The 144,179-nt window shown below is 41.5% G+C and overlaps 4 protein-coding genes across 4 annotated transcripts; all 4 read right to left on the bottom strand.

The window, feature by feature from the left end:
* Window positions 1-2,267: 2,267 nt before the first annotated feature.
* Window positions 2,268-11,920, bottom strand: LOC308293682 (mixed lineage kinase domain-like protein; the record flags this gene model as incomplete). Its single annotated transcript, XM_080736277.1, has 10 exons — window positions 2,268-2,329; window positions 3,510-3,656; window positions 4,257-4,306; window positions 5,263-5,402; window positions 5,702-5,783; window positions 7,074-7,209; window positions 7,325-7,425; window positions 8,870-9,032; window positions 10,221-10,328; window positions 11,470-11,920. The coding sequence occupies 10 exons, from the start codon at window positions 11,918-11,920 to the stop codon at window positions 2,268-2,270; spliced, it is 1,440 nt and encodes a 479-aa protein (XP_080592403.1).
* Window positions 11,921-19,490: 7,570 nt separating this feature from the next.
* On the bottom strand, window positions 19,491-23,918 carry LOC308294712 (polyubiquitin-like). The gene is made up of 2 exons (XM_080737510.1): window positions 23,788-23,918; window positions 19,491-21,185 (listed from the first exon to the last, which is right to left on the bottom strand). The coding sequence occupies exons 1-2, from the start codon at window positions 23,858-23,860 to the stop codon at window positions 20,053-20,055; spliced, it is 1,206 nt and encodes a 401-aa protein (XP_080593636.1). The 5' UTR covers window positions 23,861-23,918; the 3' UTR covers window positions 19,491-20,052.
* Window positions 23,919-26,092: 2,174 nt separating this feature from the next.
* Window positions 26,093-33,120, bottom strand: LOC308293681 (uncharacterized protein; the record flags this gene model as incomplete). The annotated part of the gene is made up of 9 exons (XM_080736276.1): window positions 33,029-33,120; window positions 32,001-32,038; window positions 31,620-31,914; window positions 31,114-31,179; window positions 30,265-30,507; window positions 30,016-30,123; window positions 27,977-28,588; window positions 26,259-26,306; window positions 26,093-26,148 (listed from the first exon to the last, which is right to left on the bottom strand). The coding sequence occupies exons 2-9, from the start codon at window positions 32,016-32,018 to the stop codon at window positions 26,093-26,095; spliced, it is 1,446 nt and encodes a 481-aa protein (XP_080592402.1). The 5' UTR covers window positions 32,019-32,038; window positions 33,029-33,120.
* A 25,600-nt stretch (window positions 33,121-58,720) lies between these two features.
* On the bottom strand, window positions 58,721-124,889 carry LOC308293680 (anoctamin-9-like; the record flags this gene model as incomplete). The annotated part of the gene is made up of 25 exons (XM_080736275.1): window positions 58,721-58,743; window positions 60,277-60,404; window positions 64,283-64,395; window positions 69,141-69,234; window positions 70,321-70,440; window positions 70,845-70,992; window positions 72,295-72,447; window positions 74,828-75,021; window positions 76,607-76,704; window positions 76,847-76,904; window positions 86,841-86,952; window positions 87,253-87,289; window positions 88,324-88,488; window positions 90,089-90,193; window positions 91,029-91,111; window positions 91,337-91,397; window positions 94,290-94,383; window positions 95,536-95,670; window positions 115,730-115,809; window positions 116,208-116,278; window positions 116,381-116,517; window positions 117,256-117,392; window positions 118,615-118,746; window positions 120,529-120,594; window positions 124,818-124,889. 25 exons carry the CDS (start codon window positions 124,887-124,889, stop codon window positions 58,721-58,723), a joined length of 2,616 nt encoding a protein of 871 aa, XP_080592401.1.
* Window positions 124,890-144,179: the final 19,290 nt, after the last annotated feature.

The following is a 144,179-nucleotide window of genomic DNA, read 5'->3' as shown; positions in this document are numbered from 1 at the left end:
TGTTAAACAAGACACATACTCAGAAACTACCAACACAACCTAATAGTGCAATGTCGAAAAACAGTGCGAAAAAAAAACAACAGAAACAGCTCAGAGCAGAAGAAACTAGGCAGCGTGTCACCGCAAGACGCACATGAGCACTCTCCCTGGAAGGTCCTTAGAGGTCAAAGTCAATACAGCAATAGTTCCAACTTAATAGTGCAAAGTAAAAAAAAACAGTGCGAAAAAACAAAACAATAACATATATAGCACATCTTCACAGCACGAATGCACAGAGTGCTTTACAGATACACAATACTCAATAAAAGTAAGCTCTACAGTTGCAGAGATACAAAAATAAAATAAAAATAAGCTCTACAGTTGCAGAGAAGACACCAATAAATTAAAACACCCACAGTAACACGGAATACAAAAGAACAGTAAAAAACAAGGATGCCTATAAGTGACCAAAGGCCTGTCTGAACTAGCCTCGCAACAGCCAGATCAGAGAGGTCACACAGGGCTAATGACAGATCTACATGCTACACGCTTGTAGATCTGCTATTCTCAAATGGCCAAAATGTATACAGAGCTTTAGTGGTTATTGGGTGTTTTGTAATAATCAAAATCCACAAAGTAACACTGTCAAATAATTGTAGTGGAGTAAAACCTCCAAATTGTACTTAAGTAGACTACAGTACTTGAGTAAATCTAGTCTACTTAGTTACATTACACCACTGTCTAAATATTACAAGCCTGATGTTAGTAATACAGATGACAAAGCATCTGTTACTGTCAGTCTTTCCAGACCCACTGTATCAGGTTCACACAACTTTCTAACGTTTCCACCTATTGCAATTTATTCTCCGGCATGTGTTGCATGCCAAAAAATTGCTGAACTGCAAGCTCATGATAGGTTGCATCCGCTGTAACAGTATAGGTCGCCTAATTACCTTAGTTGCAAGTAAAGTTGCAAAAGCCATCGTGGCATTTTTGTTTGGTAGCCTGTTGTTTTCGGCTTGTGTCAAACCAAATAGAGCCACAAGGGGGCATAATTGTACATCAATTTCAAATATTTCAGACATGATTTCAAACAGCTTAATGTTATAATATAGGCCTATTTCTATGTCCAATACAGCTTAATGGTAGGCTACAGTATATTATATTTATATAAACATTTAATTTTGGCGTATTTTTCACCATCCAGCTTGATCATTAGACAGACAGACCATTTCAACCCCCAACATGAATGAATGATTTGAAAATGTTAAATACATCAGTTGTTAAAGCTAGCATGGGCCTATCATGGTAGGTATTCTCCCAAAGAGTCCCAAGTCATGTCATCTTTCTGGGGAATTGGGGAAAGGCTCAGCAAAATATAAACAATGAAACAGCAGCAGGACTGGAGGAGACAACAGATCATTACAATATAGTTTTAAAACGTCCCAATATGAGTGGAATTTAGAAACACACATGCTAATGTTGTAGAAATCTCGCATGTTAACGGAACCAGTCAAAAAGACAGGAACCTTTAGTAACGGAGGTGCTCCGAACTTCCCCACCCGGCTTTGAACCCGGGTCTCCCGCGTGAAAGTCCAACATCTTAACCATTACTCCAAAGAAATATCTTTATGGAATGAGGGCAGATACTAGAGTTTTGAGGCTTCAGGCTGGGGCTGCGACTCTCTCCGCCACACTTAAACTAAACACTGACATTGATTGATTGATTGATTGATTGATTGATTGATTGATGTATAAGAAGATTACATAGGAAAAGGTAGTTTCATACAGTTCACTGGTACAAGGTCGACTAAAAGGATTTCTTACATTATTTATTATTCACATTGAGATCCTTTTTTAAAACTCATATAACATTGAATGACAGACAGATAGAACGCAGTACTATGCAGAAGAAAAAAACACATTATGCCTTAAGTATATAAACTAGACCAGGTCAACCTGGTTGTGCCAGACCCCCTGTCTGTCATCATCATTTATGACATCATGCCTTTTGTAGGCATGTCATCATCATGTCATCATCATATATACCCTTTATATAGAAAACCCGGACAGACAGACCGACATTTGCTTATGTAGGCCTACCCATTTCATGGGTCTGGCAAATAGTATACAAGCTATATAGTTGTTGAACAGTGACAAGTATTTTATATCCTGAACCATAATACATGGTACAACATAGACCCATGGCCTAAAAACAGTAAACTAAACACCAAGGTAATTCTTCTTGTGAGTTGTCTTCTTTTCTCCAGAGAACATCTGCTGGCTGCTTACTCCTCCTCCAGCTCCTTCACCACCTGCTCTACCACCTTACGTAGCTGGTCCACCAGCACTGCAGAACACGGGGGGGGGGGGGGGGGGGGGTACAAGTCAGTCCTATGTCTCATACTCCGACTTCCAGTGAGTTAGTTGAGTTTGGCCAAGCCTGATCAGAATAAGAACCAGCTTTATTTGTCCCATCACATGTAAAACTGTGATGTTTGACAATGACAAATAAAGCCGAAGTGTAAAGAAGAATGGTTTGAAATGCATTTTGTGAGAAGAGATAGAAGAGACAGAGATACAGTGAGTGCAAAAGGAACAGCTTATAAAACAAATAAATATATATACAGTCATATAGCAGGCATAGGCCTACTATTATACACAATGTTAAAGTAGTAGTTCACCCCAATGACTTTTTTCCCCTATTGATTAGATACTCATGCCATATAGACTTTTTTTTTGTATTTGTCACATTCCTAACACAAAAATGTGATTATTGTAAATTTATCCCCATTGATTCCGGATGGGGACCCAAATGCATGGCTCTGGATGGGGAAACCATCAGGGTAAATGTACTATAATCAAATTATTGTCTTAGGAAAGCGACAAAAAACAACAAATATTGTTGAACTCAAGTCTCCATGGCGTGAGTAATCAATAAAAAAAAGTCATTTTGGGGGTGAACTACTCCTTTAAGAGCATTAGCATCATATGATCTTATAATAAGAGTTATGATCTAATAATCATTGATTAGAGATCGTACCTGAGGTTAGTCCCACCTTCTTTTCACATTTGTCTAATCTGTCTTCCCTGGGATAACACTCAACCTGGGTCCAAAATAGGGATGTCCCGATACCACTTTTTTGCTGACCAAGTACAAGTACGAGTACTTAATTTAAGTACTTGCCGATACCGAATACCTATACTGTAAGTTACGTTTCTGTACAAGTGCTTAAATAGTGTGTGGCGCTCCAAAATAAAATGGTTTAAATAATTATGTTGTCATGCCTTGAGTGAGAGAAGGTGAAAACACTGTTCATTAGTTGAACTAACACACACAAAACTGTGTCTTAGGACTTTTGATATGTTGTTACCAACATATTTATGAAACAAAATGGTATCTGGCACTGCCGTGAGCAATATCGGACGAGTACGAGTACAGCAAAATAGGCTGGTATCGGGGCGAGTACCGATACTGCGAGTACCGATACCGCATCTCTAGTCCAAAACAACAAGCGAAACACAACTACCCCCAGCTGTTGGCCTTTGGAAAGCGTCATGATCGCGACAGGCGTCGATCAGTTCTCCCAGATGTTCAGGACAGTCTTCAGGAAGGGGTTCCAGCACTCGCTTCTCCTCACACACCCTCTTATAGATCTCCATGTCGGTGGTACAATCTGTTATGAGAGAAATGGTTATGATACACCAAGCAATCAGGTACAGGTAATTGTGTAATTGTAAAAGTGTGCAAGAAAGCCGGCACGTGCACACGTAGACATCAAAGGGGGCTTGAGCCCCTGCACTTTTATCCGTCTGTTAGAAAAGTGCCCTCTCCAGACCATGAATGAAGTTTTTACTATGGTGAAATAAATGCAATCGCCCTCTTTCCATGCCATACCTGAAGGCAGCATTCACGAGAAAGTGAATTTTCCAAACTCTCCTGAACTTGAATGCAGCATTTTATGTTGAAAGAATTGCCCTCTCTGTGTAGAAATACATGCCCTTACGCCACATCTCCAGTATTGACTTGATTATGCTTAGTTCAGTGTATGTGGTATCAAGCACTGAGAATGGCCGACCTTCAAGCTCGGAGGTCGGCTATTTTAATATTTTCAGCAAAAGGCCCTTTTAGAAATTTTCGCCCCTGCCTCACTAACATTTTCACCAGACAGAGACTATATAATGATTAACAATGAAGATAAAATGACACAAAAGCTTTCCACTGGCTATAATGGGTTATAACCACAGTTTTCATTTTTCTGGACACACACACACACCGTCAAGGGGTTTCTTCCGGGTTGCGATTTCCCACAGGACCATTCCGAGACTGGAAAACAAACACACAAACAAGACACAGTGTGGGTTTTGGCTCATTCATTCATACCCTGGTTCCCAGGAGTAATTTCTCTATGGAGTAACATTGGGTCATCATTAAAATCTTCTCATATAAGAATCGTGGTCCAACAATGAACAAACTGTCACTGTGATATTGTCGGGGAGGTGGCTCTGTATTGATTACGAGTCACTTTACAGTCACTCATATTTGATACAGTTTGTTCTGTTTCTGGCAAAAATGTAACTAATTCTGCATTTTCTCGCCTGCAGTCGATTCTTCATATCCATAATGAGTCAAACTGCAGAGACCATTTGTTTATTTTTGAAACACAGTTCTTATATGATGGAATATTAAAAACAGTCTACAGGAATTCAGAATGGGGAGAAAAAACAGGACCCAGGTAGAATGTGTAAATGACTCCAGACTTCAGTCCTCTATACTGTACATATACCTAGAAAGGCCCCATTATAGTTCATTGATTATCCCATGCATCATTTTATTGTTTCATGAATTTATTATATTGTTTTGTACATGGAAAGATCTTTGTACATTTGTTTAGAAATGTTATTCTTATTACTGTTGTGTAGAGCAGTGGTTCTCAACCTGTGGGTTGGGCCCCAAATTATTTTGGAGGGGTCCCCAGATGATTAAGATAGCCTCTATACACTTACACTTTATTGTAAGTGTATAGAGGCTATATCTGCACATTTCTAATGTGTCAATATAAGGACTTTGATACCTCTAAAATGACAAATAAAAAATTGGCCACATCTAATAATAGAGGCAGAAATTGTGAAAATAGACAATCTACATGGTCACAACGCCTCGTAGATCGGCTATTTTCACAATAGAACTATGTTATAAAAAAATGTAATGCCTCAACTCTTAGTGCTTAAAATATGATCATTTTGGGGGTCGGTTGAGAACCACTGGTGTAGAGGACTGACCTGTAAATCTCACAGATCTTGCAGTATGGATGGTTGACATCCTCCAGCTGCTCTGGTGATCGGTAGCGCAGCGAGCTCTTCTTCGGCTTTCTATTCCTTTTCAAGGACCTCTCCGTTTGTGCCAGCTCCAGACCACCCAGCTAGTAAACAGATCAAAACAGACAACCAATGAGGGGAATCACTACTAAAACATAATGTAATATCTAGTCTACCATATAGAAAATATCCTGATGTACGTCAGTAGTGACTGATTTCTGTCTAGAAAAACAAAACTCACAAAAGGGATATTATACATAAAACTGTTGACATTTAAATAGATGATATGCTATTTTCTATTGAGCCGAGAACAAAGGAAAGAAGTATGCAAGAACTATTTGCTGCTATGAGGGGATTCATAAACAAATATATGAAATGCAATTTGTCGTTAACTACGTCATACCTTAACTCTGAATCCTTCGTCTACCAGGAACTTGTCGCTGTTGAGACTCCCATGGACATAAGTCTCAGTCGATTGATGTAATCTAATTCATCAGAACCAAATTGTAAGAGAATTAAAAAGTCATGCCTTAATGCTGCCTGAACTCATCGACATGGTATCACTTATCAAAAGTCAATAGCTTATTCTTTATTTAACTTCTATTTATTTTTCTAAACGGGGTGGCAGTGGCTCAGGGGTTTAGTGGTCATGTTCGATCCCGGGCTCCCCCAGGGTTAGTGTGGAAGTGTCCTTGAGCAAGAATCTGAACCTCTAGTAAAGTTGCTCCCGGTGAGCAGGTTGGTGCCTTGCATGGTTTCCTGTATGAATGGGTGTGAATGGGTGAAATGTAATGCACAATCTATGCAAAACACTTTGGATAAAAAGTACTATATAAATGTACCATTTACAATGTATTTACCATTTATCAGAGACCAGGCAGCTACAGTATGCTTCTGGTATTGTACTATATTTGCCATTCTTCTTGTTCTTCATGTGCAGATTGTGATCAAAACTCAAACAAACTGCTACACAGATGTTGGAGGCAAGTGGGGCTTGGCTTTGACATCTAGCTTTGTCCAAAGTTTGTTGTACTTCCAGGGTCACATTGGCCAAGCTTCACGTCCCTACATCTGGTCTACATCTTTGCGCAAAGCGCCCAAAGTTTGACGTACGCCCACTCACCCAGGGTCACATTGGCCAAGCTTAGAGGGACGCTTAATGAAATTTACTCATAAATAGCACCGCTCACTTTACACTATGTGTGATTTTTTTTATCACACATCTAAAGCAGGGGTTCTAAAAAAAAAGAAAAAAAAAAGAATCTAAGGGCACCCCTGTAAATGACGTTTCCATCCATGGCACCCGTGCATTTTAATTACATGTCATATTACGTAAATATTTACCCCTAAAATACAGCCGGTCACAAGGAAAACTTGAGAGAAGAGAGAGAGAGTTTCCATCATGACAGATTGAAAATAACTAGCCTATAGGCTATAGTTGAACCACTTGAACTCCAGTAATCCCTATTTTTGTGGGAACGTTTGTCAAACAGTCAGATTTGGTGTAGAACGAACAAGCCAAGGACAGTGCAATTAATAATAATAATAATTCATAAATAGACCTAAGTTGCACCTCTGGACTTTCATCATGGCACCCACTTTGAGAAACCCTGCTTTAAACAAAGCAGAGCCAAAAGTGATTTATCTGAGACCCATAGTGGGCGCCAGAAATGCTACAAATGTTAAAAATGTGGTTGCAGAAACATTCTTTCAACAAATGATGTACTTTTGAAGTGCGTTTGAAGTTCTAAAACTTCAGTGCACTGGGAACTCACCTGTAGATGCCCAGTGCAGCATCCAAACACATTCGAGCTTTCCTGTCCCACGGTAGTTTACGCTTCGAGTCCAACACTGTCCTGAGACTTCCCTTCTCACAGTACTCCGTAATTATGAGGTAGTTTGGACTGGGTCCTACAGGCAGGGAGAAGGACACCTCACCTCATGTGACTCATATTCACCACCACCAAAACATATATTTTTTTGTCCCAGTGCAAAAATGTAAAACAAAATGATAACGTTTACTGACCGCTCTCATTCTGGACACAGATGCCGTACATTCGCAGTATGTTTGGAGACTCAAAGTGCCGCATGGTTTGGATCTCCTTGTTGAATATCTTCCTCACCTCACTGCCAGGGAGACAATTAAAGACAATTAAATGAACTCTGTAGAGAAAATGATCGGCTATAATGACATCCCCAAAATAGGGACGCCATGAAAAGCTTAATAAAGTAATGGTTGCATACAGCACAATGTTATCTAAATTATAGCATGTGTCAAATGTAGATGGATGAGAATCGATTGCGGTGAAATCAGATTAATCTGCGAAAACAATTCAGAGTTGGGAACAATGGACCCAATTCATCAAGCACTTTACGGCCAAATTACACCCATATTTTGATCTTACTGGGATTTAGGGCAATTCCCAATTTGTCTTTTTTTTGTCTGGGATTTTGAAGCTAAAACAGAAATATAAGCCAGATTTAGTCACTTTATTTACACTATATTTACTACCAGATTGATGAATCGTGCCCAATATGCATAATAACAGAATTTGAGGTTAAATGTGAACACTAGGGGCGGGCAATTGCCATCTCCTGATCCTGATGCCACAAATGAGGCCCCTGCTCTTGGGCCCATAATTTAATTTGTATCAAGTTACTTTTGTATGCAATGTTTGTATGCTCTATTGCAGGGATAGGCAACCTAAGGCATGCACGGGTGCCAACATTGGCACAGGGGAGGGTGATCACTGCCACACCGAAAGAAGTGTGGCAAAAAAAAAGTTCAATTAAATTAAGTCCCCTCAAATCTACAAATCTCATCCTACATTTCTACATTCATTCAAATTACTAACTCTGACTGGGGAGGGAGTCTGGGAGATACTGTAAGTGGTTATTGCTCTAATGATCTAATGATCATTACAATGTCCTGAAATATTTCAAAAGCAGAAAACAATCATACTCGGTTGGCAATAGTATATGTTGGTGTGGTGTCAACATTAAACATGAAATTGATATGGCACACTGACTATCAAGACAATAAAAATATGGCACATCATGTGAAAAGGGTTGCCGACGCCTGCTCTATTGTTGTTTGATTATTATATGCAAATCAATGTAAACTCAAGAGCCAACATGTTCTGTATATTTGGAAAATGTCAATAAATATATTGTTTAAAAAGAAAATGTTACCAGTAAGACACCCTAAGGGTGAGAAACAACAGAGAGACTGACACAAAATGTCCATATATGGGCATTCCCAGATATGGGCTTAATATTGATGACATCAAGTATCTCCATATATGGGCATAAAGGGGACAAGGATGGAATTCATTTTCAAGTGTGACCTGCGTCGTGGTTGGTTGTTTAAGTTGGACAAAATGTGCCCAAAATGCAGCCATATTTTCCCAAATATGGATATGACTGACATTAGAGATGTCTGACGTCAGAGTCCACATGAGACTGACACAATATGTCCATATATGGGCACAAACATGATCTGCAGGTTTTCACACTAAATGCAACCTAAGGTGGCAATAATAATGTTATGGAATAATGATATGCCACAAACGTTGGACTGGTGGATGCTGGGTAGAGTTTGATGGCCACGGTAGACTTCTGGTATTCTCCCATGTAGAGTTGTGAGGTGTCGGTCGTCATGACTTTGGAGATAAAGATCAGCTCCTCTGGTTTAATCTCTCGGATGTCTTTAGGAGCGATACTGAAGTTGTTTACTGTTGATGATGGCAAAAAGAAAAAAGAAAAAAAAAACATGAATGGGATAGAAAAAGAAAACATAAAACATCAGCTGTCAGTGAAACATATTATGATCCATCACAGCTTTTGATCATAATAAGGGTAATAATAATAATAATAATAATAATAATAATGAATTTTATTTGGAGACACCTTTCAAAACACCCAAGGTCGCCATACAGTGCATATAAAATTACATTCTAAAACAAAAACACTGCTGTTTTTTAATACTTTTTCACTTTCTGCATCTGAAGTTTTAGTATTTTTACCTGAACAATCTTTTAGACCTAAATGTGTGGGGTCTACAGGATAGTAAACAAGCTCTTTGTAACGGTTTGTGATGTTCATAACTATCCCACAAGAGCTAGCTAGCTCACCAAACTTATACTATATACCATACTTATACTTTTACTCAGTCTACTTGTTAGCATTGACAGTGACAGTCATAAACACAAACCGAACTTTGATTCGGTGAGTTGTGACTTTCCCACGTGCAGATTTCTCTAATTCTGTGTAATGCTTTTCAGAAGTCGCGAGTGACGTCATTTTGTAGTCGAAACGGACCTTTCAGACGAAAAGTTCGGTTTCGGACAAAGTATGGACAGGCCTTTAAGCTGGTTGCACACTGCGCTGCGTGTTTTCGTTGCGTTTTGGAAATCCGAAATCCGGAGGCCAGGGAGAGAGAGAGGAAAGAGAGAGAGAGCAAGGGACTCAGTAGCAGTTGCGAAAATCGAAAAAAAATCAAACCTGGTCCGAAAATAAATACGAAATGGGCGGCAGTGTGCAAACGTGATTGACATAACGTGAGGTTGATTTTTTATTTACGTGTTCCGAAATTCACTCAGATATTCTGTCCGAAAAACGCAGTATGCAAAGACCTTTACTCTATGGCCCTTTCAGCTGTGACCTGCAACCTTAACTCCTTGCATTCCGGCCTTATCTATGCAGATAGCATTTTAGGCCCTCCGTTCACAGCTCTCACGTTTTACCAAAACAGATCAATGCTAAGCAATATAATAATATAGCCTACATGGCGGTCTGGGCACCTTAGGCTTCCAAAAATGTACGATCTACAAGCTCACAATGTACCGTGTGCTTGTAGATTGGCTACTTGGCAATTTGGTGTACTGAGACGCGGGAATCGGCTTTAAGGTTTGTTTACTCACACATGTCATACATTACTTTCATCATTTCTTGGCATTCATTCTGTTTCTCTGCCATAGCATCCTGCTTCTCCAGCATAGCATCCTGCTGGTCCATCATATGTTGTAGCACTGTGAAACACATCTGATATTAAAGACAATCACACAACCAAGATTAACTTTATAAGACAAACCTGTAGTACAGGGATCAGCAACCTTTTTGAAACAAAGTGCTGTGTTTTTATTTTATAGAGTTTCAGTGTGCCAATATTTTGACATATTTTGATTGGCAGAACCCAGAGCAATAATCCACCTGTCCTATCTCCCTGACTCCCTCCCCAGTGAGAGTTCTGAGTTTTAATGAATGTAGAATTTTGTGCAAGATGTAATTTGCTATAAATGAGCTAACTTCATTTAATTGACCACGTAAAAAAAAGGATTTGTTTTTAAAATAAAAATCCTCTCTCTCACACTTCTGCCAGTGTGCCAGTGATCAATGTTGGCACCCGTGCCTAAGGTTGCCTACCCCTGCTGTAGTCTTTCATGTAAGTGAAAGGGTCACTGCTACATAAATACATACATTTTATATTAAAATGCTTTATTTTAGGGCGCCTGCTGGCCTACTGGTCCAGGCGCATACCACATAGGCATTGCCACAAAGGCATTGATGCCCGACGGCGTCGCCAGTTCGCTTCCCAATCCGGACGACCTTTTCCGCATGTCACTCCCTGTCTCTCCCCCCATTTCCTGTCAGTCTACTGTCCTATCGAATAAAGGCATAAAAGCCCCAAAACAAAATCTTAAAAAGAAAAATGCGTTATTTTGGGCTTGGCATTAACATAATTCACTCTCCCATTCAAAGTTGAACTAAATTGGGCTCAAGCGGGAAATAGTAGGCGGTGGCGGGGGGGTAGGGGTGACCTTTATCTCTTGAGAGCGTAAAATGAGACCAAATGGACCTAAGCTTTACATAAGCTCTCAAGAGTTAAATTGTTTGAGAAGTCTACACATTAGAGAATGTAGAAGAATTGTTCTGTTGATCAACGTTTGCCTGTTTTCTCTCCTATGGCACCACGTCAATACAGCATGGAATTGTGGACAAAATCTTATCCAACGATAACAAGATATTCTAAGTTTTGGGTCTGAGAAGCTAAATCTCATCAAATGGTGGTCTGTGGCTCACATGCCCAATAAATAATGGACCCTATTATGAAAGTAGTTGAAAACCAGTGTCTTAATCCACAAAAGATGGCAAGACTCCTCCTCCTCTTACTTTTCTGGAGCTCTGAATGATCCTCCTCCCTGTCGGCCTCGTCCTCTTTCTGCCGTAAGGCGGCGTCAAACAGCCTGTGTAGATCCTGGTCCGCGTCCACCTGCAGGTTCAGGGACAGCACCTGGAACGCGTCGTTGAGACGCTCGTTCAAACTCTCAAACTCGTCCCCGCGGTCGTTGACCTTCCACATACGCATGAGGAACGTAGCAGAGGTGTATTTTTCCACGCTCTCTTTGGCGGATTCCAGTGTGATCTTGAGCTCCTTCAGAGCCGTCTCCACCTCGTCCGAGATCTCGCCGCCAGCAGCTTCTTTTCGCACGATTTTGGACAGCAGTCCCTCGAGCCCTTTCACGCGCCGGGCCAGACGGCGGCATTGTTTCTTGTTGGCCTTGACCTTCTCGCAGAGAGCGTAGAGTTGCTTTGCTATGGAGAAGACGCTTTCTAGATCCATGACCGGCTGAAATGGGAGAAGGTAGAAAAGAAGAATTAAGACAAAATAGGCATCTATAATTGTGCTCAAAAGTGCCACAAAGGCTCTGTTCAGAACGCAGACACATCCGATTTAGTGTTGTAGTACTCGAGTCAATGATTCTCCTCGAGTCAGGTGGTCTCGAACACAAATGTTCATTGACTTTGTCTCGGTCTCGACTTGGACTCGACCCTCTCCTGCACTCGGTCTTGACTCGGACTCGCCCCTCCCCCTCGGACTTGATCTTGATACCCAAAGTTGGAGCGGTGTAGACTAGAAATCAGATTTTGTCAGGGTTTGGCATGAGCACTCAACACAGCCTTCCTTACTGCGCACACGCAATAAAGTAATAGACCGTTGTTTGCAACGAGTGCTCACATTTCTTTAGTTACAGTGTACACATGGAACCAAATGGACCCCCACTGTAAACGAACACTGAGAATTATTCAGTGTAGAAAGGAAAGGGCGAGAAACAGAATGCTTGATAAAGTCCTGCCCCTGACTCAAAGGGCACTTTTATTCTACAAACGTACAAGGGTGGATTCTGCCAATGCCTTTCAATGGGAACATAGCAGTTTGCTGCCATTTGTGGATTTCTGCACAAGAACGCTCCATTCCCACTGAAATGCATCGGCAGAATGCACCTTCATACAGTAGATCAGGGTTCCCCAATTAGTTTTCCCCAAGGGCCGAATTATGTCTAGGGTACCAAGCAGAGGGCCGCAACATTGCAGGGGGCGACGGTGGCGTTCCCACTACTCCAGCGACAGTTCACATATTGTTGTTGTTGGGTGAAAATCGTGTACGTCCAAAACTGTTTGTTTTGCATTTATCATTTTAAAAATGATTTAAACTAGTGAAAACAGCCGATCTACAAGCACACAACGCCTCGCGATGTGTGCTTGTAGATCTGCTGTTTTCACTACTTTTGTGCGATGGCCTTGTATGATGAAGCAGGGCTTTACTTTGCGAAAGAACATACAAATTTGGAGATACAAGGTTTCCACCCGACAACAACGATATACTAGTGTTGTTGCTGCTCTTATACCACCATTATTACTGGGGTTGGTGGGGGCCAGACAGTAGCCCCCCCGCGGGCCGCAAATGGCCCGCGGACCGCCTATTGGGGAACCCTGCAGTAGGTAGAATAAAGGTGTGGTGTGACAGTTCCCCAACAGCTGTTTTCAGGAAGGCGTTAGGTCTTGGTGCGCACACAGGTACATAAGAGTACAGTCATTTTGATCTTAAAGGTTTCTTCAGGTCAGGCACGTGCAAACATAGACTTCAAAGGGGGCTTGAGCCCCTGCCCTTTTATCAGTCTGTAAAAAGTGCCCTCTTTAGACCATGAATGCAGTTTTCACTATGGTGAAAGAAATGCAAATGCCCTCTTTCCATGCCATGCCTGAAGGCAGCATTCAAGAGAATTGCCTTGTCCAAACTCTCCTGAACTTGAATGCAGCATCTTATGTTGAAAGAATTGCCCTCTCTGTGTAGAAATCCATGCCGTTACGCCACATCTCCAGTATCCTCCAAGCTTGGAGGTCTGCTATTTTCGATATTTTCACTAGTCTCGTGAGGCCAGACTGTTGCCTAACGCGATTTACAAATGCTTCCGGCATACAGTCTGGGAGACCGAAATTCAAACGATGAGTGCGAGTTAAAGCGGATGTGACGCTCCCTTGGTGCAGTAGCGATAACAAGTCCTACTGGAAGAATTATGTCTCCTTTCAATATTTTTGGGGTGTGTTATTTTGTCTTTTTGTGGTGTTGTTGGTGTTACCTCCATGATGTTTTCAAATGTTTTCTATACAACCATAACAAGAATATGCCCCTCGGCTGACTCTGTCTGTGCGAGTGTGTTTCTGTTATGTTTCCAATTGGTCAACAGTTCAGTGCAGCAGTGACTACTTCCTATACTCGCTGTTCGGGAGCTGTCGTTCCAGACTCTATAGCTTTCGGAGATTGTGGAATAGTTGTATGGCTACGCGAGACTATATTTTCACCAAAAGGCCCCAGCCCCTGCCTCGCTACTAACATTCTCTGCACGTCCCTGCTTGTGCACACATGAACATAAGAATCATTTTGATCTTAAAGGCTTCTTGAGGTCATAATACCTTGTACGCACCCTGCATAAACATGACATGTCTGGACAAGAACAACTGGTTCTGATCTCTGCCAAAGCATCGTGTCTAAATCACTTCAAACTAAAGGAAGAGAAATCTCTGTGTGAAGTAATGCAGTGTTTCTAATGTACCGGATCACTAAAGTAATGGAATTTAATTTGGGAGACAATATTAAGAGTGCACATCATAATAGGTTTTAGGCAGTGGTGTAAAGTAACCAAGTACATTTACTCAAGTACTGTACTTAAGTACAATTTTGAGGTGTTTTGACTTTACTGGAGTGTTTCCAGTTTTCTGTACTTTTACTTCTTTTTACCACGACATCTCAGAAGCAAGTATTGTACTTTTACTCCAACTCCACTTATTTGAAAACTTTAGTTACAAGTTACTTTGTAGATCTGCTATTTTCAAAAGATTTTTATACATTGCATTTTTTAATGGGACATTCCGCATAATGAGTACTTTCTACTTTTGGATAAGTGCATTTTGATACTAATACCTTTGTGCTTGAATAACGCTACAGTAATGCTTCTGGTATTTTGTTGTTGTTGAATGCCACAGAAAGCCCTGACTGAAGGACTTATGATAATACAAGTAGAGTAACGTGATTCATATCATGACTCATGTTCCCACCGGCAAAAAGGAAGTTAACACGACTTCATATCGTATCTGTCGACATTATTAGAAGGAAGCAGGAGAAGGAAATCAGCAGTCAACTTAAACATAGCAACTAAAACTACTTTAGAACGGGTAGACATTATTGTGTATCATTATTTTATGCTTTAACTATTGAAAAATAGCAGATATACAAGCTCACAGCGTGGCACCGAGTGCCGCGCTGCGAGCTTGTAGATCTGCTATTTTTGAAAAATCGTGAAAATTAGAATTTTGACCCGATTCTATAAGTGTCTTTTGAATCCTTCTAAGGTTTTTTGAAAAAACCTATGTTTCCATGTCGGCAATCTGGCCAGCTATTGTCAAAGAAAGGGTCCCTTTCACTTAACTGGAGCTCAGTTAGTCTGTTCTTGAGAGACCACTATGACAGTGGTTCTCAAACCTTTTCATGTGAAGGACCCCCAAAATTATATCTATTTGGCCACGGACACCCATCTCAAAATATCTAGTTCCAGGGACCACCCAGAAGCAAAATTTGAGTTACAAACGTTCGCTTTGAAAATACATATATTCAAAGATTTGCACACATTTTCTCGACTTTTTCAAAAATAGCAGATCTACAAGCTCACAGCTGTGAGCTTGAATATCTGCTATTTTTCACTGGTTAAAGCATTCAATAATTCTAGGCCTAAATGGGTTAAAGAACTTGAGGAGTTAATTTACCTGTGGTGAATGAGTGAGAGAGTATCGACGCAGCTCGCCTGTTCACACACCCAGGACACACTGTTACTGAAATGAAACTAGAGCTTGGTTTAATTCACTCTGCCCCTCCCCCTCTCCTTTTTTCATTCTTGTTTTTGCTGGGAGGCAGCACATGTCACTTCTCACTTCTGCTTTTTGCGCTGATCAATGGACACTTTGTTTGGCTCTGCACTTTTAAGTACTATTTTAAGTATTGCATGTGTTTGACTTAAAGGGATATCCACATATTAACCACCATTTGTATCTTCAAACTTCATTTTAACCATGATAGATTCATTAAAAACTCACATTATTTTTTCTGGTGACTCATACTACACTCCTAATACGTGAGCAGGCCGTGTTTGTTCGATAACTTTTTTCATTTATTTTTAATAATTATTTGGGAAAATGGAAAAAATGAAATACAAAAAAATAATTATTAAAAATAAATGAAAAAGGTTATCGAAAAAACACGACCTGCTCACATATTAGGAGGGTAGTATGAGTCACCCGAAAAAATAATGGGTGTTTTTAATGAATCTATCATGGTTAAAATGAAGTTTGAAGTTACAATGGGTGTGTGTGGGGAGAGGCCCTGGGCCTGGAGGGCCTGGTAACATTTACATCAAATATCTAAATATTCAATCAAGCTAATTAAAAACTGTTCAGGGTATTCATGAAAGCCTGATTAGATGATAAAATTACCAAAAGTTATTTTGAAAGTGAAATATCCCTTTAATGGTGAGACACCATAACAGTGACTGTTATGGACACTTTATATGTATTAGGGTCACTTCTTCTTGTTTGGCACTGCATTGGTACTGCATTAGTAAGTATTACTATTTTGTTGGTTTTCTTAGTTACTGATTTCCCCCCTTGGGATAATAAAGGTATCTATCGATAATAAAGATAATAATAGGGATAATAAAGGTATCTATCAATCAAAAGGGCTCAAAGGGCGCTCTGAGCCTCTCTGAGTGCAGTGTTTTGCCATGAAAGAATGTGTTCTGTGTGTGTGTGTGTGTGTGTGTGTGTGTGTGTGTGTGTGTGTGTGTGTGTGTGTGTGTGTGTGTGTGTGTGTGTGTGTGCGTGTGTGTTTGTCTATGTATGTAAGTATATATTGTTATACATTTGAAAACATGAAATGGGAAATTCTTTACAATGAGTACTTTTACTTTTGGTACTTTAAGTACATGTTGGAGCCAACATGTTTGTACATTTACTGAAGTACATTTTGAATTGTGGACTTACTACTTCTAACAGAGTAGTTCTGCAGTATTATAAGTAAAACATGTGGGTGCTTTTCCTACCACAGTTCTTCATTGGTTTGCTGCTGTGGACGCTTACCTGTCAATGATCACCTGGTATTGATCTCTGATCGCCCTGGCTCTCCCAGCTGTGTCTCATTCAGGGGTCCAGTTGTCCGGATTTAAAGGGTGCGTTCGGAAATCCGCACCGGGTGTGTGCTCAGTGTAGTGAGTGCAGTGGGCGTGACATTGTAGGGTGCATTCAGTGTGGCTTATTTACGAACGACCAGTTAAGAGGCAGCTGTGAGGCTTTTTCAGTCGAAAAACTTTCTTAAAAGCAGCAGTTGCTAACGTAAAGTTGCTATTCGCCCTATGTTGATAGGTATTTTAATTCATAACATTGGCCTACCTGCTGTTAGTTTACACGTTGATGCGTGTGTAACAATAAAAACAAAAGGACCAATAAAGCAGCAAATGGTGCATTTTGTTATCATTTCCTACGCCATTGTGTTCACAGCTGAGAAGCGCTCGAGACATGGCCATGAAAACCAACCAATCAGAACACCGCACTGACGCACCACACCGTCAAACCCCATCTTCTGAGTAGGGTCGGTGAGTGCGTGCACTAAACACACCAGTGTGTCGCTGGATTTCCAAACCACAACGCACCAAGTGCACCGAATAAACGAACGACAACATGGCACACCAGCGCGTTGAGTGTGCATTTCCGAACGCACCCAAAATGAAGCAAACACGGAACTAAAAGTTCCAATGATTGGCCGCTAGTTGCGCTGTTCTGGTACCAGAAGCTCCATAGGATTCCGTTCATTTCCCCTGAACTTTTACTTTAGATTTTCTTACCTTAATAAACATTGTCCTAAATACTTTATGGTTTACAGTCTATGGTCTCATTGCATGATTAGGGCCTGAGGCTTTGACATGATTTTGAGGGGGACCCCAGGTGACTTAAAAGTGACAATTTAATGGAATTTAAGACTTTAACAGGCTACTACACAAAATAATAATACTAGTAATAATTATAATAATAATTCTCCATCAAAAATAATCAAGCTCACAAGGCATTGTGAGCTTGTAGATCTGCATATTTTCACATGTCTTTATCGTTTATCTTATTATGCATCACTTCTTCAGCACTTAAGGCCTATATACTCCTTGTACGATGAACAGTGAAAATGGCTGACCTACAAGCTGACATGTTGCATTGAGTGTGACACATTATGTCGCAATACAGGGATAATATTATCCCTGTCATTATGCATGTCAATATTAAGTGGTTTAATTGGCTATTATAGGACCAATTATCGTTAACTGATTATCCCATGCACACTAAATATGAAACAATGAAGCAAAAAGTCCATGAAAGGAAGGCTGTAGCCTATATTTGGTTGCTTTAGCATGGTCCAACCTAAATAATCCTGGCTGTATGAAAAAAAAAAAAAAAAGCTGGAAACATCGTGAAAACAAGTTATGGCCATTTGTATAATCACTGTCCCATTGACTCCACTAGGACAAGATAAATATTAGGGCTGGGACTTTAACTGATTAATTGCAATTAATTAATTACAGAAAATTAACGCGATTAAAAAGATTTATGCATTTTAATCGCACTTTGTTTTTGCAACACAGAACCTTCAGTTTCGCGCTAACCGATCATAGCGATGCACCAACCAAGAAGAGACAACAAACGCAAAAGGAGAAGTAGCTGATCGTACAACAAAATGTGTTTTACTTGAAAAAAATGCTTCTCAGGTCAAATATCGATGTGCGATTAAAATGTGATTAATTGCGATCAATTGCGATGATTAATCACAGAGCCTGTAATTAATTAGATTAAAAGTTGTAATCGCATCCCAGCCCTAATAAATATATAAATAAAGAAAAGATTCTGCTTTAAATAGCATGCAACTAGGGGGTTTCCATGATTCTGAATCCATTGCCAGCATTTGTTTAGCATGAAAAACATTCCTTGGGCTAAATGTCGGCCCCACAAAACTGTGAAAAGTCACGAGTCATCAAAACAAAAGTGGAAAAAAAGTGTATAGTGGAGTCAATGGGACAGTGAATATGCAAATTGCCATAACTTTTTTCGCGACGTTTCCGGCAGAGCAGGCCTCTCTCATTATGTGGACCTTAATGACCAAACGAATAGATAAAACTGAAATAAAAAGTACGGCAAGACATCACTGGTTGAACTGGTCGCCACAGCTCCAGAAAACACCCACAAAACTCTGAAAAGTGATGACTCGTCATCACTTTTCATCACTAAACCATCATTTTCTCAGGCCATTTGTAGCCCAAGGAATGTTTTTTGTGCAAAACAAATGTTTGCAATAGATTCAGCATCATGACAAACCCCTAGTTGGACCCTTCACATCCTACTTAAATACACAGAAAAAGTGTTTTTCTGGGTATTTTCCTGCTGTATGGGACCCAACTTGATTTGGCTGCTGTGGCTACCCCGAATGTCGCAGACTCGGGCGCCCTAGCTAAATCATTAGAGCATGCCCTTGGCTACATCTGTGCAAAATTTGGCGCTTTTAGACTGATTAGCACGAAATTACCATGTCATCTCCCTAACGCCCCCGACTATGTCACCCTCTGTAACAAAAACCCAGCCATGTCAATATACATGCATGACATCCCTTCACTTAATCATGTAAAACAATACCATGTTCAATTACGTTTAGCAAAGTAGTACATTTTAATTCTATATTCTTTATTTAATTCTTGCATACATCTTTAATCTTATGCCAATATTGGTTAAAATTTTAAAAAAAAAATTAAAAATTTAATAAAAGGCACGGTGGCGCAGTAGGTAGCGCTGTCACCTCACAGCTAGAAGGTGCTGGGTTTGATTTGCGCAAGGGGACGCGGTGGTCGCTGGGGGCGTGTTCTCTTCTCCGTGTCATCAGTGCCCACACCCTAGGTGGGGTTGGCGAAAGGGCCTTTCCGTGTGGAGTTTGCATGTTCTCACCGTGTCTCCTAGGGTAGATACCCTCACAAAAACACGGAGCAATCCTGGTCTCTATACTGCCTCCCCCTGGCCAGCCGGGGCTTCTGATGGAGGGGAAAGGAATTGGTTGGAATAACGTGTTCCTTCCATGCGCTATGTCCAGCCGGGGAAACTCCCCCTGACAGGTGAAAAGAAGCGCCCTGCTCACTCCTCGTGCACTGAAGGAAGCATGAGCTCAGTCCAGGGCTCTCCCCATGTGTGGCAGAGGGAGAGCAGAGCCCAGGATTACAGTTTAGGCACTTGGCACTGGGTGAAAAAATGGGTTACAAAATCGTGGGATAAACATTATATTATATATAAAAGGGACCACACAAGATTCAAAATATCTCCCCAACAAGACTTGTTTTGAATGATTTACTGTTCTCCAGTACACAGTACCTGGAGGGTGGAATATTCCTGAATGTTGTAGTCAGACAAGGTTCTGCAATCTTCCAGTTGCTGGAAGGCACGCATCAGAATCTGCTGGTCAGGCCTGACCAGAATCTGCAGAATCTGCTGGTCAGGGGGAGGGCCTTCCTTGTTGTGGATTTTGGCCTTCACATTCTCAATGGTGTCGCTTGGCTCAACCTCGAGGCGGATGATCTCTCCAGTCAAGGTTTTGATAAAGATCCACATACTGCCTCCCATCGGACACAGCACCAGGGTGGAACCTTTCTTCATGTCATAGTCAGACAAGGTTCGGCCATCTTCCAGTTGCTTGCCGTCAAAAATCATCCTCTGCTGGTCAGGGGGAATTCCTTCCTTGTCCTGGACTTTGGCCTTCACCTTCTCAATGGTGTCGCTTGACTCAACATCGAGGCTAATGGTCTTTCTGGTGAGAGTTTTTACAAAGATCCGCATGTATTCCATCAGACTCAGCACAAGGTTGAGGGTGGATTTTTTCTTAATGTTGTAGTCAGACAGGGTTCGGCCATCTTCCAGTTTCTTGTCGTCAAAGATCAGCTTCTGCCGGTCAGGGGGAATTCCTTCCCTGTCCTGGACTTTGGCCTTCACATTCTCAACGGTGTCGCTGGGGTCAACCTCAAGGCTGATGGTCTTTCCGGTGAGGAGGGTGGATCCCGGTAGAATGTTGTATTCAAAGAGGGTTCGGTCATCTTCCAGTTGCTTGCCATCAAAGAACAGCCTCTGCTGGTCAGGGGGAATTCCTTCCTTGCCCTGGACTTCTGCCTTCACATTCTCAATGGTGTCGCTTGGCTCAATCCCGATTCTGAAGATTTCTCCGGTGAGGGTTTTGACATTGATCGTCACACCGCCTCCCCTCAGACGTAGCACCAGGTGGAGGGTGGATTCTGCCCAAATGTCGTAGTAAGACAGGGTTCGGCCAATTTCCAGTTGCTGGCCGGCAAAGAGGAGCCTCTGCTGGTCAGGGTGAATGCCTTCCTTGACATAGATTTTGACCTTCACATTCTCAACGGTGTTGTTTGGCTTGACCTTAAGGGTGACCATCCTGTTAGCGAGGTTCTTGTAAAATATATCCATATTTGCACCTGTATGAAGAAAAGTAAAAAACAAACAAACAAACAAACAAACATTGAGATTTTAGATGCAATTCTCATGGGGCGGGTGGAGCGGTGTCAAAAATAAATAAAATAAAATGCATTCCGGTAGCCTACATTCTCTCTCTCATATATCTCTGTCACTCCTCTCTCTCCTGCTCTCCCGTCTCTCTCCTCCTTACTGGAATCATCTGAGTTAATGTTCAATGTGTTGCTTATTTGATCAATTCACCCTTTGTCAGCTTTAAAGGAACAACAAGGGTTCATATTTTAGATTGTAATTCTCTCTTTTGCAAATCACGCCCCATTCTGCCCTGTTACTATGGTGGTACAGATGACCCTGGGCAGATTGTTTTTTATAGTGGCAGTGAATGGGGGGAGAGGGTATTTTCATTGCCTCATTATTGCAATTTAAAGTACCAAAGGAAAAACATCTAGGTGATATTAATAAAAAGGGAAGACAAAGGTACAGTAGTTACATTGCAAAACAGAGGGTTTCCCCCAAAAATATATGTTTTAATTTGTTTAATCCCAGTGGGACAGAATCACCATTGCAGATTCTTTTATAGTGGAAGTGGATGGGATTTTTTTTTCATAGCCTCATTACAGCTATATAAAAAACACATCTACGTGATATTAATAAAAAGGGAAGAAAAAAGTACAGTAGTTACATAGCAAAACAGTAGTTTTCCCCCGAAAATATATGTTTTAATTAGTTTAATCCTCTGGATCAGACAGGAGATTAATAGAAAGAGAAAGCGCAGTGCATCTTGGGTAGGAAGGTGACAGACAGATTATAGTTCTACTCACATAATAGGCTGGCATAGTTCTACTCACATAATAGGCTGGCTTTCGTAATTCTGCCCATTTAAAATATATGAACCCAATTGTAACTCTTAGTTACATTGATAAGGTCCATGTGAACTAGTCTGTTGAAGCTTATTCATTATAATGAGCGAAATCGCTATCACCTCGCGCGGCCGTACTGTACAAACGCCGTGTCGCACAGTGCCTACGGCGATGAAAGCCCAAAGCAACATTCTCCACTGCACAAACTCCACCCCCGATAGCAAAAAGTGAATGATTTTTTCTGGTTGGCCAGTCAGGGAGTCTCAGGGACCAATCAGAAGGCTGACAAACGGTGAATTAGAGAAAAGAAAAAGTAAGTGTTAAAATGTTTTCATTTGCTTCGTTCTATTGTTTTATTGCGTTTACCGTGCTAAAATGTGGGGCATGCGTACGCATGGGGGCATGCGTACAAGTGGCTAAATATGTATTTTTAGACAAAATAAGCCAGCAGTTCATTTATTGCTATTTACAGTAACACTACTAGCTCCCATAAGTCACATCCAACCATGAAAGGTTGCGTTGTATCTTGGGAATGGGCTTATTCTGTGTAAAATGACATATTTAGCCACTTGTACGTATGCCCCCAACCACTGAAATAAGAATCTCTAAAACAATAGAAAGAAGTAAATTAATTTTTTTTAACACTCATCTTTTATATTCTTTAATTACAATCTAAAATATGAATCCTTGTTGTAAAAAACTAAAGTTGTCCTTTAAGTCAATCTATTAAGGCTAGTAATCGACCGACCAGCGATTTTTAGCATTTCAACAAATATTCACTGTGTATTCACTGTACTGTTTTCGAGAATGTTACTATTTATCATGACAAAGCAAAAAATAAATGAAAAATAAAAATAAATATTGATTCAATTTAAAACTACACCCTTTGCATTGATGTGAATGAAAGAATGGGGACTTTGTCCCACTGCATAACTCCGCCCCCTGTAGCAAAAGAGAAGGATTTTTCTGGTTGACCAGTCAGGGACCAATCAGAAGGCTGACAAAGGGTGAATTATCAGATCTTCAACCCATACAATCAGAATCACTTTTTTGTTTAGATTTTCCCTTGTGTATTGACAATGCTCAGCAGGATCTTTCAGTGAGACCTGCATGTAACAGAGTATTTGCATAGCTTTTCTCCTGTTTTTGACTTTTTCTCATAACCTTTGGTTTTGTTCCAAATAGATATCCCTAAAACTTTTTGCCTTTTTTTTTGTAAAATATTCAAATAGCTGATCTACACGCTCACAATGTGTCGATGTAGATCGGCTATTTTATTTGAAGTATTAACATATAACATGGACAGAAATATAGGCCTAAATCTTCCTGCATTGCCTTTTGTATGACCACTCTAACAGATCTAGCTCTAGGTGCGTTCTTTCTAGCCTCACCCTCAGTGCTCACCTTGAACACTTTGAGCTGATGCATTCCCATTTTTTCGTCATAAATGTCCTCATTGGCAAGGACCATGTGGGGTGTGCCTCTCTGTCATGACATTCAATGTGTGGTCCAGGTATCTGTGTTTCTTTTACTTTTGCTGTCTTGTGAATTTGACCAACCTGTGTTTTTGAACCCCGCTCATATCTGGAATCTAACTTCCCTTTTTCGTGTGTGCTACCGACTGTGCCACCATGCCTCCTATGCTATTACAAATTATATTAAAGTTAAATGTGTTTTAAAAAAATAAATAAACGTGATTAAAAAAAACACAAAAAAGTCATTGAGTAATACATCTGGATCTTACCAAGAGCGTTGTAAAAGGCTGCTCTAACAGGTGTCTCCCCAGGATCTAGCAGTGATGTGTACAGGGTCTTCATCTGGTCCTCACTTGTCTCTGCAGCTTCAATCTCAGCAAGGAGTTCATGAGAGACCCGGGATCCTAGACCATCTACTATGTACATGACCATGTAAGGTGTGATGTTTTGAATGAATTGATTCTTGTGCTGCATCACAAAACGTCCTGTTTGGAAGAGAAAAGGAAGAGTGGCTGTTACTGGCTGAGATAAATGCATCACAGAAAATGAAGCTCCTGCATCTTCTGCATCCACACATGAATACAGTAGTAGTCTAACCACCAGGCCGGGTCCTAGCCCCATTTTGGGCACTAGGCAAGATTTCTCTGACGTGCGCCCCCCTCTTTATTTTTAATATACATTCAACAAAAGGAGCACACATTTCACACCTTCTTTCCTCTATACTGCAGATTATTTATTCGTAGCATTCCTAGTGTGTGTGACTGACTGGTTTGCATTAATTAGCCTAACTGTTCAACTAGGCTATGTGGAGAGCGGAGAGGTGGCTGCCTCCCCCACCTCTACAGCTCCCAGTTCCAGCCAAAAGACAGACAGACAGACAGACAGACAGACAGACAGACAGACAGACAGACAGACAGACAGGCAGACAGGCAGGCAGGCAGGCAGTATCAGAAGATTAATTAACCATGCACACAGTGATGTGACTTGCAAACGAGAATTCCAATCTTGAAAGTGACATTGATTTCAGAATACTACACACACCACCTTCCAATTTCGGCACCCCCTCTAGATGGCCACCTGGTAACAGCTGATTATTTGATTGAAGTATTTATTAGAAGTTTGCGTAGGGAAAGGTACAGTTTCATTTTCATGACAGTACAGTTCACTGGTACAAGGTCAACTAAAAGGAAACCCAGTTTAGCCTTGCGGCTTACTGTATTTCCAAGGAGATCCTTCATCCTGCATCCTGGAAAACCAAATGTAGCACCAGCCAACAACCTACTCACTGGTTAATGGTTACTTCAAGTATTGATGGAAAAAACTCACCTTTTTCTTCATCTGTTTCAGGCAACATGTTGTTCGTCATCATGTGATGATATGAAATATAACAAAAGGAAAACAAGTGTAAATTTAGTTTTGTACCTTAATGTCTAAATGAACTGAAAGGAACTTATGTCTAACCTTAGCCTTAGATTAAGATGCTGTGAAAAGTCTTCGAAAGTCAGCTCCATGGCAGACTTGGTAAAGTGGGAGGATCGGGTGGATCAAGTTCACAAAAAGGTATTTGGTCTCTACTTGCTCAGATGCAAACTTGATGATTGGAACAGTACTTCGGCACCGACTGATGATGTTCACAAGTTCCCGAGAACAAACAAGAACGGGTATTGAGAATCAGCCACAATGTCTCACTGCTTTTCCTTGTTTACCAGAATTACCGTAATGGTGCAACTGCGCAGCTGGAACAGTAACTTGCAATCCGCGCCTGATTTCTTTTTCTGCTTTTAAACTCTGCTAACGTTTTATGTTTTTATTCTGCATTGTAGTACTTTGAGAATCTTTGATTGGAAAGTGCACTACGAATAAATGTATTATTATTATTAAATATCGATGTGCGATTAAAACGTGATTAATTGCGATTAATAAATGACAAAGCCTGTAATTATCCGCACTGCCCGCGATGCGACACGAGCGATGAAATCGAATTAAATAATTTTTTTCAATGGGGATGTCCTCACCTCCCGCGAGCGTCAACGTGTCGTACCGCGACGTCGTCAACCCCACTCGTTTTTGCTCGTGGAGCCTCTATTTGAGCAACGTTTCACGCGACGTCACGTCCATAGAGGTAAATGGCCATGGGCCATGTCCCGCCCTCCAAACACTTTATGTTATTATTTATTTATTTGATTGGTTCAGGTTACGTCGCAACACAATGGCCGACGCTCCATATGCGGACAGTTTTCGCGGGACATCGCGTCACTCGCGTGCAGTGTGGATTAAGAGTTATCCATCCCCACAAACCCTCCTGCTCCCTCAGATCAGCTAACACAATGCTGTCTGAACCTAGCCTGGGTGCCAGCTACGTTCCGTAGTTTTGTCACTTGACAAAACTGATCTACTGAACGTAGCGTAGCAGGCTGGCACCCAGGCTAGTCTGAACCTTCCCTTAAAACACCCCATTGCTCCACGCATCCGACCTAGACTCTTCTCCCTTCCCTAAAACTCCCTGGACAACACTCCATGAGTCCTAGACTCTTCTCTCTTCCCTAAAACACTCTGGACAACACTCCACATGCCCTAGCCTAGACTCTTTTCCGTTCCATAAAACACCCTGGACAACATCAAGACAACATCTACACAAATACACAGCATTGACGCAACGTCAACACAAATACACTACTACACAATACCTATGAAATAGGCATGTGGGTAACAGAAGTCATTCAATAAACAAAGGACCCACCTGAAGATGCTGCAGTCAGGTTTGATGAATCCATCAATCTTTTAAGCTCTGAAACATGAGAGACACTTAATTATAGAATAAAATCACATGTATTGATATGTACATGAGGTAACACTGTAGCCTATAGGGCATAGCAGTGGGCGTGGTTTACTGGTGCCACTCAAAAATGGGTCCCATTTACTTTCCCCATAGACTTTATATCAATTATTTTAAGCCTAGTATCAAGCCATCCAGGATCCTGCTGATATACGATCAGGATACGATATACCAGTGGTTCGCAACATTTCTTGCTTGTGATCCAAAAGAGAAATTAAGACATTTGCACTGGGCCTAAACTAGTGAAAATAGCAGATCTACAAGCTCACAATGTTAGCTTTTAGATGTGCTAGTTTCACTATGTCACTACTTCTTAAATCTTGTTTTCTAATTTATGGAATTTCTTAGATTTTTCTTTTATTGTCTCCACCAGGCCGAAGGCATGGGGAGACTATGTTTTGTCTGTCTGTCTGTCTGTCTGTCTGTCTGTCCATCCATCCGTAAGTCTGTTACCAGCTAATCTCCGGCGCCGTTGTTCCGGTCGCTGCCAAACTGTGCACACACACTCCCTGGATTCCAATTCAGAATCTCTGCCTCTTTTCACATTGGCCTGTTATAGCGCCACCAGCAGGTTGACTTTTTCCAAACACATTTTTGGAAGCAAATGGAGAGACAGCCGCTGATACGAACGACCTACGGCCTGGTCGCGACCTAGGCCACGACCTGGAGGTCGTAGGTCCCGGTTCTGGAGGTCGTAGTTCGCGGTACATACTTGTTAGGTCGCGGCCGGTCTAGTTTCGCGACCCCCGGCCGTGGTTGCGCCACCTCGGTCGTCCCCGGGCCGTTGTTGCGCGATCGGGCCGTTGTTCAGCGACCTGGGAAGTCCGCGGTCGTATTTAAAAGGTCTTTTTGCAGAATATTCTAGAGCAGCAGCGCTATTCAACCTTTTGAAGCTTGTGATTGGCTGAACCGGAGGTAGGAAGCGCTCCATTGTAGTCACTTGGACCGCGCGAGGTGCACCAAAACCTATCCTTAACCCTAACCCCAACTCTAACTCTAACCCTAACCTTAACCCTAACCCCAACTCTAACCCTAACCCTAACCCTAACCCTAACCCTAACCCTAACCCTAACCTGCCGACACTGAGTAGCTAACCTGCCGACGCTGTTGAAAACGAGCGCTCCTTCCCTTAGCAAGCGTAGAGTTTCTAAACTCGCGTCCCTTCCCTTAGCAAGCGTAGAGTTTCGATCGCGGCGCTCCTTCCCTTAGCAAGCGTAGAGTTTCTAAACTCGCGTCCCTTCCCTTAGCAAGCGTAGAGTTTCGATCGCGGACTTCCCAGGTCGCTGAATTACGACCGAGATCGCGCAAAACCTCCAGAACCGGGACCTACGACCTCCAAGTCGTGGCCTAAGTCGCGACCAGGCCGTAGGTCGTTTGTATCAGCGGCTCTTGCTGAGCAAATGCCTCAAATCATGCATACAGCGTCACATTGCCGTTAAAGGCCGAAGAAGAAATGGCGCCCTGGCGGAGACCTGTGCTTGGAAGAGCACTGCTTCTAGTTGAGTAAAGTAATAATAATGATTACTAAGTAGCGCGTTACTGCCCAACACTGGACAACACCCTCCCACCAGCTACTCCTCCAATGACCACTCCTTTGATGAGGAATAGCTTGTTTGTCTCACCTTGTTTCCTTAGTTCTTCTTGGTACATCTGGTTGGTGTAGTGGTATCCACCGTTCCTCCTCACCATCTTGTCGATTTTCTCCAGCAGCTCAGTGACCTGAGAGGGATCCTCAGTTTTGTTGTTAAAGACATGACAAAAACCACTATATTCGCTGATTAATTCTTGTATTTTCGGAGAATCGTTCACAGTGTCTTCAAATGGACGTTCAATCAGGTCACCATGAGTGAAGAGAATCATGGTGTATTTGTCTGAACTTTTTCCAAATTCTTTTGGAATCTGTGCCACAATTTTCTTCTCCTCATCAGTGTATCTCTGGATCAAAGCCAGGAACACATGCGGACCAGGAGCAGTACAAGTAATACACTCTGTGACATCTTTAATGGTTTGATATTGACTGATTCCAGTTTCAAACAAGCCTGGAGTGTCTATGACAGAAACCTTTCTACCAGCCACTACACCACTGGCCTTATTACAGCTCAATGTCACAGATTCTAATGAATACTTGGATTGGAATGCTTTAGAACCCAGGATGGTGTTTCCTGTGGCACTCTTTCCCGCTCCAGTCTTCCCCACCAGCACAATCCGAACGTCTTCATCATTTGTTATGAGATCTGAGGAAAGAAAGAAAGAAAGAAAGAAAGAAAGAAAGAAAGAAAGAAAGAAAGAAAGACTGTTTGCATGTATGTATGAATTCATCATTGATAGTGTTTTGATAATGTTACAACAACATTAGTTTAATTGCTGCACAAGTTAGGCTCTCTAAGGTATAGAATTATTGTATTTCACACTTATTTTATTTACTACTACTACTACTACTACTACTACTACTACTACTACAGCTTGGGATTTCTGTGACATTTTGCACGTACATTCCCACTAGGTCAAGGAATAAATGCCACCCTTTTCACATTGGCCTATTATAGCGCCACCAGCAGGTTGACTTTTGCTAAACACATTTTTGGAGCAAAATGCATCAAATCATGCATGCAGCATCCGATTAACGTGAAAATCCGAAGAAGACATGTATGCACCCCTTTCACATTTGCCTATTAAAGTGCCACCAGGAGCCCACAATAACCTTCATGACCTGGCGGAGACCTGTGCTCGGAAGAGCACTGCTTCTAGTTCATATTCATTGTATCCTTCCTATACCAGCATTGTGATTTCAAACTCCATTTTAACCATCCATGTTAGATTCATCTAAATCACAAATACAATAAAAAAGTAGTTTTCCCAGCAGGCCTCAGTAGCCCTCATAGCATAGAGTGGAGCCCATAAGCATATATTACTTACACTTGTTATGGTCGAAGTTTGTTTTTTATTTTTTACACAAGCCGCCACAGTTTGGTAAATCATGTTTTGGGGTGAGCGTTTGGTTGAAACTGCCAAAGTGACTCCTGGTCTTTTCCAGGACTTGCCAAAACACAGACATAACAAAAACAATCTGTTTAGCAGACTACTGCGGCTTGTGTGGGACAACCAACGTAATGATGTGTGTGTAATGACAACTAATAACAGATTGATGAACAAAAAAAAAATTACCACAATAAATAGTGTAAGTAGCAATATGCTTATGGGCTCCGCTATGAGGGCTGCAGGGGAAACTGTCTGGACAAAAGGCGCAATACTGCAAAATAGAACCCATGGCAAGTTACCGTATTTTTCATCAATATAAATAGGAAAATGAGCCTATGTTATATTTAGTCTAGAGTTGTCCTTAAGCTGCCCTCTCACTCTGGGCATCCAAGCATTTTACTCAAATTCTTAGGTGTATGAAGAACATGCACACCTGTGTCAACTCAAGCAATTATCTGGCTGACTGCAGGCCGTTTGAGGCACAGACTGGTCCGTGCCACAACATTGTTGTTGCTATGTTGACACCATTGTACCCAATAGTATCACCCTGTTCTGTATTTTTGTCAAATAGTTGGCTAAACTTGTTTTGTTTAATGATTATTGTGTATATGGGAAATTATATGGGCCTATATTGGGAGGAAAAAAAGCCCGAGCAGGGAAAGAGAGGCCCCTGATTTTGTACTTTCAAATGTCTTCTTCATGCGTGAAGAAGAAGGTCTAGGTGTGATGTCAGCATGGATGTTGGTGGCCAGTCTGGACACATCACTTTGCAGGTCATCAACGATGGGCTCTGTAACAAAGAAAGACCGAATTAGGAAATTCACCCAAGTCACTGTCAAGGATGATAATAATGATTACTTAACTGAGAGAAGAAAATTACACTATTTTGATAACTTCTGATTAAGTACACGTTACTGTTAGCTACTCTCACCTGGTACAGAGCTCCTACGCAGCACCAGGTGGAGGGTGGCTTCTGGCCAAATGTAGTAGTCAGACAGGGTTCGGTCATCTTGCAGTTGCTTGCCGGCAAAGATCAGCCTCTGCTGGTCAGGGGGAATTCCTTCCTTGTCCTGGATTCTGGCTTTCACATTCTCAATGGTGTAGTTTGGCTTGACCTTAAGGTGGATGGTCTTTCCAGTGAGGGTCTTGACACAGATCTGTATATGTGCAGCAGCTGTATGAAGAATGGGGGGGGCGGGGGGGCACATTAAGGGGTCAGGAAAACTATCGTATAGTAAAAAGAGTTTCTCACAACTGTGCCATTCAGTGCAAGTAATAATCTTTTGACATTATACCAGCCAGCCAACTTTAAGACTACCTGTTAGTTCATAATAAAATAAATACATTGTTTCAAAATCAGACTCATAATATTGAACAGTTGAGATAATGTTTTCCAATAAGCCGTAGAGATACAGCTTTTTCTTTTTTTTCTGCAAGATCGTACTTAGAATGTGGGTGGCATGTCTTGCCTAAATGACAGTATGTGCGTAATCAATAATATGTACCTTGAAACTATACACACGCCAGGTCAACAGAACAAGAACCTGCCATCTGTCTAGTGTCTACATAATCTAAATTACATTTTAGCCTTGGCATAAGCCTGCAAGTTTGTGAATGCTTGTTCAACAACTCTTATGAACGTGTAGTGTGGTGAAGTGAGTACTGAAGTATGTATGTACATTCTATTACGTACTGTACACACTTCTCACAGAGAGAAGTCAAAGTACTTTACATACAACAGTGAATGAAGTGTGAAGAGAATGTGTCTGTTAGTCTGTACCAGAGAATGTGTCTGTACCAGAGAATGTGTCTGCAGCAGAATGGAGGATGTTTGGTTTAGTTTGTCCTGTGGAGGAAAGAATGAGGGAACATCATTTTGGATTAATTTTTAACACTGATTTAGCTTAATATTGTGTTCACAAGTGTAAATCACAAATGTTGATAATGTTGATCGTTGGAAAAATATTTTTTTGTATGTAGCAGCTGACCAAATAAGATAAGAATTACATAATGGAGATAATAAAATTACAATATTTGATTACTTTTGATTACAAGTACACGCTACAGTTAGCTACCCCCACATTGCACAAAGATGATTATTACTGTTATAATTATTTAGATTATTATTTAGAGCAGACAAATATTTGTACCCATTATTTCTCCCAATGTATTCTTAATGCCAAATAACCACCAACACTGCAACAAAGATCACCCTCCCAGTCTGACTTCCTTCCCCGAACACAACCAAGCCAGACAGCACAAAGATTTCACCTTTTCTTTTATTACCTGGCAGCTCAAGAGAAAGAATCCAGTCCTTGAGTTGTGTATTATAAGTGCTGTGAATCTCTGGATCTTTGAGAAGTTCAAGGAAGTCAGATGAAGGACCCTCTCCTTTAGACATCAATGAATCAATAAGGTGGAAACAAGCATCTTCTGGCGATGCTTTATTCTTCAGTCGTTGATACACTCTGTCATCAACGATGTCTCTAGAGTGTGCATGCTGCAGAATGACCTGGAAATCTGTACTGAGCCACCTGACAAGTTTCACCTTGTTCTTCTTTAATATTTTCACACAGGATTCCTGTCAAAAAGGAGTAGCAGAATGTGTCGTATCAAGTGTAACAACAACATGTGATCAACGTAATACGTATTTTGAGTTGTATCTACCTGAGTGGAAGAAGCCATGGTCTTCTCTGGATGAGGCCCTGCTGACAAGCAAAGAAGGAATTTAGTCTTGTTGTGATGATGACAAAAGTTAAGAATACATACATACATACAGTATGTATTACGTATATAGGCTATTATGGTACATTATTCACAAGCTGATTATTACATACAATACATAAACATATTATGCGTATGTATTGTAGGCCGATGTATGTATTCTTAACTTTACTTCATCTATACTGTATGTAATCAGTATAGATAATGTAATAAGCTTGTACTGTATAGGCTTATAAATATTATAAATATGTAAATACACATGCTGGGCATCTGTAAGTGGTGCAGAAAGGGGGATTGGTATTTTATTCCATTCAAGAATCAACATGTTACATTTCCACTTATGCTAGGCTTTATGAACTAAATGATGCTTATAGCAGAAGATTCATGAAATGTAAAATAATGTGCAATGAAATACAGTATTATTCTACCACTAAAAGTCAACATTTTGTTATCCATATTACAGTATGTGCTGGCATTACATGTTGATTTGATGCTATTTGCCTCTAGATGGCAGTATGTACTCATCTCCATTCACATGTTGCTGAACTGATTGTGACACCTAAACACTTTCACTTCATATTTCCAGTGTAAACAACCTTTTCTCTCACTTTACTTAAAGTGAAACCACAGAATGTGACCATGTCTCAGTATTATACATTACCAGTATGTGCTTGGGCTTCTCTCAATAGACCTAGTGTGTACATGTAACATGTATGATCCATACTGTATGTCATGATACATTATGTTTAAACCATGTTCAAGACACAGGGAAGTCAGTTAAAGTGTTGTTGTACAACTGTCATGAGTATGTATGCTCGTCACTACCAATATATGATGTTGTAATAGGCCATAAAAAGGGATTTCCTGGTGAGTGGTTTACTGTAGTCTACGGCACACCCAAGGCACAAGTCTGTAGTGTTTATCACATTCACGTGTGGTTTTAATCAGTCAAAACAGATCAAATATCTTACCTTAAGGCAAAGAAAAAGAGTCATCTCCGATAAAGTTTCCAGCCGAGGTTAATGTTTCATGCAGCTCTGTATTGCAGCTTGCATCTGCTGTGTGGGTGGTGAAACTGTACTTCCTGTGTTTATTCAGTGTAGTTGAGGGGCTGGCCGTCTGATGTCACACAATAACAGGGTGCTATTGTAAAATGTGTCTGGGTTGTTCTTGGTTAAGGGTTACAATTTATATATATATATATATATATATATATTTATTTATTTTTTTCCTTGATTATGCAGTGAATAATGCAGGTTTTTTATGTGAATTTATGCCGTGAAAATGCGAAACTATGCGAATTATGCTGGAACTTGTGAAAGTTGCGAGAAAATGCGAAATTACGAGAAATATGCGGGAACTTAAATATATATATATATATATATATATAAATTGATAACTTTGATTGAACCACTTTAATATACAGTACACTGGCTATTTGGAAATAGGTCTATAATAGGTCTATATATATATATATATATATATATATATATATGTAGTAATGATCTCATATAGTAATGATCTCAGGAAGGCAGAGACGTAATCCTCAGTTTAGGCTCACATTTATTAGAGGCACTTTTCAGCATGAACGTTAACATGAAGCTCCCTCAGCATAGCACAGACTGCTATCAACGTAACACCAAAACACATACATCATAATGTCAAGAGCTTACACCATCACATGACATCCGGCCGCAGTTAAAGGGGCCGCTACACTACAAAAAGTCCTCGTCCCTGAGGACCGCTCTGGAAGGTAAAAAAAAAACACAGCCCAAAGGCAACATGGTAACAACCTGAGATAGCAAAGCAGCGCAACCCAATACAAACCCCACATCCCAACAACAGTTCAAGTTCACAATCTTTTTTTTTTTCTTTTCTTTTTACTCACTGTTTCAGATCACTGTCCAAATCAGTCCTGTCCCGTAAGGCCTTGTCTGCCTCCTCTACTGAGACCCAGTAGGGATCGGGGGCAGGGGAGCAGGGGCAGGGGTCAACGGGACATACCCCGGGGAAGGGGCATCCGGGGCATGGGACAAGTGTGGCGGGGTGGGGGAAATGGGTTCCTATGCGCAAGGCCCAGCAAGGAAATGTGATTCTCGTCGGTCGGAGGAAATCACACAAAGGATCTGCAAAATGATTGGGTTGGACATGCTGCCTATCAGCATTGTAGAGGGAACAGGCTTCACCGATTTAATCAACTTCCTCGAACCAGAATACGACATTCCAGCCAGAGCAACAATCACAGATAGAATTGAAAAGCGTTATAAAGCGATGTCACTTGATCTAAAAAAAAAGCTGTCCACAGCCGAACGTGTTGCTATCACAACAGACGGCTGGACCGCATTGACCACAGAAAGTTACATAACAATAACAAGCCATTTCATTGACCAAGAATGGAAGCTTAAATCTTCCTATCAGTTAGACACACTGCTGAGGCAGAAAAGATGAATGGTTCTGTTGATGACTGGGGACTGACTGATCGTGTTATCGCTTGTGTACAAGACAATGCAAGCAACATTGTCAAGGCCAACTCCCCGGATTATGTTAAGTGGCAGTCAGTTCCCTGTTACTAATACAGTATCTGGCTTAAAGTCCTGTTTGCAATTTGGTGTTAGGGGAGTTTCTCACCTGAACTGAGTCAGTGGGTCCCTAGACATTAAAAATCACAGAGGTGCTCGTCCGCCATAGTGCCACGAATGGCGCAAATGGCCAAATCAAATATGGCTGCCATCGGCTATGATGAAAATCCAACTTTTCTGTTTCTGGGTGTATATGCACATGTAATACCTCTATTTGGACCACTTGTGGTGTGGGGAATTCATTTCTGATATTGTTTTGACCATTTTGGGTGATTTGGACCTCAAAAAGTCATGGTCAAGGTCATTTTGCTTTTCCGAAGACCGTGGGCCATAACTTGGCCATTGTTAGGAGTAAAAACAGGTGCAGTAGGTCTAAATCAACTAATGCTGACATGTATAATTCATTTCTGACATTGTTTTGACCATTAAGGATCATCTTGTCTTTGAAATATCAATGTCAATGCCATTTTTCAAAAACGATTTTGTTCATTACTTGCACTTTTATAGTATTTTGTGTAAGTTTGTTACTATTTTATATTAAGTTTGTTTTGTTTATGACAAAAGACATACTAGTGAGAAATACAACAAGTAAGCATCCACATTTAACTTTAAATTGGGGTTTAAAATGGGTGTTTAAATGAGCAAATAAGACTATTTACGAATAAAAGTGACAAATAAAATTACACAACAAAATCACACACAAAATTAAATAACAATTTCCCTCAAAGTGCACCATATTGGGATTGTGTGCATGCAAGTTAGTATGAGGTGTTTTTACAGGATGGATTTGGCATTGTTCCATGGCAAAATATGATGCACAGAACTCCATCAGTGTCGAGTCTCTTGCTTCAGACATGGCAGGAGTGTACTAAAGTCAAAGTGCTCCTTCCATCCATCAGAGCTTGACATTGACTTTTTGAGGCAGTTGTCCTTTGGACAAGTATATTTCCCATTCACTTGTCCGGAGACAAAAGTCACTTGTCCGGATAAAAATTTCATACATTGAAATAATAACAAAAGGACGGCTAATGACCCCCCTATCTCCCTCCACTCCATATTATGGGCACTTGTCCCGGACAACAGGACAAGCCTTTATGTCATGCCCTGTTCCATGTTCCATTGGTTCTAGTCTTTCCTCAGGTTCCTTGGCTGTTCAAGCAGGTGGCAAGAAATGCGCTAGAAAGGTGCCTTGTTGGTCTCAGCAGTTGTACTTCTCTGCTACCAATACTGTGTCTTGTTCTGTCAAGGTCTTTGCCTCTCCAAAGTTTGTTAGACATTGTACTCGGTCAGAAGCCATAACTACATGTTTAATCCTCACCTGGCCCATGCAGTCATCTCCTGTCTCCAAGGCATATGTGCCTTGAGGAGACATAAATCGACCCTGGAACCTTCAGATTCCAAGGCAGCCGTTCTACCTACATCGCCACAAGCTTGAATGGACACCATATTCCGAACACACAGCTGGAGAGCTGTTTGTTCTCCTCAGACACCCAGAATTTGTAAAGTTGATGAGGGATGGGTCTATCGACTCTGTTATCTCTGATGATGATGAGTGGCTCCCTGCAAAAGGGGCTGGAGGTGAAGAGATCCCAAAGATTAAACTAGATTGGGGAGGCTGTCACCAAGCTGCTGGTACATGTGGAGTCAACTGGCCCTATTATAACTAAACCTACCCATAACCCTAACCTAATGGAGGGAATAATGGGTCGCCAGGATTATGAGTGGACCCCAGAGAGTTGCAATTACAATATCTAACAAACTTTGGAGAGGCAAAGACCTTGACAGAACAAGACAGCATTGGTAGCAGAGAAGTACAACTGCTGCCTGAGACCAACAAGGCACCTTTCTAGTGCATGTCTTGCCACCTGCTTGCAACAGCCAAGGAACCTGAGGAAAGACTAGAACCAATGGAACATGGACGGTCACGGATGCAAGGAACACTTCGACTCTCGAGGATATGGCTGCCTTGCTGAATACATCCTGTAAAAACACATCATACTAACTTGGATGCACACAATCCCAATATGGTGCACTTTGAGGGAAATTGTTATTTAATTTTGTGTGTGCTTTTGTTGTGTGATTTTATTCGTCACTTTTATTCGTAAATAGTCTTATTTGCTCATTTAAACACCCATTTAAAACCCCCCTTTAAAGTTAAATGTGGATGTTTACTTGTTGTATTTCCCACTAGTATGTCTTTTGTTATAAACAAAACAAACTTACTATAAAATAGTAACAAACTTACAAAAAATACTATAAAAGTGCAAGTAATGAACAAAATCGTTTTTAGAAAATGGCATTGACATTGATATTTCAAAGACAACATGATCCTTAATGGTCAAAACAATGTCAGAAATGAATTATACATGTCAGCATTAGTTGATTTAGACCTACTGCACCTGTTTTTACTCCTAACAATGGCCAAGTTATGGCCCGCGGTCTTCTGAATAGCAAAATGACCTTGACCATGACCTTTTGAGGTCCAAATCGCCCAAAATGGTCAAAACAATATCAGAAATGAATTCCCCACACCACAATTAGTCCAAATAGAGGTATTACATGTGCATATACACCCAGAAACAGAAAAGTTGGATTTTCATCATAGCCGATGGCAGCCATATTTGATTTGGCCATTGCGCCATTCCTGGCACTATGGTGGACGAGCACCTCGGTGATTTTTCATGTCTAGGGACCCACTGACTCAGTTCAGGTGAGAAACTCCCCTAACACCAAATTGCAAACAGGACTTTAAGCGAGATACTGTATTATACGCACACACATTACAATTGGCTATTGTTGTGTCCTTGACTTGTCAGTTAAATCATGCACAAAGCTTGTTGTCTTTTAGTTACTTTTATTAACAGAGCCAAACCTGCCGGTTCCCAACGCATGTGTCAGCTGGTGAGTTACATACATAATAGTGTCCTTCCAGAACTCAGTCACCGGTCATGGGACTTGGGCAACCAATAGGAAACCAGTACATGACATCCCCCTTTTCCTTGGAAATAAACTGGTACCTTGAACAACCTCTGCACTGAATAAACTTGAACCCTGAACAACCTCTGTACTGACCCTTCAAATAACAAAACCTTTTTTTTTCCAATACACAATGCTTCTCTTTTTTTTTTTTTTCAAACACACCTTTTTTTTCTAAACAAAAAGTAATTCAGGCTATGTTAACACAAAATCACTGAACCTTTCAGGTGGCTTAGTAACCCTTTGCGGTCTGGCCCTTGGCATCTCCGACACCTGAGTGTGTTGATGTGGAGTGTGAGTGACAGTAGTCTGCGCGTGTGTGTCCACATCAGGTGCACAGTCCTCCATCCACTGACTCTCCTCCGGTGTGTTGTGTGCTTCTGTAGGCCGGTTTGTCACATATCTCTTTACATGAGTGGTGTTTCTCTGGTATCTTGCTCCTGTTGGTGACTCAACCACAACCTGGCTTCCCGTCTTGGCCACAATTTTGTGTGGTGTGGGATTGAAAGGCGTGGTGAACTTGTCCACTTTGTCCTGCTGTATGAGCACTGTGTCTCCGACCTCCGCATTTGAGTACTGAGCTCCCCGTCGTTCATCAGCATACAGCTTTGCTTTTCCCTTTTGCTCTGCATCTCGGTCACGTACTTCCAGCGATGCTGTGTGTGATCCACAGAGATCTGGCAACTTTCCCCTCATCTTCCGGTTAAAGAGTAACTCAGCAGGGCTTTTCCCAGTAATAGCATGTTCTATGCTTCTGTACACAGTCACATACTTTCTCAGTTCACGTTTCCAATCTAGCCCTTCTGCTTGAGCGATCCTTATTCTTTTCATCAGTGATGAGTTCTGGCGCTCAACTTCTCCATTTGCTTGGGCCCATTTTGGCGTTGTCTTCACATGTGTGATTCCATTCGTCTCACAGTACTCCTTGAATAATTCAGACTTGAACTGGGGGCCCATGTCTGACCTGCAAGAAATCGGTAGCCCATGCCTGCTGAAAATGGACTCCAGACTGTCAATGACTTTCTCTGCAGTTGTGGAAGTCATGACGTCATACTCATAATAGCGACTGTAGTAATCTACCACTACAAGTATGGAGTGATTGGTTGGCAGTGGTCCTAGCAGATCTATGGCCACATCTTGCCAGGGACCATCAGGTAGACTTGTAGATCTCAGCGGTTCTGGTGGGTCAGGTCTGGCTACAATTTGACATCCATGACATGCCTTACAGTATTTCTCGGCTGCCTTCTCCATGCCATGCCACCACACCTTGGTTCTGAGATGTTGCTTGGTTCCCACTATGCCCAAATGTCCTTCGTGGGCTAGTGTGAGAGCTCGTGCTTGCAATTTCTGTGGTAGCACTATGCGTGTCCCTCGTAACACAATGTAACCTATCACACACAACTCATTAACAATCGGTGCATATTGTTTACAATTATCAAAACATCCACTTATTATTGCATTGCGTAGCTCAACTAATTCTGGGTCAGTAGCAGAGGCTTCCTCTACCTCTCGTGTAGAAAGTGCTTTGGGTGTGGCCCTAACTGCTACGAACCTAACATACTCTTCTGAGTCATGTTTGTGTACCTCTTTTTGTGCTGTATTCCCCAGCAGCCGTGAGAGTGGGTCTGCTATGTTTTGTTTCCCAGGGACATACACAATTTTGAAATCATAGGGCTGTAATCTGAGAACCCATCTCTCTATCCGTGCACATGGTTTAGATCGAGGACCGTATATGACCTCTAATGGCTTATGGTCAGTAACTAGATCAAATCTCCTACCATACACATAGGGATGTAGTCTCTCACAAGCCCATACTAGAGCTAAAGCCTCACGCTCTGTCTGAGAGTACCTACGCTCACAGTCTGTCAGGCTGCGACTCACATAGCACACAGGTACCATTTCCCCTTGTTGTTTTTGTACTAGCACTGCTCCTAAACCTACAGGACTTGCATCTGCTATCACCTTGGTTGGTGCTTCCTTGTCAAAGTAGGCTAGTGTAACAGTTTTTGCTAGCTCATCCTTTAGAACTTGAAATGCCTTTTTCTGTTCAGGACCAAACTCAAATGTCACATCATTTCTGGTCAGACGTCTTAATGGCTCTGACAGTGTTGCGAAACCTGGAATAAATCTGGCACTGAATCCCACGAGACCCAAGAAACTTCTGACCTCTGAGGCATTCTCGGGTTCCCTGGCCTCCACAATAGCTCTCACCCTCTCCTCTGTTGGCCCTATGCCTTTCTGTGACAGAAGTATTCCCATGAAAATCAACCTGTCCATGTTGAATTGACACTTTTCTGGATTTAGCGTTAAACCACACTCTGAGAGTCTCTTCATTACAGCATGTAGACTTTTGTCATGCGTCTCCTGGTCTCGTGCATGTATTATTACATCATCAGATATGTTCTCAACACCTTCAATGCCAGCTAATGCATTGGCTATCTCGTGCTGATATTGCTCACTGGCAGATGAAACACCAAAAATCAACCGTTTGTACCTGTACAGCCCATTATGTACTGCAAAAGTGGTTATTTCCCTCGACTCGGGAGTCAGTTCTAACTGATGGTAGCCCCATTTAAGGTCTAATTTGCTGAATATTGCTGATCCATTCATGCCTTGCAAAATGTCATCCACAGTAGGAATTAGGGTTGCCACCCGTTCCGTATAATACGGAATCGTTCCGTATTGGACAATTAAAAGATGCATTCCGTATTGAACCAATACGGAACGCGGTTTGTTCCGTATTTAACCAAATGCCCCATAAAGGTCTGTCACACAAACCTCAACACAGAATTTAACAAAAAAGGACAGACGTCTACAAAGGTACAGACGCGAGTGGGAAGAAACAAACCCGTGGCTTGACAGCGTCAGTGAAGGTTGCAACCTAGCCTACAGTGCGTGGAGAAAAATAACATGCAGTTGCCAGGTCTGATGATATAAGCCATGTTGGGCTAGGTTGGATGAAATACCATGCAGTGTTGCCAAATCTGACTATTATAAGTATTTTGGGCTCTTATTTCTGTAAAGTTGCTCAGGTTTAGGCTAGTGAAGCCTATTCAGCCTAAAGTAAAAATGTTCAATGTTCATAAAATAGGCTATGCTCAGGTTTAGGCTAGTGAAGCCTATTCAGCCTAAAGTAAAAATGTTCAATGTTCATTCATTGCTAATAAAGCACTTTAAACTAGGCTATGCTCAGGTTCAGGCTAGTGAAGCCTATTCAGCCTAAAGTAAAACATGTTTAATCTTCGTTGCTAATAAACTTTAAGTATATGACTTAATGGTTTCTTGACTACCTTCTCTTTACTGACCACCAAGTGACCCAATACAAGAGCCAGGTTCAAATCATTCATACATTGCTTTATTTCATACAAAATTAACTTATTCATATTTTAGAAACAATTGGCCACTTCAAACTGCAAAACAATATACGTTATACCATGTTGTGTGTTATAGTTATAACTATTCTATGCATTTCATGGGTTTGGGACTGCATTTTTTCGCCGGCCGGCGACTGTGCCACGCGCACGGAACGCACGCACCGCGTGCCCGGAAGAGGTGTTCCTTATTTCAATTTCTGAAAGGTGGCAACCCTAGTAGGAATAGGGTACCGTTCCCTCACAATTGCTTCATTGGCCCTTCTCATATCTAAGCACATCCTGATATCTTTGTCAGGTTTTGGAATTATCACCACTGGGTTTACCCAAGGGGTGGGGCCTTTGACACTTTCCACAATGTCTAGATCAATTAGTTCCTTTATTTTATTCTCCACAGCCTCCCTTAGATTATATGGTATGCGTCTAAGTGGCTGGGCCACAGGTTCGACCTTTGGGTCTATGTATAAACTGACCTGTTTGGTGTTCAGTTTTCCTACACCCTTGAACACCTCTGGGTATTGCTGCCTGAGTGTGTCTTTGATGTCTGTAACCACAGATACATTTTCACCTATTTTTAACACTCCCAGTTTTATGGCTGTTTTTCTCCCCAATAGTGGCTCACCATTACCCTTGATTACAATGAACTCTGCCTGTTCAGACCTGTTACCAATGGTGATTTCACATTCAAACATCCCCTTAATGGGTAGTGGTTCACTGGATGAGTATGGATACAAATTCCTCTGCTCTTTTGGCACATAAGAATTACATTTGATCTTTTCTGCCTTCAATCTTTCCCATACATTTGTTCCCATCACATTGCTCTTAGCACCTGAGTCAACCAACATTTCCACATTTACTCCCCCCACACAAAATGTAAGCTTTTCTGACATGCCATCCTCCTTCACATTAAATGCAAACTCACTGTTGTGTTCTTGTTCTACCTCCACAGTGTTCACATTTTGATTCTTTGATCCTCGTGAACGACACATCTTGGAGTAGTGGTCCTTCCCGTTGCATTTGTGACATGTCTGTCCTCGTGCAGGGCATTTGGGATCCCTTGCCAGGTGATCAACACATCCACACCTGTAGCATTTCCTCTCCGATGTGGCGCCGTCTTCTCTTTCCGGTGTTTTCCCTCTCGATGTTCCATATTTCCCTCCTTTTTGCGCAACGCGATGTACAGTCTCAGTGTCCCTCCTTTCTTCATTTAAAGACATGGCTGCCATCTGTTCCTCAATTCTCTCACATTGTGAGGCTAATTCCAACGTGCGGGCCAGCGTCAACGTGTGCCCTTCCTCCAGTAATTTTCTGCGCACATACAAAGACGTACACTTATTCAGGATAGCGTCCCTTATCTGATTGTCAGTGTCGGCTTGAAAACCACAGTCCCTTGCGGTCCGTCTCAGACGTGTAGAAAACTGTTGCACCGTCTCACCTGGTTCTTGGCACAACTTGTGAAATGTCTGGCGGGCAAACGCTGCGTTGACCTGGGGTACAAAGTACTTGTTCAGCGCTGCAACTGCCTTCGCGTAGTCGCTCACCTCCCCGGTGTCTGGTAGAATCGCAAATACATCCTGGACGTCTGGTCCTGCCAGGTGTAAAAGTAGAGCTCTTCTCCTCTGCTTCACTGCCGCCGCGGCGTCCGCTTCAAGTATTAGTCCTTTTCCATCAGCATACAATTCAAAAGAAGTAAGCCATCGTGTCCATCTCGGTCCGAGTGTGGCTGGATCCGTATAGCATGCGAACGGTTGAATCCCCGACTTCTCCATGTTGCTCGTCTAAAACTTTTTAACGTTCAACTCACAGCCGCTTTTGTCTTCAAACGTCCACAATAATCCTCGTCGCCATTGTTGTGTCCTTGACTTGTCAGTTAAATCATGCACAAAGCTTGTTGTCTTTTAGTTACTTTTATTAACAGAGCCAAACCTGCCGGTTCCCAACGCATGTGTCAGCTGGTGAGTTACATACATAATAGTGTCCTTCCAGAACTCAGTCACCGGTCATGTGACTTGGGCAACCAATAGGAAACCAGTACATGACAGCTATTAACAATGGGTTTGCTTTGCACTTGCATCAAGTCATTGCTTCTGCTGGTCGTTTGGTTAAAGGGATATTCCACTTTCAACAGGGAAACACCTATGGGCTTTTCTCCCCACACACACCCACTGTAACTTCAAACTCCATTTTAACCATGATAGATTCATTAAAAACACCCATTATTTTTTCTGGTGACTCATATTACCCTCCTAATACGTGAGCAGGCTGTGTTTTTTCGATAACTTTTTTCATTTATTTTTAATAATTATTTGGGAAAATGGAAAAAATGAAATACAAACAATTATTATAAAAAATAAATGAAAAAATGTGTCGAAAAAACACGGCCTGCTCATTTATTAGGAGGGTAATATGAGTCACCAGAAAAATAATGGGTGTTTTTAATGAATCTATCATGGTTAAAATGGACTTTGAAGTGGGATGGGTGTATGTGGGGAGAGGCCCTGGGCCTGGAGGGCCTTGTAACATTTACATCAAATATCTAAATATTGAATCAAGCAAATTAAAAACTGTTCAGGGTGTTCATAAAAGCCTGATTAGACGATAAAACGACCAAAAGTTTTTTTGAAAGTGAAATATCCCTTTAAGCATTTCAATCATAGCACTCCTGCAACACATGCGCTGAAAACCAAGCAGGAACAGTTGAACATGACCCCCAAAACCTTGATCCAGTCCTGCAAAACCCGCTGGAATTCAGTGTATGATATGTTCGAGCGACTGATAGAGCAAAGGTGGGCAGTAACAGCCGTGTTGTCAGACTGCAATGTAACTACACTGGGGGAGGCCAGGGCGCTTGATCTCTCCAGCGAGCACTGGGATCTGATGGAAGAGATGCTGTAGCTCGACCACGGCAACAACCGAGAGGAGAACCCGGGCCGCTACTTTACAGGGAGCGTACGTTAACCAGTCAGCCAAAGTGCCAGGCACGTTGGCGAGTGACCAACAAGCTCAGCTCTGCTTGTTGGTGCTCTCTCTCTCTCTCTCTCTCTCTCTCTCTCTCTCGTCGCTGCTACACGCGCTTCACTGCAAACTGTAACCTGATACTTTCATGACGAAAATTGCGTAGGAGAACTTTCAGGGAAACATATTCCACAAATTAGTTTTCTACAAAGTGTACATCGTGCAAATACAATAGCGTCAGGAGAAGCAGCTAGGAACATTCGGGTAAAAATGGGCGATTTTTGTGCAAAAGGTGGAGTCTTTAGATGCAGTGTAAATGTGATTCTATCGCGGGTTTGCCTATAGAAAAAAGTGAAGAAATTAGAAGAAAGTGAGAAAACAAGTGGAGGCCATCATAGTCAGTCACGATGAAGTCCTATCACTGTGACTGACTGGTCTAGATCGACCAAACAGTGAACGGGGTGATGGTCCGATCTGTCTGAAAGTAAAAACAGAGAGATGTGTCGGGGTTCGCGGTGGATAGCTCTTCACCGTGAGTAATGACGTAATGTTGTAGTAGATAGATAGATAGATACTTTATTAATACCGAAGGAAATTCATTTCGTTCAATCAACAGCTCCAATGCAGTACATTCACACAGTTATTAATAAAAAGAGCATGATGAACATATAAAAACAATGCATCAGTGAAAAAAGACAGCACAATAAAAATCATCTAAAAAGTATAGTAAGTCACTAATTAAGAGGAAAGAATAAAACAATAAAAACAAATGTTCAAATAGGACACAGCTTAAACTATAGTAACATAATAAAAAGGGTTTAACTAGCCAACCCCCGCCCGTCTCCTCTCCCCCCCAGTACTTCATTATATACCCTAATGGCCCTTGGGATAAAGGAGTTCCCATAGCGGTCTGTTTTGCATGATAGGGATTTAAACCTATTGCTAAATGTACTCTTTTGAGAGTGAAGTACTGTGTGCAGCGGGTGGCTGACATCATCCAGTATGGACAATGTCTTGGCCAGAGTCCTTTTCTCTGCCATTGCCACCACCGAGTTTTATGACTTAAAAAAACGACACTGCTGTGGATAGCTTATCACCGCGGTGCCTCCTATGATAGGGGCATAACTCGCCATAGAGCATTAAATAAGAGTCACAATCAACACAACAGCGTGCAGCTGGGTGGCCTGGGAGGAGTCATTCAAATCACAGTAGCCTAAAGGGCTTTGCACACAGGACCGTTACGTTTCTTTCCGTTTGCTGCATGATTAAAACACATTGGATTTGGTGTGCAAGGCTGTGCGGAATCCACACTGCGGATCCAAAGAGGAGTCATAAATGGAGTCAATGAGTTTTTACCACATACGACAAGATGCACGAATCGAACTGGGTTCGAACTGGAAAAAAAACGCACAGCTGCCCACCTGCCGCATGGCAAATTCGGAGCCAGTGTGCATGAGGTCATAGAGAATCATTGTTTTCTTTTAAAAAAAATATTGTCTGTTTTTTCCGTGCAAGAAAAACGTGTCTGTGTGCAAAGGGCTTAAGCCCGTATCAGAGTGTACGGTGGAGAGCTCTCCACCGCAAATTTTAGGTGGAAAGCTTTCCACCGCAAGTCAGAAAATAAGTGCAGGACATCATAGTCACGGGGCCCACGGTGAAGTCCTCCCCCGCCTCCCTCTGGTTCAGACGCAAACTCCGTTCAGGTCGACCAATCAGTGAACGGGGTGTAGAGCCTGTCTGTCTGATAGTAAAAACAGAGAGATGTGTTGGGACTCGCGGTGTAAAGCTCTCCACCGCGAGGAATGACGTAACGTTGTAGTTTCATGACTCAAAAAGACTCGAAAAGACTACACCGCGGTGTAAAGCCTTCCACCGCCCAGGCGACTATGATGTCGGCTTTAGTGGGAACAGGTGAGGGGAAAGGCAGGAGAGGAATGGATGAAAACCCCCAGGAGCCGCTGAGGGACTGCGCAGGTCACAACACATACAGTATATTGACCATACAGCCCTGTCCTCAATACTTCAGCCTTCAATACTTCTGTTTTGAGGGCTGTTCACACCAACTAGTCGCAACTTCCAACCAGTTGCAAGACATTGCAGCAGCGGCCTGGACTGAACAGTTGCAGACCGGTGCCTTTGGGGAAATGGTTGATCTTGTAAGTGGTTGCAACTATTGCAAGTACCAGTAGTCGCAACAACTGTGTTGCGAAATCATTGGCGTAGAGTAGACTGGCTTGCACAAAGGTTCCCACTGTAAATAACCTAAAGATGTAATATCATGTTTAGCCTACACATGTTTCAAAGGAAATTATGAATGATGAAATTCAATAAACACGATTGTGTGTGTAATGCATAGGATAACCTTTTATTTGACCATTACATACAATACATGCAAATATAAATATCACCTTTTCAGCGCTATAGAGAGAGATCTCTCTCTATAGCGCGCAATGAGGGCCTCTCCAACTCTTTTTCCCGGGCTGAATCAGGGGCCCAGCATGTCCCTGCATGGAACCACATCAATACAGCATGGATTTGTGGACAGAATCTTATCCAAGACAACAAAATATTCTACGTTTTGGGTCTGAGAGGCTAAATCTCATCAAATGGTGGTCCGTTGCTCAAATGCCGAATAAATAATGGGCCTTGATATGAAAAGGGTTGAAAAAACAAACAAACACTGTTGTAATGTTAATCCATTCAATCTAGGAAAGCATCAGCATCATTTTAAACTTTAGCTACATAGTATAAATAGTATTGCATCTTTAGGTTGTTTACAGTGGAACCATTGTGTAACATCTTGAAAAACAGAAGTAGGCCTACGTCTTGTGTAATATATAGTCACTATGTTGTCTCTGCCAGCAACAGAGAAACAGAGAGGTCCAATAATAAGAGAGAATCATCTGTTTGAAGTAGAATGGTTCAAACTTTCAATGTTCTACACAGGTATAGGCTAAATTTGGAAAGTGTGTTTTGGCATGAGGTTATGGTATAAATACTAGGCGACTCTCTAAAACGAGTGACAGCCACAACAACAACCAATGTTAAAACAACAACAACAAAGTGTTTCTAATCGTGAGGGAGGAACACACCAGAAAAAAGAGGAACAGAGCCAAAGACTTAAAAGAGAGACGTCACTTCACTTTTCTTCAGTGTGTGTAAAGAAGTGGATCCACATCACTTTAGAACCTATAAGTCATAGAGGTAGACATGGCCGTGGCTTTCCACTGTGAAGACTATGTGATGGAGGAGGAAGACGATGCAATCTATGACAACGTAGACAACACTCCATCTCAGGACCAACAGCGTCAGCCTCACAGGAAACGTCAGTCTGGTAAGATATATTAAAACATTCATACATAGCATTGAAATGTGACGCTACGTCATCAACGATGAGACTGATTGCTTTATTGATTGATAGATTGATGAAAATTTGGAATCGACAAAATTGCATGTGCATACAATGAATGGTCAAAAGGACACAAGAACATTTGTTGTGGTTTGTCTAAGGAAATATGTGTCTGTGCAACGCATAACTGCTGGTATTCATTTACACATACTGTAGGTGTTAGAACAGAGTAGGAAACTTTAACGTTTTTCAGGCCCCGAGTCAAAAAAGTTTGAAAACCCCTGCCCTATATATACGCGATGCAGGGACCCCTGTAGCTTGGAAGAATTACAGGTTTTTATTTTAAGTGACTATGAGTTGAGTTGAGAGATTTGTACATTTTCTTCCATGCATTATCCCTTATCCTTAAATATATTGCTACACTGTGCTTGGTTTCCACAGTGACGTCGGTGTCTTCAGAGAGGAAGTGCATCAGCTCCAGACTTCCTGTGCAGGTCACCGTGGGTCTGCTAGGTCTCCTCCTATTGGCTGGAATCACAGTTGGAGTCCACGGTAACTGAGTAACTATTCACCAATCACCATCAATGTCCTCAGTCTCTGAAACATGGCAACATGTATGTCATCTATAGCCTCTGTCTGTACACAACCTGGCAACATAGCATTGTTGTTTCAAATACTTTTGAAGGATTTGGCCATAGCCAAATAAATCCCATAAAAACGTCTTAAACATGTTTTAAACAAGGTTTTTGTAACTTTTTCTATGATATTCATTTGCAGTGTCTGTCAATGCGAGCACCAAGATGGAAGAAGGTAATTTAAACATAATTATATTATGTTCAAAATAAATGTTGTTTTGAAAATGCTACTTATATTTGATCTGCATAATTGACAGCGGAAAGCTTAAAGATTTGGTCAAATCACATTAATCACTCAAATCTATGTTATTTGCATGAGTATTGATTTATTATTTGATTGATTGATTCATTCATTAATTCATTGATTTAATGCTAATGCTGGGATGATTTCAGCCCTCCTTGCTCGGCTGTCCACCCTGGAAATGAGGCTCAACGCCTCTGAGGGACACAACGCAGGTATTATAACTTAACTTTTGTAATTAGATGTTCTAACTTCATCGAACAGAATTAGCACAGGACGATTCGACTAAGTGTGATTCCAGTTGCGATTGGTTGTTTAAGTTGGACAAATTGTGGACAAAAAATGTCCCCAAATATGGATATGACTGACGTCTGACATCATAGAGGTCTTATGTTAAAGACCACATGAGACTCACACAATATGTCCATGTATGGGCATTCCAAGCTATGGGCTTAATATTGATGACATCAGGGATCTCTATATATGGGCAGGTCAGCAATTATAGACATTATTGAGGCATTATTTGTATGTGAATTCTGTCTTGGCCATATATGGAGTGCCATTGTATGGGCATTGCCAAATATGGGTCAACAATGTGATGTCACAACAGGTTAGCTATAGACAATAGAGGCGTTACGTACCTACCTACCTACTGACTCACTCTCTGACAGTCAGGATCTGCTGGGTTTCATAGTAAATGCTCCCTACCGTCGCAATGTTGTTCATTGACTTCATTGAGTCTGACTCCAGTACTACAACACTAGTTAAAACCTTTTAATACTCCATGATAAAATACTTTAATGTTATTGTTACGTCTGGGGGAGTTAGGGAAGGCAGGGGTTATTCATGTTCTGTCTCAGGACCCCTAGACTGGGGCATAAAGCCCGTATCATAGTCGGGTCCGCGGTGGAGTCTTTTTGAGTCATGAAACTACAACGTTACATCATTCCTCATGGTGGAGAGCTTTACACCGTGAGTCCCAACACATCTCTCTGTTTTTACTATCAGACAGACAGGCTCTACACCCCGTTCACTGATTGGTCGACCTGAACCGGTCTAGACGGGGTAAAGGACTTCACCGTGGGCCGTGACTATGATGGCCTGCACTTATTTTCTGACTTGAGGTGGAAAGCTTTCCACCTCAAATTTGCGGTGGATAGGTCTCCACCGTACACTCTGATACGGGCTTAACAGTTATCTAAAAACAGCATGTCGTGAGACTTTTAAGGCAAGAGGGACACTTCACTGTTATCTATTACTTTTAAAACATGTTCACTCTAACTGTCCTTCTTGTCTTCTTTAACTGTCTGTCTTGTCCCAGAGCTTCAGAGCAACATGGACGCCTTGAAGAAGGAAATCCAAGGTAATTCCATGGGAAGGATGATGCATCAGAGTTGAACAATGACATGTTTTACTAGAAGACATTAGAAATCGACCTCGGGTCTTAATGGGTGTTAAAATAGAATAGGTGTAGCGGAGTGATTCACAGCCTCAGCCTGTTGGCCTCAAAACTGTAGTACAGGGTTCCCCAATAGGCGGCCCGCGGGCCATACTGTCTGGCCCCCACCAACCCCAGTAAAATGGTGGTATAAGAGCAGCAACAACAACACTAGTATATCGTCATTGTTGGGTGGAAACCTCGTATTTCCAAATGTGAACGTTCTTTCACAAAGTAAAGCCCTGCTTCATCATACGAGGCCGTCGCACAAAAGTAGTGAAAACAGCAGATCTACAACCTCGCACTGTGAGGCGTTGTGTGCTTGTAGATCGTCTGTTTTCACTAGTTTGAATAATTTTTAAAATGATACCATAAATGCAAAACGAACGGTTTGGACATACACGATTTTCACCCGACATGACGATATCTGAACTGTCACTGGAGTTGTGGCCCTCGACTTGGTACCCTAGACATAATTCGGCCCTTGGGGAAAACTAATGCAGGGAACCCTGGTGTAGTATCTACCTCAATCCATTGAGAAACCCCTTTAGATCAATGGTTAAAATATCAGACTTTCAAGCGGGAGACCTGGGTTTGAAGCCCTCACATTACACAACAATCATGATCCTATTGTTGATTTCCTGAATATTCACAAAGAGAAAGATACTAGAATGTTCCATGAAGTTCTGTAGCCACTGTTTAGTTTTACTACTTTGTCTGCTGCAGGCCTACAGCAACTTGACAAACATATGTATTACATTTGATTGGTGTAAATCAGGTTGTATTAATATTATAAACAATATGATAATTAATGTTCCTGTGTTGACAGACCAACCAAAGGTGGCCTTTTCTGCTGGTTTGGGTCCTGGAACAGTTGGTCCATTTGGTGTCGACACCACTCTGATCTACAAGACAGTCTTCACTAACATCGGCAACGCGTACAATCACACTACAGGTAGGTTAGGATTATTTCATGTTAATTAACGTTATAGAATCATTTAGTTTATCAGACGTTACATATATTACAGTAATGTACATATCTTCAAGGTGTTTCCTATTTAAACCTATAGACGTCTCTCATCATGAGATGAGAGACGTTTTGTGTCATTGGTTTTAATTAAAGGAGGATTTCACCACTTTTCAACCTATCTTCATATAATTGGTCCTCACTAATGTTCATGATAACATAGCATAACATTTTTTCAACTCGGTCTGTGTCTCAGAGGAGGGCTGTGGGTGGGATCATATTGTGACATCATCGATGGAGAATCCAAGCTAATAGAAAATGCAGGCTTTCTATTCCTGAAAAGTTGCAATGTTAAAGTGGAAGCCATTGTTATCGCAATAATAACCAATCTAATTTTTTTCTTTTTTAAAAATAATGTTTTTAAAAAGAATCTGTCAAACGATGATGTCACAAGATGATGGGTTTCTGAACTTCCTACAGCTCTCCTAAGAGACTTTGCAGAGTAGATTTTTTTCTTTTAGTTTTTTGCTATTGTATTATGAACATTAGTGAGGACCAATTATATGAAGAAAGTTTGAAAAGTGACAAAGTCGTCCTTTAACACCTGGGAGGCCAAACTCATTCAGGGACGAGTTAAGGCCACTAGGTGTCACCACGCCAAACTCGTCCCTGAACGAGACAACGAACGGTTAACTTTACGTGCTACTGCGTGCCCTCTGAATGACCCGAGTCCATACGTCACCCCGTAGCAGAGAGAGAGAGAGAGGGAGAGAGAGAAAATAGCGGAGGCTGGTTACATTGATTTCCATTCTACTCTGAAACATAAAAAGGGCTTTATCTCTGAATGAGGTGAAAAGAACGCCAGGGAAGCAAAGATCTGATTGTTTTCACGGCGACACTATAATGCGATGGTCGGCTCCCGTTTGGATTTTAGTTTTGGGAGCTTTTGTAAACAAAAGGATTATCTTCCTCAATCGTCAGTGGACACCCACGTGCACATGCACAAAGCTTCCGAGGCTCTTTAAAATAAAGCGTGAGTGAACGGCGGCAGCAGCAACAGCTAGAAATGTTATAAACCTGAGCAGCCCATGTGTTAACAATGATAATAATGATGTATCAAAACGTCCAAATGTACCGTGCACCCCCATCTGAAGACAATTCCAAATTTGTCACAATGTTTTGAACATAGCAGATCAACAAGCTCTCAATCACAATGCGTTGTGGGATATAGATCTGCTATTAAGTTTTCATAAAATAAGGTATAGTTAAACTGTTTGTTTGTTTGTTTGTTTGTTTGTTCCCTCAGGTATCTTTACAGCAGCAGTGAGAGGAGTTTATCAGTTCAGATTTACTGCAGCTCACACTTGGTCATCAACGTATGTGAATATCCAGATGTATAAAAATGAACAGCAGCTCATTTATAACACAGCATGGAACAGTGGTAACTGGGAATATGTATCTAATGGAATGATCATAGAGCTGGAGGAGGGAGACAGGGTTTACATGCGTTTGCCTGCTGGGAGCAGCAAGCTCTATGATACGAGCTCATCCAACCACAACATGTTCAGTGGTTTTCTGCTCTATCCTCTGTGAGGAAGATCAGAGTGGGGTGGCTCAGAGTAGATGACAGAGTACAGCAACTTGCAATGGGCCTGGTGTACAAGATACACTACACCACTATGATACCCAAGTACCTGTCAAAATACTTTATAAACGTTAAGGATGTCCACAATTACAACACCAGAGGCAGGGCCACAGATCACGTTCAACCCAGAGTAAACTCAAAGAAAGGGTCAAACTCGTTCTTCTGCTATACAACAAAAATGTGGAATGCCTTACCGAAGGTCTTAAAGGAGTGTGGATCACTAGCATCCTTTAAAATCGCCCTGAAAAACCACTTACAGGCAGCAGCCGTTCGCAACTGGTAAAAACAAACCTAGCCCAGCCCAGCCCTACCCTCCCCTGCCCCTTCAAACAAACCTAGCCCAGCCCAGCCCTACCCTCCCCTGCCCCTTCTTTGTATATACTTACTGTTTGTATTGACTTACTGTATTTTGTTCTTTCATTTCATATTTTACTGACTATATCTACTGCATAGTACTGTTTTCTATTCGTCTGTCATTCAATGTTTTATGAGATACTTTAATGGTTTCCTGTGGAAATAAGCATAGTCTTTTCTAGGAGCTCCTTTTAGTAGACCTTGTACCAGTGAACTGTACCTTTTCCTATGCAAACTTCTAATAGTCTTAAATCAATCAGGCATGTTTTCTTTCTCATTATTGTTTTGCCTTAACCCTCTAAGGCCCACGGTTGTAATATTACAACGTTTGTATTTTATCCAAAAAAAGGTTTAAATTATTTTATTTTAGCTCCCCCTACCACCTAAACACCACCATTGGATTCTATTGTTTAGTATTACAATGCCATTGGCCACAATATTTGCATATAAATACCCCCCACAGGGGCTGACATTCACACCCGCCACACCCGCTGAAATTCCAGAGTTTTGACGAACAACATCTCACTTTTTCATGGAAGCTATACCTCACAAAAACATAAGTAAAATGCCTGTACTATTTTTTTGGTGATCATTAGAATGTCTAGAACATGTACATATGTTATTATTGTGAAAAATATATGTAAATTAGAGCATGATTTATGATTTTTGATTTATGGCTATAAAATCTTACAAAAACATTTTTTTGAAAAAAACATTACATTTTCCTCTTAATAGGACTCCTACAACACCATCTGATTTTTTTCAATTTTTTATTTCAAGTATTTCTTAATGCGGGCCTTAGAGGGTTAAGAGGGTCATGCAACATTTATTTAAAATAAAGTGGTTGAAATTATTGTGATGCTGTATCAACACATTTAGCTGGGGACCCTCTGGAACCCCTTAAAGGAGTAGTTCACCCCCAAAATGACTTTTTTCCTATTGATTATTCACGCCATGGAGACTAGAGTTCAATAATATTTTTCGTTTTTTGTGGCATTCCTAAGACACAAATTTGGTTAGAGTAAATGTACCCCCATCGATTCCGGATGGGGACCCGAATCCATTTGGGTCTCCATCCGGAACGAATGACGGTAAATCTATTGTAATCACATTTTTGTCTTAGGAATGTGACAAAAAACTAAAAATATTATTGAGCTCAAGTCTCCATGGCGTGAATAATCAATAGAAAAAAAGTCATTTTGGGGGTGAACTACTCCTTTAAGGACCCTCGGGGGTCCCCTGGACCCCACTTTGAGAACCACAGGGCAATTATAATGATGATGATAACTAGAAAAATATTGTTCCTTCGAAACAATTGTGGGCTCGCTTCAAGCCGGAAAACAATGGCTATAAAAGTACAAAATGTCAAGATCGCAGGCAGTGCTCTCTTTGATGTTACTGACGTCAAAGATTGGTCCATTTTGTTCCAAAAATGTGTTGTGCAAAAGTTGACCCGCTGGTGGCGCTATAACAGGCCAATGTAAGAAGGGTGGTATCTGTTCCTTGACCTATTGGGAATGTGCTTGCAAGATTTCACGCACATTGCAGGCTGTGTTCATGATTTGAGGTGTTTTTGGCTTTGGCCACTTTATCGCTGCTTGCAGCTATATTTATTATTATTATTTTATAATTTTTTTGTGTGCACTTCATAGGCATGTTAGATAAAGGTCCTTAGATTGCGTGTAGAATGTTTCATGCAAATTGCAAAAAAAATCCTAGAATAAAAACGGGTTTAAGCGTTTTACAAACTGCTCAAAATTATATAGCGCCCCCCTTTGGCCATTTGGGGTAAGATTGGTTTCAGTGATATTTGAACTAACCCTCTACACTATTTTGTCATGAAAATCTGACTTTGCATGGATGTTTTAGAGGCAGAAGAATAATTTGCATAAAAATGCAATATTGTTTGAATTATTTAAAAAAGCATGTTTCAATGTTAAAGAAATCCGATCTGACAGATCTTTAGATATCGGTCCAAAGTTCACGTAAAAAAAGTTTTGTGCACGTGACGCGAAAATTCCAGAATAAAAGCGGGTTTACGCGTTTTACAAACTGCTCAAAATGGCGGAAAATTGAAGGGCGGAGCTTACTTAACAACGACACAGATGTCTTCCGCTTGAGTCAAAGCACACGTGTAACAAGTTGCATGTATTCAAACGAAACGAGTCATGACTTATGCCCGTTTGAAGTTTGAATTTTCAGACGCTTCGTATAGCGCCCCCCTTTGGCCGATTGGAATAAAATTGGTTTCAGTGATACTTTGACTAACCCTCCACATCTTTGCCAAATGCCATGAACGTGTAACTTTGCATGTATGATTTAGAGGCCGAAGAATAATTTGCATAAAACCGCAATATATATTGAATTATTAAAAAATCATTATTTAACGTACAAACTTCTCACCACATAGCCTGTGTAGATATAGGTTCAAAGTTCATGTGAAAAAAGTTTTGTGCACTTGACGCGAAAATCCCAGGAGGAGATAGATTTTTACTGTTTTTCATATAATTCCGAATTGTGGGAGACCTAAAGGTCAGAGGTCAAAAGTTAGAGGGTAAAAGTTGTTCGGCATGAGGAGACGCATAAGTGTATACAGGTTTCATGGCTGTATGTATAACACAGCATGAGCTATACCTGTTCAAAGATCGCACTTTCGAAGGCTTCCTACAGCGCCACCATTTGGCCGATTGCTGTAAAAAGTAATAGCACACTTCGCCACTGTAAACTGAACACATTGATGTTTTTATTTTCATTTTCTCACTAAGTATGTAGGAGTAGAAAGGAACCGAAAATCCCGTCTACTTACTAGATAAATAAACTAGAAAATGTGCAATTTGGGAAATTGCGAGTGTGGTTGCTCGCCCCGCCCCCCTCCCACGAGTTTTGCAAGACGATTATGTTGTCACGTCACTCCCGAGATCGTTTGTGTTTCGTTTTGAGAGGGTTGTTCCCCCTGAAAAACGCGTTTTGGCCTGAAACGGTTACGTTTTGTGCGTTTGTGGCGCCCCCTAAGGGTCGAAGTGGAAATGCTTTTGGGGATTTGTTGAATATCCCACCCGCAACTTGTGGTTAAAATTTGGTGTTGACTGGATGTTTCGTTTATGATTTATGGCTATTTTTGGCAAAACGGGCCCCTCTCGCTAACTTCGGAAGCGTGTTCCGGACAAACGGTATGGACTATCAAAAGTTTATCGCGTGGGTTCAGAGATCTTGTGTACCGATTTTTTTGACATTTGGAGAAAATATGTGGGAAAAGGAGCAAAAAGTGTGTTTTGAAGAAAATTCAAAATGGCGGAAAATCTATCCTGGCGCAAATGGGCGGGGCCTATATGGGGAGATGCGTCATGACCCAAGGAATCCAGGGGAAAAGGAATTTAAATTTTCCGACCTACGGTTCAAGAGTTACAAGCCGAAACGTAAAGTGGGCTGTTATAGCGCCACCATGAGGCCAACTGACGATATTATTTTTTATTTAATCCTTGATATCATTATAAATCTCCTCTCCAAGTTTTGAAACTGTAGCCCCTATGGTTTGCGAGAAAGAAAATAATTGAATGTGAGTTTTAGCGATTCCCATTATAAGTCAATGGGGAAAATGAATTCATTAATAAATTCATATCAATTAAACGATACAACTTTTCTCTTAGCGAAATAATAGCACACGATTCCCGATGAAGCCGGTCGATTTGACATATGGCGCGAGTGTTTGGCGCAAAAACTGTGGGCGGTGAAACGCGTCAAAATAAAGTTTATCCGGAAGAAGAAAAAAAATAAAGTTTCCCTAGAACTATAGTGTGTTGCCCTGTAAGGGCAACCACACTAATAAATAAATAATGACAATATCTAAAGTGTGCTCGCCAGTTACTGGCGAGCCCACAATTATGATATGATAATGATATTTCAAGATTAATTAATTATAAAAGCATTGTCAGCAGGGTGAGCCACCATCACATAATGTAGGTTTACAATAAAACATCAGATAATAAAGGATGGATTTACAGTGGACGAAATAGACAATGAACAAAGAAGTGTTTAAAATGGCTTGACTCACTGTCTCACTGTAGGCCTACTCTCTGCTTTTTACATTTAATAAAGTATTGTGTCATCCTTTTAGCCTTAGTCTGAATTTACCTCTGTTTACATTTATGACCAATAAAGAATTGTGTTATCCTTTAAGCGTTAATGTCTGACTGTACCCGTTTACATTTAGGCTATGTCTAATAAAGTATTCAATCAATCAATCAATCAATCATTCAATCAATCATCAATACTTTACCTTTATTACTGAAAATGTTATTAAATGCCTTTAAAAGTCCTTAAATTGTCACTCAACGCGTTATGTTTATAATTTCTCAAATGATTTAAGCAATGTGTGCATGCATGCTTTTGTCATTGAAAAACATATTCAAGCCATAGGCTATTTTTAGCACCATAGCAGCCGGTCGGTGTTAAGGCTCAGGTGAACAAAAGCAACTGTTATTCCACGCCGGCATTATACAATTATATAGTCATTTTATGCTCGATTTTCAGCATGTTGTTAAGCATGGCCAGACCTACTGGAACAAATTGGAAAAACCTTTTGTATCATTTATTTGGGGGGTTAAGTAGTATCTTGATGATTGATGATAGCACCCTTAAAGCTACCACTGGTGCAATGCTATCACATGCATGACAAAAATGATCATCACTAATGAGCATTATTCCCCTCAGATGCTAACGACCAACCCCCCTGGCTCATGGAATAGCCATGCCTTTGTTATATCTAATGTAGGCCTACATCTAAAAGATTTTCGTCATAGCGCAACATATGTTGAAGTATTGTAGTGCAATTGCGACAACCACCAATCTGGTGAAAAATTAAAACGGGAAACGCCAAATATTCAAAACTTTCAATAGATTCAGCCAATAATCATAATTATCACACATCCCAGTTTTTGCCGGGCCAAACAACAAATCACGTGACGTTGATCCCCTTCCCCTATTGGCTCATACTAGGACATCACATGACGTAGGTGTATCCAGAATAAGCTGCCGTGTTGAGCGTCAGCTTTTAGATCAGCTGTTTTCTAAACAGCATTTTGAAAGATTTTGGAGGAAGAAAAGAAAAGGAAGGAAATGTTGAAATCAGCTGTTGTTTCACAATGAGATTTTTTATTTATTCTTTACTTTGGTACTTTGATGCCAATAAATAGTCAAGTGAAACTTGCAAGTATTTCTATATTGCAGTATTGTCACTTTTACTAAACTAAAAACACTCTTTTAAAAACAGTTCTGCCACCGTTAGAAGGAATGAAAAAATAAACTGTGTATAGCTTTAGAACCTTAAAATCCAAGTTATAAAAACAATAATATTTAAAATACATGATAACCGTCTTAAATAACCTGTGAAAACAAAACTGTTAGAAAAACAACAAACATATTTAAAATACAATCCTGTATTTTCAGACATTTAACCCCTTAAAGTTTAAACCTTCAATACTCTGTAAACTTGACCTTTGGCTCTGTACTTGGTCTGCTCTTTTTTCCCTCTTGGTCTGCTCTGTTTACACCAAACATCTTTGCCAAAAAAAATAGCCGATCTACAAGCTCACGCCACCTCACAGCGCGAGACGTGCAGATCTGCTATTTCCAGCTAATGTTCCCCTCAGAATAGAGACGCTTTAGGGTTCAAGTCGGTTCAATCACACAAAATGTGGTGGTCCCCCTGTAGTAACTCTGAGGACCCCCATGGGGTCCCAGACCCCCTGTTGAAGACCCCTGCATAGATGATCATCTTAAATTACCCGTGAAAACAACCCGTAAGGCAACAAGGAAACAACAATAAAAGAAAGGAGCCCCTGCAAGCCAAATATGATGATAACGTCCTCTGGTGACTCCGGTGACGTTCAGAACTAGGCCAGATCACAGCCCATATGGGGATGATCATATGGACTTATGGATTTTATTGTTATCGTTTTAATGTTAGTTGAAATATGATCATGTAAGGTTATATTCTGGGACATATCTGACTAGTTATGATATTTATCTGGCCTCGATCGGACCCTCTGATTAATCCAGGACGTCCGCTTTCGTGGGCAGGATTTCTGTTCGGTTGAAATCAGGTGATATTCTAGGCCAGATCAGAGTAGACTTGATCTGGCCCCAATCGAGACGTCACTGATTGGTCCTTGCTGGGGCTGCAAGACAAACAATTAAACATTGTTGGCTGTGATATTTCATAAATTATGTTTGAGTTTTTATGTTGTAATAATGTGCTGCATTGGCTAATTAGCTAATGACATCTAAATGAGTGAATAAAATGTTAATTTTATCCATATGAATCGTATCATGTGCCTAAATTGAAATTGTAACTCAAAGAGTATAGGGCTATGTTGATACAATTCAGAATCAGCAATGATTGATTGGTCTAGTCTAGACTACCCTGTGGTCAGGCGGGACACCTACTGGTTGAAAAGAGGTATTGCATGCAGCTCAAACCACCTGCTTCTGACAAAACTGACTTTCCATCTGTTAGCCCGGCAGTAGAAATGTCACTTTGGAGATCCTCGACATGGAAAGGTTTGAGAACGAATGTTTACGTATGTAAACTAGATTTTATGAATGAAAGTGAACCTGTAACCATATGACTACATACCCTCGGATCAGGAGCATTATACCAAATTAATCACAGCTGTGGGTGCCACCACACCCTATAAGTGTGTCTGGCACCCACACACTCTTCCTATTTCTATCGACTGGGAAGGCATGACAGGGCCAGCCTTCACCGCCGAGTGACAATGAAGGGTTACAGGTTCACTTTCATTCATAAAACCTAGTTTACATACGTAAACATTTGTTTTATTTCATTTCAAGTGAACCTGTAACCATAACCCTAACCCTAACACTAACCCTAACCCGAGTACACAGTATACCAAATTAGTCACGAGGAGAGTGAAGTGGCCAAAACCTACAGGTCAAAAAGCCAAACAAGAGGAGTAAACCTCATCACAGTAATACAGCAGAACAGAGTTCAAGCACTTTATTGTCAACTGAAAGTCATGTTTACAAAACATTATCCAGACCAATATCAATAAACTGAAAATGTTTCAAACTAGGGAAACAAACATTTCTGGAGCACAAACCAAGGGTGCTCCCATTCAACTGTAAATACAATAAACTCAGGTGAAGGCAGAATGGGACATCAGCCAATCATACCACCTAGGGATGGGTATCGTTCACCTTTGAATCGATACAATACCTTTTTTTGATACCTGGGAATCGATACGATACCCTTTTTGATACCATTTTCGACTTTTTATTTAAGTTTAACTGCTCTACCGCAGAGGTGATGATGATGATCACACAGTGTGGCGGAGCGGAGAGTATAGACGTTGGATAATCATCATAATAATAAACATAGGCTATTGTCGGCTATTTTCTACAGTAACGAGTGTAGCCTACTAAAGCAGTAATTAAACTCTCAGTAGCCCAACTGTTACAGATGCGACCGGCCAGGGGTGCGTTCCAGAGTATCGAAACAAGATATTGTTCGTTTTTACGTGAACCGATACCCGATAGTATCGACGCCATGCAATCGATACCATTAAAAGTATCGCAGACGATACCCATCCGTATCAACATACTGTAAAGCGTGCTCAAACACAGCCTCTCAAAGGCCAGACATGAAGCCTCATCATCTGAGGCTTTGGATGCCATATCCTGCCCTGCACCTGGGACAGCAAGTCCCGTCTGACTGGAAGACGCCATGGCTGGCCCTCCAGCATCTCGTAGATCTCTCCCATCCATGGTCTCTGTGGCCAATTCGGTGAGAACCTGGGCGCGCAGCAACCTCACCATCCTGAGGAAAGTGGGCAGGAGAGGAAGTGGGGGAAAAGCATACAGCCTCTGCTGAGGCCATGAAAGGCTCAGAGCATCTATCCCCAGTGGTCCTGGTGGTCCATGCATTGACGACCAGAGAGGACAGTGAGTGTTCTCCTCCGTGGCAAAGAGGTCCACCTCTCCCCGACCAAAGTGAAACCATATCTGGTTTACTACCTGGGGGTGCAAGCGCCACTCGCCGGGGTGGGGACCTCCCCTAGATAGCAGATCTGCCGCTATGTTCTGGGGTCCCGGAATGTAGAAAGGCCTCAGGGTCACACCATTGGACTGTGCCCACAGGAGCAACTGGTGCACTCTTGCATGCAGAGATGGGGACCTCAGCCCACCCTGGCGGTTGATGTAAGACACCACGGCCGTGTTGTCTGTCCTTACCATAACTTGCTTCCCCGACACAACTGGGAGGAACACAACTTGCTGCGTCATAATTAAGAGGACATTAAAAACAACCCTCCAAGAAGGCACAGCCTGATTGCAACAACACTCCAGATACATAGGTGATGACAGCGGACTGTCCAAGATGCGGGAGGCCCAACACCTGAACCAGCAGAGCTAGGCTAACACAAGCCTATACTCTCATGCTGTGGAGTGCTGTTAGCAGGCTATGCTAGCAGGAGGAAAAGTGTGTTCAAACAAACAATACAGACAATGAGATAACCTCACAGCAGGCAATGGGGGTGCCACATAGAAGGCAGCCCAGAGCAGGCATCCAGCACCATGAGGAAACAAAGTCAGAGTAAACAGCAGAGCTAGGCTAACACAAGCCTACTTCAGCGCTGTGAAGTGCTGCTAGTAGACCTTACCAGCAGGAGCAAATGTTACTCACTTTACCAGTTACCAACAAACTGGCATTTGAGTTCAAACAAACAAACAATACAGACGATGAGATAACCTCACGGCACGCCAAGGGGGTGCCACATAGAAGGCAGCCCAGGGTAGGCTTCCAGCACCATGAGGAGTCAAAGTCATACAGGTATAAGCTTACTGACCAGGGCGGGGTTGCACCAGCTGTTACTAAGTTATAACGTAGCCTAGTTGTAACGTAAATGGCTTCTAAGTCAAGATTTACGCATTACTAAAAATGTCAGGTGTTGCACCACACACATTTGTTCTTACGTATCTCTAAGTAACAACTAAATATTTACACCACCCCTTGGGCAGCACTAAGTCTTTACTAAGTAACCTATCTCTATGGGAGTAGAGCAACTACACTACTAACGTGGCAGACAGCATTATATCGGCAATTTAATTAATTCAACAATGAAACGACCCATCTGTTTAAAACATACATTAAGCCCTATATACATTTCGGCCATTTGAAAATAGCCGATCTACAAGCTCACGATGTGTCTGCTATTAATAGAGTATTTCTATATTGCAGGATTGATACTTTTTTAATTCATTTGAGTACTTTTCAACCACTGCATATACAGCACAACAGCAAATTGAACGGTGCGCTCTCTTCCCCTGTGTCTCCAAATATGCGTTGCCCTGCGTTAATTCACAACGGGGGAAAATGTATGAGGCCAATATAATTTGTGATACAATCCGTTTGCAGGGCAGTGCGCTGCGCAGGGATGCGCTCGCCCTGTGCACGCATATCAATGACTTGTGAGTGACACAAGTCTTGTGTACATGCCAGTGGAGAGACGGAGCTCTCTGTTGACAAAAGACGATACAAGCTTTATTTCCTTACTAGAAACAGTTCGTTTTCATTGGATTCGGGAGCTATGACGTCATTTTATGCGACTATACATTACTTTAGGAACAGTCTACGCATTACTAGTTACGTTATGCCTTAAGAAGTCGTGGTGCAACACCTGTTAGTAACTCACTTAGTTACAAACTAACTAGTAGTTACTAAGCCTCTAGTAAGGACTTTACTCCCTAACTTAGGGCAGAACTTACGTTCCGGTGGTGCAACTGGCCCCAGGAGAATAAAAATAGGAAGAGTGTGTGGGTGCCAGACACACTTATAGGGTGTGGTGGCACCCACAGCTGTGATTAATTTGGTATAATGCTCCTGATCCGAGGGTATGTAGTCATATGGTTACAGGTTCACTTGAAATGAAATAAAACCACTGGCCTAATGCATATCAAGCTGGGTGTCCTTGAAACTAAAGAGGCAGTTTGCTACACGATTTGACTTTTCAGCAGAGTAGTATCATAGTATCTTGCAGCAGCAGACCACTGATCAGTGTTGGGGAAGTTACTTTGAAAGCATAACTTAAAGTTATACCCCTGGAGAAAAGTAACTTATAAAGTTTTAAGTTACATAGAAAAAGTAACTTTAGTAACTTGAGTTACCTTTTTTTCCAGCATTAAATTAAGAATGTACATTTGGTGTACATGAAACAAAATATAATATCCTACAAAAAAGTCACATGCCAGCAGAAATATGCCTCTCAACTGATTTTTATGTTTCATTTAAAAAAGGTTGACATTTTCTTTAGTAAACATCTGTGTTCCTAAAATAAAGTTAAAACGAAGAACATTATGATCTGTCGAGGACATTTAATCATCAATCTTAACAAAACTTACATGTAAAATTATTACTTTGCTTGTAACTTCTTGTAACTTGTGCCAAACATGACCCAAAAAGTATCTCAGAGTTACAGAAATATGAATGTAACTCAGTTACCAGCAAGTTACAGTAAAATGTAACTTAGTTACATAACTCAGTTACATGTAACTTTAACTTCCCCAACACTGCCACTGATAAGGGGGAGGGGTGAGGCTTCCCCTAGGCTTCCGCTACTGGGCGGGGCTTCTTTCGCTCTACAGGAGTTGTAGTCAGGGGAAAATTTGCAGAATACCTGTCAAATCTGGGAATAAATTCCTTACCAAACAATTTCTTCACCAATGTGTTCATGAAGGTGTCTAGTAACATATCTAACAAAGATTGAAATTCAACATCCCTAGGAGAATCTTTGACAGCTAGGGTAATTCTGGGTCTCATTCACTTACTATACACTGTATTATTAAAGGGAAAAAATGACTCCAAAAAAGATGCTTTAAGTTACTAGGTGTTTTTAATTATTCTGAATTCATTGCAAGCATTTGTTTTGCATGAAAATCATTCCTTGGGCCAAAAATGGACCCCATACACCTTGTGAAAAGTGATGACTCATCACTAAACCATTGTTTTCTTGCATCTGTGTTTGGCCCAATGAATGTTTTTTTTGTGCAAAACAAATGCTTGCAATGGATTCAGAATAATTACAAACACCTAGTTAGACCCCTAACATGCTACTTAAAGCATATTTTTGGGAGTGATTTTTTCCCTTATAGTACAGTGTATAGTAAGTGAATGAGACCCAGAATTACCCTAGCTGTCAAATATTTAGCTAGGGATGTTGAATTTCAATCTTTGTTAGATATGTTACTAGACACCTTTACGAACACATTGGTGAAGAAATTGTTTGGTAAGGAATTTATTCCCAAGGTTTTATTAAAATTCCCTGACTATTGGGAAGCGTAGTCATGAAAAGCTTTGTAGTGATGGGTGTTGTTCCCAACCTCTGTGCAGAAAAAAAAAAAGAAAAACTCCACACAGCTGTCATGTGACCTCAGTGTGTACCATGTGATCTACCTCATTCCATCCAGACACTCAGGGTCCTATTATGATCCAGGTCTTATGCCTTATGCCTTAACCTCTTTACCTTTTTTCACTATTTTGAAAAACATTTTTAAATACTTCAAATGCTGATCTACATCTGCACGTTGTGAACTTGCAGATCAGCTATTTGAAATATTTAAAAAACAAAAACAAAATAGTAAAAAAAGAAAATTAAGGCATAAGGCATAAGACCTGGTTCATAATAGGGCCCTCAGACTCACCTGAGTTCACCCTTCAGATGTTCCATTTTGTCCTCCAGTCTCTCGTTTTTCACACTCATGGGAGCGCTGGGCACGAACCAGTCTGCGATGAACTTAAAGATCCCCACCACATACTGCAAGCACGCACACACACACACACACACACACACACACACACACACACACACACACGCGCACACACATACACGCAAACAAACCCATAAAGATGTGAGGAAATTCAAGTCACTGTCAATCACTGGTCGTTGTAAATAATAGGCAAACAATACATTAAGCAGTTGTGTGAGCTGTAGCTCAGGCAGGTAACCAGTAGGTACACAGATTCATGTTACAATCTAGAATGTAGGCATTTGTTAGCAGCTCTTTATCCAGAGGGACTTACAAAAAGCATGGTAAACTAACACATACTGTACATCAAATGCAGTGAGACAGTGTAGAGTCTCTCTGTAATCTAGGATCACAGGTCAACCATGAACCAAGAACCTAGCATCAGTCTAACAGTCTAATATACCGTTGTGCTCAAAATGATTCAACCATCCCTGACTCCCTGCAAATCTGGTTTATTGGCTAAATTCACAAACTGTCAAATGAATGAAATTAATAAATCATACAAGAACAATGTAAATAGCTCAACAAAAGTAATATTTGTAGTGTTTCTTTTTTGTTGTTTTCAAATTCAATGCTAAATGCCACTTTCACTTTCAATTATTCAACTCTTAATGATGGGGTGCCATGACCCCCCTCCCCCCCCCCCCCCCCCCCACCCCAAAAAAATAAAAAAACAGATAAAAAAAGATTATACAGAAAGAGTTAGAATTAGGTTTTTATGTGGCCACACCCACCAGTTCAAAAGTATGCCTGGTTGTCATGGTGGGTGGTGACCCAGCTGAAGTTAGCCACACCCACAGTGTTGGGTGAATGGTAAAAGGGGAGGGGATGATTATATGATGTCACTCGATCTGTGTTTTTGGATCGGCACTTTTGACCCACAAGGTGGCAGCCTCGAGGAAGAAACCCAAAATACAAAGGGAATACATACTTGCTCATAACAACCACACCAGGGGGTCTAATGACCTCCTAGACACATGAAAACCTGAAAAAGTACAAAACTATGGCACCACCTCTTTAAGCACATCTTAAAACATCTGTAATCAACTGCAATCGACTAATCAAGGTCTTAAATAGTCGCATCAGATGTGCAACCTGGCCTGACCAGAAGTTTGTTCACTTTGTTGCTGTGATTAGAGCAGTTAGAAACATGGCTACGTCTAAGGAATGGTCAGAAAAGGTCAGAGAAGAGATTATTGCTTTGTACAATATTTGAATTTTTGATCATAAGTTCTACGTTGAACCAATCATCACCACGAAAGCGTGGGGTGGCTCAAAGTAGCTGACAGAGTACAGCATCTTGCAATGGGCCTGGTCCTGGTGTACAAGATACACTACACCTCCAGGGCTGCACTCTCACTGGAACGCATTAAGTTGTGTGAGAGTTGTGTGGGGGAGGCGGGGGGCAGAGACAGCACAATGCATTCCGGATGGAAGTCTAGTGGTTTGAAGTCTAGTGCGTGTTGTGTGCTTGTTGGATGGTGCTCTGTGCAACCACAGGACTCTCACTAGACTTCAAACCACTAGACTTCCATCCGGAATGCATTGTGCTGTCTCTGCCCCCCGCCTCCCCCACACAACTCTCACTCAACTTAGTGCCTGACTGTCTGTGGGAAGCCCAAGATACCCATGTACCTGACAAACTACTTCTTAAAGGTCAAGGATGTTCATGATCACAACACCAGAGGCAGCTCCACTAATCATCATCAACGTAGATTTAACACTAAACAAGGCTCTAACTCGTTCTCCTGCTACACCATCAACATGTGGAACGCCCTCCCACAAGCCTTAAAGGAGAGCAAATCCCTAGCCTCCTTCAAAATCGGTATGAAAAGTCACCTTCAGGCGGCTGCTACCCGTGACTTGTAAATAGACTAAGCCCCCATGCTCCCCCCCACACTTTTTTCTGCTTTTGTATTTGATGTTATGCTTTTTCTGCTTTTGAAATTGATATTATCCTAGATAAAGTACTATGTTTTATCCGTCTGTCTTTCAATGTTATATGAGATACTTAAAGTGTGGTTCCTGTGGAAATAAGAAAAAAGGGAATATCCGCACTCTCTGGAGTAGTTTCTTGCAGATTTATTAAATCATTAATTCACAGCATCTCACCGAATAGACGGACCGGTTTCGGCCGTGTGGCCTTCCTCAGCGTCTCAAAACTAAACTTCCCAAGAAACAGACAATTAAGCAATACTGTGCATTATATGATGTTATCCTGTGATCCCACTATTCGTTTTTCTCAAGAAATTAAGACTATGCTAGACAAAGTTTTATCTGACCAAATTATATCTAAAGATGAATACAAATTTATGCTAAAGGAACACCCTGTGCGACCCATTTTATATACTTTGCCCAAAATACACAAGAGCTGTGTGCCACCGGTCCCAGGGCGCCCCATAGTGGCAGGGATTGGATCATTGACTGAACCTATTTCTCAGTATATCGATTTTCATATCAAAGATTCAGTGATCAAGTTACCCTCCTATACAAAAGATACTTCTGACTTTTTAAATAAATTGGAATCTATTGGAACTATTTCAGATGCAGAGTTTATATGTACGATGGACGTTACCAGCCTTTATACAAATGTGCCTCATCAAGAAGGTTTAGAAGCCCTCAGATATTACATGGAGAAACGAGAGACTCAGTCTCCACCTACTGATTTTATTATTGACCTGGCCAATGTGGTCCTTACAAAGAATTATTTTAAATTTGAAAATGAGTTTTATCTCCAAAAACAAGGTGTTTCAATGGGAAGTCCGTTTTCTCCCAATTATGCAAATCTTTTTATGGGGAAATTTGAAGAAGACTATGTGTATAAAGATAACCCTTATAGAGCCCATATAAAAGGCTGGTGTAGGTACATTGATGACATTTTCTTTGTGTTTGATGGTTCAGCTGAGATGTTGAACGAGTTCATGGTTTATATGAATTCAAGGTTACCTTCTATAAAATTTACTCTGGAAGCCAGTCAAGAAACTGTGCCTTTCCTAGATGTGTGTGTTAAAAAATCTACTACAGGTATCCAAACTACGGTGTACCGGAAGAAAACTGACCGTAATAACTATCTACACTTTTCCAGTTATCACCCTGCTGGTTTGAAAAGAGGGTTACCGTATAGCCAATTGTTAAGATTGAAGAGAATTTGTAACACTGAATCTGAATTTGAAAGTCAGGCTACGGAGATGTGTAGTAGGTTCAGAGAAAGAGGGTTTAATGAACACATTTTAACTACAAGCAAGTCAAAAGTTAATCCCTTAGAGAGAACAGGTCTCCTTGTCCCCAAACCTTTCGTTTTGAAAAAACAGCCCATAGTCATGACTACCACGTTTTCTCCTATGACTCAGCCTATTAGACAAATAGTCAAGAAACACTGGCATATTTTGTCGAGCGATCCTGAGGTAGGACCTGCTTTTTCGACTCCCCCTATTTTTGCAAATAGGAGGGCTAAGAACCTAAGTGACAAATTAATAAACAATGACATCTCTATACAATCTAAACACTTTTTATCTACCTTACCTTCAGGAAACTTCCCTTGTAAAAGTTGCACTAACTGTAATGCTATGATTACTGGAGAGACTATAACACATCCACATACAGGTAAAAAAATCAAGGTAAAAGGAAGAATAACCTGTAAGACTAAATATGTGGTATACCTATTGAAATGCCCCTGTGGTTTCTGTTACGTTGGCAAAACTAAAAGAGAGCTGAAAACAAGAATTATAGAACATAAAAGCAACATCAGAAGGATGAAAAGTCTCCGGTAGCCAGGCATTTTAATACTACTAAACATGACATTTGTACTCTCAGATTTCAAGATATAGAGACAGTTAGCCCTTTAAAAAGAGGTGGGGATAGAGACCAGTTACTGCTCCAAAGGGAAGCTTTTTGGATCCATACACTCAATACTGAGTTTCCTAAGGGATTGAATGAAGAATTATTACTGAACTGTTTTTTGTAAATTGTTTCTTTTCATTTTTTGAAATGTATTGGATTCTTTGTGGAAACTGCATGATGTAATGTTTTCTATTTTCTACTCACTGTTTAAAAACCTTTTAAAAAAAGAGAATGTAAACACATGATGTAATGTATTTCCTGATGAGACTCAGCTGCACATGATTGTAGCTCATCTTTATATGTCACTTCCGCCCAGGGAAGTTTCGTTTTGAGACGCTGAGGAAGGCCACACGGCCGAAACCGGTCCGTCTATTCGGTGAGATGCTGGGAATTAATGATTTAATAAATCTGCAAGAAACTACTCCAGAGAGTGCGGATATTCCCTTTTTTCCTGTTACTTACTCGAATCCTGCACCCAGTAAACAAAAAGACTTTATTACTCTCGCAGAGAGCGCGTCATCTCCAGACGGTTTTGTACCGGCTAGGAGATTTGTCCTGTGGAAATAAGCCTCGGCTTTCTAGGATCTCCTTTTAGTTGACCTTGTACCAGTGATTTGTACTGTCATGAAACTGTACTTGTTTCTATTGCAATCCTCTAATAAATTCTTCAACCAATCAATCAAGTCAACAAATGAACCTGGCATCTGTCTGAATAACATGCTGATCTAAAGTAACATGTTATCCTTTCATATTTAGTAGTTTATTTATTATTAGTATTATGACGTTAGCTTGTCTTATGATTGCTAACTTGTTATGATTAGTATGTTAGTTACCCTGCCTATCCTGCACCGGTGATAGAATGTGTGAATGTACAAAAAATATATTTATTTTTAATCATGAATCCCTTCTGTACCACAAACAGGATGACGAAGGCCAATCGGACGGCTAAAACCAGCCAGAACTGATGGGTTAGACTGTAGTCCTCGTTGCTCCTGTAGTCTTTATAGCTGTGAAGACAACAACACATTGATACAGTAATACTGTAGTCTTTATAGCTGTGAAGACAACAACACATTGATACAGTAATACTGTAGTCTTTATAGCTGTGGAGACAACAACACATTGATACAGTAATACTGTAGTCTTTATAGCTGTGATGACAACAACACATTGATACAGTAATACTGTAGTCTTTATAGCTGTGGAGACAACAACACATTGATACAGTAATACTGTAGTCTTTATAGCTGTGGAGACAACACAACACGTTGAGTTACTATCATCACTCAGTAGGTTTAATGTGGGCTCAAGATCCACTTCCTAGTTCCCCGAAGGAGGCACTGCCTGCTCCACCTTGTGCCCAAAAACGAGCGCTCCTGTTCTCAATCTAACTGAATCTCAAACTAACTGTGACATATGTATATGGATCGGACCTGCAGTAGGTGATTATTTATAGATCGGACCTGCAGTAGGTGATTATTTATAGATCAGACCTGCAGTAGGTGATTATTTATAGATCAGACGTGCAGTAGGTGATTATTTATAGATCAGACCTGCAGTAGGTGATGATTTATAGATCAGACCTGCAGTAGGTGATGATTTATAGATCAGACCTGCAGTAGGTGATGATTTATAGATCAGACGTGCAGTAGGTGATTATTTATAGATCAGACGTGCAGTAGGTGATTATTTATAGATCAGACCTGCAGTAGGTGATGATTTATAGATCAGACCTGCAGTAGGTGATTATTTATAGATCTGACCTGCAGTAGGTGATTATTTATAGATCAGACCTGCAGTAGGTGATTATTTATAGATCAGACCTGCAGTAGGTGATGATTTATAGATCAGACCTGCAGTAGGTGATTATTTATAGATCAGACCTGCAGTAGGTGATGATTTATAGATCAGACCTGCAGTAGGTGATTATTTATAGATCTGACCTGCAGTAGGTGATGATTTATAGATCAGACCTGCAGTAGGTGATTATTTATAGATCTGACCTGCAGTAGGTGATTATTTATAGATCAGACCTGCAGTAGGTGATTATTTATAGATCAGACCTGCAGTAGGTGATTATTTATAGATCAGACCTGCAGTAGGTGACTTTCAGACCATCTGAGGTGACCATCTGGTGAGGTAGGAAGTCATGGATGTTCTGGTCGTTGGCCCAGGCCACGGAGAGAGTGTTGTTGATGTAGCCTGACATGCAGCTGTAGGAGACAACACATTACATTAAACACTCTAACCTATAGAGAAGACAACACCTTACATTAAACACCCTGACCCATAGAGGAGACAACACATTACATTATGAAGAGAACTTATAGAGAGAGAATGTTGTTGATGTAGCTGGAGAAGACAACAGCATCTATAACGTTAAATTCACCACTAGGCCTACTAAATGTTTTACTAAGTGAAAACAATACTGCAACAACTACAATTCCGGTATTCAAAATTGACTCAAAAGATATTGGTATCAAAAAGTGCTCATTAGGCAGAACATCCCATTTCACCCATTAGATTTCTTTGCGTGCAAATATTACATTTTTACATGTTACACATTGTATATTTTTTAAACATTCACAATGACGCGTACAAAACAGATGGTTCCTACTCAGTGTGTGTGTGGGTGCCGTTAGCACAGGGTCCGTAGAGATAGCGGTAAACCTGGCGTGGGATGAAGTCTGAAGACACGCCGATCACCAGACCGTTAGCGATGACTGCTAGCACGCCAATAGCCTCCAGCACACCCGTCCACACACCTGGACAATGACACACACACACAAACACAAACACACACAAACACACACACACACACACACACACACACACACACACACACACACACGCACACACGCACACACACACACACACACGCACACAAAACATGTAGGTTGGAAGTCATTAACAGCAAATCTTGTCCAAGCCACCTGTGACCCTCACCAATATTTGATTTAATTTGATTAGGAGTTTCTTCATTTAAGTGTCTTCTAAAGGAAGCCCCGCCCCTATGGACTTTGACTTTGTCCCTGAAACTAAATATTTTGAGATGGGAGACGGCGGTCAAATACATACCGGTACATTCTATAGCGGTTCTTGACATCACAACGTTTGAGCACCACTGATCATAGAAACATAATGTTTTTCAGAAAACCGTTAGGATTTTGAAGACATTTTTAGGTATTTTTCAGGACTAAATGGGTTAGAAAGCTGTGCTCGTCTTCAAGCTTGTGGAACAACCAACTCCAACTTCTGACCATCACTGCTCCCACAACAGTTTTGTTACAAAGGAAACAACCTAATTGGGAAATATGATGTCCCACTGAAGAGTGATATCATAATTCATAGTATAAAAAGAGATTACTGTACAACTAGCAAACCAGTTGTGTTGTAATACTTTTTTGAATATACCGATATTACTAAGTCGTGTAAGTTTACGAGACCCTCGACTAACCAACTCTATAACACGAGGGGTCCGCTCACTGTTCCGCCGCTCCGTTTTTCCGAGTAGCGTCGGCAGGTTAGTTACTCGTCACGGTTACTGAGGTTAGGTTTAGGGTTAGGGTTAGGGTTAGTTTTAGTGTCGGCATACCGGCCCGTCGGCATATTGATGCGGACCCATCTCACGAGAGGTTCTGTGCTGTATAATAAGATAGAGTTTCAGGAGAAACGTATTCCCTATATATCATACTCGCAGGGAGACCATCTCGGCTCACTAAAGTCCATTAAGAACAAAGATTCAGGAGAACTCTATTCATATCGATCTCTCGGTTTCACCCTCCACAGAGACGAGCCCGGACTTACGAAGTCCATTTGAAGAACCAAAGAAGAACGCATACTCTCAAATAAGAGCCAAAAGGTGATACATTGATATACTGTATTCAGATATACTGTATTGAGGCCCTATCCAGACAAGGTAGAGGAATAGTCGGTCAAGGAAGAACTTGCAAGAGTGAGTGATCACACTTATCTTGATCACAGTTCAGATTTATATATTTTTTTAATTTACATCAAATAAAGGAACGCTGAACTCTTCATAAAGTGTACAATAAAACCAAACGTACCGATATCGTTGGTCTTGTTGGGAGTCATCCTGCGCCTCAGAGTCACCATCTTGATGGCGTCCAATCGGATCTCGATGATGTTGTTGATCAGAGCCAGCAGGGGAGCCAATGGGAATGCTGCTACGAAGATGGTGGTGAAGCTGAACTGGAGCACTGTGAAAACATGAACTGGATCACTTGTATGATCAACACAATATGAACTTATTTTTTATTAAAGTCGAGCCCTCGCAGGGCAGTGGAATTCCTAGGGGAGGGGTTGTTTTTTTATTGAGGGGTACTACTGGAGAAAATGTATAAGCCCTGATATAAAATGCCATGACCCTCCCTCTCAATTAGGGGAAAAATCAATGACCCTCCCTAAGCATAAAAACTAAAAAGATTGACCCTCCCCTACAACATGACATTTACCACAGTAAAATTATGCCTAAAACCTAAACTTATAGTTTTTCCTAACCAGTGGCAAGGTCAGAACAGAGAAGCAAGTTCTGGGTGGGCAAAATTTCGTAATTTTTTTTTAGCAGCAATGAACAATAATGAATAGGCTAATATAATGCATTGAGATCCCAGCTGCACTTCATCCCAAAAACACATTTCCAAATATAAACTAACACACCCTCCAAACTAAAGTAACAGAGTAGACTGCTGCTGCTAGTGTAAAAGTCAACGTGGACATCACAAAAAAGGTGAGAAGTTCTCACAAGTTGAGAACAGGATGAGAACAGGTTATTTGACATCTAGGTTACAGATAAAACAGTTGACACACGTGCACAAGACGGAGAAGGCTTGCATTCAACAGCCGCCATTCATTTTGTGCTGTTGATTGCCTGTGGTCAAATCTGGGTCAAATGCTCATTTTCAACGAGCGATCGTTAACCTATTGTTACATGAATAGTTGCCTGGCATGTGTTACCGGACTATTTTTAATTAAAAATTGCATGACCCTCCCTTGAATTCAAAGAAAATAAGCAGACCCTCCCTAGGACTGAAATTAAAATAGCATGACCCTCCCCTATTTTCCTCCAGGGGGTGCTGTTCATAAAAAAACGATTGCTCCCTTATCTGAGTTGAGTTTGTGGCAGGGCATTAGAAAGACCTTGCTAATGCTCTGGACCAAGAGCCAGCCAGCCAGCCAGCCAACCAGCCAGCCAGCCAGCCAGCCAGCCAGCCAGCCAGCCAGCCAGCCAGCCAGTCAGTCAGTCAGTCAGTCAGTCAGTCAGTCAGTCAGTCAGTCAGTCAGTCAGTCAGTCAGTCTGCCTGCCTGCCTGCCTGCCTGCCTGCCTGTCTGCCTCTCTCTCTCTCTCTCTCTCTCTCTCTCTCTCAGTGTGTGTGTGTGTGTGTGTGTGTGAGAGAGAGAGAGAGTTTGTCTAGCTATACTTATGGGGACTAAACGCATGTTCACACAGTCACCTGCAGGGGACCTCTGACAGTGTGGGGACAAAATAGTAGGTCCCCACAACGGTTAGGGTTAGGGTTAAGGTTAGGGGTTAGGGTTAGGCCACAGTGAAGGCCACAGTGCAAGTTGACTTCACAATCAAAGTGGGTGACAAGGTCATAACACGTAAAAACGAAATCTCCTACTTAGGATGTATCCTTGAAGCTAATCTTTCCAGCGAAAAGATGACTTCTAAAGTAGTAAATAAAATCAACCAACAAACTCGTTTTCTACAGAGGATTGCCCCGATGGTCAATTTCAACACACTGAAGACCATAGCTGGTGCAATAGTCCAGCCCCTGATTTGAGTATAGTCCAGCCCCCTATTTGACTATGGAGTCAATGTATGGTATTGGGATGCCCCACAAGCCCTAAAAACTAAGCTCCAAACAGCCCAAAACAAACTAATCAGGGTCCTGCTTAACCTTCCTTATCAGACTCACCTCACCGCTACTCACCAGTTAAGAGTGGGGTGGCTCAGAGTAGATGACAGAGTACAACAACTTGCAATGGGCCTGGTGTACAAGATACACTACACCACTATGATACCCATGTACCTGGCAAAATACTTCAAAAACGTTAAGGATGTCCACAATTACAAGACCAGAGGCAGCGCCACAGATCACGTTCAACCCAGAGTCAACTCAAAGAAAGGGTCAAACTCGTTCTTCTGCTATACCACAAAAATGTGGAATGCCTTACCGAAGGTCTTAAAGGAGTGTGGATTTTTTACTGACTATATCTACTGCATAGTACTGTTTTCTATTCATCTGTCATTCAATGTTATATGAGATACTTTAATGGTTTCATGTGGAAATAAGCTTAGTCTTTTCTAGGATCTCCTTTTAGTAGACCTTGTACCAGTGAACTGTACCGTCATGAAACTGTACCTTTTTCTATGCAAACTTCTAATAAAGTCTTCAATCAATCAATCAAACAAACAGGACTTGCATAAAAATGAATGGAAGTCTATGTAATGTCCCCACAAGTGATGTAAATATAGTGTGTGTGTGTGTGTGTGTGTGTGTGTGTGTGTGTGTGTGTGTGTGTGTGTGTGTGTGTGTGTGTGTGTGTGTGTGTGTGTGTGTCTGTGTGTCTCACCCATCTCCAGGAACTCGTGGAAGAGGCTGAATGAGTCCACACGGACCAGACTGTAGTTTCGGAGCCACTCCTTCAGCCTGGCGTTGTCGTTGCACAGCTTCTCTCCCTGGCTGCTATCTAGCTCCTCCTTCTGGTAACAAGGAGCAAACTTCTTCTGCTGCTGCTTCTTTGTTCCTAACCTGGCCTTCAGCCAGCTGCAAGGTATACAGTAATTAACACTTTTAGGCCTGACAAATACCTAGAAATGTCTTCTGAAAAACCTATGTTTCTATGATCAATGGTGCTCAGACTTTTTAATGGCGCTATGTCCTCCCGGTGGGCAGGGCCATCCTAGAGGGGGCGCCGCGGGGGCGCCGAAATGGAGGGAGTGGACCCAAACCGGCCCAGAACCGACTAAAATCACAGCAAAACCCTCAAAAAGCGCGCGCGCACGCGAGTGGAGAGAGGCGCATTCGAGAGCTCGCCTAGAGCGCTGATCAGACGCACGACGGCCCTGCCGGTGGGGGCTCCTCAGTGCCAGGTGAGCCAGCAAGATACATATAGTGTTGGGCAAGTTACTTTTAAAAAGTGATTAGTTACTTTACTAGTTACTGCTCTGAAAAAGTAACTAGTTACGTTACTACAGTTACTCAATTATAAAATATCTATACTGTATGTGGCGGAGAGATTTGCAGCCCCAGCCTGAAGCCTGAAAAGTCTAATCTGCCCTCATTCCATAGGGATGTCCCTTTTTAAGATGTTGGACTTTCACGCGTGGGGAGATTCGGATCACCTCCGTTACATATATACTTTACTTTACTTTAAAAAAATAGGCTATATAACCAGTAAGACTCCCTAATCGGGAGATAGGGCAAAAATCTCCACAAATAGGGCAAAAATGTGTTTTTCCAAAATCTTCCTGATCCATGTTGATGACATGAGTGTAGACATGCTGTGTAGTGATTTTCGTGATTTTAGGGCAAAATCTGGAGGAGCAGTGTCCAAAAATGTGTTTTAAAAATCGGCCTGAAGGTGGCGCTAGAAGAGGGCCATGTGAGAAATGAGGGGTGGGGTCTCCGCGTTGCCTTGGCGGACGAATAGGTACCGGCCCCGGCTCTCCCGGACGCTCCTAGCCCGAGTTACGGCATTTTATGTGAGCTGCAGTGGAGGGGGTCCTCCACTGGGGGCGCCACCACTTTTGCATCCGTTCTGGAGCACCAGGAGTGGGTGGTCCCCAGGAATTCCCCGTGAGCAGCCCCGTTGGGGTGGTCATTTGGTCATTTTTGCACATTTGGTCATTTTTTACACCTGGGGGTCCCTGGAGCTCCGGGGGTCCTTGGAGGTTGTAGTTTGCCAGGTAAGGAGTGTGTGTGCAAAATGTGGCATGGATGGGGGCAACGGTTATGGAGATATGAGCAGGGCAAAAGTGTGACGTGTGACGTGTGACTCACGGAGGGACATTTTTTTACACCTGGGGGTCCCCCAGGGACCCGGGGGTCCCTGGAGCTCCGGGGGTCCTTGGAGGTTGTAGTTTGGCAGGTAAGGAGTGTGTGTGCAAAATTTGGCATGGATGGGGGCAGCGGTTGTGGAGATATGAGCAGGGCAAAAGTGTGACGTGTGACTGACTCACTCACTGACGGACGGACGGACAGCCGGTGGAGGTTTTGGTAGTAAATGCGACCTACGGTCGCAATAAAAACTAAGCATTCTAAGTCAGTTACACGAGAGGCATTGGGACTAAATTGTCTGCTACTCTACTCAAATGTGCTCAACTTAAAACTAATCCATGCGTTTACTTACGTGTAGCCAAACTCAAAGATGTTGTTGATGGTTTGTTTCAGCATCATGATCATGGCCATCTGTATGAACAGGTCTGTGAGACAGCCACTGGGATGGCACTGTATAGGAAATAATATATAAATATCATATAATAATATCTTCTAACTAGACTGGGATGGCACTGTATAAGAAATAATACATGTAGTTTAATGACATCAGCATCTGTTAAAATATAATAATAAGGTAGTTCATTTTGCTCACCTCTTCCAGCCTCCACTTCCCTGTGATCCTCACATAACCTCCTGGATGACCGTTTATCCTGTCACGTTATAACATCAAACATTTATAACTGTACCATAACCATTATTGTTACACATATACCGTTAAAGGAGGCATCCTGACCAAAACACATATAGGGTTAAATCTACACATACTCTATATACTCTTTAAATTATGGTAAATATCCCTTCTATAAGCTCACAATACGTCACAGACTCGTTGTTAGCTTATTGTATTTTATTGATTTTCATTGAACAATTAAGACCAGTTCATAGTAGCAAGAATCCATTGCTGTTCACACTGAACAGAGACTAAAATCGGTCTGTAATGACAAACACAGAACAAATCACACAACGGAATAACACAACACAAAACAGATCAAAATAAACAAATCAAGACTATACAGAACAAAACTAAGCACTAAACAAAACAAAACGACACAAAAACAGAGCACACCAAGAACTGTAAGATGTCGCATGAGTCTTTACCTCGAGTCTCACTGTCTCAGACAGTTCTCACATATAGACATTGACACAGAAGTCCGATCCTGTTGGGCGCATAGGGAGTGCCCAGACCCAGAACTGGAGTACATTTCTTTTTTTTTTTTTTTTTCTTTTTTGTAAAAGCAGAACCGTGGTCTCAATCCACGCTGACCTCAGCGGCCAGTATGTCGCCCACATCACTGTTCTCCATATAGTTTATAAAAGGACCCCAAACCTCTTTAAAGGTACCATATTTACCCCTAACAGTGTAAGTAATCCTTTCCATTGATAGTGATAAAGACATTTCTCTCAGCCATTGGCCTATATTCGGTCTGATAGTGTTTTTCCAGTTAACTGACGCTTTGCCTGTAATAAACATGTCTATAAGTGGTTTGGCTTTGTTGTCTATATGGAGATTTGGTTGATATAAGCCCAGGATGAATATTCTTGGATGGAGTGGTAGTTGTACAGATACCATCTTATATGGGAAACTTCCTTCCAAAAATCATGAATTTTTCCACAGGCCCATAGACAGTGAAACAAAGTACCTTTTTCCTGGTTACATTTATAACACAGATCTGAATTATCACTATTAAATCGATTTAGTTTAACGGGTGTTATATAGGTTCTCATTAGCCAATTGTATTGTAATAGTTTAAGCCGAGTATTCACTGTTTGGGTCTGAGCCTTTGTACACATATCACTCCATTCATCCAAAGAGATATCCTCCTGAATATCTTCCCTCCAAGAATTCAGTTTGTGCTCTGAGGATTCCTTTGAGCCACTCACCAGCAGATCATACAAAGCTGAGATTCTACCTTTTTTGGGACCCTGGTTTGAAACATTTTTCTCTAGTTCAGACAAGCGTGGTTCTGTCAGGTTTTGGTTCATTCTAACCTGGACAAAGCTCCTTATATATTTAAAGGAATGACTCCTGGGGAGGTCGTATCTTGTCATTAATTCTTCAAATGTCATAAATCTATTATCTTTGTACAAGTCCTGAATTTTACCTAGACCTTTATTGGCCCAGCTTTGAAAACCATATTCACCTCTCCCAGGTATGAACTTTTGGTTGCCCCATATAGGGCTAAAGCCTGACAGAGTGCACTGTGTCTCACCTAGAGATCTTTGTACCTCATACCAAACTCTGATAGCATTTAAAACAAAAGGATTAGTTGTTTGTTTTTTCAGTGTTTTAAGATCGGCTGAGTACATATATAGGTTAACTCATTCTCTGCCAAGTTCAACTTGCCTGTGCAATAGAACTGCCAAGGATTTCTGACGATTTCACTCATCTTGGAGGGACAATTGCGCATTGATGTTGAGGCATAAAATAACAAAACAAAGGCCTATTGGAAAGGCCTATTCGTGTGCTTTGCAGTGGTCCAAACTATATGTTTCAAACATGTTCGCTTATCTCAGAAAGTGGAAAAGTAAGGGCATGGTATGGGGTCTTCACAGGCTGCTGAGAAGACATTTTGAGTAAAAGCATGTTTTAGTTTTGAAAATGGAATAACTTATGAATAAAATATGATTGCTATTATAAACTATACCTTGCTGGAAAGGCAAATTCGTGCTCTTTCCAACGCTCTAAACCATACGTTTCAAACATGTTTGCTGATCTCGTAAGGTGGAAAAGTATAGGGTATGGTATGGCGAAAAAACGGCTTCTGAGAAGAGTTTTTTTTTGGGGGGAAAATTGAATAAATATGAAGGAGCTATGAATACTATATAAACTATACCTCTCTGGAAAGATGAAGTCGCCTTCTTTCCAGTGCTCCCATCCAGATGTTTCAAACATGTTCTGTTGTTTAGAAAATTGGCCATGTATCACCCAAAACACCTCTAGGAACAAACTGAATACATGTTTTAGTAAAGTAGACTCTCGATCAGAACTCCTTTCTGCCTTTTATTTTTGGCTTCAGTGATGCAGAAGATATTTACAGTGTTTTCAAACAAAAGGGAAAAATAACAATGAATAAAAAATAAAGTGATTTTACAGACTTCAAGTGCATTCACAGTTCTCAATAGTGCTTTTTGAAATTACAAAAACAAGTGTTCTCATTCTCTCAGTAGTGGTTCAAGTAAATGACAATGAATAAAGGAACATTTCAACCCCCCCCCCCCCCCCCTCTGTAGTGGTTTTCAAGTAAACTACAAAATATGAACATTCCACGCCTTTTCAGTAGTGGTTCAAGTAAATGGCAATGACAAAAGGAACATTTCCCACCCTTTCAGTAGTGCTTCAAGTAAATGACAAAGAATAAAAAGTTCAGTTCTCACGTTCGCTGAGGGTTTCAAATGAAATAAAATAAAAATGTCAGGAACAGAAGAGCTGGGCAGTGAATCCACTGGCTCAGAAGCTGAAAAACACAATATAAAAAATAGGCTAGTTATAGATTTTGCAAGGTAATATTGTGCACAAAATCAGTAGGCCTACATTGTTTCCATCCCCATCATGTCTCAATGTATGCATTTTGACACTTAGAATGAATGAAGACTTTTACAGTTGCTATGTGGATGTTTGGATGTTTGGATTTTTAGATGGATAAAAGCATTGAACACAGATACAATAAATGTAGGCCATCTGTAACAAAAATAACCGTACCTTGACTAAAGCCAACCAATGATTCGCTGTCACCTGCAGATGGACCTGGCTCCTCACACTCAAGTGTCTAGATTGATCACAAAGAAACAAAGCACACAGATTTAGTACAAAACTAAACTGCAACATGCGTGCACACCCACACAGTGGCGCTCTCGCTCAATCTCTCTCTAGAGAAAGATCCACAATACATGTGGGCATACATTGTATATACTGTTTGTTCAGACTTACTGTTTTCTTTTTTGTTTTTCTTTACATATCTACTGCATAGTACTGTGTTCTATTTGTCTGTCATTCAATGTTATATGAGATACTTCAATGGTTTCCAGTGGAAATAAGCTTAGTCTTTTCATGGATAACCTTTTAGTAGACCTTGTACCAGTGAACTGTACCGTCATGAAACTGTACCTTTTCCTATGCAAACTTCTAATAAAGTCTTCAATCAATCAATACATGAGGAAAAACAATGCTGCCATTCGTTCCAAAAGCCATGTAACTATACAAATGCCACAATGTTTGGGCTCATTGCGCGCAGATCAGAGTGGGTATGGCAGGGGTATGCAGCTGCCATACCTTGGCTACAGAGGTAAATAATAAAAATGTAGGCTCTACTTTTCATCGTGCCTGTTGCTAAGGTATGGCAACATGACTGGTGTCTTGCACGCGTGTCTTGCACGCGTGCCCTGCACGCGCGCGTGCAAGACACCAGTCATGTTGCCATACTTTAGCTTGTTCTGAACTGACGCCACTGGGAGAGATGCACTCACTCCGTATCCAGAACACAGCGATCACATACAGTACAGAGAGAGAGAGAGACTGAAACACGATACAAATGCTGTTCCCCCCTTCTGATTTACCAAAGTCATGATTTACACAAAATGAACATTTGTATTTTATTCTAGAGCAACGAGCGCGCGCGCACACGCAACCTCAACTAGGCAACACAACGAGGAGCACAGATCCGTTGGGAAAGGCCTGGCGTTGTTTGCCAACGTGTTTGGGCTCATTGCGCGCAGATCAGAGTGGGTATGGCAGGGGTATGCAGCTGCCATACCTTGGCTACAGAGGTAAATAATAAAAATGTAGGCTCTACTTTTCATCGTGCCTGTTGCTAAGGTATGGCAACATGACTGGTGTCTTGCACGCGTGCCCTGCACGCGCGCGTGCAAGACACCAGTCATGTTGCCATACTTTAGCTTGTTCTGAACTGACGCCACTGGGAGAGATGCACTCACTCCGTATGCAGAACACAGCGATCACATACAGTACAGAGAGAGAGAGAGACTCAAACACGATACAAATACAAATAAAATGCTTCGTACCACTGGTGTTGGCAGCATCCCTACGGCTCCATGTCGCCGTGGTCCGTCTCTTCCGAGTCGTAGGAACTTTCAGCCAGATCCCTGAACGCAGTGACTCTCAGGCTGCGTCTAAGACCTGGAGTCGCTGCCATCGGTCTCCACTGCAGCAGCCGCGGGTGCCACAGGGCGCTGGCTTCTTCTTGGGCGCTGCGCTTCTGGAGCCGCCTGGACAGCAGGGTCGGCGACCATCTCGATCGCCGACCATGACCATCTCGATCAGTTGTGTGAACATAATCGGCACCCGATTGTGCATTGAAGATGGAAGGTTTAGGAGGATTGTTCAAGTGAGCTGAATCAAACTCGTTCACGCCATGGCCAGAGCCCTAGAGTTGCGTCACTCCCGTTCACTTCATGGGGCCAGGTCTTCTACGCACACATCTATTGGCGTATAGTGACAAACGGCGAACCGGAAGTTTACAAAATGCATTGAAGTCTATGAGGTGTAAAGTGACAATGAACCACGTGACCAGCGCTGTTTCTGACCCCGCGGTGACACCACTCTCTGATTATACTGCTCTGGCCATGGCCAAGCATGCCTGCAGGGAGAAAAAAAAGAGGAGAAACCGATCGCTAACGGTCTGTTTGAGCGACCGTCATGTTTCATGGTTTATGGATTATAAACTATCAGGTAAGGCTATGTTTTACAACCATTTATACAGCGATCTGTCTGTGTTGTTGTTGTTGTTACTTTTGGCACTGAATTGAAATGATGTTGTACTGTCTGAAACAGAAAGCGGACTGGTATCTGCTTGCTGGATTGCTATGGTGTGTGTGTGTGTGTGTGTGTGTGTGTGTGTGTGTGTGTGTGTGTGTGTGTGTGTGTGTGTGTGTGTGTGTGTGTGTGGGGACATCACGATAGTTTTTCACTTCGACGTGCTGTGTTAGTTGTGTGAACATATCGGCAATGTTTTACAACCATTTATACAGCGATCTGTCTGTGTGTTGTTGTTACTTTTTTTTTGTCTGAGAAGGGTAGAGAGAGGTTTTGAATGTTGTACTGAAACAGACAGCGGACCACCCAGCTGATTGGCTGGCACACACACACACACACACACACACACACACACACACACACACACACACACACACACACACACACACTAGCACGCCCACACACAAGCCACGGCTTTCTGGTTACCCGTCTCGCTCTCATTGTATAATTGGTTTCAGGTTTCTGAGAAGAGGTTTTTCTTTTTGGACAATTTAATGATGTTTAATTTCATGTGAGGCTGTGCACTTTTGTTTAATGTTGTAAAAAACACTGTCAGACTTTGAGGAAGTGTATCATATGTTGTGAGAGGCTGGATAAGGCTGAGATCTTTTGTGTACAGTATGTACAGTAAAAGACGTCCAGAAGACGTCTGGCACCGAGCTCCCCAGGGGAAAAGACGTTCTGAGCAGGGAGTGAGTTAAGAGGTAGTTTGGGTACAATAGAGGACTTTTCAATCTCCATCCATGCTGGATGATCCTCAGATTTAAAATAATACATTATTGATCTAAGATTGACTGCCCAGTATAGTACCATTGGATATTAGGCATTTATAGCCCCCCTCTATCATAAGGTAAATACAGCAGAGATAAAGGTGGTAAACATTTTCTTTAGCTTTGTAAATAGTAGTGGTGGGGGTGGTAAAGGGATATTCTGGAATAAGTATAACAATTTTGGGATCACGTTCATTTTAAAAATATTGATCCGGCCAACTATGGATATTGGTAAAGAGGACCATCTATCAATAGATCTTTCAATCGATTCTACAACAGGGTCGTAATTTAATGAAACTATGTTTTTGATCTCCCGCACTATACGGATACCCAAGTATGTAAAACATTCAGTTACATTAAAAGGTGAGGTCATGGGTGTAGGTCTCAAACTCTCCTCCCCCTTTAACATCATTAATGATGATTTAGCATTATTTATTTTGTATCCCAAGAACACCCCGAAATCTTTAATCAGATCCTGGAGTGCGGGTAGAGATTTACTTAAGTTTGTAAGAAATAAGATAACATCATCAGCATATAAAGCAATGCGATGGTCCATTGCATTGATTGTTATACCTGACATATTAGGGCTTGACCTTATAGCTATAGCTAGTGGTTCTATAGCGACGATAAACAGGAGGGGGGAGAGAGGGCACCCTTGGCGACAGCCTCTACGAACATCAAAGGGTTTGGATGTTGTGTTGTTGGTAAGAATCTCTGCAGTGGGGTTTGAATATAGTAGTATAGCCTTATCCATTTACAGAAGTTCTCCCCACAGCCAAAACGAGTCAGTACCTCAAAAAGGTAGGGCCATTCTACCCTATCAAAGGCCTTCTCGGCATCCAGTGATAGAATAGCGGTGTCTGGCGCCCCCTTCAGGGAGTGTAAAACCTTCAACACTCTCCTGACATTATGAAATCCCTGACGATCTTTAATAAAACCATTTTGGTCTCCGGACACCATTTCCAAAAGAGGCTTCTCCATCCTCCTCACTAGAGCCTTACAGAGCACTTTAGTATCAGAATTAAGAAGAGAAATAGCACGATAAGAGTCACATTTAGTATGCGCTTTCCCAGGTTTTAATATCAATGTGATTAGAGCTTCTCTCAGGGAAGAAGGAAGGAGACCATTGTTGTAGGATTCCAAAAACATATCTAGGAGAGGTCTGCAGAGTTTATTCTTAAATCTCTTATATAGATCAATGGGCAGCTCATCGGGCCCAGAAGCCTTCCCTGCGCTCATGTCATCAATTGCCAATGAGATTTCTTCCTCAGTTAACTCAGCGTTAAGAGCATTATAACCCAATTCTGACATTGGGGGGAATTCCACCTCGTTTAAAAATCTATTTTGGGTGTCATCATTGCTGGAGTATTCTGATGTATACAACCCCTCATAAAAGGATTTGAATGCATTATTTATTTCTTTTGGGTCTACTGTCACCTCTCCTCCTATTGCTTCTATTGAGTTAATGGCTCGCTCTGCTTGCTATTGTTTGATTCGCCATGCCAACAGTTTCCCAGCCTTTTCACCCTGGTCGTAGTATGATTGATTAAGTCTCTGTAGGCTTGCTGCAGCATTCCCAGCTGAGATTTTACTATATTGTGCCCTTAACAAAAGTAGCTCTTTGTGTGCCTCCCTAGAATTACCGGTATTGAGATAAATGTCATTCTCCAGCTTTTTAATTTTAGATTCAAGTAGTATTGTTTTTTGACGTGTCTTTTTTGATTTTGAGCTGGTGAAACTTATAATTTGACCCCTTATAAAAGCTTTAAACGCTTCCCACCTAGTACAGGCTGATGTTTGATTTGTGTTAATTAAAAAATATAAATCAATTTGTTGTCCAATATATTCCATAAGGCCAGCGACGTAGGAGACGGGGGGGTCGCGTACGTTTTGTCCCCCGTGGGCTGCGGACCACCAGTTGGGCTGCAGCGACGCTGAATTCCAAAAAGGAGAGGAAAAAAGCCTCAAATGGGGCCGGCACTAGGACCACGCGGACGCTAGAAGAGGCTGCGGTCAGCCCGTAGGCTCCCTATGCTCGAAACTGGTCGTATTAAGTCCATTACTTCCTGTAAGTAGACTTAAAAATAAAACCAGTTCCCTACGGGAGTAGCCTCTTATTTTGAAATCTACCATTTTGAGAGGAAGTGAAGTGCTTCTGCTTGTTAGTTATTGGCTACTTGGCGCAGCCTTTCTGCAATGTAAACAGAAGAACTCACGTGTGGACCAGTGTGGATTGTACAAGCTTTTGACTAAACTAAAGTTCATATTATGATATGAAAACAATGCTCCTTTGACTTAAACAACGTACACCCTTTGAAAGTTTGTTAAACTTTGCACATCCGCAGCAGATTAGGTAAGGAGCTGGTTTAATTACCTTCTGCTGGTTGTGGTTGGCTTCTTGTTGTGCCTTGTGATAACTGATAAGAGCATAGATTGTAGAAAATAAATATGTTGAGAGGCATAGAGCTGTTGCTTTGGTGTTTCGACCGTCTCTTTCTCTTTATAGTTGTTTATTTTGTCTCATCTCTCTGTGATACAGTAGTAGTTGTGCTCCGTGTGTACAATCATACAGGAGTGTTATCAATTAAAACAAGCATGCATGTCGTCACTCGTCATGCCGTCATGTAATTAACGGTTCATTGCTTTTAAATGTTCTAATGATATTTTGTATGGCTCTGTTGCACTGCACTGTTAGGCTATGTGCTCTAAATCAGTGCTGAAGTTTCTCCTCCATTCTGTTTTTGCACAGTTGAAATTGGCTTAAAAATCCACATTCAAAGACGTATTTGACATGTATTTAATGGCTGGGCTGGGCTGTGAAAATTGATGCTGTGTTGGGGCAGTTTGAGCTGGGCCAGAAAATGGAAATGTGTCCATAAAAACCCTACATGCGCATCACTAGTGTAGTGCATGTGTGTAGTGTGCACGTATGTACATGCTGTGCTGTGTGGTATAACTCATTGTTACACACCAGAACCGACCTGGAAATGCACACAGAAACCCAAACCAAACCGAATTTTCGGCCGATCCGAACCGACCCGAACTGCGATTTTTCATACTGGACTAGGCTGTGGGCTGGGCCGGTCCAAATAGGACCCCCCCACCTGGGAACCTAACGGTACGCCTATGCATAAGGCTATTATCCAGAAGCCATTTTGGTTGGAAACGCCACTTTGGGGGCTCACTAGCTAAATTAGGGTCACTATATATCAGAGACACTGGAGCATGATGATGCTGTTGTAATAACAATCTTCAATCTTTGAGCGTAATGCTGCAGATATTAAGTAAAAATTTATTCTAGAATAAGTCTGGTGAGTGCTAGAATAGCAGGAATATTCAACCTCATTTGGTTTCATTTCTCTCCAGATCTCTATTAGATTTAGGTCCTTCATAAATTGCTGTAGGCCTATAGTTTTTCTGGATTGGATATGAGAGACCCCTGTACGTGAAGTATGGTCGTGCGCAGGGTCCAAGAATATATTATAATCTCCTCCTATTATGTAATTGCCTGGGATTGCAGATATACTCAAAAATAAGTTATTAAAAAAATTACGATCATCCTCATTAGGCCCGTACACATTAATTAAATTGAACTTTTCTGACAATAGTGTTCCCTTTATAATGATGTAACGTCCTGCTGGGTCACATATAGTCTGCATTATATGGTTATGGAATAGATTTGTGAATAAGAATCACAACGCCCCTTGCATGCGAGCTATATGAGGCAGAGACTACGTGCCCAGGCCATCTCTTGCTTATTTTTGAAATATCACTCCCTAGTAAGTGTGTTTCTTGCAGAAATACTATTTTAGATTGTAGTTGTTTTAGTCTACTTATAACTTGTTTTATTTTGGCAATTTTATTTAAACCTCTACACTTCCATGATGTAAATGTAACCTTTAAACCCTTAGACATATCCCAGATTTTAATTTCTTAAACAGTAGCATTGTCCCATATCGGACCTCAGAACCAGCTAACCGTTGTTAGCTTATAGAGCTGCTATTTTCAGGCGCAACATCCTTCCATAGAATGTTGTTTTTACCCACCTGCCCAGGAAGAAAGCCACGTAGAAGAGAGAGGAGAAGGAGGTGAAGAACTGGAAGATGAACAGATTGAGGGCAAAACCCCTCCGCAGGCTGGAAAACATCCTGTCCTCCTCTGAGAAAGGAGGGAAAAAAATGCAAAGTCACATACATGTTCATGACATAATTTTGGCAAAGATGTAGAGGGTTAGTCCAAATATCACTGAAACAAATCTCATTTCAATTCCAACGTATTTATGAAAAAGAAACATTTTTAAAGCGTTTCTGTTTCTGCAATTTGTCCTAGGTTACCCCTTATTATCCATAGAATGCCTGTACTAATACTATCATATGAAAACAGAGCCCTGTTGAAGATGTTGAAGACCTCCTCTCTGCTATAATGTCATATGAAAATAGCAGAATATATTGTTCTCACCTATGTAACACAGCTTCAAGGCCACCTCCCTGTTCACCTGAAAACAATGAACACTAGGTCAAAAACTGTCATGGTGTTATTGATGATGTCATGTCATTAATGATGTAATGATGACATCATACCTTTGTCATCACAGTGATGATGATGTAATACTATTAATGATGACATCATACCTTTGTCATCGCAGTGATGATGATGTAATAATATTAATGATGCAGTGTTGTACCCGAACGCGCTCAATGAATGATCGTTACAAGAACATGTTCATATTTTGGGTGAACGCTCTTTGTTTCCGCTTGATGAATGTTATTGTCGAACGCGTTCATTCTGATGTCCGTGAATGGCGTTCGTCGGCCCGTTCGTGCGGAGGTCTGCGGCGCGGTTGTCTCGTCTGTCCTCTCGTCTTTCTTTGCATTCACATGCTCAGATATGTGAGCGGTGCTGTCTGAAGCTGGGTGCCTCTCTTCACATGAAGCGCAATGTGTGAGTCTCCTCCTCGATACGTTGTAAAGCCTGATTATACTTCTTCGTAGGACATGTTGCATGCCAAAAATAGCTGATCTGCAAGCTCACAATGGGTCGCATCCACAAGGCAACGTGAGCTTGTAGATCAGCTATTTTAACCAACGCAAACATGCAGATGTGCGCGGTAGGAAACTTCTGCCTTCGCATTAAGGGTGCAGGAAGACTGGGCACTGGGCACCTAAAGTTCGATTAAATAATTGCTGTGTGGTTCTATATGGGCTGTGTCAATAATTTTGACAAATAATAGCTTGCAGCAACGTAAATAAAAAATAAATACAGTTGAATAGCCAAAAGTGTAACAAATATTATGGTTAAAAAAATAACTAAAAAGAACTAAGTTAAGTTATTTCGGGGAACAAACTTTAGTTCAAAATGTAGAATTATGTACTATGAAATGAACTAGTTCATTTTAGAAGTTTTGAACTTGAACTACCATAGTTCATTTTGAAAGTGAACTTTCCCCAACAATGTAATGATGACATCATACATACCCGTGTCATCACAGTGATGATGATGTAATAATATTAATGATGACATCATACATACCCGTGTCATCACAGTGATGATGAGGTAATGCAGGAAGGCTCCCAGCAGCATGGCTCCGGTGTTGGAGTTGTCACTCAGGAACTGCCAGGAGCCCTCTGCAAATAGGACGGCTGCAATCACTCTGAAGACCACCAGCGCGCTTGTTAACCCTATGATCACCAGGATCTAGTACACACACACACACATACACACACAGATACACACACACTTTTAATATGTTTGAATTGTGTTTTGGTGTAAGTATGTAGGAGTAGAAAGGTGTCAAAGTTTTGAGGAGAACTTATATGACTGACTGACTGATGGATAGATAAATAATGAGGATAACATACGTCGGCTCGCTTTAATAATGAATGGATGGCATTTTATAGTGTTTTTCCAAGCAAGTTGTGAACTCAAAGCACTTTACAATGGTTAATGTATCCATACATTGGGAAGTGATGCGGCGAACAGGCGACGCCAGTGTCCTCACTTCCCACATTCCCACACTAATGGTGGCAATAACTGGCAAGCTAATGTGGGGTTCAGTGTCTTGCCCAAGGACACTTCGACATGTGGACATGGAGGAGCCGGGATTCGAACCGCCAACCCACAGATCATTGGACGACCAGCTCTACCTCCTGAGCCACAGCCGCCTCAATTAATAACATACAATAATTCATCATCACAGTGACACAGACGAGGACCAGTATTATCTATCATAATACGTTATTATTATTATTAATATTATTAATGACATCACCATCACAGTGACACAGAAGAGGACCAGTATTATCTATCATAATAAGTTATTAATATTAGTAAGACACCCGAGGGTGGAATGCGACCTCAGGGTGACGCGCCAATTCTTGACAATCTGGCCAACCACAGCGTTTCTCTGACGATTCTAGTTGTTGTCATTCTGGGGGGAGTTTGTTCATGTTTTTGTGAGGGTATCAACCCTAGGAGACACGGGGAGAACACGCAAACTCCACACAGAAAGGCCCTATCGCTCACACCCTAGGTTGGGTTGGCGATAGGGCCTTTCTGTGTGGAGTTTGCCTAAACATGGAGATGTGGTACAGAAGGACTCATATATGTGGTACAGAAGGACTCATATATGGGCATAAAAAGTATGTCATGTGACATCACTTCCTGTACAGACAGTCAGACAGACAGTTTCGAGTACCGGTTTGATACAAGAGCGAATAAGCACTACACTTCTGGAATCATGTGCGTCGACTTAAAGTTGGATCCAGGCCTAATACTGTCAACGTGTTCTCCACATCTCCATGTTTAGGCCAAACAGATTCGCTCCATTTCTCCATGTATAGGTCCAAATGCCCAACGTTGAGCTTGACAACGAAACGTTTTTAACACAGACGCCCCCATATTTACATATATATATAAAAAGTATGTCATGTGACATCACTTCCTGTACAGACAGTCAGACAGACAGCCATTGACTCCGGCCTAACAATGGCTACTTTCTATGACGGTAGTCCCATATGACATGATGGACTGGACTATCTCCATATATAGTGTTATCCACATTTCGTGTAGCCGCCCTGTACAGGAAGTGATGTCACAACTTGCTGACATCACACTGACATCACAGAGGATACGGAAGGACAGTCACAAGGATACGGAAGGTCACTCAAGCGACATGGTTCTTCAGAGTATATGCGACCTTCGGTCGCAATTATTAATGACATCACCATCACAGTGACACAGAAGAGGACCAGTATTATCTATCATAATAAGTTATTAATATTATTAATGACATCACCATCACAGTGACACAGAAGAGGACCAGCATGCTGTGTCGATAGCTGTATATGTACTTGGTGGGTTTACAGCGCACATCGTTGACAATGTCCAGGATCAGCTCCTCCTGTATGGTGACATGAACATAAAACACACTGTTATACTTTATACCAGTAAGACTCCCTAAACCGGGAGATAAGCGACCGTCAGGTCATCTACACAAACTTTAGAAGGCAATGGTAGCCAATCAGGAGGGAATATGGGAAATGGGACAGATCCATGTTGATGACATGACTGTAGAAATACTGTGTACCGCTTTGTATGATTTTAGGGCAAAATCTGTAGGAGCAGTGTCCAAAAAAGGCCTCATGGTGGCGCTAGAAGAGGGCCATGTGAGAAATGAGTGGAGGTTGTAGTTTGGCAGCCAAGGAGTGTGTGTGCAAGGTTTGGCATGGATCAGGACAACAGTGGCGGAGATATGAGAAGGGGAAAAGTGTGACGTGACGGACAGACTGACAGACTGACTGACTGACTGACTGACGGATAGCCGGTGGAGGTTTTGATAGTAACTGCGACCTGACGGTCGCAAAAAACCATAGGTTAAATAAAACACACCGTTACATACAGTCAACCACAAACGTGATGTGAAGCTCGCCTCCACGTGATCAGGTGACCAAATAGAAAAGGGATTCAAGCAGATCAAACTTTTTGTCAGGATTTTTCGTTGTTCCGTCATTCCTACCACATCTACCGACATCAAAACAGGAAGGCATGGTGAGCCTCTGCGCTGAAAAGTTATTTTTGAACCATAATGAGGCTTCTAAAACACATAAGAGGAGCACATGCAAGGCACGGCGTACCACAGGAAAGGTATGGTTGTGGTGATTACATGTTTCTTGCTGTGATCACCCCTAACAGAAGTGTATGAGTAGCATATTGTACTGTACTGTAGTTTACTGTACCTCTTCCTCACACCAGTCGGACACCTTCCATTCAGACACATATACAGCTCTGTATCTAGACCAGAACGCTAGGAACACAGTGGCTGTGAGGAGACAATAGAACATATACTATATCATATGTATATAATAGAACATAATAATAATACGGTGGTCAGATATATATGTCTGACCAGTGACCACATTGTTTTTAGTGTTCCTGGCTCCCTGCCCAGGCGGCGTCCCAAGCTTACAAGACAGTGAGTACTCCAAATAAATGTACATAGTATTCATACATATTCATACCTATGCATAACATAAATAAGACTCACCCCATACTGCCATGAACATGGCAAAGAACACTGTCCCCTCGTTGTCAAAGAGAAGGTTCACCTGTACACATCAATCAGATTCAGATTCAGATTCAGATTCCTTTATTTACCATTGTGTAATACACATAGGAATTTGTTTTGGCAACAACAAGTGTGTATTCAATCAGTCCACTTTTTTCACATATAACATGCAAACAACAACACAAAAACACAGTGCAAGAAATAAATAAATATATGATATAAGGTAAAGTGCCGTAGTGTTCAGTCCAGTAGTGCAACATATACAGTATATATATATATATATATATATATATATATATATATATATATATATATATATATATACATACTGTATACTATATACTGTATATATATATATATATATATATATATATATATATATATATATATATATATACAGTATATAGTATATAGTATATATATATATATATATATATATATATATATATATATATATATATATATACTGTATGTATATATATATATATATATATATATATATATATACAGTATATAGTATATAGTATATATATATATATATATATATATATATATACTGTATATATATATATATATATATATATATATATATATATATATACAGTATATAGTATATATATATATATATATATATATATATACTGTATATATAGTTACAGTACGTTTGGGTAACTCAGTACGTTCATTGTAAGAGCGCTTGTTTTGTCGTTCACCACACACCAATCACCACCAGATGGCGACGACAGCCATTCACTAGTGAAGGCGCTGACGTCACTCGTTTGCGACTCTCTTTCTTTATTTACTAGCCTAGCTCGGCAGTGTTTAGCCATTAGCTTACTATGAGCTAGGGAGCGCTCCATTGTAGTCACTTGGACAGGGCGTTTATCGTGGGCTTGCCCAGGCCTTACGGCCTGGGCATAAATATAACGATTGCATTCACCACGGCTTCGTAACTCGCGGCCACTCGCGCCTGCGGCGCTCGGGGGCGAAGAGCAGGACCAAGGTCCGCTGGCCTTCGCGCCGCTTGCAATGTCGTGGACAATCGAGCGGCTCCGCCTGGAGGACGTTGTTGTGGCGACCGCTTGTTCCGCCCCGTGCCGCACGACGAGTGCTCCGTTTCTCGACCTTACTGTTTCTCTATCAAACCGTGACATATATATGTGGCGGAGAGAGTCGCCTCAAAAGTCTAGTATCTGCTCTCATTCCATAGGGATATACCTTTGGAGTAATGGTTAAGATATTGGACTTTCGCGCAGGAGACCCGGGTACGAAGCCGGGTGTGGAGGTTCGGATCACCTCCGTTACATTGGTGCCGTGACCCGGATCCGGGCTTCCGCGTAGGAGGAGGTCAAAGGGGGGTGAGTGTGGCGGAGAGAGTCGCAGCCCCAGCCTGAAGCCTCAAAAGTCTAGTATCCGCTCTCATTCCATAGGGATATCCCTTTGGAGTGATGGTTAAGATATTGGACTTTCACGTGGGAGACCCGGGTTCGAAGCCGGGTGGGGAGGTTCGGATCACCTCCGTTACACATACACACATATATATATATATACATACATATATATATATATACACACACATACATACATACATACATATACACACACACAATATATAGTGTGTATATACACACACAGAGTGTGTGCGTGTGCGTGCGTATATATATATATATATATATATATATATATATATATATATTCTAACCGAATACCGAACCGAAAGACCCTTTACCGAACCGAATGATCCTGTACCGAACAATACAATACAATACCACGTCCACATTGCCCTGGAACCCCTTCAAGGACCTCTAGGGGTCCGCAGAGCCCACTTAGAGAACCACTACCCTAGAGGTTAGGTACTGTATTGTTCAAAGAAACAAAAAAGTACGTAGTTATAAAAATACATTTATAAATCAAGGACATTTCTTTTTTTTTGTATCGAAAAAGTATCGAACCATGACACCAAAATATCGAACCGAACTGTGAATTTTGTAAACCGTTGCACCCCTAATATATATATATATATATATATATTAACAGAGTTCGATTGTTGTGCAATCTTCACATTGCAAAATGGAAACATTGTGACGTGTGGGAATTTGTGTGATAAAAAAAAATTCGGTTAGAGAGTTAGATAAACTTTACATTTGAAAGGGATGCTTGCATTCCTTTGGCTACGATCGTGTTCAGTTGCATCTTAGCATACAGTATGTAGACTACTGTTGTAAGGATAAAGATGTATTAATCCCTTATAGCATATGTACAGGAGTATAACCTTAGCATATGTACAGGAGTATATTCTTAGCATATGTACAGGTGTCATTACCTTAGTATATGTAGCCTACAGTTGTCATTACCTTATATATACATGTGGTATTACCTTACAGGTGTCATTACCTTAGCATATGTACAGTACATGAGTCATTACCTTATGTATATGTGTCATTACCTTAGCATAAGTACATGTGTCATTACCTTATGTATATGTGTCTAGCATATGTACAGTACATGAGTCATTACCTTATGTATATGTGTCTAGCATATGTACAGTTATGAGTCATTACCTTATGTATATGTGTCATTACCTTAGCATAAGTACATGTGTCATTACCTTATGTATATGTGTCTAGCATATGTACAGTTATGAGTCATTACCTTATGTATATGTGTCATTACCTTAGCATATGTGCATGTGTCATTACCTTAGCATATGTACATGTAATTACCTTAGCATATGTACAGTACATGAGTCATTACCTTATGTATATGTGTCTAGCATATGTACAGTACATGAGTCATTACCTTATGTATATGTGTCGTTACCTTAGCATATGTACAGGTGTCATTACCTTATGTATATGAGTCTAGCATATGTACAGGTGTCATTACCTTAGCATATGTACATGTGTCATAATAAAGATGTATTATTTAATACCTTAGCATATGTACAGGTGTCGGACAGCTGCCATACTTTGCATCTCTTGTCGCACAGCGGACACATGACGGTCTTAGATTCACACACCTCCTTTCTGAGAGACAGCCATCATAAAAGTTCACTTATTGTATAAGTGTTAAACCTCCTTTCTGCAAGACAGCCATCATAACAGTTCACTTATTGTATAAGTGTTAAACCTCCTTTCTGCAAGACAGCCATCATAAAAGTTCACTTATTGTATAAGTGTTAAACCTCCTTTCTGCAAGACAGCCATCATAACAGTTCACTTATTGTATAAGTGTTAAACCTCCTTTCTGCAAGACAGCCATCATAACAGTTCACTTATTGTATAAGTGTTAAACCTCCTTTCTACAAGACAGCCATCATAACAGTTCACTTATTGTATAAGTGTTAAACCTCCTTTCTACAAGACAGCCATCATAACAGTTCACTTATTGTATAAGTGTTAAACCACCTTTCTACAAGACAGTCATAATAACAGTTCACTTATTGTATAAGTGTTAAACCTCCTTTCTGCAAGACAGCCATCATAACAGTTCACTTATTGTATAAGTGTTAAACCTCCTTTCTACAAGACAGTCATCACAACAGTTCACTTACTATATAAGTGTTAAACCTCCTTTCTACAAGACAGCCATCATAACAGTTCACTTATTGTATAACTGAGTATAAATGAGACTTAGGGTGCGTTCGGAAATGCGCACTCAACGCACTGGTGTGCCATGTTGTTGTTCGTTTATTCGGTGCACTTGGTGCGTTGTCGTTCGGAAATCCAGTGCGCGGCGCACCGGTGTGCCGAGTGCACACACTCACCGACCCTACTCAGAAGATGGGGTTTGACGGTGTGGTGCGTCAGTGTGGTGTTTTGATTGGTTGGTTTTCATGGCCATGTCTCGAGCGCTTCTCAGCTGTGAACAATGGAGGAAATGACCGCAAAATGCAGCATTTGCAGCTTCGTTGGTCGTTTGGGCTTGATCTTTTCACACACATCAACTTGTAAACTAACAGCAGGTATGCCAATGTTAGGAATTACATCTCCTTTCAATATCAACGTTACGTTAGCAACTGCTGCTTTTCAGAAAGTTTACCTTCAGAGTTCAGAGTGAAAAAGCGCACAGCTGCCTCTCAACTGGTCGTTCGTAAATAAGCCACACTGTTGAAGAAGATGTTTAAATAAACTCACATTAGCGGGGAGGTGTTGAAGAAGATCTTTATATAAACTCACATGAGCGGGGAGGTGTTGAAGAAGGCCAGGCCGTACAGGAACACTATGACCCCGATGAGAGCAGCAGGGACCAGCAGGAAGGTGTACCATCCTAACCACAGGAAATACAGAGCCACCCTCTCCCCAAAGTAGTTCCTGATGCACATGCACACGCACACGCACACACACACACACACACACACACACACACACACACACACACACACACACACACACACACACACACACAGCAGGGGGATGAGAAGGTGTGTACCGACCTCCGTCCGTCCGTCCGTCCGTCCGTCCGTCCGTCCGTCCGTCCGTCTGTCCGCGCGTGCGCGCGTGCGTGCGTGCGTGCGGGTCAAGTAGAGCAGTGGTTCTCAACGGGTCGGGGTCCCCAAATGATGAACTTAATGTGCCTAATTGTGGGCTCGCCTGTAAGGCGAGCACACTTAAGATATTGTCATTATTGTGGGCTCGCCTGTAAGGCGAGCACACTCTAGATGTTGTCATTATTTATTTGTTTATCTATCAGTCATACAGTAGACGGGAATTTCGGTTCCTTTCTACTCCTACATACAGAAAATGAAAATACAAACATCAATGTGTTCAGCTTACAGTGGCGAAGTGTGCTATTATTTTTTACAGCAATCGGCCAAATGGTGGCGCTGTAGGAAGCCTTCGAAAGTGCGAACTTTGAACAGGTATAGCTCATGCTGTGTTATACATACAGCCATGAAACCTGTATACACTTATGCGTCTCCTCATGCCGAACAACTTTTACCCTCTAACTTTTGACCTCTGACCTTTAGGTCTCCCACAATTCGGAATTATATGAAAAACAGTAAAAATCTATCTCCTCCTGGGATTTTCGCGTCAAGTGCACAAAACTTTTTTCACATGAACTTTGAACCTATATCTACACAGGCTATGTGGTGAGAAGTTTGTACGTTAAATAATGATTTTTTAATAATTCAATATATATTGCGGTTTTATGCAAATTATTCTTCGGCCTCTAAATCATACATGCAAAGTTACACGTTCATGGCATTTGGCAAAGATGTAGAGGATTAGTCAAAATATCACTGAAACCAATCTTATTCCAATCGGCCAAAAGGGGGCGCTATACGAAGCGTTTGAAAATTCAAACTTCAAACGGGCATAAGTCATGACTCGTTTCATTTGAAGTCATGCAACTTGTTTACACGCGTGCTTTGACTCGAGCGGAAGACATCTGTGTCTTTGTTAAGTAAGCTCCGCCCTTAGATTTTCCGCCATTTTGAGCAGTTTGTAAAACACTTAAACCCACTTTTATTCTGGAATGTTCGCGTCACGTGCACAAAACTTTTTTTACGTGAACTTTGGACCAATATCTAAAGATCTGTCAGATCGGAATTTTTTTAAATTGAAACATGCTTTTTTAATAAATTCAATGAATATTGCAGTTTTATGCAAATTATTCTTCTGCCTCTAAATCATACATGCAAAGTAACATATTCATGGCATTTGGCAAAGATGTAGAGTGTTATTCCAAATATCACTAAAACCAATCTTACCCCAATTGGCCAAAGGGGGGCGCTATATCATTTTGAGCAGTTTGTGAAATGCTTAAACCTGTTTTTATTCTAGGATTTTTTTTTGCAATTTGCATGAAACATTCTACACACAATCTAAGGACCTTTATCTAACATGCCTATGAAGTGCACACAAAAATAATAATAATAATAATAATAAATATAGCTGCAAGCAGCGATAAAGTGGCAAAAAACACCTCAAATCATGAATACAGCCTGCGATGTGCGTGAAATCTTGCAAGCACATTCCCACTAGGTCAAGGAACAGATGCCTTCTCACATTGGCCTGTTATAGCACCACCAGCGGGTCAACTTTTCTGTAACCCATTTTTGGAACAAAAAGCCTCAAATCATGCATGCAGTGTCCGATTGCGTCAGTAACGTCAAAGAGAGTACTGCCTGCGATCTTGACATTTTGTACTTTTATAGCCATTGTTTTCTGGCTTGAAGCGAGCCCACAATTGTTTCGAAGGAACAATATTTTCTAGTTATTTATTGTGGGCTCGCCTATAAGGCGAGCACACTTTAGATATTGTCATTGTGGGCTCGCCAGTAACTGGCGAGCACACTTTAGATATTGTCATTATTTATTTATTTATCTAGTATACTGTAGACGGGATCTTCGGTTCCGTTCTACTCCTACATACTTAGTGAGAAAATGAAAATAAAAACATCAATGTGTTCAGTTTACAGTGGCGAAGTGTGCTATTATTTTCTATAGCAATCGGCCAAATGGTGGCGCTGTAGGAAGCCTTCGAAAGTGCGATCTTTGAACAGGTATAGCTCATGCTGTGTTATACATACAGCCATGAAACCTGTATACACTTATGCGTCTCCTCATGCCGAACAACTTTTACCCTCTAACTTTTGACCTCTGACCTTTAGGTCTCCCACAATTCGGAATTATATGAAAAACAGTAAAAATCTATCTCCTCCTGGGTTTTTTCCGTTACGCGCACGAAACTTTTTTCACATGAACTTTGGACCAATACGGTCAAACTGTCTGGTCGGATTTCTTTTAAAGTGAAACATTATTTTTTAATAATTCAATAAATATTGCGGTTTTATGCAAATTATTCTTCTGCCTCTAAATCATGCATGCAAAGTTACACGTTCATGGCATTTGGCAAAGATGTAGAGGGTTAGTCAAAGTATCACAAAAACCAATTTTATTCCAATCGGCCAAAGGGGGGCGCTATACAAAGCGTTTGAAAATTCAAATTTCAAACGGGCATAAGTCATGACTCGTTTCATTTGAAGACACGCAACTTGCTTACACGCGTGCTTTGACTCAAGCGGAAGACATCTGTGTCTTTGTTAAGTAAGCTCCGCCCTTACATTTTCCGCCATTTTGAGCAGTTTGTAAAACGCTTAAACACGCTTTTATTCTGGAATTTTCGCGTCATGTGCACAAAACTTTTTTTACATGAACTTTGGACCAATATCTAAAGATCTGTCAGATCGGATTTCTTTAAAATTGAAACATGCTTTTTTAAATAAATTCAATGAATATTGCAGTTTTATGCAAATTATTCTTCTGCCTCTAAATCATACATGCAAAGTAACATGTTCATGGCATTTGGCAAAGATGTAGAGTGTTAGTCCAAATATCACTAAAACCAATCTTACCCCAATTGGCCAAAGGGGGGCGCTATATCATTTTGAGCAGTTTGTGAAACGCTTAAACCCGTTAGGATTTTTTTTTGCAATTTGCATGAAACATTCTACACACAATCTAAGGACCTTTATCTAATATGCCTATGAAGTGCACACACACACAAAAAAAAATAATAATAATGAATATAGCTGCAAGCAGCGATAAAGTGGCCAAAGCCAAAAACACCTCAAATCATGAACACAGCCTGCAATGTGCGTGAAATCTTGCAAGCACATTCCCAATAGGTCAAGGAACAGATACCACCCTTCTCACATTGGCCTGTTATAGCGCCACCAGCGGGTCAACTTTTGCACAACACATTTTTGGAACAAAATGGACCAATCTTTGACGTCAGTAACGTCAAAGAGAGCACTGCCTGCGATCTTGACGTTTTGTACTTTTATAGCCATTGTTTTCCGGCTTGAAGCGAGCCCACAATTGTTTCGAAGGAACAATATTTTTCTAGTTGTGGGCTCGCCAGTAACTGGCGAGCACACTTTAGATATTGTCATTATTTATTTATTTATCTAGTATACTGTAGACGGGATCTTCGGTTCCGTTCTACTCCTACATACTTAGTGAGAAAATGAAAATAAAAACATCAATGTGTTCAGTTTACAGTGGCGAAGTGTGCTATTATTTTCTATAGCAATCGGCCAAATGGTGGCGCTGTAGGAAGCCTTCGAAAGTGCGATCTTTGAACAGGTATAGCTCATGCTGTGTTATACATACAGCCATGAAACCTGTATACACTTATGCGTCTCCTCATGCCGAACAACTTTTACCCTCTAACTTTTGACCTCTGACCTTTAGGTCTCCCACAATTCGGAATTATATGAAAAACAGTAAAAATCTATCTCCTCCTGGGTTTTTTCCGTTACGCGCACGAAACTTTTTTCACATGAACTTTGGACCAATACGGTCAAACTGTCTGGTTGGATTTCTTTTAAAGTGAAATATAATTTTTTAATAATTCAATATATATTGCGGTTTTATGCAAATTATTCTTCGGCCTCTAAATCATACATGCAAAGTTACACGTTCATGGCATTTGGCAAAGATGTGGAGGGTTAGTCAAAGTATCACTGAAACCAATTTTATTCCAATCGGCCAAAGGGGGGCGCTATACGAAGCGTCTGAAAATTCAAACTTCAAACGGGCATAAGTCATGACTCGTTTCGTTTGAAGACATGCAACTTGTTACACGCGTGCTTTGACTCAAGCGGAAGACATCTGTGTCGTTGTTAAGTAAGCTCCGCCCTTCAATTTTCCGCCACTTTGAGCAGTTTGTAAAACGCGTAAACCCGCTTTTATTCTGGAATTTTCGCGTCACGTGCACAAAACTTTTTTTACGTGAACTTTGGACCGATATCTAAAGATCTGTCAGATCGGATTTCTTTAACATTGAAACATGCTTTTTTAAATAATTCAAACAATATTGCATTTTTATGCAAATTATTCTTCTGCCTCTAAAACATACAAGCAAAGTCACATTTTCATGACAAAATAGTGTAGAGGGTTAGTTCAAATATCACTGAAACCAATCTTACCCCAAATGGCCAAAGGGGGGCGCTATATAATTTTGAGCAGTTTGTAAAACGCTTAAACCCGTTTTTATTCTAGGATTTTTTTTGCAATTTGCATGAAACATTCTACACGCAATCTAAGGACCTTTATCTAACATGCCTATGAAGTGCACACAAAAAAATTATAAAATAATAATAATAAATATAGCTGCAAGCAGCGATAAAGTGTCCAAAGCCCAAAACACCTCAAATCATGAACACAGCCTGGGATGTGCGTGAAATCTTGCAAGCACATTCCCAATAGGTCAAGGAACAGATACCAACCTTCTCACATTGGCCTGTTATAGCGCCACCAGCGGGTCAACTTTTGCACAACACATTTTTGGAACAAAATGGACCAATCTTTGACGTCAGTAACGTCAAAGAGAGCACTGCCTGCGATCTTGACATTTTGTGCTTTTATAGCCATTGTTTTCCGGCTTGAAGCGAGCCCACAATTGTTTCGAAGGAACAATATTTTTCTAGTTATTTATCTATCAGTCATATCATACTGTAGACGGGAACTTCGGTTCCTTTCTACTCCTACATACTTAGTGAGAAAATGAAAATAAAAACATCAATGTGTTCGGTTTACTGTGGCGAAGTGTGCTATTATTTTCTATAGCAATCGGCCAAATGGTGGCGCTGTAGGAAGCCTTCGAAAGTGCGAACTTTGAACAGGTATAGCTCATGCTGTGTTATACATACAGCCATGAAACCTGTATACACTTATGCGTCTCCTCATGCCGAACAACTTTTACCCTCTAACTTTTGACCTCTGACCTTTAGGTCTCCCACAATTCGGAATTATATGAAAAACAGTAAAAATCTATCTCCTCCTGGGATTTTCGCGTCAAGTGCACAAAACCTTTTTCACATGAACTTTGGACCAATACGGTCAGATTGATCAACCAGATTTTTTTTAAAGTGAAATATAATTTTTTAATAATTCAATCAATATTGCGGTTTTATGCAAATTATTCTTCGGCCTCTAAATCATACATGCAAAGTTACACGTTCATGGCATTTGGCAAAGATGTGGAGGGTTAGTCAAAGTATCACTGAAACCAATTTTATTCCAATCGGCCAAAGGGGGGCGCTATACGAAGCGTTTGAAAATTCAAACTTCAAACGGGCATAAGTCATGACTCGTTTTGTTTGAAGACATGCAACTTGTTACACGCGTGCTTTGACTCGAGCGGAAGACATCTGTGTCGTTGTTAAGTAAGCTCCGCCCTTCGATTTTCCGCCATATTGAGCAGTTTGTAAAACGCGTAAACCCGCTTTTATTCTGGAATCTTCGCTCCACGTGCACAAAACTTTTTTTACGTGAACTTTGGACCGATATCTAAAGATCTGTCGGATCGGATTTCTTTAAAATTGAAACATGCTTTTTTAAATAAATTCAATGAATATTGCAGTTTTATGCAAATTATTCTTCTGCCTCTAAATCATACATGCAAAGTAACATGTTCATGGCATTTGGCAAAGATGTAGAGTGTTAGTCCAAATATCACTAAAACCAATCTTACCCCAATTGGCCAAAGGGGGGCGCTATATCATTTTGAGCAGTTTGTGAAACGCTTAAACCAGTTAGGATTTTTTTTTTGCAATTTGCATGAAACATTCTACACACAATCTAAGGACCTTTATCTAATATGCCTATGAAGTGCACACACACAAAAAAAATATAATAATGAATATAGCTGCAAGCAGCGATAAAGTGGCCAAAGCCAAAAACACCTCAAATCATGAACACAGCCTGCAATGTGCGTGAAATCTTGCAAGCACATTCCCAATAGGTCAAGGAACAGATACCACCCTTCTTACATTGGCCTGTTATAGCGCCACCAGCGGGTCAACTTTTGCACAACACATTTTTGGAACAAAATGGACCAATCGTTGACGTCAGTAACGTCAAAGAGAGCACTGCCTGCGATCTTGACATTTTGTGCTTTTATAGCCATTGTTTTCTGGCCTGAAGCGAGCCCACAATTGTTTCGAAGGAACAATATTTTTCTAGTTTATCTATCAGTCAGTCAGTCAGTCAGACAGTAGACGGGAACTTCGGTTCCTTTCTACTCCTACATACTTAGTGAGAAAATGAAAATAAAAACATCAATGTGTTCAGTTTACAGTGGCGAAGTGCGCTATTATTTTTTATAGCAATCAGCCAAATGGTGGCGCTGTAGGAAGCCTTCGAAAGTGCGAACTTTGAACAGGTATAGCTCATGCTGTGTTTTAGTTACAGCCATGAAACCTGTATACACGTATGCGTCTCCTCATGCCGAACAACTTTTACCCTCTAACTTTTGACCTCTGACCTTTAGGTCTCCCACAATTCGGAATTATATGAAAAACAGTAAAAATCTATCTCCTCCTGGGATTTTCGCATCAAGTGCACAAAACTTTTTTCACATGAACTTTGGACCAATACGGTCAGATTGATCAACCAGATTTTTTTTAAAGTGAAATATAATTTTTTAATAATTCAATCAATATTGCGGTTTTATGCAAATTATTCTTCGGCCTCTAAATCATACATGCAAAGTTACACGTTCATGGCATTTGGCAAAGATGTGGAGGGTTAGTCAAAGTATCACTGAAACCAATTTTATTCCAATCGGCCAAAGGGGGGCGCTATACGAAGCGTTTGAAAATTCAAACTTCAAACGGGCATAAGTCATGACTCGTTTTGTTTGAAGACATGCAACTTGTTACACGCGTGCTTTGACTCGAGCGGAAGATATCTGTGTCGTTGTTAAGTAAGCTCCGCCCTTCGATTTTCCGCCATATTGAGCAGTTTGTAAAACGCGTAAACCCGCTTTTATTCTGGAATCTTCGCTCCACGTGCACAAAACTTTTTTTACGTGAACTTTGGACCGATATCTAAAGATCTGTCGGATCGGATTTCTTTAAAATTGAAACATGCTTTTTTAAATAAATTCAATGAATATTGCAGTTTTATGCAAATTATTCTTCTGCCTCTAAATCATACATGCAAAGTAACATGTTCATGGCATTTGGCAAAGATGTAGAGTGTTAGTCCAAATATCACTAAAACCAATCTTACCCCAATTGAACAAAGGGGGGCGCTATATCATTTTGAGCAGTTTGTGAAACGCTTAAACCCGTTAGGATTTTTTTTTTGCAATTTGCATGAAACATTCTACACACAATCTAAGGACCTTTATCTAATATGCCTATGAAGTGCACACACAAAAAAATTATAATAATGAATATAGCTGCAAGCAGCGATAAAGTGGCCAAAGCCAAAAACACCTCAAATCATGAACACAGCCTGCAATGTGCGTGAAATCTTGCAAGCACATTCCCAATAGGTCAAGGAACAGATACCACCCTTCTTACATTGGCCTGTTATAGCGCCACCAGCGGGTCAACTTTTGCACAACACATTTTTGGAACAAAATGGACCAATCGTTGACGTCAGTAACGTCAAAGAGAGCACTGCCTGCGATCTTGACATTTTGTACTTTTATAGCCATTGTTTTCTGGCTTGAAGCGAGCCCACAATTGTTTCGAAGGAACAATATTTTTCTAGTTGTGGGCTCGCCTATAAGGCGAGCACACTTTAGATATTGTCATTATTTATCTATCAGTCAGTCAGACAGTAGACGGGAACTTCGGTTCCTTTCTACTCCTACATACTTAGTGAGAAAATGAAAATAAAAACATCAATGTGTTCAGTTTACAGTGGCGAAGTGCGCTATTATTTTTTATAGCAATCGGCCAAATGGTGGCGCTGTAGGAAGCCTTCGAAAGTGCGAACTTTGAACAGGTATAGCTCATGCTGTGTTATACATACAGCCATGAAACCTGTATACACTTATGCGTCTCCTCATGCCGAACAACTTTTACCCTCTAACTTTTGACCTCTGACCTTTAGGTCTCCCACAATTCGGAATTATATGAAAAACAGTAAAAATCTATCTCCTCCTGGGATTTTCGCGTCAAGTGCACAAAACTTTTTTCACATGAACTTTGGACCAATACGGTCAGATTGATCAACCAGATTTTTTTTAAAGTGAAACATAATTTTTTAATAATTCAATTAATATTGCGGTTTTATGCAAATTATTCTTCTGCCTCTAAATCATACATGCAAAGTTACACGTTCATGGCATTTGGCAAAGATGTAGAGGGTTAGTCAAAGTATCACTGAAACCAATTTTATTCCAATCGGCCAAAGGGGGGCGCTATACGAAGCGTCTGAAAATTCAAACTTCAAACGGGCATAAGTCATGACTCGTTTCGTTTGAAGACATGCAACTTGTTACACGCGTGCTTTGACTCAAGCGGAAGACATCTGTGTCGTTGTTAAGTAAGCTCCGCCCTTCAATTATCCGCCATTTTGAGCAGTTTGTAAAACGCGTAAACCCGCTTTTATTCTGGAATTTTCGCATCACGTGCACAAAACTTTTTTTAACGTGAACTTTGGACCGATATCTAAAGATCTGTCAGATCGGATTTCTTTAACATTGAAACATGCTTTTTTAAATAATTCAAACAATATTGCATTTTTATGCAAATTATTCTTCTGCCTCTAAAACATACATGCAAAGTCACATTTTCATGACAAAATAGTGTAGAGGGTTAGTTCAAATATCACTGAAACCAATCTTACCCCAAATGGCCAAAGGGGGGCACTATATAATTTTGAGCAGTTTGTAAAACGCTTAAACCCGTTTTTATTCTAGGATTTTTTTTGCAATTTGCATGAAACATTCTACACGCAATCTAAGGACCTTTATCTAACATGCCTATGAAGTGCACAAAAAAAAATTATAAAATAATAATAATAGCTGCAAGCAGCGATAAAGTGGCCAAAGCCAAAAACACCTCAAATCATGAACACAGCCTGGGATGTGCGTGAAATCTTGCAAGCACATTCCCAATAGGTCAAGGAACAGATACCAACCTTCTCACATTGGCCTGTTATAGCGCCACCAGCGGGTCAACTTTTGCACAACACATTTTTGGAACAAAATGGACCAATCTTTGACGTCAGTAACGTCAAAGAGAGCACTGCCTGCGATCTTGACATTTTGTGCTTTTATAGCCATTGTTTTCTGGCTTGAAGCGAGCCCACAATTGTTTCGAAGGAACAATATTTTTCTAGTTTATCTATCAGTCAGTCAGTCAGACAGTAGACGGGAACTTCGGTTCCTTTCTACTCCTACATACTTAGTGAGAAAATGAAAATAAAAACATCAATGTGTTCAGTTTACAGTGGCGAAGTGCGCTATTATTTTTTATAGCAATCAGCCAAATGGTGGCGCTGTAGGAAGCCTTCGAAAGTGCGAACTTTGAACAGGTATAGCTCATGCTGTGTTTTAGTTACAGCCATGAAACCTGTATACACGTATGCGTCTCCTCATGCCGAACAACTTTTACCCTCTAACTTTTGACCTTTGACCTTTAGGTCTCCCACAATTCGGAATTATATGAAAAACAGTAAAAATCTATCTCCTCCTGGGATTTTCGCATCAAGTGCACAAAACTTTTTTCACATGAACTTTGGACCAATACGGTCAGATTGATCAACCAGATTTTTTTTAAAGTGAAATATAATTTTTTAATAATTCAATCAATATTGCGGTTTTATGCAAATTATTCTTCGGCCTCTAAATCATACATGCAAAGTTACACGTTCATGGCATTTGGCAAAGATGTGGAGGGTTAGTCAAAGTATCACTGAAACCAATTTTATTCCAATCGGCCAAAGGGGGGCGCTATACGAAGCGTTTGAAAATTCAAACTTCAAACGGGCATAAGTCATGACTCGTTTTGTTTGAAGACATGCAAGTTGTTACACGCGTGCTTTGACTCGAGCGGAAGACATCTGTGTCGTTGTTAAGTAAGCTCCGCCCTTCGATTTTCCGCCATATTGAGCAGTTTGTAAAACGCGTAAACCCGCTTTTATTCTGGAATTTTCGCTCCACGTGCACAAAACTTTTTTTACGTGAACTTTGGACCGATATCTAAAGATCTGTCAGATCGGATTTCTTTAAAATTGAAACATGCTTTTTTAAATAAATTCAATGAATATTGCAGTTTTATGCAAATTATTCTTCTGCCTCTAAATCATACATGCAAAGTAACATGTTCATGGCATTTGGCAAAGATGTAGAGTGTTAGTCCAAATATCACTAAAACCAATCTTACCCCAATTGAACAAAGGGGGGCGCTATATCATTTTGAGCAGTTTGTGAAACGCTTAAACCCGTTAGGATTTTTTTTTTGCAATTTGCATGAAACATTCTACACACAATCTAAGGACCTTTATCTAATATGCCTATGAAGTGCACACACACAAAAAAATTATAATAATGAATATAGCTGCAAGCAGCGATAAAGTGGCCAAAGCCAAAAACACCTCAAATCATGAACACAGCCTGCAATGTGCGTGAAATCTTGCAAGCACATTCCCAATAGGTCAAGGAACAGATACCACCCTTCTTACATTGGCCTGTTATAGCGCCACCAGCGGGTCAACTTTTGCACAACACATTTTTGGAACAAAATGGACCAATCGTTGACGTCAGTAACGTCAAAGAGAGCACTGCCTGCGATCTTGACATTTTGTACTTTTATAGCCATTGTTTTCTGGCTTGAAGCGAGCCCACAATTGTTTCGAAGGAACAATATTTTTCTAGTTGTGGGCTCGCCTATAAGGTGAGCACACTTTAGATATTGTCATTATTTCTATACTAGGCAGGCAGTCAGTGCAAGTATCAAAAAACTTCGGTTCCTTTCTACTCCTACATACTTAGTGAGAAAATGAAAATAAAAACATCAATGTGTTCAGCTTACTGTGGCGACGTGTGCTATTACTTTTTACAGCAATCGGCCAAATGGTGGCGCTGTAGGAAGCCTTCGAAAGTGCGAACTTTGAACAGGTATAGCTCATGCTGTGTTTGAGGTAAAGCCATGAAACCTGTATACACGTATGCGTCTCCTCATGCCGAACAACTTTTACGCTCTGACTTTTGACCTTTGACCTTTAGATCTCCCACAATTTGGAATTATATGAAAAACAGTAAAAATCTATCTCCTCCTGGGTTTTTTTCGTTACGCGCACGAAACTTTTTTCACATGAACTTTGGACCAATACGGTCAGATTGATCAACCAGATTTCTTTTAAAGTGAAATATAATTTTTTAATAATTCAATCAATATTGCGGTTTTATGCAAATTATTCTTCGCCCTCTAAATCATACATGCAAAGTTACACGTTCATGGCATTTGGCAAAGATGTAGAGGGTTAGTCAAAGTATTACTGAAACCAATTTTAGTCCAATCGGCCAAAGGGGGGCGCTATACGAAGCGTTTGAAAATTCAAACTTCAAACGGGCATAAGTCATGACTCGTTTCGTTTTAAGACATGCAACTTGCTTACACGCGTGCTTTGACTCTGTCTTTGTTAAGTAAGCTCCGCCCTTCGATTTTCCGCCATTTTGAGCAGTTTGTAAAAAATTCTAGAATTTTCGCTCCACGTGCACAAAACTTTTTTTACGTGAACTTTGGACCAATATCTAAAGATCTGTCAGATCGGATTTTTTTTTTAAATTGAAACATGCTTTTTTAATAATTCAATGAATATTGCAGTTTTATGCAAATTATTCTTCTGCCTCTAAATCATACATGCAAAGTAACATGTTCATGGCATTTGGCAAAGATGTAGAGTGTTAGTCCAAATATCACTAAATCCAATCTCACTCCAATTGGCCAAAGGGGGGCGCTATATCATTTTGAGCAGTTTGTGAAACGCTTAAACCCGTTAGGATTTTTTTTAGCAATTTGCATGAAACATTCTACACACAATCTAAGGACCTTTATCTAATATGCCTATGAAGTACACACACACACAAAAAGAAAAATAATAACAAATATAGCTGCAAGCAGCGATAAAGTGGCCAAAGCCAAAAACACCTCAAATCATGAACACAGCCTGCAATGTCCGTGAAATCTTGCAAGCACATTCCCAATAGGTCAAGGAACAGATACCACCCTTCTTACATTGGCCTGTTATAATAGCGCCACCAGCGGGTCAACTTTTGGCACAATACATTTTTGGAACAAAATGGACCAATCTTTGACGTCAGTAACGTCAAAGAGAGCACTGCCTGCGATCTTGACATTTTGTACTTTTATAGCCATTGTTTTCTGGCTTGAAGCGAGCCCACAATTGTTTCGAAGGAACAATATTTTTCTAGTTGTGGGCTCGCCTGTAAACAGGCGAGCACACTTTAGATATTGTCATTATTTCTATACTAGTCATACTAGTCAGTGCAAGTATCAAAAACTTCGGTTCCGTTCTACTCCTACATACTTAGTGATAAAATGAAAATAAAAACATCAATGTGTTCAGTTTACAGTGGCGAAGTGTGCTATTATTTTTTATAGCAATCGGCCAAATGGTGGCGCTGTAGGAAGCCTTCGAAAGTGCGATCTTTGAACAGGTATAGCTCATGCTGTGTTATACATACAGCCATGAAACCTGTATACACTTATGCGTCTCCTCATGCCGAACAACTTTTACCCTCTAACTTTTGACCTCTGACCTTTAGGTCTCCCACAATTCGGAATTATATGAAAAACAGTAAAAATCTATCTCCTCCTGGGATTTTCGCGTCAAGTGCACAAAACATTTTTCACATGAACTTTGGACCAATACGGTCAGATTGATCAACCAGATTTTTTTTAAAGTGAAACATAATTTTTTAATAATTCCATAAATATTGCGGTTTTATGCAAATAATTCTTCGGCCTCTAAATCATACATGCAAAGTTACACGTTCATGGCATTTGGCAAAGATGTGGAGGGTTAGTCAAAGTATCACTGAAACCAATTTTATTCCAATCGGCCAAAGGGGGGCGCTATACGAAGCGTCTGAAAATTCAAACTTCAAACAGGCATAAGTCATGACTCGTTTCGTTTGAAGACATGCAACTTGTTACACGCGTGCTTTGACTCAAGCGGAAGACATCTGTGTCGTTGTTAAGTAAGCTCCGCCCTTCGATTTTCCGCCATTTTGAGCAGTTTGTAAAACGCGTAAACCCGCTTTTATTCTGGAATTTTCGCGTCACGTGCACAAAACTTTTTTTTACGTGAACTTTGGACCGATATCTAAAGATCTGTCAGATCGGATTTCTTTAACATTGAAACATGCTTTTTTAAATAATTCAAACAATATTGCATTTTTATGCAAATTATTCTTCTGCCTCTAAAACATACATGCAAAGTCACATTTTCATGACAAAATAGTGTAGAGGGTTAGTTCAAATATCACTGAAACCAATCTTACCCCAAATGGCCAAAGGGGGGCGCTATATAATTTTGAGCAGTTTGTAAAACGCTTAAACCTGTTTTTATTCTAGGATTATTTTTGCAATTTGCATGAAACATTCTACACGCAATCTAAGGACCTTTATCTAACATGCCTATGAAGTGCACACAAAAAAATTATAAAATAATAATAATAAATATAGCTGCAAGCAGCGATAAAGTGTCCAAAGCCAAAAACACCTCAAATCATGAACACAGCCTGGGATGTGCGTGAAATCTTGCAAGCACATTCCCGATAGGTCAAGGAACAGATACCAACCTTCTCACATTGGCCTGTTATAGCGCCACCAGCGGGTCAACTTTTGCATAACACATTTTTGGAACAAAATGGACCAATCTTTGACGTCAGTAACGTCAAAGAGAGCACTGCCTGCGATCTTGACATTTTGTGCTTTTATAGCCATTGTTTTCTGGCTTGAAGCGAGCCCACAATTGTTTCGAAGGAACAATATTTTTCTAGTTATTTATCTATCAGGCAGGCGGTCAGTAGACGGGAACTTCGGTTCCTTTCTACTCCTACATACTTAGTGAGAAAATGAAAATAAAAACATCAATGTGTTCAGTTTACAGTGGCGAAGTGTGCTATTATTTATTATAGCAATCGGCCAAATGGTGGCGCTGTAGGAAGCCTTCGAAAGTGCGATCTTTGAACAGGTATAGCTCATGCTGTGTTATACATACAGCCATGAAACCTGTATACACTTATGCGTCTCCTCATGCCGAACAACTTTTACCCTCTAACTTTTGACCTCTGACCTTTAGGTCTCCCACAATTTGGAATTATATGAAAAACAGTAAAAATCTATCTCCTCCTGGGATTTTCGCGTCACGCGCACAAAACTTTTTTCACATGAACTTTGGACCAATACGGTCAAACTGTCCGGTCGGATTTCTTTTAAAGTGAAATATATTTTTTTAATAATTCAATCAATATTGCGGTTTTATGCAAATTATTCTTCGGCCTCTAAATCATACATGCAAAGTTACACGTTCATGGTATTTGGCAAAGATGTGGAGGGTTAGTCAAAGTATCACTGAAACCAATTTTATTCCAATCGGCCAAAGGGGGGCGCTATACGAAGCGTCTGAAAATTCAAACTTCAAACGGGCATAAGTCATGACTCGTTTCGTTTGAAGACATGCAACTTGTTACACGCGTGCTTTGACTCAAGCGGAAGACATCTGTGTCGTTGTTAAGTAAGCTCCGCCCTTCGATTTTCCGCCATTTTGAGCAGTTTGTAAAACGCGTAAACCCGCTTTTATTCTGGAATTTTCGCGTCACGTGCACAAAACTTTTTTTACGTGAATTTTGGACCGATATCTAAAGATCTGTCAGATCGGATTTCTTTAACATTGAAACATGCTTTTTTAAATAATTCAAACAATATTGCATTTTTATGCAAATTATTCTTCTGCCTCTAAAACATACATGCAAAGTCACATTTTCATGACAAAATAGTGTAGAGGGTTAGTTCAAATATCACTGAAACCAATCTTACCCCAAATGGCCAAAGGGGGGCGCTATATAATTTTGAGCAGTTTGTAAAACGCTTAAACCCGTTTTTATTCTAGGATTTTTTTTGCAATTTGCATGAAACATTCTACACGCAATCTAAGGACCTTTATCTAACATGCCTATGAAGTGCACACAAAAAAATTATAAAATAATAATAATAAATATAGCTGCAAGCAGCGATAAAGTGTCCAAAGCCAAAACCACCTCAAATCATGAACACAGCCTGGGATGTGCGTGAAATCTTGCAAGCACATTCCCAATAGGTCAAGGAACAGATACCAACCTTCTCACATTGGCCTGTTATAGCGCCACCAGCGGGTCAACTTTTGCACAACACATTTTTGGAACAAAATGGACCAATCTTTGACGTCAGTAACGTCAAAGAGAGCACTGCCTGCGATCTTGACATTTTGTGCTTTTATAGCCATTGTTTTCTGGCTTGAAGCGAGCCCACAATTGTTTCGAAGGAACAATATTTTTCTAGTTTATCTAGTAGGTCAGTCAGACAGTTCTCCTCAAAAACTTCGGTATCTTACTACTCCTACATACTTAGTGAGAAAATGAAAATAAAAACATCAATGTGTTCAGCTTACAGTGGCGAAGTGTGCTATTATTTTTTAAAGCAATCGGCCAAATGGTGGCACTGTAGGAAGCCTTCGAAAGTGCAAACTTTGAACAGGTATAGCTCATGCTGTGTTTGAGGTACAGCCATGAAACCCGTATACACATATGCGTCTCCTCATGCCGAACAACTTTTACGCTCTGACTTTTGACCTCTGACCTTTAGATCCCCCACAATTTGGAATTATATGAAAAACAGTAAAAATCGATCTCCTCCTGGGATTTTTGCATTACGCGCACAAAACTTTTTTCACATGAACTTTGGACCAATACGGTCAAACTGTCTGGTCGGATTTCTTTTAAAGTGAAATATAACTTTTTAATAATTCAATCAATATTGCGGTTTTATGCAAATTATTCTTCGGCCTCTAAATCATACATGCAAAGTTACACGTTCATGGCATTTGGCAAAGATGTGGAGGGTTAAGCTGGCCGCACACTAGCCGATAATCGGGCTATTTAATTACCCTCCCGACAATCGGGCTGCCACCGACTGAAACGGGCCCGACAATCGGGCATGAACGTCGTCTAGCGTGAGGTCTCACAGATCCACTCGGAGCCCAGCCGAGTGGCTCGGAGGACGATCGGGGGTTGCCCGACTCTTTTCAAACATGTTTGATATTTTCCTGGATCAGTACTGGTCTGGAATAGCAGCAGGGGACTGATTGAAAAGGTACAGCAGCCGCGCAAGTCTCTGAGCATCTGAGTGACAGAGCTATCTCTTTTTCTCTCTCCACACACACACACACACACACACACACACACACACACACACACACACACACACACACACACACACACGAAATCAATCAATCAAAAAGACGTAAAACTAGGCCAAACCAATTAGTGCAAGTCTGGACTCGCTAATAACTTTCCAGCTCTGCTCTCCTCCTCCAACTCCAATTAAGTTACATTAAACGTATGGTTCTCACTCTCAAATGTATGATAAACCTGTGCATTCTCCATGTTTCCACCTCAAAATGCTGGATTACAGTTCTTCAAATGGACCAGACAGAACCGTCCTCTTTCTCTCTCTCTCTCTCTCTCTCTCTCTCTCTCTCTCTCTCTCTCTCTCTCTCTCTCTCTCTCTCTGGGACATTGGATTTGGATCTCCGTGCCCTCGGATCTTTTTTTAATGATTATATTTGATTGATCCATCCGCCCACACCGCGATAATTTAAAGACAGGGGAAATCATGATTGAAAGCCTAGGCCATGGCCACTAAAGTAAAAGCAGACACGTGCCTGTCTTGAACTTGAACCGTCCGTGGTGGAAGCAGCCTACAACAGCAGCTCACCCCACGTCAGTCACTTTCTCTGATGGTCCGTGCACGGTGCAGTTATGTAATCTCTACTCCTTTCAAGTTTCAATTGGCCATAGGTACAACTCGTTGTTTGATCTACCAGCTGGGTTAACAACTCCTGGCTACTCCGGGCACAGCGCGCCCCGCATAGCCAGGCGTTTCGTATTTTAACAGACAGCAGGTTTAGAAAATATGCGCGCACGTTACCTTAACTATTATAAAATAAAATGACTTTATCAAAACGGACAATGATAAACCTGGAGCGGACATGAAAGAAACATAATGGATATAGGCTAGGCCTAATAGGCCTTTCCTTTTTAAAGCATTACAGTATATTTGGGACTGAAAACTAGTCCCCCCCCCCAAAAAAAAGCAATACACATAAATACACTGCTTATTATTTCAATTTCAATAATGATCCACATCCATCCTCCCAGGTTGTATCATGATTGCTTGCGATGGGAATTAAGACTCAATGGTCGAGAGTTTGTTTTATATCAGCAGAAATAGTCACTACCAGTCAGTCACAGACTGGAGTGGGAACAGCACACGAGTGCAAGTAGGCCTACACGCCCACTGCCTGATCTACAAACCCTACAATGTGGCGCGGAGGGACGCAGTTTGATCTTGGAGATCTGATATGTTCTCTGCGCAACACAGTCATACGACTAATCATAAAGCAGGCACCATGAGAAGCACCAGCAGACAGCGCGCAGCACTTGACTTTAGCAGTGGAGAGAGAGGGGGAAAGTCGATCAGAGTTGATCCATGGATGAACATGAAACGCGTCAAAGTGAACTCATAGTCATAGTATCATTTGAAGCTTTTTTTTTTTTTTTTTTTTCGTTGCGTGAGGCAATGGTGTGTTTGTGAGTGGATAACATAATGTGTTTGTTTGTATGTGCGTCTGCGCGCGTGTTGCAAGGCGAAGCTCTCGGAACAGTGACGTTTTGTATTCATTATATCAATTATTTATTTATTATTGCTGTGTTTGGGCCCGACTCAATCGGAATAGAATCCTGTAGCGTGCGGTGCGCCCGACTGTTCAAAACGGCTAGTGTGAGCCCGTTTAGATTCTCTGCCCAAATAATCTGAAAAAATGATCCTGTAGTGTTTAATTCTACCCGATTCAGTCGGGCCCGATTATCGGCTAGTGTATGGCCAGCTTTAGTGAAAGTATCACTGAAACCAATTTTATTCCAATCGGCCAAAGGGGGGCGCTATACGAAGCGTTTGAAAATTCAAACTTTAAACGGGCATAAGTCATGCCTCGTTTCGTTTGAAGACATGCAACTTGTTACACGCGTGCTTTGACTCGAGCGGAAGACATCTGTGTCTTTGTTAAGTAAGCTCCGCCCTTCGATTTTCCGCCATTTTGAGCAGTTTGTAAAACGTGTAAACCCGCTTTTATTCTGGAATTTTCGCTCCACGTGCACAAAACTTTTTTTACGTGAACTTTGGACCAATATCTTAAGATCTGTCAGATCGGATTTTTTTTAAATTGAAACATGCTTTTTTAATAAATTCAATGAATATTGCAGTTTTATGAAAATTATTCTTCTGCCTCTAAATCATGTATGCAAAGTAACATATTCATGGCATTTGGCAAAGATGTAGACTAGAGTGTTATTCCAAATATCACTAAAACCAATCTTACCCCAATTGGCCAAAGGGGGCGCTATATCATTTTGAGCAGTTTGTGAAACGCTTAAACCCGTTAAGATTTTTTTAGCAATTTGCATGAAACATTCTACACACAATCTAAGGACCTTGATCTAATATGCCTATGAAGTGCACACACACAAAAATAATAATAATAATAATAAATATAGCCGCAAGCAGCGATAAAGTGGCCAAGGCCAAAAACACCTCAAATCATGAACACAGCCTGCAATGTGCGTGCAATCTTGCAAGCACATTCCCAATAGGTCAAGGAACAGATACCACCCTTCTTACATTGGCCTGTTATAGCGCCACCAGCGGGTCAACTTTTGCACAACACATTTTTGGAACAAAATGGACCAATCTTTGACGTCAGTAACGTCAAAGAGAGCACTGCCTGCGATCTTGACATTTTGTACTTTTATAGCCATTGTTTTCTGGCTTGAAGCGAGCCCACAATTGTTCCGAAGGAACAATATTTTTCTAGTGTTTGCTTAATGTTGTTTTCTCACTCAACAGTAAACAAACCAACATAACGTTTAAAAGGATTCGGGAGCTGAAAGCTCTTTGGAGCTGGCCGGGTGTATGGAGGACCGGAAGGATTGGAGACTCCGATGGAAGCTCGTCTGAGGACGACCAAGAGAGAGAGTACAGAGGGTATCTGCACATTTCTAAAGTGACAATTTAAGGACTTTTTAATACCTCTAAAATTACTAATAAAAAATTGGTCAAATCTACATGCTCACAACGCCAGCCGATGATCTGTTGAGAACCACTGAAGTAAAGTAAAGTCTTAAGGATGCTGTGCTAGTCTTGTCCCTGTCAAATGAACATATATGAAAGGGAAAATACGTGAAATTCTGGCCAATTTTTAAGACCAATATAAGAGAAATGTTAACAGCCTTAATGGACAGGGTGTGTTTGTGCGTGCGTGTGTGCGTACTAACCTGATTTTGGTGATAGGTTGTTTCTTTAGGATGGCGTTCCATCGGGACCAGTGCTTCTTCAACTCTTCCTGCTTCTCTTTCTGAAACACAAACAGAGAGCAACAGTTCAGCCACAGCACAGCACAGCACAGCACAGCACAGCACATTACAGCACAGCACAGCACAGCACAGCACAGCACAGCACAGCACAGCACAGCACAGCACATTAAAAGGATCTTGTGCAGTTCTTGGGGTGATAGCTATACCCAGAAGTTTCTGCATTTCTCATCTGTTGTCTCTCCTATGACTGACCACCTCACTTCCTTCCCTGATCCTCACAAGTAAAGTAACACACACCACGCACTCACTCTCACAAACGCACACGCTCATGCTGCGCACACACACACACACACACACACACACACACACACACACACACACACACACACACACACACACACACACACACACACACACACACACACACAGTAGAACTCACCTCATGTAGGCAGAACTTTGCATCAAAAACTTTCTTCTTTATCAGATCCCGGAGGTTCAGTTGATGGACTCCTGATTGATTGATTGATTGACAGGTGAGAGTCGGATCACAGAGCCTAACTGACTGTAATGAGTTCTAATTAAATGTTAATTAAAACATGTTGACGATCTCACCTGCGTTGTTCGTCGTGACAAACTCGCCTGCGTCGTTCTTCGTGACGAACTCGTCCTTGTCGTTCTTCGTGACGATCTCGCCCTTGACGTTTGTCCAGATGTCGGTGTGATGTGCGATGTAGTGAACGATCCGTATCCTGAAAACAGATATAACTCATTATTATTACCAGTAAGACACCCAATAACTCATTATTATTACCAGTAAGATGCCTAAGGGCAAAAAGCGACCTTGCGCAGGACGGAATTCACACTGGAAGGAATCCATTTGCAAGTGTGATTCGAGTTGCGGTTGGTTGTTTAAGTTGGACAAAATGTGGACAAAATGTTTATCCAAATATGGAGATGACGTACTGTATGACTTTGGCACATTGTGTCAGATTGTTCTGGGTTGGCTCCCACATAAGTTTGTCCTGGGTTGGCTCTCATTGTGTTTTTAAAAATCACACCCAATGTGAAGTGAGCGGTGGTCATGCTTGCATAACGTCTTCGGACTGGGATTTGAGTCTAGGATGTACAGGCTTTGCTACACACACACACGTTTTGCTATGGCAAAACGCTGAGGAAAAAGGCAACAGACACACGATGATGACATCACTAGACAAACATGATGCTACGTACACACGTTTTGCTATGGCAAAACGCTGAGGAAAAAGGCTACAGACACATGCACAGCCACTCTATGGAGCGGTTTACCACCGCTCAAAAATTGTCTGTTATAATTTGTTTATGGTTTTTACTGAATAAGTGCTTTATCTATTTTTCTGAAATTAGCCTACCATTTCTTTCCATTTGATGTATTGATGTTGACATACTGATGCTTATTGCTTATTGAAAATCACTCTGGATTAAGAGCTTTGATGATGTTGTGTATTTACCTGGTGGTGAGGTCGATTTCGGGGCCACAGCTGGAGTTACAGGCGTCAGACACCTTCAGAAGGTGCTTGTACCTCTCAAAGAGCATATCGGGTAACCGAATCCCGTAGAAAACGATGCCGTTGTTGGCGTCTTTTTTCTAAGGGAGAACGAGACGGAGGTTATTAAAATTGGTGTAAAAATGGTCTAAGAACTATTATGAACTTATGAATCCTCTTCTTTCTTTTTGACCCTTTTTTCTCCTCAATTTTGTCATAATGCCAATGAATTCCTCCTTGTCACTGCTGTTGTATCCTAGAGGCTCACCTGCCAGTGAGGAGTCCCCACCGGGAGGACGTACTGTTGTATCCTAGTGACTCACCTGCCAGTGAGGAGTCCCCACCGGGAGGACGTACTGTTGTATCCTAGTGACTCACCTGCCAGTGAGGAGCCCCCACCGGGAGGACATACTATTGTATCCTAGAGGCTCACCTTCCAGTGAGGAGCCCCCACCGGGAGGACGTACTGTTGTATCCTAGAGGCTCACCTTCCAGTGAGGAGCCCCCACCGGGAGGACATACTATTGTATCCTAGTGACTCCCCTGCCAGTGAGGAGCCCCCACCGGGAGGACGTACTGTTGTATCCTAGAGGCTCACCTGCCAGTGAGGAGCCCCCACCGGGAGGACTGTAATGTTGTATCCTAGAGACTCACCTGCCAGTGAGGAGCCCCCACCGGGAGGACGTACTGTTGTATCCTAGAGACTCACCTGCCAGTGAGGAGCCCCACCTGGAGGACGTACTGTTGTATCCTAGAGACTCACCTGCCAGTGAGGAGCCCCCACCGGGAGGACGTACTGTTGTATCCTAGTGACTCACCTGCCAGTGAGGAGCCCCCACCGGGAGGACGTACTGTTGTATCCTAGTGACCCACCTGCCAGTGAGGAGCCCCCACCGGGAGGACGTACTGTTGTATCCTAGTGACTCACCTGCCAGTGAGGAGCCACCACCTGGAAGACGTACTGTTGTATCCTAGTGACTCACCTGCCAGTGAGGAGCCCCCACCGGGAGGACGTACTGTTGTATCCTAGAGACTCACCTGCCAGCGAATTGCAAAGGAAGGTGAAACTCAATGCTCTTTTCGAGAATAAATAAAGGTTTCACACCGCTCATATTGACCTCAGATCTGACACCTTTGTTCCTGTCTTTCTCCATTTCTTTCCTCCTTTCTTGAAACGGCATAATTAATTTCACCCACTTTGTTACACCTGTAAACATTATTGTGAGGCACCTCAGGACGGGCGTCACGGCACCCCCTTTGGGAAACGCTGCTTTAGTTAAAAGCTTCCCCTAACTGGTAGTGTGACTGACGTTGTGAACTTACTGTGACTGTCAGGCCCTTTGCTTCCAGTTCCTGGATGAAGGCTTTCTGCTTCGCTTTCTGCTTCTTCAGGTGGTCAGCTCCCTGAGGATCACTGAGCTTGGCCACCAGGATGTAGTCATCGGACAACTGTTCCTGTTTCACAACATATCTCTAAAGTAATCAGTCACTCACATGACGGGTCGTATACTGTATAGTCACATATCCTGTCTGTGGTGTAAAGTAACTACGTAACTCAAGAACAGCGCTTGTACTTTTCTACTCCACAACTACATCTCAGAGACTTTTTACTCCACTATAATTATTTGAAAACGTTAGTTGCTAGTTAGTTTGGAGAAACAGACGTTTCAGCTATCCAGACTTCAGTGTATAGCTTAGCTGGACATCCGAAATGTCTGTTTCTCATCCTGAGATGCAATGAAAGGAAAAGAAAAGCAACTCTTGCCACGATGCATTACCCATAAGTTAGAGTGCAGTGGTAACAAAAAACGTTCAAAACATACATTAACCAATTCAGCCCTATCCACCTCTTTCCGCGGGAGTTTACTGGAGATTATTTGGACCACACTTCCGGTTTAACAGCAGACAAGATCACGTCGCATCGCAGATGCAGCCTGTTGTGAGCTTGTAAATCACACTCGGCTGCGGCACCGGAAGCTCGGTACAACGTCTACGCAATGGGGCGTTGGAAAGCCATGGATAAGAGTGGTGTAAAGTAACTACCTAATTACTTTTACTTAAGTACTGTACTTAAGTACAGTTTTGAGGTATTTGTACTTTACTTGAGTATTTCCAATTTACAATACTTTTACTTCTATTCCACTACGTCTGGGATCCAAATATTGCACTTTTACTCCACTACATTTATTTAAAAACTATAGTTACTAGTTAATTTGTTGATATAAATTATAATATTTTAAAACATACAGTACATAAACCACTTTAGCTCTATTGTATACCTTGGCTATTTGAAAATAGCTGATCTACAAGCTCACAGCGCATCGCATCACGACGCGTTGTGAGCATGTAGATTTTTGTACCTTTACTTTTAGTACTTTAAGTACATTTTGATGCCAACACTTTCATACTTTTACTAAAGTACATTTTGAATTCCGGACTTTTACTTGTAACAGAGTACATCTACATTGCAGTATTGATACTTTTACTTAGGTAACGAATGTGAGTACTTTTTCCACCACTGCTATATATACACATTTCAGCCATTTGAAAACAACCAATCTACAAGCTCACAATGTGTTGCGTTGTGGCGCGTTGTGAGCTTGTAGATCTGCTATTTTCAAAAGATTTTTTCAAAAGAATTTAAACATTTGAGAATGTGTGAAATATATTCTGCCAAGTGAGTACTTTCTACTTTTGGAACACTTTAAGAACATTTTGATGCCAATACTTTTACATTTTGAATTTCGGACTTCTACTTGCAACAGACTCAGACTACGTTCTATTTCTACATTTCTAACAGACTATTTCTACGTTGCAGTACCGCTACTTTTACGTTTAAGTAAGAAATGCAAGTATTTTTTTTTCCCCACCACTGTACGACCCCACACCAGAGCCTTGTATTCAGAGAGAGTCGAACCAACTCTGTTTACTTCATGGGGCCAGATCTTCCACATACACATCTATTGGCAAATAATGACAAAGCGCGGACCGGAAGTTTAAAGAATGCATTGGAGTCTATGAGGGAAAAGTGACATTTAGAGTTACCGTACATGAACTACGTGACCGGCGCTGTTTCTGACCTCGCATTGGCAGAACTATCTTTACAAGGCTCTGCCCCACACTAATCAATCACTCAACGTGACAGAACAGAGCATTCTTTGCATTGCTTTCTAGCTGAGTCAGCAGCATGGAGAGATAGAGACGTTAGTTTTTTTTCTTTTCTTTTTCTTTTCTTACCACAGAAGGAAGTGTTGACTGGTCAGACCCCTTTTCTCTGGCCACTTCTTCCAGTTCAATGCTGGACTACAAGTCAAGACAACAGAATAATGGAGTCATTATAAAGGCACTAAGGCAGCATGTCAAAGTGTCACCAGCACTTCTGCTCTGATGGTACATTTACACATTTTAAGGCATCAAAAGTAGCAACTGATCCACAAGCTCCAAACAAGCTTGGAGCTTTTAGATTTGATGCTTTTGAATTTGCATCCTGAAAAGTAAAAGACATTGTGGACAGGGACATGCTGGGCCCCTGATTCAGCCCGGGAAAAATAGTTGGAGGGGCCCTCATTGCGCGCTATAGAGATAGATCTCTCTCTATAGCGCTGCTGCTACTCAAAGATTTGCAGATCATGACAAGTGACAAGCCAGTGGGCCAATTACATGAGTTATATTTCGTCGTTGTCGGGTGGAAACCTTGTATGTCCAAAACCGTTTGTTTTGTATTTATTATTTAAAAATGATTTAAACTAGTTTTAAACTAGTGAAAGCAGCCGATCTACAATAGATCTGCTGTTTTCACTACTTTTGTGCGACGGCCTTATATGATGAAGCAGGGCTTTGCTTTGTGAAAAAATCTACAAATTTGAAACTTGGAGATACGAGGTTTCTGCCCAACAGTGACGATTTACTTTGTTGGCCGCCCAGCCCCCAAAATGGAACGAAGGCCGACATTTTATTTTTATTTTTTTCCTAATGGCCGGCCTGGACCGGCCGGGAATGAACTGGCCGTTCGGGAGTTGTGCCGCTTTTCCCAATGGGCAGCACGTCCCTGATTGTGGACATAACACGGTTTCCACCCGACAGACCATACTGTACAATCGCTCAGCCTCACAATGCTCCTAGATCTGAAATTACTTTCACTGTTTTCTTTTTAACAGGCTTCAGAGTTTCAATATATTAATTATATTCACTGTTGAATGACTGTACTGTATGTATTATCTCATCATATCAGTCTCATATTCACTGTTGACAGACATTCATAGGCGATAGATTATTGTTCATGCATATTCACGAGTGATGCATAATTGTACATTCATACAGCACTCATATTTATTGAGATACAGTTAACTCACTTAGACCTAGTGCAGGTGGCTAGTGTCTATTCTGTAACTCTGAGAGTGTACAAATGGAACCAAATGGGCCCTTACAGGTCTGTAACTCTGAGAGTGTACAAATGGAACTTTTAAAGATGTGTGTACTTTCTCCACCACTGCCTGTCTATGGTATACAAAAGTAAAAGTCAGTGTAGATAAAATATATCTCGATCCAAGCCTATAGTTAAAGCCATACTGTGTAAGATGCCCAACTAGTGGTCATTAGCCCTATAGCAAACCGCGGTCGCGTCCGCGTCTTTCGGACGTTTTTCGTACCTTCAGACCCCCGCGTCTGCCTCCACCTCGCTGAGATCTATCTTTTAAGGGGTCCCTTGTTCCTGTGCGTTCAGTAATTCCAGAGATACGGACTCCTTCACCCTGCCTGGTAGGCGAAATTACCTAGAGAAGGGATGGTACAAACGGGCGACAACAAATATGGCTGCCATAGCGACCCCACTTCAAGATGCGCTGTGATTGGCCGGCAGTTGTATAACCCTCGCTGTGATTGGCCGGTAGTGTGATGACGCAATTTTCGCGCGAGATCCGGTCCACGGCAAGGATCTCAGTTTACATACAGAGAAGGCTTTACAGGCTGAAATTCACGGCGCGGATCTTCTAAAACTTTTGTGATTTAATAGTTAGGAGAATTTTAAGATTTGTTTTATAAAAAAAGTTACATAGTACAACTTTAAGTGGGAAGCTACGGTATAATAAAGTCAAAACATGTAGGCTAGGCTAGCTTTACAAAAAACATTATCTGTGACCTACCTGACAACTCATTGTGGAGACACACAAGATGTTACACGTGCACACAGATGTTAAATCCAGAGGCGACCTCCTTCCTCCATACAGTTGACAGTCAGACTCCAGCAGCTTGTAGCTCTGACTCCACCAGCCTGCAGAGTGAATGACATTAGAAGCTGTTTAAACATGTCCTGACAAACATAATAATAATAATAATCTTTATTGTCCCCGGAGGGAAATTTGTCTTCACAGTCTGTTCAAACAAGAAACAACATGTAACACATAGCCAAAAAGACAACACAACATATCACATAGACAAGTCATCAGTACCCCACTGTACACAGAAAAAGACCCTCTTAGCGACGGGGGCGATTGTTTAGCAGATTGTTAAGTGCAGCAATGGCTGAGGGGACAAAACTCCTTTTAAACCGAACTTTTTGCCACGCCAAGGTTCTGTATCTTCGCCCAGATGGCATTAGGTCAAAGTGGCGATGCAGAGGATGGTCAGTGTCACTTGTTATTGAGAGTGCTAAGCGTGTAATGGCCTTATCGTTCATATCAGACAGTGTGGGTGTGGGAAGTCCAATGATCTTGGAAGCAATACGGGTAATACTGTAAAGTTTGTTTCTGTTAGGCATGGATATGGGGTTATCTTTGTGCCATAATTAATTCGTATTCGTACTTTTCCTTTTTTTTACTCGTAAACATTTTTACCAAAAAAATTACACGTAAACAAATTAATTTTAAAAATATATCCGTAAAAAAAAAAAGTACGAATGTTTTTTTGGAAGCTGCAGTGATTATTATGCCAAAACTAAAAAAACAAGCCAAAATACGAATATTTTCTTACTGTTTTACGAGTTGTTTTTTTGGTTACTTCATCACGAATGCTTTCATCATCTGCACGACTACGAATCTCAGTCAGCAGTTAGGAAACTGCCAAAAATCACATGATCGACAGAGAGCCAATGATGTGAGGCCTGTCCCACTAGCCAATCAAAAGGCTCCGGAGTTGGCATGGCAACCAGCTGTTGCCATGTCTTGTAAAAGTGAGTACTCTGGGCTTTCTTATCCATAATTTTAGCTAATTCCATCACCAGTCCCTATGGAAGTCTAAATGCTCAAAAAATAATACATAAATACTACAATGAAATGAAATAAAATAAATAACAAAATGATATAAATAAAAAATACATAGTTCTATAGATCTAGGGAGTCATCCATATGTTTTCAGATCTATATGCCCATCCCCATGTTCTATTAATAGATCTATGGAGTCATCATATGTTATATTGTACTTATTTTAAATAAAGGGGCCTCGGCATCGGCCGAGGGACCCCCCGGGGACCCCCTGGAGCTCCGGGGACCTCCGCGGACCCCCTGGCGCCGCCGCAAAGGGGCTCCGAAGGGGCCCAAAAATAGGAGGGCACTTTCATGGGAAATTCGGGACTTTGACCGTGCGGACCCCCTCCATGGGTGACGGGACGGGGCAAACGTGACAGCGCGGCCTGGTGGCGGCCCCCCCGGTACTGCAGCGCACATAAAAACCCATAACTCGGGCTAGGAGTGACCGTTCGAGACGGGACCGGTACCCACACGTCCGGCTCGGGGCCCCGGAGCCGGCCGTGGCGGAGCTGGTGGCCGAACGCCGGTACTGCAGGCGGGTAAAAAAGGCCATAACTCTGCCCCCGAGCCACCGGGAGAGACGGGGCCGGCTGCGGGGGGGTCCCCGAGGGGTCCCCCACCCCGGGGAACCCCCGCGTTTCCCCGCGCCCCCCGAAAAAAATAGGCTGAAATACCCAAAAGTTGCCGATCTACGAGCTCCGGCTCCACTCCGCGGGCCCTGCCGGGGGTCCCCGGACCCCCGCATCTCGGAGGGGGCCCTGAGCGCCCTGGCCCCGCCGCACCGCCCGGGGGCCCCCCTGGGCCCGAAACAACGCCAAAAAACACCATCTTGTAGTAGCTCCCCAAGCTTGAAAACTGAAAAGACCGCAGCTCAACCGCTGTGCGGGCCTCGCGCTCGAGCCAGGTACCCACGCGCCCAATGCCTCGTATCCGCGACACGTTTTGAGCTTGTAGATGTGTTATATTCCATATTTTCCATAATATTTTTTGGCATTGTTTCGGGCCCAGGGGGGCCCCCGGGCGGTGCAGAGGGGCCAGGGCGCTCAGGGCGGGCGGCCGGGGACCCCCTCCGAGATGCGGGGGTCCGGGGACCCCCGGCAAGGACCGCGGAGTGGAGCCGGAGCTCGTAGATCGGCAACTTTTGGGTATTTCAGCCTATTTTTTTCGGGGGGCGCGGGGAAACGCGGGGGTACCCCGGGGTGGGGGACCCCTCGGGGACCCCCCCGCAGCCGGCCCCGTCTCTCCCGGTGGCTCGGGGGCAGAGTTATGGCCTTTTTTACCCACCTGCAGTACCGGCGTTCGGCCACCAGGTGGCGCTCCGCCGCGGCCGGCTCCCATGGAGGGGCCGGCTCCCATGGAGGGGATCCGCACGGTCAAAGTCCCGAATTTCCCATGAAAGTGCCGCTCCTATTTTTGGGCCCCTTCGGAGCCCCTTTGCGGCAGCGCCAGGGGGTCCGCGGGGGTCCCCGGAGCTCCAGGGGGTCCCCGGGGGGTCCCTCGGCCGATGCCGAGGCCCCTTTATTTAAAATAAGTACAATATAACATATGATGACTCCATAGATCTATTAATAGAACATGGGGATGGGCATATAGATCTGAAAACATATGCTAGATCTATAGAACTATGTATTTTTTATTTATATCATTTTGTTATTTATTTTATTTCATTTCATTGTAGTATTTATGTATTCTTTTTTGAGCATTTAGACTTCCATAGGGACTGGTGATGGAATTAGCTAAAATTATGGATAAGAAAGCCCAGAGTACTCACTTTTACAAGACATGGCAACAGCTGGTTGCCATGCCAACTCCGGAGCCTTTTGATTGGCTAGTGGGACAGGCCTCACATCATTGGCTCTCTGTCGATCATGTGATTTTTGGCAGTTTCCTAACTGCTGACTGATATTCGTAGTCGTGCAGATGATGAAAGCATTCGTGATGAAGTAACCAAAAAAACAACTCGTAAAACAGTAAGAAAATATTCGTATTTTGGCTTTTTTTTTTTTGTTTTGGCATAATAATCACTGCAGCTTCCAAAAAAACATTCGTACTTTTTTTTTTTTACGGATATATTTTTCAAATTAATTTGTTTACGTGTAATTTTTTTTGGTAAAAATGTTTACGAGTAAAAAAAAGGAAAAGTACGAATACAAATTAATTATGGCACAAAGATAACCCCATACATGGACAGTATGGTGAAGAAACATGCAGAGCAGTACAACAGAACATGTCTCATGGGACCCTAAACCCAGAGGGAGACCTAAGAGCCCCTTCCACCAGAGTTATGTCAGCATCCTGGAAGTAACCGTTGTGCTCGAAATTACTCAAACCCCTCTGAAAATTATTTGGTTTATTAGTGTAACCGCTACTCACCAGTTAAGAGTGGGGGGCTCAGAGTAGATGACAGAGTACAGCAACGGCCTGGTGTACAAGATACACTACACCACTACGATACCCATGTACCTGACAAACTACTTTAAAAACCTTAAGGATGTCGATGTCCACAATTACAACACCAGAGGCAGCGCCACAGATCACGTTCAACCCAGAGTCAAGTCAGTCAAAGGGTCAAACTCGTTCTTCTGCTTTACCACCAAAATGTGGAACACCTTACCAAAGGCCTTAAAGGAGTGTGGATCCCTAGCATCCTTTAAAATCGCCATGAAAAAACACTTTCAGGCGGCAGCCGTTCGCATTTACCTACTGTATTTACCTACTGTATGTATTTTTTTTTCCTGTTTCCTGTGTAAAAAGGCCAAGTGCTTTTCTAGGATCACTTTTTAGTTGACCTTGTACCAGTGAACTGTACCGTCATGAAACTGTACCTTTTCCTATGCAAACTTCTAATAAAGTCTTCAATCAATCAATCAATCAATCAATCAATCAATCAATCAATCAATCAATCAATCAATAGCCACTGTACCTTTGACTTAGAACTTGTGAACTCTGCTCAAAGCAATAATCTCTTCTCTGAACTTTCCTGACCATTCCTTCTTAGACTAAGCCATGTTTCTAACTGCTCTAATCACAGTCAACAAGTCAGGCCAGGTTGCACATCTGATGCAACTATTTAAGCCCCTTTGCCATTGCAGATTTGGTTTTCAGGTGTAATTAACCCTGTAGAAGAAAGAAATATGTAGTGGGGGTCCCTGCTTCATCTCTCATCTATACAATATGTAGTGGTGGGGGTCCCTGCTTCATCTCTCATCGATACAATATGTAGTGGGGGTCCCTGCTTCATCTCTCATCTATACAATATGTAGTGGGTGTCCCTGCTTCATCTCTCACTCATCTATACAATATGTAGTGGGGGTCCCTGCTTCATCTCTCATCTATACAATATCTGTAGTATCAAATATAAGTTCATTCAAGTTATGCAACACCTATTTCAAAATATTAGTAAAGACATAGCCTACTAGGAAAACTTACCAGAACTTCTTCAAAAAATCACACCCGTGTGAACTGAGCGGTGGTCGTGGAGGCTGCGCAACAGCAAAACAAATATATATATATATTGTGTGTGTGTGTGTGTGTGTGTGTGTGTGTGTGTGTGTGTGTGTGTGTGTGTGTGTGTGTGTGTGTATGTGTGTGTGTGTGTGTGTGTGTGTGTGGGTGTCTGGCCTGGCCTGAACAACAGCGCCCCTCCCTTAACATGTGTGGTCACAAAAGGTACTGTAGGCTACATACAGACACGCATACAGACAGACAGACAGACAGACCCACACACAGGGCCACGTATAGGAGCGTTGTGACCACCGCTCAAAAACTATTGTTTGTAATAGTGCATCCCCCTGTTTAGTTTAGTTTAGTTTAGTTTAGTTTAGTTTAGTTTAGTTTAGTTTAGTTTAGTTGAAGGCAGCCATTTTGGGTCATACCACCTGAGGCTCTATACCTGCAGGGCAAATGGTATGGTCCAGGGGGAACAGGGGATGTGTCAGATGTGATACAACTGGTTCTTGGCCCAAGTATTGATTACACTGATAACACATTGGATAATTATGTGTATCATATGATATGTTAGGCGTTATAGGGTTTAGAGTTGAATCATTTAAAGTGAAAGTGGCATTTAGCATTGAATTTGGAACATATACAAATATTACTTTTGTCGAGCTATTTAGATTGTTCATGTATGATTTATTTATTTCCTTCAGTTGACAGTTTGTAGCCAATAAACCAGATTTGCAGAGCGTTGAATAATTTTTCCTAAGCTGACTTACCTAAACTGAGTCAGCTTATAGGTGGTTCGGGCATCTAGTACGGATGCCCCCCGAGCACCTTCCTTCGATGCATGTCCCACTAGGAGATGGAAGGATTATATCTCCAAACTGGCTTTGGAACACCTCTGTAAACTCCCTGAGGGAATGGAGGAAGTTACTCGGGATAAGGAAATCTGGAAATCTCAGTTGGCATGTTCTGTGGAATCTCTGTTGTGTGCTTCTGAACAATATAGTGAGCTATAGTGGATGCAACCGGAGTCTCCCTTACTGAGAGTGAGCTCTGATTGTGGTGAGAGTGTGTGACGTAATGATCAGCAGATCTGTGAATGAGGAACGGGAAAGGATTTGACTGACAGCTGATTACAATGGAAGTGCTGCAATTTAGGAAGTTACGTCATGCGGTGCAGGTCTGTTTAATATCCCCCGGTGAAACAAACCTATAGTAGCTCTTAACTCACTCTTAATAGGTGTAACTTCACATGGGTAAATTCACATGGTGGAAGTCCCACCTTCCTATTGCCTGGCTCCAGACCATAGACCCGCCCACTCTCTGAGCGGACTCCAGCGCTGAGTCTGAAATCAGGCTAACCTTCCTATGCAGTCTCTGCCTCATGTTGTGACCTGGCTTTTCACTTCGCAGATGACTTTAGTGTGTGGTGTTATTTTAATGAGAAAATGTAACAACCAAAACCACACTATTCCTGGTATAGTAAATTGTAGTTTATTTGTTTGCATACAGTATAAAGATCTCTAATCTCTGAAGGTTTCTATTAACCTGATTGATTGATTGATTGATTGATTGAAGGCTTTATTAGAAGTTTGCATAGGAAAATGTACAGATTCATGACGGTACAGTTCACTGGTACAAGGTCTACTAAAAGGAGATCCATGAAAAGACTAAGCTTATTTCAACAGGAAACCATTTAAGTATCTCATATAACATTGAATGACAGACAAATAGAACACAGTACTATGCAGTAGATATGTAAAGAAAAGGGGGAAAAGGGGGAAAAAAAAGAAAAGAAAACAGTAAATCTAAAATCTAAAGCTGAAACAGACCTGCAGGGAAAAGCTGAACATGGTTCTCCTCTACAGACTTTTACAGCTGCTGCGATGAAGATGTTGCTGTCTTTGACACTTAAATTACCTGATCTACAAGCTCACAGTGTGTCAATACGATGCTTTTTTTGATTGATTGATTGAAGAATTTATTAGAAGTTTGCAATAGAAAAAAGTACAGTTTCATGACAGTACAAATCACTGGTACAAGGTCAACTAAAAGGAGATCCTAGAAAGCCGAGGCTTATTTCCACAGGAGCCACACTTTAAGTATCTCATATAACATTGAAAGACAGACAGACGGATAGAACATAGTACTTTATCTAGGATAATATCAGTTTCAAAAGCATAACATCAAATACAAAGGCAGAAAAAAAGAAAAAGGGGGGGGGGGGGGCATGGGGGCTTAGTCTATTTACAAGTCACGGGTAGCAGCTGTCTGAAGGTGACTTTTCATACCAATTTTGAAGGAGGCTAGGGATTTGCTCTCCTTTAGGGCTTGTGGAAGGGCGTTCCACATGTTGATGGTGTAGCAGGAATTCTGCTTTGTGAACTCGTACTGTAGATCAGCTATTTTCACTTGGCCTATTTGCAATTGTGCGATGCATTGTAGCATATATGGTTAATTGATGTGTAGAAATATAAATAAAATGTTTATTTTCTCAATAAAACAAAATGCACATATAAAGCAAGGCACCAACCTGCTCACCGAGAGCAACTAAGGGTTCAGAGTCTTGCTCAAGGACTCTTCAACACTAACTCTGGGGGAGTCCGGGATCGAACTGGGAACCCTTTGGGAACCCTCTGTGTTCTAAAACAGCAACTCTACCCCTGAGCCACTGCCTCCCGGATACAACATTAGTGTCACTGCATTCCTTTAAATGCTGCTGTTCCCATCATTATCTAATAACATAATTACCTTTGACATTATCAAGTGTCATAGAAATCCCAGCAATGGAAACCGACTGACTGCAAACAGCTGTTGACACCTTGCCAAACAAAACTAGTTTAGTTGGTACAACTTGATCTCCTCCTGACCTCAAATAACACCATCCTCTGCAAAGCCAACAATCTGTATAGAGGGTATGGGCATGCATAAAGTGAATGGCAAATCGAGGGGCAAATCGAGTGGTCAAGGTCATGTAGTGTCCGCATCAATATGCCGACGGGCTGGTATTCCGACACTAAAACTAACCCTAACTCTAACCCTAACCCTAAACCTAACCTCAGTAACCGTGACGAGTAACTAACCTGCAGACGCTAGTCGGAACAGTTCATTAACATTGTTTAATGCAATTAGATAGGACTTTTCTGTTTGGATGTGTGGGCTACCAAGGCTAGAAAGACACACACACACACACACACACACACACACACACACACACACACACACACACACACACACACACACACACACACACACACACAAACTATACTGCCCTACAAAGGCAGAGTGTAGTAACTACGTTTTCGGACACACCAACATATTTGTGTCGCCCAAAGGTCAAATTAGCCTTCATGATATTGGGGGATGAACAATTAGCTCAAGAACAGATATACAATCAGTGTTATATCACTTTTATGCCTTTCTCTCATTTGGCTGATCAGCTGTAACACTTTTAAACCCATTTTTAGTTACTGCACGCAGTATATTACAGGGTGAAGGTTGGATGAGAGGCTCATAGTGGATTCCTACCTGTTGGATGTTTAGTTGGATGTCTCTCTGCTGTTGATCTCTTCCTTTGACTGACAGTCACGTTGATCTAAATAATACTAATGTGATCGTCTTCTTGACTGTGGGCGTGTTTGTCTGTCTGTCTGTCTGTCTGTCTGTCTGTCTGTGTGTGTGTGTGTGTGTGTGTGTGTGTGTGTGTGTGTGTGTGTGTGTGTGTGTGTGTGTGTGTGTGTGAGTGTGTGTGTGTGTGTGTGTGTGTGTGTGTGTGTGTGTGTGTGTGTGTGTGTGTGTGTGTGTGTGTGTGTGTGTGTGTGTGTGTGTGTGTGGTGTGGGAGGGGGGGGGCATATATGTGGAATAACTTGTATGTGGAATGAACAGAGAGAGAGAGAGAGAGAGAGAGAGTGAGAGAGAGAGAGAGAGAGAGAGGTAGAGAGGTAGAGAGGTAGAGAGAGAGAGAGAGAGAGAGAGAGAGAGAGAGAGGGGAGGGAGAGAGGGAGGGAGAGAGAGAGAGAGGTAGAGAGGTAGAGAGAGAGAGAGAGAGAGAGAGAGAGAGAGAGAGAGAGAGAGAGAGAGAGGGAGGGAGAGAGAGAGGTAGAGAGGTAGAGAGAGAGAGAGAGAGAGAGAGAGAGAGAGAGAGAGAGAGAGAGAGAGAGAGAGAGGGAGAGAGAGAGAGGGGGAGAGAGAGAGGTAGAGAGGGAGAGAGAGAGAGAGAGAGAGAGAGACAGAGAGAGTGTGTGTGTGTGTGTGTGTGTGTGTGTGTGTGTGTGTGTGTGTGTGTGTGTGTGTGTGTGTGTGTGTGTGTGTGTGTGTGTGTGTGTGTGTGTGTGTGTGTGTGTGTGTGTGTGTGTGTGTGTGTGTGTGTGAAAGTGACAGGCATACATACAAGGATAATGCACGTCCTCAGTCATTGTAGTTCATTGTCAGACTGCATCTGTTATACAGCTTGTTGGAAAACTTAAAGTTGCAAAAGAGAAAGATGAACGGTGAATGCTTTGAAAGAATAGTGAACTAGTCTAATGCTTTAACTTCCCATTTGATGAATGCCAAGCAGCCTAACCTTAACTGATGTAACGTCAACAAATGTAAGAGGAAACTCAATACAATGACACTGGTGAATTTGCATCTATCAATGGGAAAGGTCTGTTAATCATGAATAATGACTTCTTCATTTCTTACAGGTTGTTTAGGACATTATAGCCTCATTGTAAAGGTCTGGCCACACAAATAATGTTCCCCTGGAGACTGTTGTGTTGCTGCCCATGAGCAAACAGACTGAGACAGTAGTGAAGGGAATGAGAATTAATATTGTTCTTTTCACTAAAACGTTAAGGTGTCTACTGCACCATCAGGGGTTTTCAAAGTGGGTGACAGGGCACCCTGGGGTGCTGTGATGGCAGTCCAGGGGTGCCGCAAGATAATTTAACTTAAAAAAAAAAAAAAAACACTTAAAAAAATGTTAGTATAATTTTAAACTTACAGTACAAAGTTATTTTTAGTCAGTTCTAACCAAAATGGCTATTATCTCAATGTTTTCCTACACCCCTACATTATGAATATAATATAGGGGTGTACACACAAAAATATTTATAGGGGTGTCCTGAGCCAAAAAAGTTTGGGAACCCCTGGTCTACATTGTCCAATCGGCGTCTCGACAGAATATTGTATGTTATTGTTCTGAAACTCAATGTACTCCTGATATTGAAAACAAAGGCAAAGGAGGTACAGCAAAGCTAAAAACCTGTGGTGGTTGGAGAGATCCAAGCACTCAAAAAAGTTAAAAGAGCAGGACGGACGGAAAAAACAAGGTACTTTATTTCATTAGAAAATAATAAAAGCCAGAAAAACAAATAAAACGCTAACACACTGAGGGGTCACATGCGAAAAAAGCGCTTTTATTGCACCAACTACAGGTTGTGACGTTTCGAGCACACTGCTCTTCTTCAGACGTCTCCTCTGTGTGCTAGCGTTTTATTTATCTTTCTAGTATCTACTCGTCGCTCAGCAGCTGCCCAACTTGGGTCATGGATGTGCATGTCATCTCCCTTTTTTCGTAAAATAATAAAAGCCGACATGTTTCGACCACAAGGTCTTCATCAGCTCATATCCACAAGTTTCCGCGGGAGTTTACTGGAGACTATCGGGACCAAACTTCCGGGTTTAACAGCAGACATACAAGCTCGCGTCGTGTCGCAGATGCAACCCGTTGTGAGCTTGTAAATCGGTGCCGGAAGCTCGGTACAGACGTCTGCGCAATGCACTATGGGGCGTTGGAAACTCGTGGATATATGTCGGCTTTTATTATTTTGTAATCAAATAAAGTACCTTGTTTTTACGTCCGTCCTCCTCTCTTAACTTTTTTGAGTGCTCGGATCACTCCTCTTTTTTCAAGTGCTCCCGATATTGTTTTATTTCTAAATTACAATCTGTAATCCTCCATCCGTCATTGCTCTTGTAAAGTACCTGTCCTCAACCATGGAGTTTTAAAGGTTTGAATCCATCACGGTGCAAAAGGCTTGTCAAGCGTCTATATGAACACAATTGGCCTGGGATGGGAAACCGGGATCCGGAGGAGGATCTTTGACACTGAACTTATCTTTATCTCCTTATCATGTTATAAAATGATGAGTATCTTGTTAAAAATCGTTTTATTTTCATCATCCCCTGATCATCATCCCACAGATGTCCTCAGAAACCACCTCTGGATGTGTTTTTTCAAAATCGGATTTCATGTGACCTGCATGTGACCTGTCTGGATTTAGACTATTTAAAAAAAATCGGTTTCCACTGTGACTCAGATCTGATTCAGGCTAGATTTCAGTGGCAGTGTAAAGCCGGCCATACTACTTGTTTTTTTTTCCTCCATTCTCCAGGAGCCCCATGGGCAGGGCAGTGTTGGAGCAGAGGCCACAGACCACTCCCGAGCTGCCGACCCCCAAGACAATACCCTGAGTCTCGCCCTACCTGGGACTCCACAACAGTATGCACACACATCTCATTTAGTTCAATAAATGTTGTTTAACTTGAGCAGAGGAGTGGTCTCTTAAGCCCATTTTCCACAGGCCCAACACCACACCACTCCACACCACACCGCCCACTTTCCACTAAGGACCTGGGTAGAGTGGTGTGAAGGTGGTACTAAACGTGGTACTAAAAAGTATCCACTCTAGAGTAGGTCTGAGCTAGGCCAAACAGGGCCAAACACTTCATATGTGGAGAGGGCTGCAGGCGATTACGGATTACAAACGAAGCCGGCTGTTATTAACACCTCGGACTCTCTACCGGACGAATTGAATAACTTTTTCGCCCGCTTTGAAACTCACAACACGGACCCAGTTACACCGGTGCGGGGAACACCCGGTGCGGTGGACCTACAGGTGACACAACGAGATGTGAGTAAAACTTTTAAAAGCGTTGGGACTCATAAGGCGGCCGGCCCTGACGGGATAGCCTCACGTGTCCTTAAGTTGTGTTACGACCAGCTTTCGGGGGTCTTTACTGACATTTTTAATATGTCCCTGTCATTGTGTGTGGTACCGTTGTGTTTCAAGGAAACCATAATTGTACCCATAGCAAAGAAAAAACCTGTCGCCTGTCTTAATGATTATCGCCCTGTGGCTCTGACCTCTGTTCTTATGAAGTGTCTGGAAAAAATGGTTATATCACATATAACGCACATTATCCCCGCCAATACTGATCCACTACAGTTTGCATACTGTGCTAATAGATCAGTCGATGATGCTATTTCTCTCGCACTACACATTGCCTTGAAACATCTGGAGAAAAAGAACTCTTATGTCAGACTACTCTTCATAGATTATAGCTCTGCCTTTAACACGATTGTACCATCTAAGCTTGTGTTGAAACTCAGGGGTCTTGGTCTTGGCAGTAGTATCTGCAACTGGCTGTTTGACTTTTTGACAGGCAGGCCACAATTTGTACGAATAGGGAACAAGCATTCATCTAAGATATTGACCAGGACTGGAGCGCCCCAGGGCTGCTGCCTCAGTCCCTTGTTGTATAGTCTGTTCACCTATGATTGTGTTGCCAGGTGTGGCAATAATTCTATTCTCAAGTTTGCAGATGACACCACGGTTATAGGACTAATATCCAACGATGATGAGAGGGCCTATAGGAGGGAAATTGAAGAGCTAACCCTATGGTGCCAGAATAACAATCTCTCTCTAAATGTTAGTAAAACAAAAGAGATCATCGTTGACTTTAGGAAGTCTAAAGTCAATCACAGTCCCTTAACCATAAATGGTTCACCTGTAGACATAGTGGACAGTTTCAAATTCCTGGGTGTTCACATAACAAACTCACTCACATGGTCTCTAAACAGCAAAGGTATCCTTAAGAAAGCGCAGCAGCGATTGTACTTTCTGAGGCGCCTCAGGAGATTTGGCCTGAGCACCAAGGCTCTTGTAAATTTCTATCGCTGTACCATAGAAAGTGTTTTGACAGGATGCATCACAGTGTGGTTTGGTAACGTGACTGTTCAAGACAGTAAACAGTTACAGAGAATTGTGAAGAGAGCTGCCAAAATCATTGGCACAGAATTACCACAGCTACACACAATCTATAACACACGCTGTAAGAAAAAGACAGAGAACATCTTAAAGGACAGCAGTCATCCCGCCCATTCCCTGTTCTATCTCCTCCCATCCAAAAAACGTTACCAGAGCATCTCATCGCACACCACCCGTCTCAGTAATAGTTTTTATGCTCAAGCAATCAGGTTGCTTAACGAAGAGATGAAAGCGAGACCTAGGTAGTCAGGTGCACTGTACGCAGTTTTTAAACTGTACACTGTTACACTGTATGGTTTTTGTTGTTTTTGTGTTGTCTTGGGTGACTTGTTGTTGTCTTGTTGTTGTGGGTTGATGTTTTTGTGTGTAATAAGGCTGAGAGTGCTCCTGGCACAAGCATGTCATTGTATGTCTGTACCTGTATGGATATGCATGTGACTAATAAACCTGAACCTGAACCTGAATAATGACTGATCACTCTCTGACTTTTCATTAGGCCACATTCTCATAATATAATTCGGTTTAGTCCTGCGAATGGGAGGGGTGAAGTTGCCACATTCTTGCATATTTAATTGATACGTTTGCCCTCACACTGCACATTGTCATCCGAAACAAGGAATCGCTGAGTCCACGTCTGTCCACGGGATATATAAGTATCCAAGCTGCATAATAATGCCTCCTCCATCTCCCTGTGTTTATTAATGATTCAAGTTCAACTCACAATGTACCGCAGGACCCCCGCAAAATTGCAGCTCAGGCATTAGCCTATTTATCTGCGGTCGACGGTCGTAAACGGGCGATCAAAAATATAAAACCAGCGGCGGCCAGAGGGACTCGCAAAATCTACCAGCAAAATCTACCAGCAATAAACCAGACGAACTCTCTCTCTCTCTCTCTCTCTCTCTCTCTCTCTCTCTCTCTCTCTCTCCCTCGTCTTGCCCTCCACTGGTTCCCTCTCTGCGCTCTGCGCGTAAAGCGTATCCATTTGGAAATGATTTGGCACAGAGAGCGAGAGAGTGAGCGCGCGCGCGAGCAAGGGCGAGAGACCCACACATCGGCCTATATTATATTAGGCCTATAGTATAGCCTATATATGATATTAATACAAGTGACTACAGTGGCGCTTTCCTTTTATATAATTGTGAGAAACTCCTCACAAATAATACACTATGTGTGATTGAGGGAGCGGTGATCAGAAATTAAATGTGGGGAGGCATAGCTCAGGGGTAGAGAAACCGTTATTAGAGCACGAAGGGTTCCTGAAGGGTTCCCAGTTCGAATCCGGGCTCCCCTGAGTTAATGTTGAAGGGTCCTTGGGCAAGTAGTTGCCCAGTTGCTCCCGGTGAGCAGGTTGGTGCCTTGCATGGTTTCCTCCGCCACCGGTGTATGAATGTATGGGTGAATGTAATGCACAATCTCTGTAAAGCGCTTTGGATAAAAGCGCTATATAAATGCGCCATTTACCATTTTAAATCAATGAGGGGAGGTGGCGGCCAGAATGGTCAGACATCTAATGAGAGCGGACGGTCTGGAGGAGGATTTATTAACCTTTTATAAATAACTATGGATTTAACCCGCACATGGCTCTATATAGCCTACCACAATGTTTCATTGCCTGTATTTGAGACGGATGGATTCACACCAACAGTGAAGCGTTTGCTGTAGCGAATCGAAACCACCGTTTTTTTGTGGATTTGCATTTGTTTCTTTGATTCGAAAAAGAATACGGATGCGTCTTCACACATGCCCAAACGTTGTGTATTTTCCGACAATACGTTAGAGGATTAGTTTTAATCGCAATAAAACGTGCCTGTGTGAATGCCGCCTTAGACCACCAGGATATAGTTGTAATACATGATAATAGATTATATATTGTGTTATAACCACTATTATAATCTATTATAGTGTATTATAATTCTCATAGTAATACATTAATACTTTATAGTGTATTATAATCACAGTTATAATCCTTTATAGTGTATTATAATTTAGGATAGTTGTAATACTAGTTTATATTGTATTATAATCACAGTTAAAAGGGTCAATTTGTTTCTTACCAATAGGGGTACTTTTGTGTAATGGAAAATGTAGATATTTTTATGTGGTGCGGTGTGGTGTGGTGTAGTGTGGTGTGGTGTGGTGTGGTGTGGTGTAGTGTGGTGTGGTGTGGTGTGGTGTAGTGTGGTGTGGTGTGGTGCGGTGCGGTGCGGTGCGGTGCGGTGCGGTGTGGTGTAGTGTAGTGTAGTGTGGTGTGGTGTGGTGTGGTGTGGTGTAGTGTGGTGTGGTGTGGTGTGGTGTGGTGTGGTGTGGTGTGGTGTGGTGTGGTGCTAAAGCTGCAGTCGAAAAGGGGCTTTAGTACTGTAACCAGGCGTGTCGCACCAAATTCTGGGGCCTTCATGGGACGAGGATCCACTGTGGGCCCCCATATGAATGTTCTTCATAGGGGGGAGGGGGCTTTTCGGACCAGCTAGTCCCGCAATAACAACAAGTGGAAGACAAGGTAGAGGGGAAAGAACAACAAGGCACAGTTTCACAGCATTGACCACAGAGCTACATGAGAATCTCCTTCTGCTGGAAACTTTATCCAACATTTTGTTCAGCTTCTTTTTTCCTGTGATACGTTCAAGCCTTAAGGTAAGATATTTTCTCTGTTTTGACTCTTTAAATTCAAAACAGCACATGATAAAGACTACAGACTTGGGCCTGTGCCATGCGTAGGCAAGGCGACTTTATTCATGCAGCACCTTTTATACACCAAGACAACTCATTGCTTTACAGAATAAGAACAAATACAATCAGTGTGGAAAAAGTGCACTTTAGCAACGGGTTTGCCATCATGGCACCCTACGGTGCTGTGACGCAAGTCCAAGGGTGCTTCAGAATACTTTGATAATATCTGGAATATAGGGCTCGGAATTGATTAAAAAAATTATCTCGTTAATAATTAATCTTTGTAATTAATTAATCGAAATTAATCAAATGTTTAATTGAATATAAATATTTGACCTTTTTCAATTAAAATGCATTTGGGTATACGAGTGAGATTTTTAAATCTAAATTTCCCATCCACTGGGCGGTCTGATCGGCTTCTTCTCCCATTGCGTGCACTGGGGTTTGTTGTCTGTTGGTGGTGCACCGGCATGCCTGAAACTCGTCAGTGAGAAAGTGGTGCAAAAACTAAGCACAATTAAAATCCGTAATTGTTTTCAATCGAGTCTATATAGTCCCAGGCCTAATTTGTTATATTTATCAATATCACTTCAGTTTAACCACTTATTAAACATACTTTGTTTGTAAAATGATGCACTGTAATATATTTTTCAAGCTAAAGTCTCTTAAATAGATGATCTACTGTATTTTTTTGTATTTGCATTTATTTAGTTGAAATACTAGAAAAACAATACATTTGTATAACATATTGTGCAGGAGAAGTTAAGAAGCCTAAAGCTTATAAAGAACTTCCCCGAATTTATAAAAACAGACATAAGTCTGATAAATAAATAAAAATATACAGTAGGTTCAATAAACATGCTTAAATAATCTACATACAATAAAGTACATAAAGTACATGCATATACTGCAAACTATCAACAGACCTTTACACACAACCAAATACACATTTATCTACTACATTTTAGCTATGAGCGTTTTTTTTTTTTTTTTGTAGTTGGCTTTAAAGACCTGTAATGAAGATCGGCGGCATTCCATAACTTAGCTTCACTGTATCTTATTTCAACTGCCTGAGGGAAGTACGACAATAAGGTACATGAAGGTCTTTTGATTACCGTGTAACATATGAATGAATACCAGTATTGCATGAAGAGAACTACTGTACAAGCTCACAACGCCGTCACAGCGGCTATTTTTGGTGAATGTTCCCCCCGGTATAGGGATGCTGCATGGGCTTTAAGTGGTATAAAGGTATTAAAGTATAAAGGTTATTTTCAATCATAATGGAAACAGCTACTCTTAAGTTTTACTTGTGACATTATTGTATAATCTTATGGGGTAAATATGTATTTGACATAAATATAAGGTACCGTAAAGTAACAGTGTAATTCAGGCAGGGCCGGTTCTTGGCATAAGCAATATAAGCAGTCGCTTAGGGCCACAACCAATAAGGGGGCCACATCACAGGAAGATTTTTTTTTAAAATATATTGTTACATTATGTCATGTATCCCCTATCCAAAACTAGTGTTATTTTTTTAAGCCCTCCCCCTTCCTCCTTCCCCAAAATCCCCAAATTCAGTCAAGCCTGGCTGCCTTTACTTGATTCATGACATGAGCAAGTCAATATGCCTCCAAAAAGAAATCTTCGATCTGGTGCTGCAGATTATTTTAGGTGGCCACCCATTGACGGATGCGCGCATAAGCGCACATCCGTCAGCGGGGGGCCACCTAAAATAATCTTGCATAGGGCCACATGATTCCAGAACTGAATTCAGGGGTGAAGTGAGACAAAAAAATGCTTGAGAACCACTGCTTTAGCCTACCGGTATGTCACTCACTAGGAAAGTCCAAACATCATAATGTTGTTACCAGTAAGACTCCCTAATCGGGAGATAAGCGGACCGTAGGTGGCTTATCTCCACAAATAGGGCAAAAATTAGTTGGGTCATATAAGTTTATTAGGCTACACAGCATGGTCTATGAGAGAGGCATGTCCCAATATATGTATTTTACATATATTTATGTAATGTATGACATTGAGACCATATAGGTCACATTCAGTGGTTTGACCTGAAGAGGTTGACACTTGAAAATAGAAAGTGAAAGTGTTTAAATGACACATCTGTCACATCTGTAACATGAGTTACAGATGAGAGATGAGTACATACTGCCATCTAGAGGCAAATAACCACAACATTTAATACCAGCACATAACATGCAACCTTAAAATAACAATATACCTTTGGTGGTGGAATATCAACAAGTTTCCTTTGCCCTTTTTGCTATTTTGTAATCATTAATTTCCTGATAACAGACCAGTATTCTCTTCTCTTACATTGCTTTGGCAGCTGATCTTGTCACCCATGCAGTGAAATTATGTTTGAAAACAAGGTTTTGAATTTGTTTTTTTGTTAGTAGCTGTGGAATAATTGGGATTATGTATTATGGGTCATTAACTTGTTTATTTCCAACCAATGTGTAACAGGTGTGTTACATTGATTGAATCATTTTTTAGAAGTTTGCATAGGAAGTTAGGAACACATACAGTTTCATGACAGTAGCCTACAAATGACAGTACAAATCACTGGTACATCAAAACGTGTTATCATGTGTAGAACATAACAGAACGTATTTGCAGCTCATCATTTGTACTCATCCATGTAACTTTGACATGTATTGAACCCAATCCATACTGCCAGGACTGTTTGACCCATCTGATAATCGGGTAGGCTATTGTTATAAAACTAGAATAATAGAATCCTAGAGTTTGCACGCTTCGCGTGCTCACATGCACACACGCACAACTGCTCCAAGCCATGTTGCCCACAAAAAGCACTGTTTATCATGTATTTTTAGATAGATAGATAGATACCTTTATTATCCCAAGGGGGAAATTCAGTATTGAGTACTTCAGTATTTTGAGTGTGTGTGTGTGTGTGTGTGTGTGTGTGTGTGTGTGTGTGTGTGTGTGTGTGTGTGTGTGTGTGTGTGTGTGTGTGTGTTTGTGTGTGTGTGTGTGTGTGTGTGTGTGTGTGTGTGTGTGTGTGTGTGTGTGTGTGCCCCCTGTGCAAGCTGACCCCTCTCTCTCTCTCTCTCTCTCCCCTGTGCAGCTGACCCCCCTTCCCTCTTGTAACCTGAGACTCTCTCTCTCTCTCTCCTCTCTCTCTCTCTCTCTCTCTCACACCCCCTGTGCAGCTGACCCCCCCCCCCCCCTTCCCTCTTGTAACCTGAGACTCTCTCTCTCTCTCTCTCTCTCTCTCTCTCTTGCTCTCTAGCGAATGAGCGGACGGCATAGGGTTGTGGGCGGTTTTATTCCGTGAGTTCTACCGACATACATCTGATCTCGGACATACATCTGATCTAGCTATGAGTTGAGGTGGATGTGAAGTGGGCGTGAATGGGCTTGGAAGGTGGGATGCGGCTCTTAAAGGATTGTAGAATAGGATGAAATAGAGGATAGCACCCATAAAGCTACCACTGGTGTAATGCTATCACATATACAGGTATGATGTTGTTGGACAAGTAGTGGCCGGCCGTCACAGACCCTCTCCTCATCCGAGCGGTGCTGTAGTATCGCCACATGTGGACCATCTGGTTCTGCAGCTTCTGTGTTGACGCCCAATGACAGGCAGACAAAACAAAAAGACATGTTGAGTAGTTCAAGGCCTATAAACGTTCTAGTTTTTCAGGTCATAATTTGTGTCAAACCAGAAACAGGATGGTTTCAAAGGTCGTGTTGAACCAAGACACCCCTGAACTTGTTGTGGAAGTTACCAAGAAGGATCCTGGAAGGTGGAAGATGTCGTGAGGCAGACTCCTGCCGTGAGGCAGGTCCCTAAAGCCCCCTCCCCCCTATGAAGAACATTCATTTGGGGAACCACAGTGGATCCTCGTCCCATGAAGGCCCCAGCATTTGGTGCGACACGCCTGGTTTCAGTAGTAAGAGACCACTCCTCTGCTCAAGTTAAACAACATTTATTGAACTAAATGAGATGTACATATGTGGGGCCCAAGGTAGTAGGGCGAGACTCAGGGTGTTGTCTCTGGAGCCGGCGCAGGAGTGGTCTGTGGCCTCTGCTCCGACACTGCCTGCCCATGGGGCTCCTGGAGAATGGAGGAAAAAAACTACGGAAGTTATCTACTTGCTCCACGTCCTTGTGACGTAGTCCTATAGTGAAACGGTCCAGAAAGGAGGGACATAGTAACATAGTGCAGGCCATAACTCATTGATGACATTAATATGTAAAGATGGGGGGGGGACGCTCTTTCTTTTACTGCTTGACCTTTTAATGATCAAGTAGGACACACATGTTGTCATGGTTACAGGTCCAGCAGAGACCTGTTGTGTTGTGACCTCCGAAGACCCACATTCCACACACACACACACACACACACACACACACACACACACACACACACACACACACACACACACACACACACACACACACACACACACACACACACACACCCCATTAACAATAAAACATGTTATGTTTCTATTATTCATTTGGTGGTTTTCAATATTTCTCCATGTGAGCTTGTAGATCTGCTGGTTTAGAGGAGCCGACATATAAATGTATTGTGATGCTGTGTTAACTACTTTAAATATTTTCTTTCTTTCTTTCTTTCTTTCTTTCTTTCTTTCTTTCTTTCTTTCTTTCTTTGCTGGGTTTTCCAAATAGTGCCATGTCTGTCTGTCTGTCTGTCTGTCTGTCTGTCTGTCTGTCTGTCTGTCTCTCTCTCTCTCTCTCTCTCTCTCTCTCTCTCTCTCTCTCTCTCTCTCTCTCTCTCTCTCTCTCACACACACACACACACACACACACACACACACACACACACCACACACACACACACACACACACACACACACACACACACACAATTCAATTCAATTCAATTCAATTCAATTCAATTCAATTCAATTCAATTCAATTCAAGGGGCTTTATTGGCATGAGAAAACATACGTTTACATTGCCAAAGCAGAAGTGTACACAATACAATACAATACAATACAATCAGAACAGAATATATACAGGTGAAAACAGTTTTCATGCATCACGGTAACGTGCAGGCAGGGCAGTGATATATACAATCATTGTTCGAGTTATACTCCCAGAACTATGGGGGCCCTACATGGGGGGGGGGGGCGCGCGTGCACCTATGCGCGCACGCGAAAAATTGGCGGTTTTTCGCGGATTTGATTGCGTTTTTATCGCATTTTATTCGGATTTCCGCGTTTTTTTTTTTGCTAAACAATCAGGAACGGCACACTACACTTTCCCTTTGCCCCTTTCCACATGCACCAGCCAGCAAGATAGTCTATATAGTTATAGTAGTAGATGGAATGCTTGGTACCAACACTCCAACAGACAGACAACACCAGTAACATATCATCATTCAGTTCCAAATGCTTTTCAGTTATCTATTTAATTTTACACCACTGTTCTACAACCCAAACAAGTAGAAGTGAAAATAGCCGATCTACAAGCTCACAAGGAGTCGCTTCGCGCTGCGTTGTGAACTGAATCTAGATCTGCTATTTTCAGGACCCATACAATGTGTCCCCAACGCTAGCCAAAACAGTGTTAGCTTAGCTAGCAGCATAGCATCCATCATTACTCCAACTCTAAAGCCACGACTCACTCACCAATTATTGTTGACTGATTGACGATGAGATGAGCAGGACGATGTTTAATGCCTTTATAGCCTACATGGTCTTGTCTTGGTGTTCTGTTATAATCCTTTTGTGCCTGTGTTGTTAATTTCACCACGAGTCCATCAGGGGCCGGGCGCAAGTCAGATACGCACTGACGAGTGGAAAGGCTCGTTAAAGGCTCCTCCTATGAAAGCCATTTCCTCTCTGCACAAAAGCGCATTTCAAAACAAGAGTCTTTATTTTATTTTTTTCATCTATACAATCGATCATTCAACATGTTTATTTTGAAATTGTCCTGGAAAATAGTAGCCAAATAGCACATACATGCCACTGAGAGGTTACGGGAGGAAAAAAAAAAAACACTTGGGAAAAAAAGAGACCCCATAGGGGTTTTTGACTATGGGGTCCCTGACTTTATCTATGGGAGCTAAGCCCCCGCTGGCCCCCCTGTAACTCGAACAGTGTATACAATGGTTTTTAAGGTGGTTGGGTTCCATTTGATATCCTTCTCTTATCACAGCAGCTCACGAATCTTGCTGCTGTGTTTGCACATTGTTTTACTTCCCCCAGCAGGTATGGGAGTTTTTCATCATTGGTCATATTTTGAAACTCTCCTTGGGTGGTTATGATCTGTGGGAAGTATGTGTCTCTGATGTCTTGGTACAGCGGACAGGTGGTTAGAAAGTGTAGCTCAGTTTCCACTTCATTTTGTGTGCAGTGGGTGCAAAGTCTGTTTTCTCTAGGGAGCCGAGTATGCCTGTGACGTCCTTTCTCGATTGCAAGACTGTGCTCACTGAGTCTGTACCTAGTCAAGATTTTTCTTTGTTTTGGGTCGG

Source organism: Nannobrachium achirus (assembly GCF_963921795.1).
Source record: "Nannobrachium achirus genome assembly, chromosome: 11".
Classification (NCBI taxonomy): Eukaryota; Metazoa; Chordata; class Actinopteri; order Myctophiformes; family Myctophidae; genus Nannobrachium; species Nannobrachium achirus.
Note: the sequence above shows the minus strand (reverse complement) of the source record. Positions and strands in the feature narration are given on the sequence as shown.

What these genes read in the sequence shown, in the direction of transcription:
- LOC308294712 (XM_080737510.1), bottom strand. Translation starts at nt 23,860, where the DNA reads ATGAAGACCCTGTACACATCACTGCTAGATCCTGGGGAGACACCTGTT. An exon ending in AGCCTTTTACAACGCTCTTG is followed by an intron (nt 21,186 to 23,787) that starts GTAAGATCCAGA and finishes TTCTTCATACAG; the next exon opens with GTGCAAATATGGATATATTT.